Here is a 144,179-nt window from a genome sequence, read left to right as displayed (position 1 = left end):
AGTATTTTAGAATACTATAATGTCGGTGTTTCGACCCCGGGGGGTCCCTGGATCGACGAGTAAATTGTCGCTGCGTGTCCCAGCCCAGATGGGTCGGCGCGAGACGGGACACAAAGAGGGGAAAACCGCGGCTTCGTGTTGTCCTGCGCCCAGGGTGGATGCGCTTGCAATAGGGGGTTACAAGCGTTCGCGAGGGAGAGGGAGAGAGCCTGTCCGCCAGCCCGTCCTCCCGCGCGGCCACCTCTCTGTACGAGGGCCCTGGACCTTCTTTTTATAGATGTAAGGAGAGGGTCCAGGTGTACAATGGGGGGTATAGCAATATGCTAACGTGTCTGGCAGAGAGGAGCCAGAGCCCTATGTACATGCCGACGTGGCTGTCGGAGAGGTGCTAGTGCCCTGTGCATGTGATGTCGTGGCCGTCGGAGGAGCGCTTGAGACCTGTAGAAGCACAGCTGTCGGGGCTGTTGGGACCTTGCTGACGTCTCTTTGCTTCCGTAGGGGGCTGAGAACCGCCATCGTCATGGGAGCACGCGGGGTGCCATCATTACTTGTTTACCGAGGCGAGCCAGATGGGACGCTGGTCTTGTTCCCCGTAGCCTGAGCTAGCTAGGGGTAGGGTAATAATGTACCCCCCTATAGCGTGGTCGGTCCGAGCCCAAGGTCGGGCGAGGCGGAGACTCCTCCGAGGTCGAGGTTGAGGCCGAGCCCTGGGGTCGGGCGAGGCGGAGACCGTCTTCCGAGGTCGAGGTTGAGGCCGAGCCCTGGGGTCGGGCGGGGCGGAGACCGTCTTCCGAGGTCGAGGTTGATGCCGAGCCCTGGGGTCGGGCGAGGCGGAGACCGTCTTCCGAGGTCGAGGTTGAGGCCGAGCCCCGGGGTCAGGCGAGGCGGAACTTCCTATGGCGCCTGAGGCTGGACTCGGCGGCTGTCAGCCTCACCCTGGCGGGTGGCACAGCAGTCGGAGCAGGGCAGGCGGCGCTGTTTTTCTGTCAGGTCAGTCAGTGGAGGGGCGAAGTGACTGTGGTCACTTCGGCCCTGCCGACTGAGGAACGCGCGTCAAGATAAGGTGTCAGGCGATCCTTGCATTGAATGCTCCTGCGATACGGTCGGTTGGCGAGGCGATCTGGCCAAGGTTGCTTCACTGCGAAGCCTGCCCGAGCTGGGCCTCGGGCGAGTCGAAGGTGCGCCCGTTGCTTGAGGAGGCCCTCGGGCGAGGCATGAATCCGCCTGGGTCTACTGTTCCTGCCCGAGGCTGGGCTCGGGCGAGGCGAGATCGTGTCCCTTGAGTGGACGGAGCCTTGACCTGAATTGCGCCCATCAGGCTTTTGCAGCTTGTGCTGATGGTGATTACCAGCCGAGTTTAGGAGTCTTGGGGTACCCCTAATTATGGTCCCTGACAGTAGCCCCCGAGCCTCAAAGGGAGTGTTGGTACTCGCTTGGAGGCTTTGTCGCACTTTTTTGCAAGGGGACCGGCCTTTCTCGGTTACATTTTGTTCTAGTGGGTGCGCGCGAGCGCACCCGCTGGGTGTAGCCCCCAAGGCCTCGGAGGAGTGGTTTGACTCCTCCGAGGTCTTAATGCCTTTCGTGGTGCCTCGGCCGGTCTGGTTGTTCCCTCATGCGATCTGATCGTAGCCCGGGTGCATGGTCAGGTTCCGAGTTCTCGGGCTGGTATGTTGACGCTGTCAACGGTTTGGCCGGAGCCGGGTTTGCGAGAGCAGCCCCTGAGCCTCTGCACAGAGCGAGAGGACGGTCAAGGACTAACTCGACTTTTATCATACGCCCCTTCGTCGCCTTTCCGCAAGGAGGAGGGGGGGAAAGCGTCATGTTGCCCTCGGAGGGCGCCGAACATGGTGTCTCCAGTGAGTTGCTAACGGGTGATCCGAGTGGACGCCCGTGCCCCGTTCAATAAGGGTCGGCTAGTGGCCCAGAGGCGCGCTCCAAAAGTACCTGCAGGTGATTTTCCGGACCCGGTCCCGTTTGATAGGGTCCGAGGGCTCGATGCCTCCCTCTGATGGGATTCCGTTACAGAATCGTTCCTGCCGGTCTCGGAAATGTCCTAGGGTACCTCGGGAGCGTAGCCCGAGCCTCGGCCATGTATCGGACGTACCCAGAGTCATCCCTCGCTCTGCGCGTTCTGGGGCGGCTGTCGAACCCTTCGGGGGGCCAGCCTGCGAACCCCTGATCAGTAGTGGGCGCGGAGCCCGAGTGGTCTGAGGCGGCTGTCGAACCCTTCCGAGGGGCCAGCCTTTGAACCTCTGATCAGTAATGAGCCTGAAGCCCGAGTGCTCTGGGGCGGCTGTCGAACCCTTCCGAGGGGCCAGCCTTCGAACCCCTGATCAGTAGGAGGGCTCGGGGCCCGCTTCCTTCGCGGAGAAGGATCCCTTTCGAAGTATCCCCTTTCCTGGTCCCTGTAGCAAGAGAGAGAAAGGGGAAGAGGAAAAGGATACAAAATTAAACGATGTGGCGCACCTTTTTTGACGCGGTCATCATGGCGGGGGTGAAACGTCGCCCGCTTCGCCTGCCAAAGGTGTCGCCTGCCCTGCCGCGAAGTTAATGCGACAGGACGGGTGGTTTGCGGGGCAGCCGTTGCGCGAGCCGTTCGAGGGACGGATCACGGGCGCGTTGTCTTCACGCCGTGGGAGAGGGCTCCCCTGCTGCTCCAGGAGGGGATGTGAGCCTGCAGACGATTTGACTGCTGCCTCCGCCCGCCTGCTGCTGCCATTACTGTCGGCCCACTTTTGGCCATATCGACCGTCGCGCCTTCTCCCGCGGCTGACTGTCCTGTGACCGATGTGCTTGGTTGGCACTGCTGGGCCATGCGCAGGGTCGCCTCGAGTCGCGGCACCAGTTCCACAGTCGAGAAACCGCGGTATTGGCGCAAGTGGCGGTGCAGTTTTTCGCACGTAGCAACCGGTGCGCCGGTTACATGACGTGTGGACCTGGGACTCCATGCTGGACGCGTCGAAGTTGAAAGGGTGCATCCCCGTGGTGCAGTTGCGCGCCGCCTGCATGGCGGTCCGCCCTTCCACCCGCTGGTTTCGGCGAGGATGGAGGAGTGCTCGTAACCGCTGGGCAGTTACACACTCCGCGTGCGGCGGTTTGGCTGCTTCTGTCCCGGGCCAGCTTGCATGGCGTGTGGGACCTAGCCCCCGTGTCGTAGGGGAAGGACCCTGGAGCACGTTGGTGAAGACTTAGTCCGCGACGCCTGAGGATGCGAGCGGGGAGAGTCGCCTTTAAAAAGGGATCGGCCCCCCCGAGTGCTAGCCATGCCTTCGCACTCTCCTCATGCATTGCATCCTTCCGCCTTCCGAGCCCCCGGATGGGGAGCACCCGTGTTGCTTTTGTCTTGCTGCTGTTGGAGGAGCGCAACTTCGCGGAGGTTGGCACCTTTCAGCCATCGCCCGACTTCAAGGATTTTCATCAGGCAGCCCGACTGCATTCCCTCACCAATGGTCAACCAAGACGGTGACCACTAGTTCGATGGTGGGGAGAAGCAAGCCGGGCTGCGGCCTCTGCCCCGCCCTCAGCTTCAAGGATCTTCATCATCCTTGCTGGGGAGGAGGGCGAGGCGAGCCGGGGCCTGCCTTCGCGTGGGCTGGCGTCCCGCTTCTTCCTCCGGCATCTGGGGGTGGAAACCATCCTCCAGCTCTGCGGAGGAGGCGTCCTCCAGCCATGCCGAGGAAGGCGAACTGCTGCTGTCCAGCCAGGGTGCAGCATTCCGTCCTCTGTCCGGGCGACGGTGGCCAGCCGCACCGGGGGGTCTCACAACACGTCGTACGCCGCGAGGGCGGTACTCGTGTTCTGGGACGGTCCCATTCTCATTTTCGTGGCGAGGACGGGAGTGAGGACCTGCCGCTGCGCTTTGGGGCAGCCGACGCTCGCTGGTGCGGTGTTGGTGGGCAGGTGGACGCCGCCGTCGGTGCTGAGGTGGTGGCAGCCGGAGAAGGTTTCTCCGCCGACGAGATCGTCGGCGCCATCTGCACTCCGGGCCTCTGGCTCTTTGGCTTTAATAGCTGGTTCTCGTCCCCCATGAGGGGACACGAACGAGAGCCTTCCAGCGGTAGCGTTCGCCCTGGGACCATCGCTGCTGCTGCAGAGGTCGCCGGCGAGCCACCCGGAGCTTGTCGTTCCACAGGCCCTCCGATGTGGGGGTTGTTCGTACCCGCGGGAGTGGAACCGGAGTTCCATTTGTAATGGCACCTTGAGTGCCGGTGTGTGTTCATCGTGGTTGTCGAGGCCTGAACATCCAGGTATTTTAGTGTAATACCGGGTTTCTTCTTCATTTTGAGCACTTGGACTCGCCTGTCGGCTTAGCTGAACCGCTTAACCAAGTGTGAGTTGCCCTGTGCGGAAGGTGACGAGTGAGGTATCCGTATCCCGGAGGCGTAGGAGTCCCTCGGCTCGGTCGGCCTTGCCACCCAAGGCTTCTCTTGCTTAGTTAAAGAAACCCTTGGCCGCTCTGCGATGAGCTGGAGGCAGCGGTGTCAGTGTGGACAGAGGCTGAGTCGGCTCGAGAAGAAGCTTCGTCGGCCCAGGAGCAGGTGACTTCCCAGGCCGAGGAGGTGCAGCAGCGGCGGCCGGAGCCTGGCCAGGTCATCCGTGAGCGAGACCATCTTTGGAGTTATGCTGCCGAGGCCGTGAGCCGAGCTGATGTCCTCGGGGGATAGCTGGTTGAGGCTACGGAGCGGCCGGTCGAGGTGCTTGCCCGGGCCGGGACCCTAGAGGAGACCCTAGCGGCGATGGCCCAGGCGCGGTGCTGACATCTTCCTTTGAGGTGGAGATCCTCCACCCGTGTCGTCGTCCGAGGCAGGGCCAGATTCCGCCGAAGGTGGAGACGACGCCGAGGGTGCTGCTACTCCCTCTATTGATGTCTGAACCTGCAGGAACAGTTTGTCTGTAGTGCGCGTATGTTTTTTGCGGCCGCCGGGGCCCAAACATATCATTGTCGTGTTATTAAGCTACGTTTCCTTTCCTCTTGTTTCGAGTATCAGGACTTGTTTGTCGGTAGCAGAATCGCTTATCCGAGCGAGAGTTACTTATCGCGGAAGGTGATGAGTGAGGTATCCGTATCCTGGAGGCGTAGGAGTCCCTCAGCTCGGTCGGCCTCGCCGCTTACGTGTACTCTTACTCGTCCGCAGGATTCTGTTATCAATATAGTCGAGAAGGCACGAAAAATCGTTTTGGCAAAAAAGTTTTCGAGCGTTAAGACTTGTTCGGTCAACAGAATCGCTTATCCGAGCGTGAGTTACTTATCGCGAAAGGTGACGAGTGAGGTATCCATATCCCGGAGGCGTAGGAGTCCCTCGGCTCGGTCGACCTTGCCGCTTACGTGTACTCCATCGTTTCCAGGATACCACAATCGAAGTAGTCGAAAAGCGCGAAAGATGTTCTAGCAGAAAGACTTTTTCTGAGGAAAATTTTGACGTAGAGGGGGTTCCCCCCTTCTAGCCCCCGAGGGAGGGTCGGGCTTTGCCGAGGCAAGGCTAACCCTTCCTTGATGGTTAGACTCTATTTGTGTATGTAAAGAGAACGAGGTATATGAACGACTTGAAAACATCTTAAGGGTAAAAGCGACGTAGCTGTTGGATGTTCCAAGCGTTGCTGTAGACCTCGCCTTGACTGTTGGCCAACTTGTATGTTCCGGGCTTCAAAATCTTTGCGATGATGAACGGCCCTTCCCAGGGAGGAGTGAGCTTGTGGCTCCCTCGGGCGTCTTGTCGTAGCCGAAGTACCAAGTCCCCCACCTGGAGGTCTCGGGACCGAACCCCTCGGGCATGGTAGCGTCGCAGAGACTGCTGATACCGTGCCGAGTGTAGTAAGGCCATGTCCCGAGCCTCTTCCAGCTGGTCCAGCGAGTCTTCTCGGCTAGTCTGGTTGCTTCGGTCGTCGTACACCCTTGTCCTCGGGGAACCGTATTCTAAGTCTGTGGGCAAGATAGCCTCGACCCCATAGACTAGAAAAAACGGCGAGAAGCCCATGGCTCGGCTTGGCGTCGTCCTCAGACTCCAGACCACCGAGGGTAGTTCCTTCATCCATTGCTTGCCGAACTTGTTGAGGTCGTTGTAGATCCTCGGCTTAAGTCCCTGCAGAATCATGCCGTTGACACGCTCTACCTGCCCATTCGTCATGGGGTGAGCTACGGCGGCCCAGTCCACACGGATGTGGTGGTCCTCGCAGAAGTCCAGGAACTTCCTGCCAGTGAACTGGGTGCCGTTGTAGGTGATGATGGAGTTCGGGATCCTAAAGCGATGGATGATGTTGGTGAAGAACGCCACCGCCTGTTCGGACCTGATGCTGTTTAGGGGTCGGACCTCGATCCACTTGGAGAATTTGTCGATAGCGACCAGCAGGTGCGTGAAGCCCCCGGGTGCCTTCTGCAAGGGACCAACGAGGTCCAGACCCCACACAGCAAACGACCAGGTGATGGGTATTGTTTGCAGGGCCTGAGCGGGCAGGTGCGTCTGCCTTGCGTAGAATTGACACCCTTGGCAGGTGCGTACAATCCTAGTGGCGTTGGCCACCACGGTTGGCCAGTAGAAACCTTGTCGGAAGGCGTTTCCAACGAGGGCTCGAGGTGCTGCGTGATGACCGCAAGCCCCCGAGTGTATTTCTTGCAATAGCTCCTGACCTTCGGCGATGGATATGCATCGCTGGAGGATGCTTGAGGGGCTGCAGTGGTAGAGCTCCTTCTCGTCACCCAGCAAGACGAATGACTTGGCGCGCCGCGCCAGTCGCCGAGCTTCGGCTCTATCGAGGGGTAGCTCTCCTCGGTGGAGATATTGCAGGTACGGGGTCTGCCAATTTCGATTAGGCGTGACCCCATTCCGCTCTTCCTCGATGCGCAGTGCCTCACCCTCGACGGCCGAGGGTGTCTCGGGCTGGGCCGAGGCCTCCTCGGGCTGGACCGAGGCCTCCTCGGGCTCGGGCGTGTCGTCGGTCTTGACGAAGGGTTGATGTAGGTCTTGGGAGAAGACGTCCGGGGGAACCGTTGTCCTTCCCGAGGCTATCTTAGCTAGCTCGTCTGCAGTCTCGTTGTAGCGTCGGGCGACATGGTTGAGCTCGAGCCCGTAGAACTTGTCTTCTAGGCGCCGAACCTCGTCGCATTAGGCCTCCATCTTCGGGTCGCGACAGTGGGAGTTCTTCATGACTTGGTCGATGACAAGATGCGAGTCGCCACGAGCGTCGAGGCGTCAAACCCCTAGCTCGATGGAGATGCGCAACCCATTAACCAGAGCCTCGTACTCGGCCACGTTGTTTGATGCCGGGAAATGGAGGCGCAACACGTAGCGGAGGTGCTTCCCGAGGGGTGAGATGAAGAGCAGGCCCGCACCCGCTCCTGTTTTCATCAGCGACCCGTCGAAATACATGGTCCAGAGTTCCGACTGGATCGGAGCTGTCGGAAGCTGGGTGTCGACCCATTCAGCCACAAAGTCCGCCAAGACTTGGGACTTGATGGCCTTCCGAGGAGCGAACGAGATTGTCTCGCCCATGATCTCCACCGCCCACTTTGCAATCCTACCCGAGGCCTCTCGACACTGGATGATCTCCCCCAGGGGGAAGGATGACACCATAGTCACCGGATGCGACTCGAAGTAGTGTCGCAACTTTCGCCGCGTCAGAATTACTGCGTACAGTAGCTTCTGAATTTGCGGGTAGCGGATTTTGGTCTCGGATAGCACTTCGCTGATGAAGTAGACCGGCCTCTGGACGAGCAATGCATGCCCTTCTTCTCGTCTCTCGACCACGATCGCGGCGCTGACCACCTGAGTGGTTGCGGCTACGTAGATCAAGAGGGCTTCTGCCGCAGCGGGGGGCACCAAGATGGGCGCGCTTGTAAGGAGCGCCTTTAGGTTCCCGAGGGCTTCCTCGGCCTCGAGGGTCCAAGTGAAGCGCTCGGTCTTCCTTAAGAGGCGGTACAAGGGCAGGCCTCTTTCGCTGAGGCGCGAGATGAAGCGGCTCAGAGCCGCAAGGCATCCCATGACCCTCTGTACTCTTTTCAAGTCCTTGATAGGCCCCATGTTGGTGACGGTCGCGATTTTCTCCGGGTTGGCCTCGATGCCCAGCTCGGAGATGATGAACCCCAGGAGCATGCCTCGGGGGACTGCGAAGACACACTTCTCGGGATTGAGTTTCACGCCTTTCGCTCTCAGACACTTGAATGTCGTTTCAAGGTCGGAGAGGAGGTCGAAGGCTTTCCTCGTCTTGACTACGATGTCATCGACGTAAGCCTCGACCGTTCGGCCAATGTGCTCTCCGAACATGTGGTTCGTGCACCTTTGGTATATCGCGCCTGCATTCCTCAAACCAAATGGCATAGTAATATAGCAGTACATGCCAAAAGGTGTGATGAAAGAAGTCGCGAGCTGGTCGGACTCTTTCATCCTGATTTGGTGATACCCTGAGTAGGCATCGAGGAAAGACAGGGTTTCGCACCCAGCAGTGGAATCCACGATTTGATTGATGCGAGGCAGAGGGTAGGGAACCTTCAGACATGCTTTGTTTAGACCAGTGTAGTCTACACACATCCTCCACTTCCCACCTTTCTTTTTCACAAGCACAGGGTTGGCTAGCCATTCAGGATGGAATACCTCTTTGATGAACCCTGCAGCCATCAGCTTGTGGATCTCCTCGCCTATGGCTCTGCGCTTTTCTTCGTCAAATCGGCGCAGAGGCTGCTTCATGGGTCGGGCTCCAGCTCGGATATCCAGCGAGTGCTCGGCGACATCCCTCGGTATGCCAGGCATGTCCGAGGGACTCCACGGAAAAACTTCGGCGTTCGCGCGGAGAAAGTCGACGAGCACTGCTTCCTATTTGGGGTCGAGCTCGGAGCCGATCCGGACTTGCTTGGAGGCGTCGTTGCTGGGGTCGAGAGGGACGAACTTAACCGCCTCTGCTGGTTCGAAGTTGCCGGTGTGGCGCTTCGCATCTGGCACCTCCTTGGAGAGGCACTCCAGGTCGGCGATGAGGGCCTCGGATTAGGCGAGGGCCTCAGCGTACTCCATGCACTCCACGTCGCATTCGTACGCGTGTCGGTACGTGGATCCGACGGTGATGACCCCGTCGGGGCCCGACATCTTGAGCTTGAGGTAGGTGTAGTTGGGGACGGCCATGAACTTGGCGTAGCATGGTCTCCCCAGCACTGCGTGGTAGGTTCCTCGGAACCTGACCACCTCGAACGTGAGGGTTTTCTTTCGGAAGTTGGAGGGAGTCCCGAAGTAGACGGGCAGATCGAGCTGTCCAAGGGGCTGGACGCGCTTCCCGGGGATGATCCTGTGAAAGGGCGCCGCACCGGCCCAGATCGTGGACAGGTCGATCTGCAAGAGCCCGAGGGTCTCTGCGTAGATGATGTTGAGGCTGCTGCCTCCGTCCATGAGGACTTTGGTGAGCCTGACGTTGCCGATGATGGGGTCGACAATGAGAGGGTACTTTCCTGGGCTCGGCACGCGGTCGGGGTGGTCGCCTTGGTCGAAGGTGATGGGCTTGTCGGACCAGTCTAGGTAGACTGGTGCCGCCACCTTCACCGAGCAGACCTCCCGGCGCTCCTGCTTGCGGTGCCAAGCCGAGGCGTTCGCCACTTGCCCCTCATAAATCATGAAACAGTCGTGGACCTCGATGAACTCCTCTGCCTTGTTGCCCTCCTTCTTGTCGTTGTCGTGGCCTCTGCCACCTTCCGCCGGGGTCCCGGCCTTATGGAAGTAGCGCCGAAGCATGGCACACTCCTCAAGGGTGTGCTTGACGGGACCCTGATGATAGGGGCACGACTCTTTGAGCATCTTGTCGAACAGGTTGGCCCCTCCGGGAGACTTCCGAGGGTTCCTGTGCTCGGCGGCGGCGACAAGATCTGCGTCGGCAGCGTCGCGTTTTGTTTGCGACTTCTTCTTGGCCTTCTTCTTCGTGCCGCGCTGGGCGGACGCCTCGGGGATGTCTTCCTGCTGGCGCCCCTGAGGCTGCTTGTCCTTCCGGAAGATGACCTCGACCGCCTCCTGACCAGAGGTGAACTTGGTGGCGATGTCCATCAGCTCGCTCGCCCTGGTGGGAGTCTTGTGACCCAGCTTGCTCACCAGGTCGTGGCAAGTGGTGCCGGCGAGGAACGCGCCGATGACATCTGAGTCAGTGATGTTGGACAGCTCGATGCGCTGCTTCGAAAATCGCCGGATGTAGTCCCGCAGAGATTCCCCTGGCTGCTGGCGGCAGCTTTAGAGATCCCAGGAGTTCCCAGGGCACACGTATGTGCCCTGGAAGTTTCCAGCGAAGGCCTTGACCAGGTCGTCCCAGTTGGAGATCTGCGCAGGAGGCAGATGCTCCAACCAGGCCCGGGCGGCGTCGAAGAGGAACAGGGGGAGGTTACGGATGATGAGGTTGTCATCGTCCGTTCCACCCAGCTGGCAGGCCAGCCGGTAGTCCGCAAGCCACAGTTCCGGCCTTGTTTCCCCCTGAAAGGGAATTAGGCTTACACCTAGTCCCTAATTAATTTTGGTGGTTGAATTACCCAACACAAATCTATTGGACTAACCAGTTTGCCCAAGTGTATAGATTATACAGGTGTTAAAGGTTCACACTCAGCCAATAAAAAGACCAAGTTTTGGATTCAACAAAGGAGCAAAGGGGCAACCGAAGGCACCCCTGGTCTGGTGCACCGGACTGTCCGGTGTGCCACCGGACATGTCCGGTGCACCACCGGACATGTCCGGTGCACCAGGGGACTCAGACTCAAACTCGCCACCTTCGGGAATTTCCGGAGGCACTCGCGCTATAATTCACCGGACTGTCCGGTGTACACCGGACAGTGTCCGGTGCGCCAAGGAGGAGCGGCCTCAGGAACTCGCCAGCTTCGGGAATCGCCAACGGCTAGTCCGCTAAAAATCACCGGACTGTCCGGTGTGCACCGGACTGTCCGGTGCAACTCCGGAGCAACGGCTACCTCCGCGCCAACGGCTCTCTGCGGTGCAATAAATGCGCGCGCAGCGCGCGCAGATGGCAGGCTTGCCCATACTGGCACACCGGACAAGGAACAGTAGATGTCCGGTGTGCACCGGACACCCTGGAGGGCCCACATGTCAGAAGCTCCAACGGTCAGAATCCAACGGCAGTGATGACGTGGCAGGGGGCACCGGACTGTCCGGTGTGCACCGGACTGTCCGGTGCGCCATCGAACAGACAACCCTGCCAACGGTCAAGTTTGGTGGTTGGGGCTATAAATACCCCAACCACCCCACCATTCATTGCATCCAAGTTTTCCACCTCTCAACTACTACAAGAGCTCTTGCATTCAATTCTAGACACACCAAAAGAGATCAAATCCTCTCCAATTCCACTCAAGCCTTTAGTGACTAGCGAGAGAGATTTGCCGTGTTCTTTTGAGCTCTTGCGCTTGGATCGCTTTCTTTCTTTCTCACTTGTTCTTGTGATCAAAACTCAATTGTAACCAAGGCAAGAGGCACCAATTGTGTGGTGGCCCTTGTGGGGAAGTTTTTGTTCCCGTTTGATTGAGAAGAAGAAAAGCTCACTCGGTCCGAGGGACCGTTTGAGAGAGGGAAAGGGTTGAAAGAGACCCGGCCTTTGTGGCCTCCTCAACGGGGAGTAGGTTTGAGAGAACCGAACCTCGGTAAAACAAATCCTCGTGTCTCACTTCATTATTTGCTTGCGATTTATTTTCACGCCCTCTCTCGGACTCGATTACATTTCTAACGCTAACCCGGCTTGTAGTTGTGTTTATATTTGTAAATTTCAGTTTCGCCCTATTCACCCCCCTCTAGGCGACTTTCAATTGGTATCAGAACCCGGTGCTTCATTAGAGCCTAACCGCTCGAAGTGATGTCGGGAGATCACGCCAAGAAGGAGATGGAGACCGGCGAAAAGCCCACTACAAGCCACGGGAGCACTTCATCGGAAGAATCCCGCACCAAGAGGAAGGAGAAGAAGAAGGACTCCTCCAAACGGAAGGAGAAAAAGTCTTCCTCTTCTCACCACAAAGAGAAGAAGGAAAAATCTTCTTCCCACAAGCCGCATCGGAAAAGCGACAAGCACAAGAGGATGAGGAAAGTGGTCTACTACGAGACCGACACTTCATCAACATCGACCTCCGACTCCGATGCGCCCTCCGTCACTTCTAAGCGCCAAGAGCGCAAGAAGTATAGTAAGATCCCCCTACACTACCCTCGCATTTCCAAACATACACCTTTACTTTCCGTCCCATTAGGCAAACCACCAACTTTTGATGGTGAAGATTACGCTAGGTGGAGCGATTTAATGCGATTTCATCTAACCTCGCTCCACAAAAGTATATGGGATGTTGTTGAGTTTGGTGCACAGGTACCTTCGGTAGGGGATGAGAACTATGATGAGGATGAGGTGGCCCAAATCGAGCACTTCAACTCTCAAGCAACAACAATACTCCTCGCCTCTCTAAGTAGAGAGGAGTATAACAAAGTACAAGGGTTGAAGAGCGCCAAGGAGATTTGGGACGTGCTCAAAACCGCGCACGAGGGAGACGAGCTCACTAAGATCACCAAGCGGGAAACGATCGAGGGGGAGCTCGGTCGGTTCCGGCTTCGCAAAGGGGAGGAGCCACAACACATGTACAATCGGCTCAAGACCTTGGTGAACCAAGTGCGCAACCTTGGGAGCGTAAAGTGGGACGACCACGAAGTGGTTAAGGTTATTTTAAGATCTCTTATTTTCCTTAACCCTACTCAAGTTCAATTAATTCGTGGTAATCCTAGATATACTAAAATGACCCCCGAGGAAGTTATCGGGAATTTTGTAAGTTTTGAGTGCATGATCGAAGGCTCGAGGAAGATCAACGAGCTTGATGATGCCACCACATCCGAAGCTCAACCCGTTGCATTCAAGGCAACGGAGGAAAAGAAGGAGGAGTCTACACCAAGTCGACAACCAATAGACGCCTCCAAGCTCGACAATGAGGAAATGGCGCTCGTCATCAAGAGCTTCCGCCAAATCCTCAAGCAAAGGAGGGGGAAGGATTACAAGTCCCGCTCCAAGAAGGTTTGCTACAAGTGTGGTAAGCCCGGTCATTTTATTGCTAAATGTCCTATATCTAGTGACAGTGACCGAGGTGACGACAAGAAGGGGAGGAGAAAGGAGAAGAAGAGGTACTACAAGAAGAAGGGCGGTGATGCACATGTTTGTCGGGAGTGGGACTCCGACGAAAGCTCAAGCGACTCCTCCGACGACGAGGACGCCGCCAACATCGCCGTCACCAAGGGACTCCTCTTCCCCAACGTCGGCCACAAGTGTCTCATGGCAAAGGACGGCAAACGAAAGAAGGTTAAATCTAACTCCTCCACTAAATATGAGTCTTCTAGTAATGATAATAATAGTGATGAGGAGGATAACTTGCGTGTTCTCTTTGCCAATCTTAACATGGAGCAAAAAGAAAAATTAAATGAATTGATTAGTGCTATTCATGAAAAGGATGACCTTTTGGACTCCCAAGAGGATTATCTAATTAAAGAAAACAAGAAACATGTTAAGGTTAAAAATGCTTACGCTCTACAAGTTGAAAAATGTGAAAAATTGTCTAGTGAGCTAAGCACTTGCCGTGAGATGATTGACAACCTTAGGAATGAAAATGCTAGTTTGAATGCTAAGGTTGATTCACATGTTTGTGATGTTTCAATTCCCAATCTTAGAAATGATAATGTTGATTTGCTTGCTAAGATTGATGAATTGAATGTATCGCTTGCTAGCCTTAGAGTAGAAAATGAAAAGTTGATTACTAAGGCTAAAGAACTAGATGTTTGCAATGTTACAATTTCCGACCTTAGAACTAAAAATGATATGTTGCATGCTAAGGTTGTAGAATTAAAATCTTGCAAACCCTCTACATCTATTGTTGAGCATGTATCTATTTGTGCTAGATGTAGAAATGTTGATATTGATGCTATTCATGATCATATGGCTTTAATTAAACAACAAAATGATCATATAGCAAAACTAGATGCTAAAATTGCCGAGCACAACCTAGAGAATGAGAAATTTAAATTTGCTCGTAGCATGCTTTATAATGGGAGACGCCCTGGCATTAAGGATGGCATTGGCTACCAAAGGGGAGACAATGTCAAACTTAGTGCCCCTCCTAAAAGATTGTCAAATTTTGTTAAGGGCAAGGCTCCCATGCCTCAGGATAACGAGGGTTACATTTTATACCCTGCCGGTTATCCCGAGGACAAAATTAGGAAAATTCATTCTAGGAAGTCTCACTCTGGCCCTAATCATGCTTTTATGTATAAGGGAGAGACATCTAGTTCCAGGCAACCAACCCGTGCTAAGTTGCCTAGAAAGAAAACTCCTAATGCATCAAATGATCATGCTATTTCATTTAAAACTTTTGATGCATCCTATGTTTTGACTAACAAATCCGGCAAGGTCGTTGCCAAGTTTGTTGGGGGCAAACACAAGGGGACAAAGACTTGTGTTTGGGTACCCAAAGTTCTTGTGTCTAATGCCAAAGGACCCAAAACCGTTTGGGTACCTAAAGTCAAGAACTAAACTTGTTTTATAGGTTTATGCATCCGGGGGCTCAAGTTGGATACTCGACAGCGGGTGCACAAACCACATGACAGGGGAGAAAAAGATGTTCTCCTCATATGAGAAAAACCAAGATCCCCAACGAGCTATCACATTCGGGGATGGAAATCAAGGTTTGGTCAAAGGATTGGGTAAAATTGCTATATCACCTGACCATACTATTTCTAATGTTTTTCTTGTTGATTCATTAGATTACAATTTGCTTTCCGTATCTCAATCATGTCAAATGGGCTACAACTGTCTATTCACTGATATAGGTGTCACTGTCTTTAGAAGAAGTGATGATTCAATAGCATTTAAGGGAGTGTTAGAGGGTCAGCTATACTTGGTGGATTTTGATAGAGCTGAACTCGACACTTGCTTGATTGCTAAGACTAACATGGGTTGGCTCTGGCACCGCCGACTAGCCCATGTTGGGATGAAGAATCTTCATAAGCTTCTAAAGGGAGAGCACATTTTAGGACTAACAAATGTTCATTTTGAGAAAGACAGGATTTGTAGCGCATGCCAAGCCGGGAAGCAAGTTGGCACCCATCATCCACACAAGAACATCATGACGACCGACAGGCCGCTTGAGCTACTCCACATGGATTTATTCGGCCCGATTGCTTACATAAGCATCGGCGGAAGTAAGTATTGTCTTGTAATAGTGGATGATTATTCTCGCTTCACTTGGGTGTTCTTTTTACAGGAAAAATCTCAAACCCAAGAGACCTTAAAAGGATTCTTGAGACGGGCTCAAAATGAGTTTGGCTTAAGGATCAAGAAAATAAGAAGCGACAACGGGACGGAGTTCAAGAATTCTCAAATCGAAGGCTTCCTTGAGGAGGAGGGCATCAAGCATGAGTTCTCTTCTCCCTACACGCCACAACAAAATGGTGTAGTGGAGAGGAAGAATCGAACTCTTTTGGACATGGCAAGGACCATGCTTGATGAGTACAAGACTCCGGACCGGTTTTGGGCCGAAGCGGTCAACACCGCCTGCTACGCCATCAACCGGTTATATCTTCACCGAATCCTCAAGAAGACATCATATGAACTCCTAACCGGTAAAAAGCCCAACATTTCATACTTTAGAGTTTTTGGTAGCAAATGCTTTATTCTTGTTAAAAGAAGTAGAAAATCTAAATTTGCTCCTAAAACTGTAGAAGGCTTTTTACTTGGTTATGACTCAAACACAAGGGCATATAGGGTCTTTAACAAGTCCACTGGACTAGTTGAAGTCTCATGTGACGTTGTGTTTGATGAAACTAACGACTCTCAAGTAGAGCAAGTTGATCTTGATGAGATAGGTGATGAACAGGCTCCATGCATAGCACTAAGGAACATGTCCATTGGGGATGTGTGTCCTAAGGAATCCGAAGAGCCTCCAGGTGCACAAGATCAACCATCCTCCACCACGCAAGCATCTCCACCAACTCAAAATGAGGATGAGACTCAAGTTGATGAAGTAGAAGATCAAGCAAATGAGCCACCTCAAGATAATAGCAATGATCAAGGGGGAGATGCAAATAATCAAGAAAAGGAGGATGAGGAAGAACCAAGGCCGCCACACCCAAGAGTCCACCAAGCAATTCAACGAGATCACCCCGTCGACACCATCCTCGGCGACATTCATAAGGGGGTAACTACTAGATCTCGGGTTGCTCATTTTTGTGAACATTATTCTTTTGTTTCCTCTATTGAGCCACACAGGGTAGAGGAAGCTCTCCAAGATTCGGATTGGGTGGTGGCGATGCAAGAGGAGCTCAACAACTTCACTAGAAATGAGGTATGGCATTTGGTTCCACGTCCTAACCAAAATGTTGTAGGAACCAAATGGGTTTTCCGCAACAAGCAAGATGAGCATGGTGTGGTGACAAGGAACAAAGCACGACTTGTGGCCAAGGGATACTCCCAAGTCGAAGGTTTGGATTTCGGTGAAACCTATGCACCCGTAGCTAGGCTTGAGTCAATTCGCATATTATTGGCCTATGCTACTTACCATGGCTTTAAGCTTTATCAAATGGACGTGAAAAGTGCCTTCCTCAACGGACCAATCAAGGAAGAGGTCTATGTTGAGCAACCTCCCGGCTTTGAAGACAGTGAGTATCCTAACCATGTCTATAAGCTCTCTAAGGCGCTTTATGGGCTCAAGCAAGCCCCAAGAGCATGGTATGAATGCCTTAGAGATTTCCTTATCGCTAATGGCTTCAAAGTCGGCAAGGCCGATCCTACACTCTTCACTAAAACTCTTGACAATGATTTGTTTGTATGCCAAATTTATGTTGATGATATCATATTTGGGTCTACTAACGAATCTACTTGTGAGGAATTTAGTAGGATCATGACACAGAAATTCGAGATGTCTATGATGGGGGAGTTGAAGTATTTCTTAGGATTCCAAGTAAAGCAACTCCAAGAGGGCACCTTCATCAGCCAAACGAAGTACACTCAAGACATTCTAAACAAGTTTGGGATGAAGGATGCCAAGCCCATCAAGACACCCATGGGAACCAATGGGCATCTCGACCTCGACACGGGAGGTAAGTCCGTGGATCAAAAGGTATACCGGTCGATGATTGGTTCATTGCTTTATTTATGTGCATCTCGACCGGACATTATGCTTTCCGTTTGCATGTGTGCAAGATTCCAATCCGACCCTAAGGAATCACACCTTACGGTCGTAAAACGAATCTTGAGATATTTGGCTTATACACCTAAGTTTGGCCTTTGGTACCCTCGGGGATCCACTTTTGATTTAATTGGTTATTCGGATGCTGATTGGGCAGGGTGTAAGATTAATAGGAAGAGCACATCGGGGACTTGCCAGTTCTTGGGAAGATCCTTGGTGTCTTGGGCTTCAAAGAAGCAAAATTCGGTCGCTCTTTCCACCGCCGAAGCCGAGTACATTGCCGCAGGTCATTGTTGCGCGCAATTGCTTTGGATGAGGCAAACCCTGCGGGACTATGGTTACAAATTAACCAAAGTCCCTTTGCTATGTGATAATGAGAGTGCAATCAAAATGGCCGACAATCCCGTCGAGCATAGCCGCACTAAGCACATAGCCATTCGGTATCATTTTCTTAGGGATCACCAACAAAAGGGAGATATCGAGATTTCTTATATTAACACTAAAGATCAATTAGCCGATATCTTTACCAAGCCTCTTGATGAACAAACTTTTACCAAACTTAGACATGAGCTCAATATTCTTGATTCGCGCAATTTCTTTTGCTAGATTGCACACATAGCTCATTTATATACCTTTGATCATATCTCTTTCATATGCTATGACTAATGTGTTTTTCAAGTCCATTTCACACCAAGTCATAGGTATATTGAAAGGGAATTGGAGTCTTCGGCGAAAACAAAGGCTTCCACTCCGTAACTCATCCTTCGCCATCGCTCCAAGAAAAGGACCTTGTCTTTGGGGGAGAGAGTACAAGCCCTAAGCAAAAGGACCGGACTTCGTCTTTGGTATAATCTTAACTCATTCACTTATGACCAAAGGGGAAGATAGTACTTAATGGGCTCTAATGATTCCGTTTTTGGCGATTAATACCAAAGGGGGAGAAAGTAAGAGCCCAAAGCAAAAGGACCGCACCACCACCAATTTCAAAATTTAGTGCTTTCCAAGAGTATTTTTCAATTGGTATCCTATTGTGTTCAAAAGGAAGAGAAAATTAGTTTTTCAAAAATGTATATCAAAACCCTCTTGAACACTAAGAGGTGGATCTCCTTTAGGGGGAGTTTTGTTAAGTCAAAGGAAAAGCATTTGAAACAGGGGGAGAAAATTTCAAATCTTGAAAATGCTTTGCAAACTCTTATTCATTTACCTTTGACTATTTGCAAAAGATCTTTGAAAAGGACTTACAAAAGAATTTGCAAAAACAAAACATGTGGTGCAAGCGTGGTCCAAAATGTTAAATAAGAAAGAAACAATCCATGCATATCTTGTAAGTATTAACATTGGCTCAATTCCAAGCAACCTTTACACTTACATTATGCAAACTAGTTCAATTATGCACTTCTATATTTGCTTTGGTTTGTGTTGGCATCAATCACCAAAAAGGGGGAGATTGAAAGGGAATTAGGCTTACACCTAGTCCCTAATTAATTTTGGTGGTTGAATTACCCAACACAAATCTATTGGACTAACCAGTTTGCCCAAGTGTATAGATTATACAGGTGTTAAAGGTTCACACTCAGCCAATAAAAAGACCAAGTTTTGGATTCAACAAAGGAGCAAAGGGGCAACCGAAGGCACCCCTGGTCTGGTGCACCGGACAGTCCGGTGTGCCACCGGACATGTCCGGTGCACCAGGGGACTCAGACTCAAACTCGCCACCTTCGGGAATTTCCGGAGGCACTCGCGCTATAATTCACCGGACTGTCCGGTGTACACCGGACAGTGTCCGGTGCGCCAAGGAGGAGCGGCCTCAGGAACTCGCCAGCTTCGGGAATCGCCAACGGCTAGTCCGCTAAAAATCACCGGACTGTCCGGTGTGCACCGGACTGTCCGGTGCAACTCCGGAGCAACGGCTACCTCCGCGCCAACGGCTCTCTGCGGTGCAATAAATGCGCGCGCAGCGCGCGCAGATGGCAGGCTTGCCCATACTGGCACACCGGACAAGGAACAGTAGATGTCCGGTGTGCACCGGACACCCTGGAGGGCCCACATGTCAGAAGCTCCAACGGTCAGAATCCAACGGCAGTGATGACGTGGCAGGGGGCACCGGACTGTCCGGTGTGCACCGGACTGTCCGGTGCGCCATCGAACAGACAACCCTGCCAACGGTCAAGTTTGGTGGTTGGGGCTATAAATACCCCAACCACCCCACCATTCATTGCATCCAAGTTTTCCACCTCTCAACTACTACAAGAGCTCTTGCATTCAATTCTAGACACACCAAAAGAGATCAAATCCTCTCCAATTCCACTCAAGCCTTTAGTGACTAGCGAGAGAGATTTGCCGTGTTCTTTTGAGCTCTTGCGCTTGGATCGCTTTCTTTCTTTCTCACTTGTTCTTGTGATCAAAACTCAATTGTAACCAAGGCAAGAGGCACCAATTGTGTGGTGGCCCTTGTGGGGAAGTTTTTGTTCCCGTTTGATTGAGAAGAAGAAAAGCTCACTCGGTCCGAGGGACCGTTTGAGAGAGGGAAAGGGTTGAAAGAGACCCGGCCTTTGTGGCCTCCTCAACGGGGAGTAGGTTTGAGAGAACCGAACCTCGGTAAAACAAATCCTCGTGTCTCACTTCATTATTTGCTTGCGATTTATTTTCACGCCCTCTCTCGGACTCGATTACATTTCTAACGCTAACCCGGCTTGTAGTTGTGTTTATATTTGTAAATTTCAGTTTCGCCCTATTCACCCCCCTCTAGGCGACTTTCACCCCCGAGTACTTGGTGATGGTAGTCGGGGCTCGGAACCGGGTCGGGAACGGCGCCCGTCGTATGGCCCGGCTGAAAGCTTGCGGACCGGGTGGTTCGGGCGAGGGGCTCCGATCTTTCCCGCTGTCGTAGCGTCCCCCACGCCTGGGGTGGTAGCCTCGGCGCACCTTCTCGTCGAGGTGGGCTCGACGGTCGCGGCGGTGGTGCTCGTTGCCGAGGCGACCCGGGGGTGCAGGCGTTGCGTCCCGCGTGCGCCCGGTGTGGACCGAGGCTTCCCGCATGAATCGGGAAGTCGCGGCGCGATGCTCCGGAGGGTACCCTTGCCTTCGGGAGGCAGAGCTCTCGGCCCGTCGGACCGCGGCATCCTCCAGGAGATTCTTGAGTTCTCCCTGGATACGCCGCCCCTCGGTGGTGGATGGTGAAAGTCGCCTAGAGGGAGGGTGAATAGGGTGAATCTGAAATTTACAAACTTAATCACAACTACAAGCCGGGTTAGCGTTAGAAATAGAAACGAGTCCGAGAGAGAGGGCGCAAAACAAATCGTGAGCGAATAAAGAGCGAGACACGGTGATTTGTTTTACCGAGGTTCGGTTCTTGCAAACCTACTCCCCGTTGAGGTGGTCACGAAGACCGGGTCTCTTTCAACCCTTTCCCTCTCTCAAACGGTCACTTAGACCGAGTGAGCTTCTTCTTCTCAATCAAACGGGACACAAAGTCCCCGCAAGGACCACCACACAATTGGTGTCTCTTGCCTTGGTTACAATTGAGTATGATCACAAGAAAGAATGAGAGAAAGAAGCAATCCAAGCGCAAGAGCTCAAATGGACACTACAAATCACTCTCTCTAATCACTAAAGCTTTTGTGTGGAGTTGGGAGAGGATTTGATCTCTTTGGTGTGTCTTGTATTGAATGCTATAACTCTTGTAAGGTGTAGAAGTGTAGAAACTTGGATGCCATTGAATGTGGGGTGGTTGGGGTATTTATAGCCCCAACCACCAAAGATGGCTGTTGGAAGGCTGCAGTCGCATGGCGCACCGGACACTGTCCGGTGCGCCAGCCACGTCAGCAGACCGTTGGGGTTCGACCGTTGAAGCTCTAACTTGTGAGGCCACTGGGCTGTCCGGTGGTGCAACCGACAGGTCCTGTAGACTGTCCGGTGCGCCACCCGCGCGTGCTCTGACTTCTGCGCGCACTGTAGCGCATTGAATGCGGTTGCAGTCGACCGTTGCGCGCGAAGTAGCCGTTGCTCCGCTGGCACACCGGACAGTCCGGTGTGCACCGGACACTGTTCGATGACTCACCGGACAGTCCGGTGAATTATAGCGGAGCGCCCTCTGATTTTCCCGAAGGTGAAGAGTTCGAGCTGAAGTGCCCTGGTGCACCGGATATTGTCCGGTGGCACACCGGACAGTCCGGTGCGCCAGACCAGGGTGCCTTTCGGGTTGTCTTTTGCTCTCTTGTTTGAACCCTTTTCTTGGTCTTTTTATTGGCTTATTGTGAACCTTTGGCACCTATAGAACTTATAGACTAGAGCAAACTAGTTAGTCCAATTATTTGTGTTGGGCAATGCAACTACCAAAATCAATTAGGAAATAGGTGTAAGCCTAATTCCCTTTCAATCTCCCCCTTTTTGGTGATTGATGCCAACACAAACCAAAGCAAATATAGAAGTGCATAATTGAACTAGTTTGCATAATGTAAGTGCAAAAGTTACTTAGAATTGAACAAATAAATATTCTCATAAGATATGCATGGATTGTTTCTTTATTTTTTAACATTTTGGACCATGCTTCCACCACATGTTTTGTTTTTGCAAATTCTTTTGTAAATTCTTTTCAAAGTCCTTTTGCAAATAGTCAAAGGTAAATGATAAGATTTTGAAAAGCATTTTCAAGATTTGAAATTTTCTCCCCCTATTTCAAATGCTTTTCCTTTGACTAAACAAAACTCCCCCTTAATAAAATCCTCCTCTTAGTGTTCAAGAGGGTTTTACAAATTTTCGAAGATATTTGCTTTGGGCTAATACTTTCTCCCCCTTTGGCATGAATCGCCAAAAACGGATACTTGAGTGAAATATAAGCCCTTTTAAACTACTTTCTCCCCCTTTGGTAAAGAACATATGAGTGAAGATTATACCAAAGACGAAGAGTTGCTCGGAGTGACGGCGAAGGGTGAATACTTGACGGAGTGGAGTGGAAGCATGTGTCTTCGCCGAAGACTCCAAATCCCTTTCAATCTATGACTTGGTTTGAAATTCACTTGAAAACACATTAGTCATAGCATGTAAAAGAGACATGATCCAAGGTATATTAATGTGCTATGTATGCAAGACATCAAAAGAAATTCCTAGAATCAAGAATATTTAGCTCATGCCTAAGTTTGTTAAAAGTTTGTTCATCTAGTGGCTTGGTAAAGATATCGGCTAATTGTTCCTTGGTGTTAATATATGCAATCTCGATATCTCCCTTTTGTTGGTGATCCCTTAAGAAATGATACTGAATGGCTATGTGTTTAGTGCGGCTATGCTCAACGGGATTATCCGCCATGCGGATTGCACTCTCATTATCACATAGAAGAGGAACTTTGGTTAATTTGTAACCGTAGTCCCTAAGGGTTTGCCTCATCCAAAGCAATTGCGCGCAACATTGGCCTGCGGCAATATACTCGGCTTCGGCGGTAGAAAGAGCTACGGAATTTTGCTTCTTTGAAGCCCAAGACACCAAGGACCTTCCCAAGAACTGGCAAGTCCCCGATGTGCTCTTTCTATTAATTTTACACCCCGCCCAATCAGCATCCGAATAACCAATTAAATCAAATGTGGATCCCCGAGGGTACCAAAGCCCAAACTTAGGAGTATGAACCAAATATCTCAAGATTCGTTTTACGGTCGTAAGGTGAGCTTCCTTAGGGTCGGCTTGGAATCTTGCACACATGCATACGGAAAGCATAATGTCCGGTCAAGATGCACATAAATAGAGTAAAGAGCCTATCATCGACCGGTATACCTTTTGATCGACGGATTTACCTTCCATGTCGAGGTCGAGATGCCCATTGGTTCCCATGGGTGTCTTGATGGGCTTGGCATCCTTCATCCCAAACTTGTTTAGAATGTCTTGAAAATACTTCGTTTGGCTAATGAAGGTGCCCTCTTGGAGTTGCTTCACTTGAAATCCTAAGAAGTACTTCAACTCCCCCATCATTGACATCTCGAATTTCTGTGTCATGATCCTACTAAATTCCTCACATGTAGATTCGTTAGTAGACCCAAATATAATATCATCAATATAAATTTGGCATACAAACAAATCATTGTTAAGAGTTTTAGTGAATAGAGTAGGATCGTCCTTTACGACTTTGAAGCCATTAGTGTTAAGGAAATCTCTTAGGCCTTGTTCGGTTATTCCCAATACACATGGATTGGATGGGATTGGAAAAAATTCTTAAGAAGTTTGACTTGTTTGGGATTCAAACCCATCCAATCCCACTCAATCCACATGGATTGAGAGCTAACCGAACAAGCCCTTAGGCATTCATACCATGCTCTTGGGGCTTGCTTGAGCCCATAAAGCGCCTTAGAGAGTTTATACACATGGTTAGGATACTCACTATCTTCAAAGCCAGGAGGTTGCTCAACATAGACCTCTTCCTTGATTGGTCCATTGAGGAAGGCACTTTTCACGTCCATTTGGTAAAGCTTAAAGTCATGGTAAGTAGCATAGGCAAGTAATATGCGAATTGACTCAAGCCTAGCTACGGGTGCATAGGTTTCACCGAAATCCAAACCTTCGACTTGTGAATATCCCTTCGCCACAAGTCGGGCTTTGTTCCTTGTCACCACACCATGCTCGTCTTGCTTGTTGCGGAAAACCCACTTGGTTCCTACAACATTTTGATTAGGACGTGGAACTAAATGTCATACCTCATTCCTAGTGAAGTTGTTGAGCTCCTCTTGCATCGTCACCACCCAATCCGAATCTTGTAGTGCTTCCTCCTTATGAATGTCGCCGAGAATGGTGTCGACGGGGTGATCTCGTTGGATTGCTTGGTGGACTCTTGGGTGTGGCGGCCTTGGAACTTGTTCATCTTCCTCATCTTGATCATGGGCATCTCCCCCTTGATCATTGCTCTCCTATTGAGGTGGCTCAACTTCTTGATCTTCTCCTTCATCATTTTGAGCTGTATCCTCATCTTGAGTTGGTGGAGATGCTTGTGTGGAGGAAGACGGTTGATCTTGTGCATGTGGCGGCTCTTCGGATTCTTTAGGACACACATCCCCAATGGACATGTTCCTTAGCACGACGCACGGAGCCTCTTCATCACCTATGTCATCAAGATCAACTTGCTCCACTTGAGAGCCATTAGTCTCATCAAACACAATGTCACAAGAAACTTCAACTAGTCCGGAGGACTTGTTGAAGACTCTATATGCCCTTGTGTTTGAATCATATCCTAGTAAAAAGCCTTCTACAGCCTTAGGAGCAAATTTAGATTTTCTACCTCTTTTAACAAGGATAAAACATTTGCTACCAAAGACTCTAAAATATGAAACATTGGGCTTTTTACCAGTTAGGAGTTCGTATGATGTCTTCTTGAGGATTCGGTGTAGATATAACCGGTTGATGGCGTAGCAAGCGGTGTTGATCGCCTCGGCCCAAAACCGATCCGAAGTCTTGTATTCATCAAGCATGATTCTTACCATGTCTAATAGAGTTCGATTCTTCCTCTCCACTACACCATTTTGTTGTGGGGTGTAGGGAGAAGAGAACTCATGCTTGATGACCTTCTCCTCAAGGAAGCCTTCAATTTGAGAGTTCTTGAACTCCGTCCCGTTGTCGCTTCTAATTTTCTTGATCCTTAAGCCGAACTCGTTTTGAGCCCGTCTCAAGAATCCCTTTAATGTCTCTTGGGTATGAGATTTTTCCTGCAAAAAGAACACCCAAGTGAAGCGAGAATAATCATCCACAATAACTAGACAGTACTTACTCCCGCCGATACTTATGTAAGCAATCGGGCCGAATAGATCCATGTGAAGGAGCTCGAGTGGCCTGTCAGTCGTCATGATGTTCTTGTGTGGATGATGAACACCAACTTGCTTCCCTACCTGACATGCGCTACAAATCCTGTCTTTCTCAAAATGAACATTTGTTAGTCCCAAAATGTGTTCTCCCTTTAGAAGTTTGTGAAGATTCTTCATTCCAACATGTGCTAGTCGGCGATGCCAGAGCCAGCCCATGTTAGTCTTAGCAATTAAGCAAGTGTCGAGTTCAGCTCTGTAAAAGTCTACTAAGTATAGCTGACCCTCTAACACTCCTTTAAATGCTATTGAATCATCACTCCTTCTAAAGACAGTAACACCTACGTCTGTGAAAAGACAGTTGTAGCCCATTTTGCATAATTGAGATACGGAAAGCAAATTGTAATCTAAGGAGTCTACAAGAAAAACGTTTGAAATGGAATGGTCAGGAGATATAGCAATTTTACCCAATCCTTTGACCAAACCTTGATTTCCATCCCCGAATGTGATAGCTCGTTGGGGATCTTGGTTTTTCTCATAGGAGGAGAACATCTACTTCTCCCCTGTCATGTGGTTTGTGCACCCGCTATCGATGATCCAACTTGAGCCTCCGGATGCATAAACCTACAAAACAAGTTTAGTTCCTGGTTTTAGGTACCCAAACGGTTTTGGGTCCTTTGGCATTAGATACAACTTTGGGTACCCAAACACAAGTCTTTGATCCCTTGTGTTTGCCCCCAACAAACTTGGCAACTACCTTGCCGGATTTGTTAGTTAAAACATAAGATGCATAAAAAGTCTTAAATAAAATGTTAGAATCATTTGATGCAATAGGAGTCTTCTTCTTAGGCAATTTTGCACAGGTTGATTGCCTAGAGCTAGATGTCTCACCCTTATACATGTAAGCATGATTAGGGCCAGAGTGAGACTTCCTAGAATGAATTCTCCTAATTTTGCTCTCGGGATAACCGGCAGGGTATAAAATGTAACCCTCGTTATCCTGAGGCATGGGAGCCTTGCCCTTAACAAAATTAGACAATCTTTTAGGAGGGGCATTAAGTTTGACATTGTCTCCCTTTTGGAAGCCAATGCCATCCTTGATGCCAGTGCGTCTCCCACTATAGAGCATGCTTCTAGCAAATTTAAACTTTTCATTTTCTAAGTCATGCTCGGCAATTTTAGCATCTAATTTAGCGATATGATCATTTTGTTGTTTAATTAAAGCCATATGATCATGAATAGCATCAATGTTAATGTCTCTACATCTAGTACAAATGGAAGTATGCTCAATGGTAGATGTAGAGGGTTTGCAAGATTTTAATTCTACAACCTTAGCATGTAATATATCATTTTCACTTCTAAGGTTAGAAATAGTAACATTGCAAGCATCAAAATCTTTAGCCTTAGCAATCAATTTTTCATTTTCAATCCTAAGGCTAGCAAGTGAGACATTCAATTCTTCAATCTTAGCAAGTAAGTTAACATTATCATCTCTAAGATTGGGAATTGAACCATCACAAACATTAGAATCAACCTTAGCAATTAATTTAGCATTTTCATTTCTAAGGTTGGCAATAGTGTCATGGCAAGTGCTTAGCTCACTAGATAGTTTTTCACATTTTTCTACTTCTAGAGCGTAAGCATTTTTAACCTTAACGTGCTTCTTGTTTTCTTTAATAAGGAAGTCCTCTTGGGAGTCCAAGAGATCATCCTTTTCATGAATAGCACTAATTAATTCATTTAATTTTTCCTTTTGTTGCATGTTAAGGTTGGCAAAAAGGATGCGCAAATTATCCTCCTCATCACTAGCATTATCCTCATCACTAGAGGTTTCATATTTAGTGGAGGATTTTGATTTTACCTTCTTCCTTTTGCCGTCCTTTGCCATGAGGCACTTGTGGCCGACGTTGGGGAAGAGAAGTCCCTTGGTGACGGCGATGTTGGCGGCGTCCTCGTCGGAGGAGGAGTCGCTAGAGCTCTCGTTGGAGTCCCATTCACGGCACACATGAGCATCGCCACCTCTCTTTGTGTGGTACCTCTTCTTTTCTCTCCTCTTTCCCTTCTTGTCGTCGCCCCTGTCATTGTCACTAGATAGTGGACATTTTGCAATAAAATGACCGGGCTTACCACATTTGTAGCAAACTTTCTTGGAGCGGGATTTGTAGTCCTTCCCCCTCCTTTGCTTGAGGATTTGGCGGAAGCTCTTGATGATGAGCGCCATCTCCTCATTGTCGAGCTTTGAGGCGTCGATTGGTTGTCTACTTGATGTAGATTCCTCCTTCTCCTTCATTGCCTTGAATACGACCGGTTGTGCTTCGGGCGTGGAGGGACCATCTAGCTCGTTAATTTTCTTTGAGCCTTTGATCATCAATTCAAAGCTCACAAAGTTTCCTATCACTTCCTTGGGAGTCATTAGTGTATATCTAGGATTACCACGAATTAATTGAACTTGAGTAGGGTTAAGGAAAACAAGTGATCTAAGGATAACCTTAACCACTTCGTGGTCATCCCATTTTTAGCTCCCGAGGTTGCGCACTTGGTTCACCAAGGTTTTGAGCCGGTTGTACATGTCTTGTGGCTCCTCCCCTTGGCGAAGTCGGAAGCGACCGAGCTCCCCCTCGATCGTCTCCCGCTTGGTGATCTTGGTCACCTCGTCTCCTTCATGCGCGGTCTTTAGCACATCCCAAATCTCCTTTGCGCTCTTCAACCCTTGCACCTTATTATACTCCTCTCGACTTAGAGAGGCAAGGAGTATAGTGGTGGCTTGGGAGTTGAAGTGCACAATTTGAGCTACTTCGTCCTCATCATAGTCTTCATCCCCTACAGATGATACCTGTACACCAAACTCAACAACATCTCATATACTTTTGTGGAGTGAGGTTAGGTGATATTCCATCATATCACTCCACCTAGCATAATCTTCACCATCAAACGTTGGTGGTTTGCCCAATGGGACGGAAAGTAATGGCGTATGTTTAGGAATGCGAGGGTAGCGTAGGGGGATCTTACTAAACTTCTTGCGCTCATGGCGCTTAGAAGTTACGGACGGCGTGTCGGAGCCGGAGGTGGATGGTGACGAGGAGTCGGTCTCGTAGTAGACCACCTTCCTCATCTTCTTCTTCTTGTCACCACTCCGACGCGACTTGTGTGAAGGGGATTCCTTTTCCTTCCCCTTCCCTTTGTTGTAGGACTCTCCCGATGAAGCCTTCCCGTGGCTTGTAATGGGCTTCTCGTCGGTCCCCATCTCTTTCTTGGCGTGATCTCCCGACATCACTTCGAGCGGTTAGGCTCTAATGAAGCATCGGGCTCCGATACCAATTGAAAGTCGCCTAGAGGGGGGGGGTGAATAGGGCGAATCTAAAATTTACAAACTTAATCACAACTACAAGCTGGGTTAGCGTTAGAAATAGAAACGAGTCCGAGAGAGAGGGCGCAAAACAAATCGTGAGCGAATAAAGAGCGAGACACGGTGATTTGTTTTACCGAGGTTCGGTTCTTGTAAACCTACTCCCCGTTGAGGTGGTCACGAAGACCGGGTCTCTTTCAACCCTTTCCCTCTCTCAAACGGTCACTTAGACCGAGTGAGCTTCTTCTCAATCAAACGGGACACAAAGTCCCCGCAAGGACCACCACACAATTGGTGTCTCTTGCCTTGGTTACAATTGAGTATGATCACAAGAAAGAATGAGAGAAAGAAGCAATCCAAGCGTAAGAGCTCAAATGAACACTACAAATCACTCTCTCTAATCACTAAAGCTTTTGTGTGGAGTTGGGAGAGGATTTGATCTCTTTGGTGTGTCTTGTATTGAATGCTATAACTCTTGTAAGGTGTAGAAGTGTAGAAACTTGGATGCCATTGAATGTGGGGTGGTTGGGGTATTTATAGCCCCAACCACCAAAGATGGCTGTTGGAAGGCTGCAGTCGCATGGCGCACCGGACAGTCCGGTGCGCCACCGGACACTGTCCGGTGCGCCAGCCACGTCAGCAGACCGTTGGGGTTCGACCGTTGAAGCTCTAACTTGTGAGGCCACTGGGCTGTCCGGTGGTGCACCCGACAGGTCCTGTAGACTGTCCGGTGCGCCACCCGCGCGTGCTCTGACTTCTGCGCGCACTGTAGCGCATTGAATGCGGTTGCAGTCGACCGTTGCACGCGAAGTAGCCGTTGCTCCGCTGGCACACCGGACAGTCTGGTGTGCACCAGACAGTCCGGTGAATTATAGCGGAGCACCCTCTGATTTTCCCGAAGGTGAAGAGTTTGAGATGAAGTGCCCTGGTGCACCGGACATTGTCCGGTGGCACACCGGACAGTCCGGTGCGCCAGACCAGGGTGCCTTTCGGGTTGTCTTTTGCTCTCTTGTTTGAACCCTTTTCTTGGTCTTTTTATTGGCTTATTGTGAACCTTTGGCACCTGTAGAACTTATAGACTAGAGCAAACTAGTTAGTCCAATTATTTGTGTTGGGCAATTCAACTACCAAAATCAATTAGGAAATAGGTGTAAGCCTAATTCCCTTTCAGATGGCTCCGACATCGCTCGGAGTAGTATTGCCGCTGCAGCCAGGTTCTAGCCGACCCCACTGGAAGCCGGGGGCAGCCTTGCCCTGGCATCGTCAGCGAAGCAGTGCTGGACGTCCTGGGCCCGATGACGCGCTTCTCCGGCTAGTGCTCGGCCTGCCCACTCCTGCCCGATGTTTTGTCGGAGCTGCACAAGTTGTCCTGCCTCCTCGTCGAGCTTGGCCTGCATCTCGCGGATTTGCTCGAGCTGTGTGTCCTGACCCCCCGCAGGGATTGGGACCACAGCTAGCTCCCGAAGGATGTCAACATGAGGCGCAGGCCTAGGGGGATCGTCGTCCTCCGGCATACCAAGGTGGTTGCCTTCGTCGTGACCCCCTAGATCGACGTGGAAACATTCGCGACTTGGGCCACAGCCCCCGTTGTCAAGGCTGTGGCCATCATCGGAGCAATCGGAGAGGCAGTAGTCACATGCGGTCATGAAGTCTCGCATGGCGCTAGGATTACCAAGCCCGGAGAAATCCCAACCAGAGTCAGGCTCGTCGTCTTCCTCGGAGCCCGGAGGCCCGTAGGTCGAGACGGCCGTCAGTCGGTCCCAGGTTGACCACATATGGTACCGCGGAAGGTTAGGGTATGCCTTTATGAAAGCATCCACCGAAGCGGGATCGCTCGGTGGGTCGAAGCTGAATCTAAAAGGCACAGGGTGGAAAACGGATGGTACCTCTTGATCGACGGATGGTGAAGAAGTCGCGTCGGGGACGGACTGCACCGTTATCTCAGGTACGAGGCTGACGCCCAGCAAGTCCTTCGCGAGCGTGCTGGCGTCATTTGTCCGCTTGGGGTTGGCGTGTTGCGGGGAAACGGCGCCCATCTTCGTCTCAGACGCGAGGTCAACGCCCGACGTGTCCCCCGCTGGGGCGCCAGCGTCGTCGACTCGCTCGACAGCCAACGAGGTGCCGCCTCCTGCTTGGCCATGGTTGCCCTGCCTCCTCCTCCTGCGGAGGGGAAGGTGACAGGACAGACCCGGATGCTGCTCTTCCGCCATGGGGGGAAGACATCGTCGATTCCGCCGCCGCTGGGCGGGCTGATGGCCACCGTTGTCGCTGTCGCGCGGCGGAGGAAGGAGTACCATGTCGTAGCTGCCGCCGAGGGACATGAACTCGAGATTCCCGAAATGGAGCAGCGTCCCGGGTTGAAGAAGTTGCTGGAGACTACCCATCTGGAGCTTGACGGGAAGCTGTTCGTCAACACGCAGCAGGCCCCTACCTGGCGCGCCAACTGTCGGCGTTTCGACCCCGGGGGGTCCCTGGACCGACGAGTAAATTGTCGCTGCGTGCCCCAGCCCAGATGGGTCGGCGCGAGACGGGACACAAAGAGGGGAAAACCGCAGCTTCGTGTTGTCCTGCGCCCAGGGTGGATGCGCTTGCAGTAGGGGGTTACAAGCGTTCGCGAGGGAGAGGGAGAGAGCCTGTCCGCCAGCCCGTCCTCCCGCGCGGCCACCTCTCTGTACGAGGGCCCTGGACCTTCCTTTTATAGATGTAAGGAGAGGGTCCAGGTTTACAATGGGGGTGTAGCAATATGCTAACGTGTCCGGCAGAGAGGAGCCAGAGCCCTATGTACATGCCGACGTGGCTGTCGGAGAGGTGCTAGTGCCCTATGCATGTGATGTCGTGGTCGTCGGAGGAGCGCTTGAGCCCTGTAGAAACACAGCTGTCGGGGCTGTCGGGACCTTGCTGACGTCTCCTTGCTTCCGTAGGGGGCTGAGAACCGCCGTCGTCATGGGAGCACGCGGGGTGCCATCATTACTTGTTTACTGGGGCGAGCCAGATGGGACGCCGGTCTTGTTCCCCGTAGCCTGAGCTAGCTAGGGGTAGGGTAATGATGTACCCCCCTGTAGCGTGGTCGGTCCGAGCCCAAGGTCGGGCGAGGCGGAGACTCCTCTGAGGTCGAGGTTGAGGCCGAGCCCTAGGGTTGGGCGAGGTGGAGACTGTCTTCCGAGGTCGAGGTTGAGGCCGTCTTCCAAGGTTGAGGTTGAGGCCGAGCCCTTGGGTCGGGCGAGGCGGAGACCATCTTCCGAGGTCGAGGTTGAGGCCGAGCCCCGGGGTCGGGCGAGGCAGAGCTTCCTATGGCGCCTGAGGCTGGACTCGGCGGCTGTCAGCCTCACCCTGGCGGGTGGCACAGCAGTCGGAGCAGGGCAGACGGCGCTGTTTTCCTGTCAGGTCAGTCAGTGGAGGGGCGAAGTGACTGCGGTTACTTCGGCCCTGCCGACTGAGGAACGCGCGTCAGGATAAGGTGTCAGGCGATCCTTGCATTGAATGCTCCTGCGATACGGTCGGTTGGCGAGGCGATCTGGCCAAGGTTGCTTCACTGCGAAGCCTGCCCGAGCTGGGCCTCGGGCGAGTCGAAGGTGCGCCCGTTGCTTGAGTAGGCCCTCGGGCGAGGCGTGAATCCGCCTGGGTCTACTATTCCTGCCCGAGGCTGGGCTCGGGCGAGGCGAGATCGTGTCCCTTGAGTGGACGGAGCCTTGACCTGAATTGCGCCCATCAGGCTTTTGCAGCTTGTGCTGATGGTGATTACCAGCCGAGTTTAGGAGTCTTGGGGGTACCCCTAATTATGGTCCCCGACATATAATATTTTAGGCTAAAAGATGTTTGGTTGCTTATCCAAAAACTTGGTATCTAAAATCATGGTTGTACCGGGTACCATAGTATTTTTGGGTATTGACAACTTGGCTCTGGACTGTAATTTTTCTTCTGTGTGGAAAGAAGCGACATATGCGGTAGTAGGGATGAAAACGGTTTCAGAATTTTTCGGTATTCCGGAAACCGATTTCGAACGGTCGGATTCATCGGTAACGATATTTTTCGAAAGCGGAATCAGTTTTCAGAATTTTCTATCGGAATCGGTATCGGAATTGGCGTGGTGTTTTACCGACAGTTTCCTTCAGTTACCGGTTTTTGTCGGAAATTACCGTATTTGTGTCTCGGAATTTTCTGGAATTGTGTCTCAGATTTTTTCGGAATTGTGTCTCAGAATTTTTCGGAATTTTCGAGCATGTGATTTTTCACATCGCTTGTATGTCTCTAGACAAGGATTACTTATTTTTGTATTTTTTGGATGCCTTAAGATTTATTTTGGGATAGATGGTGTAGGAAGGCAGTTGAGATTAACGATTTGGTCTTTTGCACACACTGGGTTTTAGGGTTTTCCTGTGAGGTTGTGAAAAACTCTTTATATGAGGAAAAAATATTTCATAAGTAAGCATGTCATGTCAGCTAGATCGAGTGGATATTGTGAACTTTGAGTCTGTGAACTTGTAATCTTTATGAACTTGTTATACTGTGAACTTGTTATATTGTGAACTTGTGATCTTTGTAAACTTTTTATATTATAAATTTATGATCCTTGTGCACTTGTTATATTGTGAACTTGTTATATCATGAATTGTGAACTTGTGATCTTTGTGATCTTTTGTCAACTTTGTTGTATTATGAAGTTTGATATGTTTACCGATTGTATTTTAGATTTCGACCGTTACCGGTGTATTTTCCGCACCAAACTTTCGTTTCCGATGTTTCCGAAATACCGATATCGTTTCCGTTTCCGGAGTTACGGTTTCGATTTTGTTTCCGATAGAAACTATGAAAATGGTAATGGTTTTAGTGTTTATCGACCATTTTCATCCCTATGCGGTAGCTTCTCTCAGCACCGTCTAGCCTTGACCTTGCCTCGGGCCTATATGGCAACCAAACAACATGTAGTTTCAGAATACCATAGTTTAACTGGAATAAAATGAAACAATGGTAGATGTGTCATGATGTTGATGTGCAGTTGTGGTATTCCAAAAACTGTAGTATTGAAAACTACCCCACAAACAGGCACTAAGGCCCTGTTTGGAAACACAGTTTTTTCCAAACTGCAGTTTTTCAAATACTAAAGTATACTTTAGTCATGATATTACTACAATTTACAATGCTTCAATTTTCGAATACAACAGTATCCAATACATCAACGTGTTTGGGAAAAACTTTGGTTGAGACCAATCAGCCAGAGCGGGACCCAGCTGGCGCTCTCTTTACAGAGAAAAACTTTGGCTGAGACCAAAGTTTCCAAAACTGCAAAACAAGTGCAGTATTTACAATACTACAGTTTAGTATACAGAGATTTCAGATGAGTTGCCAAACACCTCAAAGTATATAATACCACAGTATTGCTTCAATACTGCTAAAAAACTTTGTTCCCAAACATCCCCTAAATCGCCGCTTATAAAATTGTGCCTTGTTGTGCTGTGACACAGGCTTTCAGTCGTGCGGCGACGAGGCTAGGAAACCACAAGGCGTATGGCCTACAAAGTATTTTTACAATTTCTAGATAATATGATGGTTTTTATTAATATCATACTATTTTATGTCATGATGTGTTTGGTTACATTTCTGAAAACTATGTTTTAAAACCACAGTATTCTAGATATCATGTTATTTTTGGAGTATTGAAAACTCTACTCTAAACCAAAGTTTTTAATGGCATGTCTAGCTTTTGTCTAATATCATGATTTACAATGTTTTTTAAAATTATGATATTTTTGGTATTGTCATGATAATTGTATAGTATTGTAAAACAATGGTTTTGATAAACATTATTGCCAAATAAGCTCGCAGTGGTTCCGGCAGCAGTGGCGGTTCCGCACATGTCAACTTAGAGAGGAGTGGCATGAGGAACAGTATGTGTCGTCTTTGCCTATGTCACCATGTTTTATATTTTTTCTCTCGGACGTGTAGAAAAACTATGTATCATTAAATTAAGTAGAAGGAAGTTTCGGTCTATTATGACCGTTACAAGAAGCAAGCATACACAATAACAAAAGGATTCATAACTAAAACAACAGGGCAACTACCAACTAAAGATTCCGCAACCCGGTATAGAACCGATGAGGAGAGAGAGACTCCAAGCACCAGCCAACCTCCAAAGCTCTAGTTCATGTCCAGCCACATCCTATCAAAAACACAACAATTCCTACGTTTCCACATAGTCCAGACACCGAGGAAGGTAATGGAATTAAGGCCCTCTCGTGCCATCACCACCAATCCATGAAGGTAATGGACCATATTTAAGCTTGACTAATGCACATTATTGCTAGTAAAAACAGAAATAAACAAATTGTTTAACATCCATGTCATCCAGAATTTATTTAGGCATTGTTTGGTTATTCCTATCCCACGTGGATTGGGTGAGATTGTCACTCAATCCCACCCAATCCACATGGATTGAACAAGCCCTTAAAGGTTCCACAACAGACCATGAATCAGATAATTGGTAAGGGATCACATATCAGATAGTTGGTTCAGTGAGGATCAAGAACCTAAGATGATGCTGAATCAGGTCAACTTATATGCGCAAGCAAACCAACGGACATGCGAACCTGGCACAAGCAACGAACAATGCATTAAAACAAGTAGCAGGGCAAAGCAGTACAAATCAGAGAGCAGAAAGTTACCTTCTAACGAAATAGCTACAGTGAAGCTAGAGTATCTCTCATTTCGTTCACAGATATCACCTTCTCGTCAGGATATATTTTCGAAATCAACTTGAGGAATGTTGCGTATTTATCAAGAAACTCTTTCTGCAACAAACGACACATCAAGCAAGAAAAATTAAGCCGTTCCCCTTACTTCAGTCACATTTAGGGCTAGTTTGGAAACTTAAATTCCTTCCAGAATTTCTGGGGATTGAGAGGGAAATTAGTTTAATTTTCCCTTCAATTCCCGGGAGTTCTGGAGAGGATTTAAGTTTCCAAACTAGCCCTTATATAGCATTTCTTTTATAAGACAAATTTGGCTAAGGAAAACAAAGATCAAATACTGTGGGAGGTACACTGCCTTCTGCATCACACTAAAGAGATTACAAATAGCTCCCCTGTTCATTTCGCTGTTTATCATTATGAAGATAACACACCTTGCATTTTTCCCATAGCGAAGGCAGCAATTCCTCGGCAGTCATATTCTTCTGTAGTTTTCTATACATTGCATTGATTGTCTTGTCAAGCTGCCAACCATATAAAATGAGAGTAAGGGATATTGCTTTATGACTAAGTTCATGAAAGTCCATAGATGTAAAAGACGAGTTTACTGCCAACTTACTCCAGTTAAGCTAGACTTCAACATCTTGCGAAAATCTACCTTTGACATTCCAACTTGGAAGGGTATCTGTGGCAGTTAGAAGTATCCAACAATATTCAGAACAATACTGGGCACTAAGCGTAGAGAGCTAGGCATTTGAAATAACTTTGTGAGCAAAAAGTGCATTAGACAGGAAACAGTTTTCAGTCATGGACTGCAGAAGATAGACTACTTAGCATAGCAAAGCAATCGCAGAGCCAACAAGCGTATTATTCTTGAAGCTCTTGTGGATCAGACTTGGATTCTTGGCGTTTTTCCAGCTCTAGTCTTTATTCAGCGAAATCTACATATACTGAATTGTTTCAGGGTGCTGTGCCTTTTGGTCCTGGAAAAGAATTTGGAGACCATGGGCTCCAGGCAAATGTCCATTTTTATGAGGTTGGTAGCTGACAACAAATGCTGGACAACTGATAGACTTTGAAAGAGAGGTTTACCGCACACAACATGTTATCTCATCTGCGACCAGGAGCCTCAGAATATTAACCATTGGCTGGTTGGTTGTGTGTTTGCATGAGACGACTTCTTGCTCCAAGGGGTTGGTGTTAGACTGTGTGTGTGAGTGTGTGTGGGTCGGTACCACTGTTGGACTGCCGGCCCATTAGGGTTAGGGTTGAGTCTATATATTGTAATCTCTTCTCTATGCAATACAACAACCACTTCACTCTTCTACATGGTATCAGATTAGGGTTTCCTTCCTCTCCACCCCCAGCCGCCACCGTTGAGCAAACCGCTGCCCCGGGAGGCTCCTCCTTCCCTCCCAGGGGCGGCTCATCTCACCTCAGGCGGCCCTTCCCCTTCCCCAGCGACGTCGGCCGCCCATTCCACCCGAACCGACACGCAGGCCCAAGCCGTCGCGTGTCCGCGACCCTTCCCCGGCCACGACGAGGTGGCTACACGTCCAGTGACGCCGCCGCCGCCGCTGTGACCAGCACGCGCGCGGCTGGTCCCCCCATGCCCACAGCGGCCACTGCCGCTACTGCAGCCGCTGCGGCCAGCACGAGCGGCTGGGCTCCAACCACCCTGCCTGCCCAGCTGATGGCTCCAAGTTCCCAGCCGCCGACCACCTTCTTCAGCCGCCGGTAGCTCCCTCTCCCGGCGCCTCTGCTTCTACCACAGCAGCCCGACGCCCCTGCTCGCCCGCCGCCATGCACCTCCCTGGTTCTGGCGCCCTCTCCCTTCCCCACCACGCCGCCGTGCCCATGGGCGCCAGCGCGCCCTCCCCTGTCGCCGCCGGGGCCTTCCCCTTCCTCTCTCCCCCGCCCCAACCTCCTCCGTCGTCGGCCAGGCCCGCCAGCACCGCGCGAGCAGGCGCGCGGCCTCGCTGCCCAGCCTCCTCGACGACCTCCTGTTCTCAATCCTCCTCCGCATCGGATCCATTCGTGCCGCCGCGCGCACCAGTGTGCTCTCCCGCCGCTGGCGCCACGTCTGGGCCCGCCTGCCCGAGCTCCGCCTCGGCCCATGCGACGCGCAGCCGGGGGCGACGTTCCTAGACTTCGTCGACGCCGTCCTGGACGCCTGCACCGCCCTGATCCACTGACAGAGGCGGGCTGACCCTTGGACCGCGCCGCTGGCCGTGTCGACCGGTCGCCTCCGACTGCGCTGTCACCTAGCAGTGCCTCCACTACATGCTTCTCCCGGCGCCGGCGCCGTCAACACCCCTTGCCAGGCCCGGCACAGGCCCCTGCCCGGCTGGACCCGCCTCGCCACCCACCCCCTTCATCGCCTTCGCTAGATCCGTCGTTGTCGCGGCCTTCCCGGCCGGATCCCCATTGCTGCGACCCTCCCGGCTCGATCCGTCGTCACTTTGGCCGGATCGCGTCTTCCCGGCTAGATTCATCGCTGTCGTGGCCTTCCCGACCAGATCTGTCGTTTCCCCTTCTATTCTGTCACGGGCGCAGACACCATGACCGACGCTGGCGTGTGCGCTGCTGTCGGCCTCCCTGGCGGGGCTCCTTGACGCCCGGGCGATCGAAGAAGCAGGAAGGTCGGCCTGCCGGTGCCCTTTTGTTGTGTCGCCCTGCCGATCGTTGACGCTCGAACGTCGACCCCTCCCGAAGATCAGGCTTCTGCTGCGTGTCTCCCGACCGCGACCACCTCGACTTCGGCTACCTCGGTATCTCGGGGCTATCATCTTCTTGGAGCACACACCAGTCTCTTCTCCAGCCGCAACATTCGCACCATCACGACGCTACAACTGTGGGGGGATCTCAACCCGTCGGCTCCTACCTTCGGCCTCTACTCTAGTCTCATCATGTGTGGTGCCCCCGTTGCAACTGCGGGGGGATGTTAGACTGTGTGTGTGTGAGTGTGTGTGGGCGGCACCACTGTTGGGTTGTCGGCCCATTAGGGTTAGGATTGAGTCTATATATTGTAACCCCTTCTCTATGCAATACAACAACCACTTCATTCTTCTACAGTTGGGTTGCAGAGCCTTCTTCTGCTGCTACAGCCATACTTTGACGATTGGTGGTCTGATGCAAATTCCAGGGTTGAAGGGGAGGTCAGGCAAGGACTCAATTCAATGATCATCTTGGGAGCTTGGTTCCATTTGGAACTTCCACAGCCCACAGCCAGTGGGTTTTTGATGGAGTCCGGAGTCTTTCCTTGATCATGGTCTAGGTTAGAGACGAGCTGAAATTTTGAGGTTTGCCTTTCGAAAGGCTAGATGAGTCTTGTCAGGCTGGTCTTAGTTTTTTTATTTTGCAGATAGGTATTTTTCCTTTTTAGATCCCTAGTGAGGTTTGGTCTTAGCTCGTGTTCAGTGTCGTTTGTAAGGGTGATATTGTTAGTGTTAGAACTGTATTAGGGTTTACTCTCGTCCCTCTGTAATGGGCCTAGGCCCAGATACCTCTATTAAGAATACATCTCCCAACCCAGTTAGGGTTAGGGTTTCCTATTCTAACTTGGTACCAGAGCTAGGTTTGATTTTTCCCCTCTCTTCCCTCCCTGGCCGCCAGCCGCCGGCGTCCTCCCCTCGGCGATCGTGCTCCCCCCTCCTCACCCCTGCCGCCGATGCCCTCTCCCCGGCCGCGCCCGCGCCCGGCTCGGCCTGTGCCGCCCCTGCTCGCCGTCGGCCTCCCCAGTCCGGCCAAGTCCGCGCCGCCCCGAGCCGTCCGCTCCTGCTCGTGGTCGGCGCGCCCGCCCCGGATCTCGTGCCGCGCCACCACCCCGGTTCCTGCGCCCGCTCGCCGCGACGCCTACGGCGGCCAAGTCCGCCGGGTCGGACAGGGGGAAGAAGGCCTCGCCAACGCGCACAACTGATTCCGCGCGGGACCTCCCACGGGTCGCATCCTCGGCACGCGCCCTGGCCACCAGGCCCCCGCCCGCCCCCGTTTACTCCACTGACCAGCCGCCGGCGTCCTTCTCCCTCCTCTGCCAGCCTATGCCGGCACTATAGCCGGCCTCCTCCCCTCGTTCCGGTCGGCCGCAGGTCTCCTGCCGTCAAGCGTTGTCGGCCCCAGCTCCCTACCGCGCCACCCGACTCGATCCTGGTGGCTGCGCGCGCCCTTCTTGACAGTCGTTCCCTTGCCACCCCTCCTCGCTGTTCGTGCAATCGCGCTACTCCTACCAGTGTTGTCTCCCCCTCACGGTTCCATGGCGTCCCCCCCGCCATACATGAGCTTCACCTCACTCGCTGCTCTCGTGACAGTGCGTACCCTCCTCCACAACGGCCAGCTCATCCGTGGCATGTTCGTGTCCTTCGATCCAGCCTGGAACCCTATTCTCCGGGACTGCGTCGAGCTCCACCCTCAGGCGGGCCGTCACGTGCCTGGCCCGCTTGTCTTCCCACGTGTTGTGCTCGCCTCCCTAGAGGTCGAGCCCGTGTCATCTCCCCCCCTTCCTCGCGCCTCTATCGGGGCACCTTCTTTGGCCCTCTCCGCTCACACCGTACCTTCACCGCCACCACCTCCCCCCTCCCCCCACCGATTGGGTGGTCGACTCTGGCGCCTCCTTCCACACTACTCCTACTGCTAGCTTGTTATCTCACTCCCATCCTCCTCATCCCCCACACCCTCACTCTATCGTCGTGGGCAACGGTTCCACTCTCCCGGTCACCTCTGTCGGTGCATCGGTTCTTCCGGGACCATTCCACCTTAACGACATCCTTGTTGCTCCTGGTCTGACTCATCCCCTTTTCTCAGTTCGTCGCTTCACTGGTGAAAACCATTGTGCGATGGAGTTCGATCCCTGGGGGCTCACCATACGCCACCTTCCCTCGCGTGTCGTGCTCGCTCGCTATGACAGCTCCGGCCCTCTCTACTCTCTTCACTTGCCCTCCACTAGCCCCACCAGTGTCGCTCGCCCCCATGCCCTCGCTACTACCACCACCTCTGTCGTCTGGCATCGTCGTCTCAGACACCCTGGACCAGACGTGCTCTCTAAGCTTTCCAGCCACTCAGATATCTCCTATTCCCGAGGCTCCTCTGAGCGCCTCTGTCATGCCTGTCAACTCGGCCGTCACTCTCGTCTTCCCTTTTCCACCTCCATGTCCAGGGCTGCTCAGCCTTTTGACCTTGTCCATTGTGATCTCTGGACCTCTCCTGTCCTCAGCCTCTCTGGTTACAAATACTATCTGGTCATTCTGGACGACTTCTCTCACTTTCTTTGGACTTTCCCCCTTCGGCTGAAGCTCGACACATTCACCACCCTCACCCACTTTTTCGCTTGGGTCTCCACCCAGTTCAGTCGCTCGATCCGTGCCCTCCAGTGTGATAATGGCCGCGAGTTCGACAACCACGCTTCTCGCTCTTTCTTCCTCACCCACGACGTCCAGTTGCGTCTCTCGTGCCCCTACACCTTCGCCCAGAATGGCCGGGCAGAGCGCATGATTCACACCACCACAAACATGATTTGCTGCCTTCTCTTCTAGGCGTCTCTCCCTGCCAGCTACTGGGCAGAAGCCCTACACACTGCCACCCACCTCCTCAACTGCCTCCCATCGAAGGCGGTGACCACTCCACCCCCTACTTCGCCCTGTATGGCACAGTCCCCACCTACGACCACCTCCGCGTGTTCGGATGTGCCTGCTACCCTAACACTTCTGCTACTGCTCCCCATAAGTTGTCTCCACGCTCCACTCGCTGCCTCTTCCTTGGCTACTCTCCTGACCACAAGGGGTATCATTGTCTTGACCTCACCTCCCATCGCATCATCATCTCCCGTCATGTCGTTTTCGATGTGTTTCCCCTTGCTGGCTCCTCCCCACCCATTGATCTCGACTCCTTTCTTGAGTCTGATCTGAGTACCCATCCTCCCAAGGCACCTCGCCTCGCACCGTTGCCCGCACCTTGTGCAGCTTCACCGCACTCACGTGCGGCCCCGTCGATCCCGCCCATGCCACATGTGGCCTCGACGCCCCCGCTCGCACATCTGCCTACGCCACGCGCGGCACCGTCGACCCCGCCCGCACCACGCGCGGCCCCGTCGACCCTGCTTGCACCATGCACAGCCCCGTCGACCCTGCCTGCGCCATGCGCGACCCCGTCGACCTCGTCTGCTCCACGCGCGGCCACGTCGACCCCACCGGTGCCATGCACGACCACGTCCACCCCGCCTAAGCCACGTGCGGCCCCGTCGACCCCGCCTGTGCCGCATGCGACCCCCGCGACTTCGACCCTATCGACGAGCGGGACCCGTTTCACCGACCCCGCCATCGTCTACCACCGCCGCGGAAGCGCTCCTCCCTCGGTGCCCATCGACCCGGGCCCCTCGACAAGCGCGACCCGATTCGCCAAACCCGTCGTCGTCTATCATCGCCGCGTGCCGGCCACGCCCGTGGCTTCTGAGCCGTCGGTGTACCACCCGGTCACCATTCACCGCGACCCCGGACACACTCACCCCATGGTGACTCGCCGTGCTGCCGGCGTCCTTCGGCCGGTCGACCAGCTTATTCTGGTCGCTGATACGACCGCTACTCCACCAGACGCCTCCCTAGTCCCCTCCTCCGTTCGCTCCGCCCTCGCTGACCCACACCGGCGTCGGGCCATGGAGGAGGAGTACGCGGCCCTGCTGGCCAACCACACCTGGGTCCTGGTGCCGTGTCCTCCTGGCACTAACGTGGTCACCGACAAGTGGCTCTTCCGCCACAAGCTGACCTCGAATGGCTCCCTCGACCGCTACAAGGCCCGTTGGGTCCTTCGGGGCTTCACCCAGTGCCCCGGAGTGGACTACGACGAAATCTTCAGCCCCGTCGTTAAGTTCGCCACAGTTCGTGTCGTCCTCTCCCTCGCCCTCTCCCGGAATTGGACGATCCATCAGCTCGACGTCAAGAATGCCTTCCTCCATGGCACTCTGACAGAGATTGTCTATTGCAGCCAGCCCACCGGCTTCGTCGACGCTGCTCACCCGGACCTGGTCTGCCGGCTGAACCGCTCCCTCTACGGCCTCAAGCAGGCGCCGCGTGCCTGGTACAGCCGCTTCGCCACCCACTTGGCCTCCATCGGCTTCGTCGAGGCCAAGTCGGATACATCACTATTCATCTATCGGCGGGGCGAGGACACTGCCTACCTCCTCCTCTACGTCGACAACATTGTGCTCACGGCCTCCACTGCCGATCTCCTACAACGCACGATCATCGCCCTTAAATGGGATTTTGCGATGAAGGACTTGGGGCCTCTCCATCACTTCCTCGGCATCACTGCTGAACGTCGGCCTCAGGGTCTCTTCCTGCACCAGCACCAGTACGCCATCGACATTCTGGAGCGGGCTGGCATGTCCGATTGCAAGCCCTGTTCCACGCCTGTTGACACTCAGGCAAAGCTCTCCGAGGACGACGGGCCCCCGGTCGCCGATGTGACATCTTACCGAATCCTGACAGGCGCGCTCTAGTACCTCACATTCTCCCGCCCCGACATCACCTACGTCGTCCAGCAGGTGTGCCTCCATATGCACACTCCACGGGAGCCCATCTCACCGCTCTCAAGCGGATCCTGCGCTACCTCCGCGGCTCCCTCGACTACGGCCTCCTCCTCTGCCCATCCTCGACGTCGGAACTAGTACTCTACATGGACGCTGACTGGGTCGGCTGCCCCGACACGCGCCGGTCCACCTCCAGCTATGCTATGTTTCTAGGCGCCAACCTCGTCTCCTGGGCCGCCAAGCGGCAACCCGTCGTCTCTCACTCCAGCGCGGAGGCCGAGTACCGCGCTGTGGCCAACGACGTGGTCGAGGCCTCCTGGATGCGCCAGCTCCTCCACGAGCACCACAGCCCCCTTCAGCGCGCCACCCTCGTCTACTGCAACAACGTCAACGCCGTCTACCTCTCCACCAATCTCGTGCAGCATCAGCGCACGAAGCATGTGGAGATCGACATGCACTTCGTCCGGGAGCGTGTCGCTGCAGGTGACGTTCGGGTCCTCAGCGTCCCCACAACGATGTAGTTCGCCGACATCTTCACCAAGGGACTGTCGTCCAGTGTATTCCTAGACTTCTGGTCCAGTCTCAACATCTGTACAGGATAGAGTTGTGACTGTGGGGGGTGTTAGTGTTAGAACTATATAGGGTTTAGTCTCGTCCCTCTGTAATGGGCCTAGGCCTAGATACCTCTATTAAGAATAAATCACCCAACCCAGTTAGGGTTAGGGTTTCCTATTCTAACTATATGTACCCATTTTTTCTTCTTAACAGAATGATATGCAGCTCTCCTACTTGATGGAGAGAGAAAATCATGTATCTAGAATACTATGGAGTTCATTAGTAAAAGAAGTAAGCATATCTACATATCATTATGCCTATGGAAATATATCTTAATAACATGATCCTATTTGATGTGGTACCTAATTAATTTTGTTTCTCAATAAATAGAAGGCACATGGGGTCCATCGCTAGGACACAAGCCCCCACGTGGGCGGCATGGGCGATGCTAAACCTAGCCACCACGGCCAACCCATTCGGCCTAAGGGTATGTACAACCATATTTAATACTCTGTCTCTTGATCCCTGGTCTTTAGATCAGGGTAGTTTCTTGTTATTCCATGGGTGTTTTCTTGTTTCTTTGCTTTTGGCCATCTGTAAGGAAAATGGACCCTGGGGCCATTTGGCTAAATGAGTTTTGGTGTTTGATGATTAACACAACCTGTGAACTAATGTGTTTGCTAGTGTTTGTGTTTGTAGTTCACAGGATGCTAAAGTAACTTGGACCAAGACATTGAGGAAAGCAACACCTCAAAAGAAGACATTATGAAGATCAAGTGGAGTCCAAGGGAACCAACGGCTAGGCGCACCGAACTGTCCGGTGTGCCGCAGAGAAGCAGCAGCTTTTCTCCAACAGCTAGTTTTGTGTTGGGGGCTATAAATACACCCCAACCGGCCATTTCAAGGTGTGAGAGCCCAAGCAACATACCAAGGCATATAGTGCACATTTCCAAGAGCTCAAACACCCAAGTGCTTAATAAAATCACTCGATGATTAGTGTGGGTGCTTTGCGAAGTGCTTAGGTTAGTTAGACCGCTTTAGCGCTTGCTCTAGGTGAACCCTAGTTAGTTGAGTGATTGTTGTAAAACCACACAACCCCTCGGCTCTTGCTCGAGCCGTTGTAATTGTACCGAGTGGGGCGAGAGTCTTGCGAGACCGTGACATCCGCGTTTGTGTCACGGCCGCCACCGTGTACCGGAGGGAATGAGGCCCGCGACTTCGGCCAGAAGCTCGATAGTGGAGACGGCGGGGAGCGTCCGAGAGGAGCCGGAAGCGGAGCACCACTTGCGCGTGGAGAAGGCCCGCGGCTCTCTACGGAGTTACTCGACCGAGGTGTTTGGCCCTCGCGTGGGCTTCCCTTTGCGTAGGGGCACCAACGAGGATTAGTCGGGACCTTGCGTGGTTCCGGATACCTCGGTAAAAATACCGGCGTCATCCACGAGAGTTTGCATCTCTACCTTGCTCTTTAAGTTTCCGCATCTATATTAAGCATTTAAGTTTCAATCTTGTATTCATACTTATATAGTGTAGATTGAAACTTAGCCATTGCGGTAGAGATAGCAACACTTAGAAAAAACCTAGTTTGCACACTCTAGTTTGATTATTTGCATAGGTTTTGCTCTAGTGATTTATTTGTGGCCTAGTTTAGTAAAAATTTTGGAAGTCCTAATTCACCCCCCTCTTAGGCGTCACCTGTTTCTTTCACCATCGTAATGGGGGCTCTATTTCCTCCCTTTATTGGTCCTTTATGGATCATTTATACTGCTCTTCTTAATGCAATGATGCGCATGTCTCTTGCGCGTTCGAGAAAAAAAAGGAGTTTATAAGGGGTTAAATGAAAAAATACAAGAAAAATAATCTTCATGAAGAGCCCATCTTTACACGACTCTCTATACATATTGTCTCTTAACTATATTCATGATCCAAAGACTCAGGGTTGTATCATAGTCTCTTAGGTGTCTCTTTACTTTGAAAACCGATCTAGGGTCTCTAGGTTGTACATGTCCTAAGTGAGGCGCTAGGGGTCGCATGGTGAGCTAGGACGGCAGCTGTGAGGCTAAATCTCATTATCCAGCTTGAGGTGTGCCCCCCAATGAGAGCTGCGATCACAATGTTGCCAATGTCGCTGAGGACGAGCGGATAGCGGTGATGCGGTGGTGTAGGGCGACTGCAATGGCACATTGCTGTGGAGGCAGTGCAGCGGCATGGAAGTTGCGTGGGCTACGGTGGCCCGACGGCTCGATGGTCGCGCATGCTGCAGAGCGATGGATGCTGCATGGGTATCAACGCTGCCATGAAGACCAGACATGGCTGGCCACGGCGACGCTTCTATGGACATGACTTTCAATCTACAACAACTCTTGAAGATCAACTCATGAACTAGTGCAGTGGCTGATGGCATGCAACTTCACCAGGTTTCACGTGAGAAACTACATTTTGGCGCACATGTCAGGCTATAACCACATGCCTGCTTGTGGGTAAGGATAATGATTGGTGGTCCTGCCCTTTTATGCAGGTGTGAGGTGGAACGTATTGGGCAAAATCCTCAACCGGTGTTTGACAGACCCAACAAAGGTGATACTTTGGTGTCAGGGTCCCTTCCTTCGAAGTGTCGTCGATATGCCTCCCTTCATCCTGCGGGGTTTGGAGGCTGAGAATGGAAAACCCTAACCCTAGATTTTAGGGTATGCTTATGTATTTATATAAGAGTATATGGGCTGGGCAATTAGCCTAATTACAATAAAAGTACAATCCCCTCAGTCGCAACCCTAGTCATTACAGATGTTGAGACTTGACCGAAACTCCGAGAACATCATGGACGAAAGAACCTTAGTGAAGATGTCGGCAAACTGGTAGGTGGTCGGGACGCGAAGGACGTGGACATCACCGACGACGACACACTCGCGGACGAAGTGGAGGTCAATCTCCATGTGCTTCGTGTGCAGGCGCTGCACGAGATTGATGGAGAGGTAGACTGCACTGACGTTGCCTTAGTAGACGAGTGTGGCACATGCAAGAGGGCAGTGGGGCTCATGGAGTAGCTGATGGAGCCAGAACACATCGGCACGCCGTTGGCCACAACGCGATACTCAGGTTCAGCGCTAGAGCGGCAGACGACACACTACTGCTTCGAGGATCAGGAGACGAGATTGGTGCTCAGAAACACGTCATAGCCAAAGGTGGACCGTTGTGTGTCAGGCCAATCGGCCAAATCAGCGCTGGTGTAGACGATTAGCTCAGAAGTCGAAGAGGGCCAAAAAAAGAAGGCCATAGTCGATGGGGTCACGGATGTAGCGAAGAATCCGCTTGGCAGCAGTGAGGTGGGGCTCTCGCGGGGTATGCATGTGAAGGCACTGGATACCCCTAGCGAGGCTCCAGTAGGTCGTCGCGTCAGCAACCGGGGCACCGTCGACGTCGGAGACCTTCACCTAAGTGTTAACAAGTGTGGAGCAAGACTTACAGTCAAACATGCCAACCTGCTCCATAACGTCGATGGTGTACCGAAGCTGGTGAAGGAAGAGGCCCTAGGGGCAAACCCCACGCTGGGGAGGAGTCGTCGGGTTTCCAGCAGCGCGTCGGTGGTGAAAGGGGCACCGACCAACCCTGGCCCAATGGCAGTGCGAACGGGGCCCGGCGCAGTGACAGTGTGCGTGCCCGCGAGAAGAGCAAGGGGCAATGCAGATGAGGGCAGTGGAGCAACCCCCGAGGGTTGGAGAGGGAAGCCAAGTGGGGGCACAAGCCGACGGCAGGTCACCGGAGAGAGGGGGCAAGTCGCGGGAGGGAGGGGGAAGCTGGATGGTGGCTAGGGGGAGAGAAGGTGAGAGAATAGGAGGCTTGATACCATGATGGAGGCTGAGAATGGAAAACCCTAACCCTATATTAGGGTAGGCTTATGTATTTATACAAGAGTATATGGGTTGGGGCCCTTAGCCCAATTACACTAGAGATATACACAGATACACAATAATCCAACAGGGTTCTTCTGTGTAAACTATGCCTAGTGTTTCTGAGCAAGTGACGACGACGATCAACATTAGTTCCTTCATGCACGCATCGTCTAGAAGACCTTGTGCTGCCTTGTTGGATGTTAGTCTGCGTGGGATGTTTGTTACTTGTACGTGTTGACATTCACCATACCGACCAATTAAACCCAAAAGCTTCAGCTAATGGGAAGAGATCGATAATTCACTAGATTCGAACAGTCCCCCTCACGTGGAGGTTTCCTTAGGCCTTAGACATGAAATAGGAGCGAGCAGTAATTATTTTACTTAATTGCGTTAACCAAGACTCAAACTCAAAACCTCTAGTCTTGATGCTATATTGAGTTTTATACATAGACTAGTTTAACCCAAAAAATTAAGATAATGGGGAGAGGTCAACAATTCACTTATATTCCAAAAGTTTGTATCTCTTGGGTTTCAGATGAGGCTAAGCTCTTACAGGTTCACTACTTGCTTGCTTGGTGTCCTTGGCTCTCCTAGAGTGAATATGCAAAAACAAATTCAAAGCTCCTTTTGTTGTGGGGTACAACAAAGTTTGGCAATGATAACATGCTCTCTTCACTTTCTTTTGGACTTGTTGCGAGCAGTTGGTAGCATGTCAGGGCTTTTGGCTCATGTTCGTCGTGGGAAGTCGCAGTTGCACATCACTGTGTTGTGATAAGCTTGGCAACGATGGTGTGTAGCGTGTTAGGGGCTTTGGCTCCTGTTTGTCATGGGAAGTCAGAGCTGCTTATCTATGATGTGATAAGCTCTTTTTTGGCATGACAGATGGATCTTGGGTCAGAGGACTACATACTTGGCCCCTCATATTTTTAGTTTGGTTCCTAAAAGGCTGGTGAAGCGAAGGACAGTGGCTGATGCTCTGTGCAGCTCATCATGGATTGGGGATTTAAGGGGAGTGGTAACATGGGAGGTCATTGTTGACTTCATTTTGCTGGCAGATGTTGTGGCTGACGTTGATCTTCAATCGGGAGTTCCAGATAAACATTATTGGAGGTTCTCTTCCGATGGTATCTATTCGGCCAAATCTGCTTATGAGATAATGTTATGTGGTTCTACCTCCCTGGCGGGCTTTGAAAGAGTGTGGAGCACCTGGGCGCCGCCTAAGTGTCAGTTTTTCCTCTGGTTGGTCCTACATAATAAATGTTGGGTGGCTGACCGGCTCGCTAAGAGGGGTCTTCCCCATCCTAGTTCTTGCCCCTTATGTGACCAGGAAGGAGAGTCTATTCATCACTTGCTTGTTTCCTGTGTCCTCGCGAGGCAATTTTGGTATCTTCTCCTCCAACGTGTCGGCCTGTCCGCCCTTGCCCCCGGGATGGAAGATATCAATTTTGAAGCTTGGTGGAGTAGATCGGCTGAGGTTACTCCTAAGGACCTCAGAGATGGCTTTAACTCCTTGATGATCCTGGGGGCTTGGACTATATGGAGACACCGCAATGACTGTGTTTTCAATGGTGCTCAACCTTCTATAGCTGGATTGCTTACCTTAGCCAGTGATGAGTTCAATATGTGGTGTTTTGCGGGGGCCAAAGGCTTGACCCGTCTTTCGGACCTAGCTTTTGTATTCAACCCCGGCTAGGAGGTGGTTATTCCTCTTGTTGTTTGTGTGTGTGTGAGTGGTGTGTTAAGTCTTTGTAAATACCATCCTTCTTCTAATGAAATGATACGCAGCTCTCCTGCGTGTTCGAGAAAAAAAAACTCGGCAACGATGATGTGAGTTAAGCTCTAACAGTTGTGTGTAGCTAGGTTGCTTAGGGTTACTCATATAGGCCTTTGTGTTTAGGTTTTTCACCGGTTTTTCTTAATAAACTGTGACTATAAGGTTCTCCAACCTAGTTTCCCTTATCAACTAGATCAGTTCTATTTCTTCTTAATTGAGAGGCAAAGCTCATGCCATTACGTTAAAAAAACATAAGGCCCAAGATCAAACCAGGGATCATTATATAAACACTAATGAATATATTTTAATACCACAAAGTCCAAGCTAGAACAAGGCCAATGAATTTACCAGAGAAAATAGTCCAGCTCTGAGATTAGGTCACTACATGGCATAAACATTCAGGAAGACAGCGCAGAACCAAATCATGTGACTCACCTCCTCAGGGCTCATGTTGTACATTAATTCCTCAATTTTCCGAGCGAATTGGAATAGCTTTTCAAAGTGCTGAAAGAAGCAAGCAGGCATAAGTTCTGTGGCACATGAAGTAAATAAAAATGCCTTAGTGTATCATTCACATTGGCAAAGGGGAATGGAACCCAAAGGAGTTACAAACAACTTACAATATATATGACCAAATTGATATGGCGTGAACAAGCTTGTTCATAGGCTTCACTAGCTTGATGATAATATTTAGCAAGTGTTGGCACAACATTTGCTAAATCATACAAGCTGCATATACAATTAATTATATAAACTTTATTAGTTCTACAAAATACTAGGTATTTGCAACTGTTATGGGTAAATTTCCAGCATTAGTTGTGCAGTTTATGATACTATATGTTCCTTCATTCTGCAAACACAAAAAAAACTTGCTCTTTTGGAACTTTTTTTTTGCTAAAGAAAAGGTTCATGTTTGCATTGGACATGAAATATTCACATCTAATTTTTCGTTGCATTTTTCTTAATTCTTACATGAAGGTGTTGATTTTTTTTGTCACTTGGAGTAAATAAATTTTGAGCATATTGCATGTGACAAATTATATGGAAGATCATAAAAATAACTAAATGGTCTTTAGTGGGACATATGGAAGGATAGGGTTACATCATTGTTAACATCAGCTCATTTCTATAGGCTGCACGCCTCAATACAGTAACTGGTGAGTGAGGAGGGAATGCTGAACAAGATCTGTTTGGCGCCTGCTTCCCCAAGATTGGCCCTTAAGACTCAGGGATCTAGTATACTGTAGAGTTGGGCCCAACTGTTTGGCACTTGCTTCCCAAAGGTCGGGCCTCTCAGATCGAATGGCTGTGGTTGTGGAAAACCAGTGAGGACCGATCATGATTGTGTTTGGAATCCCTAGTTCAGCCTCAAGTGAGAGCCATGTTTCCCATTTCAGTAATCTCCCTGTTTGGAAATGGTAAAAACAGTTCCCAATGGGCCCCGATCCCCGATTCCCCGCGGGGAATTCTTTCATTAGGGGATGGGGTAGTTTCTTCCCCTACAGGGATGTAAACGGAGAAAAACTCTCCCCCGACGGGTAAATGGGGACGGGGATGGGAAAGCATTCCCTATCCCCGTTTCCCGCGAGGACCCGTTAAACTTACATGTAGCAACGTTTTTATGCAATAGTTAATGATAAAAAGAAATAATTAGCTTGTCAAGAGATCACTCGTTATACAAATGTGTTCATTTTGATGTATACATAATAACTTCTTACAACTGACAATGTGTATAAATGACAATGTTTTGCATTAATAACAAAGAAAGTATATTCTGATTATAATTTAAGCGGGGATGGGGATCACCGATGGGAATTTATCCCCGCGGGGAACGGGGATGGGGAAGAAATGTCCTCCGCAACCGTTCATGGGGATCTCCACAGGAAAAAAATTCGTCGCGGGGATGATGATGGGGAGGTAAAACCCGAGACATCCCTACCAGGCCTTGGTTGATCTTGCTCCGATGGTTTTAGTTGTACCTTATGTCCCAAATAGATGCTTCAATACCAAAACAATTGCACAGGCCCTTGATAATTGTAATTGGGTAAGAGATATAAAAGATGGTTTTTGATAATCTTACTTGGCTAAGAGATAAAAAAGGTGGCCTTTCTTTTGAAGGATTGATTCATTTCAGCAGTTATGGGATATCCTATGAGGGGTTGAATGATCAATGGATCGGGATCAGTATTTATTGAAACATGAGGCAAGTGACTCCTCATCAAAAAATCGGCGTACAGAGCCATCTTCTATGGTTCAATCATTTTCAAACCCTGGAAGCTGAATGTGGAAATCTTGGGCCCTCTCTAAATGGGAAGTGTTCATTTGACTTGCAACTAAAAATAAATGCAGAACTGCGGATAAAAATGAAATGGGCCGGCACATACTTGTGAGATCAAATGGCATAGTGCCCAGACAGTGAACTTGCAAAACAGGTACATAAGGAGAAAAGGCACTTCATAGGTGTTGGACAGCTGATAGACTTCAAAGAAGGGGGCTGGATCACCCAGATCAGTGTCCTCTTTGTGACCAGGAAAAAGAAACCATTGACCATCTCCTTATGAGTTGTGTGTTTGCAAGAAGCTACTGGTTCAGGCTGCTAGGACAGGTTAACCTCCAGGATTTCACTCCTCAAGTTCATGAAGAGAATACCATGCTCTGGTGGAAAAGATGCAGTGATCAGCTGCATGGAATTGCCAGAAAGGGCTAAACTCACTTATCAGTCTCGGCCTCTAGATCTTGTGGAACTATCGAAATGCCTGTGTCTTTGACGGTCTTTCTCCCTGTCTTAATATAGCCATCAAGAGGACCGAGGAGGAGAGGGATCTGTGGGTGTTAGGAGGGGCTAAAAACTTAGATCTCCTAACAACCCCAATCCTAGGTCTGTAGATCAGAGTAGTTCCTGGTTTTTTCCCTATGGATGTCTTGTTGTTTCTTTGTTTTCGGCCGCCGTAATGGGGGCTTATTATGTCTCCCTGTACTGATCCGTTTTTGAATCTTTTTCCCTTTCTTCTTAATGAAATGGTGCGCATGTCTCTTGCGCGTTCGAGAAAAAAAAGGAGAGAAGGCAAATGTGAAGAGACAGCTTATCTCTTTCTTACATCTTACGTCTCTTAGGTCATGCACTCACTCTATGGCTCACCTATGTACAAGAGTCACTATGATGTGTTAATATAGACTAATTTGGTATTTTATTTCTTTTTTGTATAGTTGATGAGGCAGTTGAAGGGTGTGTGTATTTTCCAATTAGTTCCTAAAATTTAAATAAAGGAATGGCATTATCCCAGTTACATCAATCAAGGAGGCACAAAGCTTTAACCATTAGTTGGAGGTTGGAACCTGTTTGCTGTAGTTTCCATAAAGTAAGTTGTGAATGGAGAACATAAGCATCATTATAGGACTGTAAATGTCATAAAAGAGTAGCAAACAATCATACAAGTGCACACAGAAGAGCACCAGGAGAAAAAGAACTAAACCTGTGCTGGAAAGCTGCATAGTTTTCCAAAAGTACAATATCAACATATTTAGGTTCCACTTGAGCAATTTTCTCCAGAATGACAAACATAATGGTAACCTATTTCAGTCACATATGGTAAGTTAATTAGAGGCGCAAATACAAATCGGAGTGGTATGAAATGGCCAACATCGGTTGCAAATGCATCAGTAGTTGGCGTATATTTTGTTAAATGGTGTTTAGCATTGAATGGTGAATGTTATAGTAAGTTCATACAATTTTAGTATATGCCTGGTCAACTAGATCCCTGGATCCATTGATATACTGCTCCATACGTGCTGCAAGTTGTGAGAACCTATATAATAGAAAAGAATATGAACACATTCAGATAAACATAGTTATGTATACCCCATAGAGAACCTATAGCAGGTATATCTATTGAAGCCATAATAACAGACCTGGGAATATAGGGCACAACTCCAATTTGACGCACATTACGCTCATATTTCTCAATCTGGTAGCAGGCATCATCAACAAACTGCACTGGCCAGAATATGAAAGAGTAAGGAACATATGGAAGAACTCTCCAAAGTAGAAAAAAGGCTAGCCTAATAGTAGAGTCAAACCCTGCTGAATAAAATTGTTATTCTTGTCTCCAAGTCATCAAGCAACACTTGTACATATCCGGAGACCTCTGCTTTCTGACCAGAAAGATACCGATCTGTTAGTCCATGCATTGATATGCAACTCAATGGATCTAGCTTGAATGCCCAGTCAACCAAAGCATAAAAGTCCTCCTGAAAAGGAACCATATAAAACAAGTGAAGGCTCAACAACGCAGCCCAAAATGTTGGTAACTCAGCTCTTGGCTCATCAGTATTTAGTCTAAATTATGCAATATGTAAGGAAAACTAACAAGGTCAACCTGAATACCATCAAGCAACTCCTGAATGCATTCATTTAGCGCTCCCATCTCGGCTGGATTGTTACCTGGAAAAATATTAACTAACTTTTACACTTTTCTGAAAGAAAGAGAAGTAATAGATTCACTCCAAAAAATACTGTTTAACTTGGGAGCTGGTGGTTTACATTACTTGTTTTGCCAATGCTTGCAGAAGCTTCTAATGCAACTGAAGAAGTAATAGTTGATTCAGCATTAGGATTGCTACTTGAAGCATCAGATTGAGGAAGTGCAGAAACTTCAAAGCACATAAAATGTGCAAGGAATGCACTCTAGTCACAGATATTCATGAACAGTGTTATTAGGATACTAATATTATTAAGCCTTAACAAAAATAATGCAATGAAATACAGAACAACCTCATCAACAAGAAGTGGAACGAAAACAGTAATCATCTTGGAGTATGCATCTGCAGGACTATCTGTAATACTTGCAGGCTGGTTTGCACCTGCAGGACCCTCAAACAATGGTGTGCTGCTCTTTGATGCTTTTGAACTATTACGGAGTTCATTAGAAAAGTCACGAGACTACAAAATAAATGTGAGATTGTTATGTCAAGCCATTGTTTTTTATGCAATTTTTAAAGTTTGGGTCCTAGAATTTCTTAGAAAATTTAATGATGTATACTAAGCACACGTCAATGATTTTGTTTAACTTTCAGTATTGAAGAGAAAATTAAAAACAAAGAAGTACTCATAGAACTCCACCTCACGTCGAATTATCATGTTCAGCGAATGGCAGTAAGCTTTCCGCAAAGGCATCATACAACTCTTGTCCAAACTCTTCAAAACAGAGTACAAAGAGGGCATTAGAATGCACAAAGTTTTACTAGCTAAAAGTCACTCGCTCCTCGTTATCAGTACGAAAAAAAATTCACACCGAGTTATTATGCACAAACCTTGATGTGTTGTAAAAGTCGTGCATAAGTCCTAAATTTGTACCTCATATCAGTGTGATCAGGCCTCTGCAGATGACCTCGCTGCAAGTGTTCAGGAGTGTGATCACAAAGATCCTGATTTTATCCTATACTTAAATATTACAGACATTGAAGCAAGATTTACCTGAGAGAAGTTTCCTTTGTCATTTAGCATAGAATCAATCAAACTAGGAAAGTAATTCCTTAAAAATTCTGATGCCCTCCGAACGAAGGTGCACTTAAGAAGTACAAATTCTGCACGTTTTTCCCTGGCCTGTATATTTTTGCAAATCAGATGCAAATTAGTTAAACCACATTTTTGTTAAAAAAATACTGAAAAATTACATAAAACTGTGCATTACCCATAACATTATAGCCATAACCGGATTTTCTTTTCAATACAAAGTATCATCATGAGTGGAAACGAAAAATCCATTGAGATGCAACCCTCTCAGCGACATGTCATATCGGAACCCGAGTATGGTGTTAAATGGGTAAGGGCTGAATTAGCACTCCCTTGGTAACACATTGTATTGTGATCTGTGCATGGTAACAAGTGAACAAGAATCGGGTCACTACTTTAGTGGCACGCTACATCAACGCCCGGAGTAAGGAAGTTAGTCGAACCAACTATAATCTGTTTAGTTAGTTGGAATGTAAGTACACTTATAGATAAGTTAAAGAAATTAATTGAGACAGCAACTAGCAGGCATGTAAATATATTATGTGTCTAAGAGACAAAATGGAAGGGTTAGATGGCGAAAGAGGTGGACAATATCGGCTTCAAGCTTTGGTACATAGTGACAACTACAAATAAAAATGGAGTATGAGTTTTTATTGATAATTGTCTAAGAACGGCGTGTTGGATGTAAGAAGTCAAGGAGATAGGATTGTCTTAGTCAAGCTTATCGTGGGTGATTTGGTCTTGAACGTAATATGACCCCAAGTAGGCCATGATGAGAATGCTAAGAGTCTTCTGGAAAGACTTAGATGACATGGTTAGAGCTATACCTATTCGTGAGAAGCTTTTAATAGAAACCTCAATGAACATTGTAGGTATAACAACTGCAGGTTTCAAGACGGTTCATAGAGGTTCTGGGTATGGTAGTAGGAGTCAAGAGGAAGAGAAAGTCTTGGACTTTGTGGTAACTTTTGACCTATTGATAGCCAACACTTCCTTTACGAAGAGAGAAATCCATTTAGTGACCTATAGTAGTGGCCAACACTCTAGTCAAATTGACTTTGTCCTCACAAGAGAGGATAAACACTTTCTTTACCGGCAAGTGGATCATCCACCACAAGCTCACCTCTGACGGCTCGCTCAATCGCTACAAGGCTCGTTGGGTACTTTGGGGCTTCACTCAGCATCCTAGAGTGGACTAGACAAGACCTTCAGCCCCGTCGTCAAGTTCGTCAATGTTCGGGTCATCTTGTCCCTCACCCTCTCTCGAAACTGGGTGGTCCATCAGCTGGATGTCAAAAATGTCTTTCTTCACGGCACTCTGACCAAGCTAGTGTATTGTAGCTAGCCCACTGGCTTCGTCGATTCCACTCGCTCGGATTTGGTCTGCAGGCTGAACCGCTCTACGCCTCAAGCAGGCGTCGAGAGCTTGGTACAGTCGCTTCGCCTCCTACTTGTTCTCCTCGGTTTCGTTGAGGCTAAGTCGGACACGTCCCTATTCATCCATCGGCACAATGATGGCATTGTCTACCTCCTCCTCTATTCGACGACATTGTGCTCATGGCGTCTAGTGCCGCACTCCTCCAGTGCACAATTGCCACCCTTCCTCATCACCGTGTAGCGGCGGCCCAAAAGCCTCTTTCTCCACCAACGCCAGTACGCCCTCGGCATTATAGAGTGGGCTGGCATGTCCGACTGCAAGCCCTGCTCCATGCCTATTGACACTCAGGCGAAGCTCTCCGACGACGATGGGCTCCCGGTCACCGATGTGACAGCCTACCGGAACCGCATCAGTGCTCTCCAATACCTGACATTCTCCCGGCCCGACATCGCCTACGTCGTTTAGCAAGTGTGCCTTCACATGCACACCCCATAGGAGCCCCACCTCACCACTGTCAAGCGGATTCTTCTCTACCTCCACGACTCCATCGACTTCGGCCTTCTACTTCGACCCTCCTCGACTTCTGAGCTGGTGGTCTACACCAATGTCGACTGGGCTAGCTGCCCCGACACGTGTCGATCCACATCCGGCTACGCCGTGTTTCTGGGCGCCAACCTCATCTCCTGGGCCTCGAAGCGGCAACACGTTGTCTCCCGCTCCAGCGCTGAGGTCGAGTATCGCACTGTGGCCAACGATGTAGCCAAGGCCCCTGGCTTCGCCAGCTTCTTTAGAAACTCTACAACCCCCTCGAGCACTCCACCCTCATCTACTGCGACAACATCAGCATGATCTATCTCTCCACCAATCTCGTGCAATATTAGCACACGAAGCACGTGGAGATCGACCTTCACTTATTCCGCGAGCGTGTCATCGTCGGTGATGTTCGCGTTCTCCACGCCCCGACCACTTCACAATTCGCCGACATCTTCACCATGGGGTTATCGTCGAGTGTATCCACTGAGTTCTGATCTAGTCTCAACATCTGTACAAAATAGAGTTGTGGTTGCGGGGGTGTTAGACCACTGATTAGGGTTAGGTTAGGGTTTCCATGTATTTCCCTAATTACCCCTTTTGTAATGGGCTTTGGCCCACCTAACTCTTCTATATAATATACTCCCAACCTAGGATTAGGTTTAGGGTTTCACATATTCCAGTTGTTTGGACATGTTCAATGGAGACCTCCAACACCAATGTATAGTGGGATCCTAAGGTGCGATAGCAATGAGAAGAGAGACAGGAGAAGATCGAAATTGATATAGAAAAGACAGTAAAAGGAGACTTGAAAGAATGGAATATACCGAAAGATTTAGCCTTGAATAGGAATACATAAAAAACAGTTGTCCATATACCTAAACCTTGATTTGTCGTTTATGTTGGATTTCAACTCCAGCCTAACCTAACTTGCTTGGAACTAAAAGTCTTTATTGTTGTTATGGGGAAATTTCTTCTTTTTTCTACTCAATATATCTACCTTTCCATGTCATAAAAAAATCCTTCAAGTTCTACCAGAGCAGCATACTAATAGATACTCATGCCATTTCAAATTATAAGACATTTTGGTTTTCTATATACATTGCTTTTGTTGTGTATCTAGATATAGTGTATATCTAAGTGCATAGTAAAAACTATGCATCCCGAAAAACTATGCATCTAACTGTGTATCTAAGTTAAGGTCCACTGATTTGTAATATTAACAAAAATCTCAGGTATGTAAACCTTCAATACGAAAACAAATGCTATTTGTACGAAGAGAGGGAACCTACAGCACGCAACTTTACATAGATTGGGTCTATGTTGGACGCTTCTAGGTTCTTTATAGCACTGGTTAACCAGTCACAGGCTTCAATGTTCTTGACCATATTTCCTTCATCAAATGATCCTCCAGTTAATGATTCCTCATACTGCAGTATGATCAGTAGCATCATGAATTCCGGTACTATTGTAGCATAAGTATTAATATAGGAAAATAGATGTAATACATCAATAGAATGCACACCTCAGGTGGAATCTGCAGGAGCTCAAGCAATTTGTCAACCTCATTAATCAAAGCCACATTACTATCAGATTGCAACTCCAGTCTGTTATTGCGCCATTCTATCTGCAAAACCATAAGGTATATATGTCTACTGACCATGCATGAATATACATTTTAATGCAACAGTTTTGTGGAGCTTCAGCATGATGAGACACATAGATGGATCTCATTAGTGAAACAGTTTATGGTATTTTGAACTCAGTTTCTGACAGATGGTGCATATTTATCTATTATACAACATAGAATGAATGCCATCACAGAGAAACAAGACTCAAATAAAGGGGGTGAAGTCTTCTAGGGTGGTGTTTCTACTTTGTTCTGTGTACGCGCGTTTTCTCTTGTACGTTTTTTGGGCCCTAGGACCTTTTCTCCTATTAACATAATGATACGCAACTCTCATGCGTATTCGAGAAAAATATATATACACAACGGCAGAACAAATGTACCCTAGGACAGTGAATTGCTTAAGCAAAACCTCCACTTTAGACAGGCCAACAAAACACCTCTACAGCTCTACTAACTCCCTTGCGGGTTTCTTGATCTTGCTTTTGCTTCCTTCTTTTCTCAAAAACACAGAGAGCTGTGTTTCCTTGCATTATGAAGAGCAAGGGGCAAGAACCCTTACACAGTACACATGAACACAAACAAAAACAGTTTAGTTTAGCTTACAGAAAGGCTCCACAGATCGCCGATGACAAACAACAAACATGATCCAAACAACCGTAGGCCTGTTACTATTCCCCATCGGGCACAAAGGCAAGGAGGTGGGAAATTCCTTTAGCGCTCAAAAAAAGAGAGAGAGAGAGAGAGAGATAACACTGCTGCACAGACTACAAAGGCCACACTATAATGGTCTTGTGTGTGGCATTATCATCTTCTACAACCATGAAGTTCACTATAAAGTGGAATTATAAGTTTCTGTTCGACTATTCATTGTTTAGCTGTTATGTGTGTATGGAGCTCTACAGCCCAGCCATGTATTAATTAGCCCACTAGGGTTAGAGGGGAAACCCTAGGGCTACCCTATATAGCTTGTATCTGTTAAGGCCCATTAGGCCCAGGTCTACTGCCTATATATATATTATATAGTCCTTAGGGACTAATCATCATTTGTCAATCCTAAGGTTAGTAACATGGTATCAAGCAGGTTACGATTAGGGTTTTTCCTAATTTTTTAGCCGCCGTCGCGGCCTTCCCATCCTCAGCCGCCGGCCGCCGTCACGGCCTTCCCATCCTCAGCCGCCGGCCGCCGTCGCGGCCTCCCTATCCTCAGCTGCCGTCCGCCGTCGCGGCCTTCCATCCTCAGCCGCCGTCGCGGTCCCCCCATCCTCCGCTGCAGTCGCGGCGCCGCCGTCCCTGCGCGGATCTCCGTCCCGCGCTGCGGCCCGCGCGGATCTCCGCCCTGCGCTGCGCCGTCGGCTGCGGATCCGTCGCGGCCACCCATCCTCCGCTGCAGTCGCGGCGCCGCCGTCTCTGCGCGGATCTCCGTCCCGCGTTGCGGCCCGCGCGGATCTTCGCCCTGCGCTGCGCCGTCGGCTGCTGCGGCCTGCTGTCGCGGCCACCCGGTGCCGCCGCTCCTGCGCGAACTCCGCCCCGTGCTGCGCCGTCGGCTTCTGCGGCGGCTCCTGCGCGGACTCCGCGCCGCGCTGCGCCGTTGGCTTCTGCGGCGCCATCTCCTGCACGGATCTCCGCCCCGCTGCTCTGCGTCATCCATCTGCGCTGGTCGCCTGCACCGTTGTGGATCTGCCCCGCCACTCTGCGCGGATCTCTGCCCCTGCGCGGATCCTTCTTTCTGCGCGGATCTCTGCCCGTCTGCTGCGCCGTTGCTGTCGCTGCAGTCTCCTGCGCGCTGTCCCCGCAGGCTCCTGCACGGATCCGTCCGGACTCCTGCGTGCCATCAGCCGCACACAGGCCTGTGCACTGTCTGCAGCGCCGGTCAGATCTGCTGCTGCAGCCCCGGCCAGATCTGCTGCAGCAGCCCCCGTCAGATCTGCTGCTGTCCTGTGACTTCGCACAGTCTCGGACTCTCGGTACCATCAAGCCAGTTTTTTTTTCAGATCTGCTAATCTTCAGCATTTTATTGCTATTCACTATGTCGACCAACGCTATTGTTGTCAATATTGTGCTTGATGGGCAGAATTATCCAGAATGGGCTTTTTGTGTCCAGACTGCATTAAGAGGTCACGGATTACTATTTCATTTGACTGAAGATTCTCCAGTTTTAGCAGCTGATAGAAGCAATGCTGCTGCAATCAAGACTTGGCAGATAAATGATGGCAAGGTAATGGCTGCAATGGTCAACAGCACTAAACCAACTATGATTATGAGTCTGTCCAAATTTACCACTGCTAAGGCTATCTGGTCACATCTGAAGGATCGATTTGTTCAGGATAGTGGTGCTCTTCTACATACCCTTATGCAACAGACTCATGTGATTGAGCAACATGATATGTCCATTGATGAATATTATTCAGCTTTTGATCGGATTATGAGTGCATTGACCTCCATGGTGCCCGCTTGTACCGCTGTGCCTTGTCCAGCCCACAAGTTCATTGACAAGTTCTTTACCTACAGATTTGTTATGGGAGTTCGACCTGAATTTGATTCCCTTCGTGCAAGGCTCCTTCACAGTTCAGATACTCTCACCATGGCTCAGGCTTTGTCCGAATTGCTTGCTGAAGAGACTCGTCTGAAGTCTATGTCCTCTATTACTGGTGTGAGTTCTCATAGTGTGTTGGCTGCTACTCAGAGGTCTAGGAACACTTCCTTTCCGCCTTGTGAACACTGCCAAAAGACCACTCATCGGTCTGAGAACTGTTTTGCTAAGTTTCCAGAGAAGCTGGCTGATTTTCGTGTCCGTCGTGCTACTCGTGGTCGTGGTACAGGACCATCTTCTAGAGGCTCAGTTGCGGTTGCTGCTACTTCATCTGCTGGTGCTTTGTCATCATCTTGGGTTCTTGATTCTGGAGCTTCCTTTCATGTGACATCTGATAAGTCACGGCTGACGTCTACTACACCTGTCACCGAGGGTACTTCTGTTCAGACTGCTGATGGTACTTTATGTCATGTCACCCACAAGGGTTCTCTTTCTGATTCAACTTATACTGTCCCAAATATATTTTTTGTACCTCAATTATCCATGGATCTACTATCAGTTGGTCAAATTACCGATCACAATTGTTTTGTTGGATTTGATGACTCATCTTGTTTTGTACAGGATCGCAAAACAGGGGATGTGATTGGGACTGGCCGTCGCCGTAAATCTTCGCCTCGCCTTTACATCTTGGACACCTTGCGCCTTCCTTCATCCCCTACAACTACACCTCATGTGCTCGCTGCTTCGGGCCCCACGACGTCATTCGCCCAGTGGCATCATCGTCTAGGTCACTTATGTGGATCCCGTCTGTCTACTCTAATAAAGTCAGGATGTTTAGGCTCTACTCATGTTGAGTCTAGTTTTCATTGTAAAGGTTGTCATCTTGGAAAACAAATACAACTTCCATATTTTACTAGTAATTCCCATTCTGCTAAACCTTTTGATCTAATTCACTCTGATGTTTGGGGTCCAGCTCCGTTTGTTTCTAAAGGTGGTCATAAATATTATGTCATTTTTATTGATGATCATTCTCGTTATACTTGGCTTTACTTCATGAAACGTCGCTCGGAATTGCCTTCTATTTACAAGTCCTTCACTCGCATGGTTCACACCCAGTTTTCTGCTACTATTAAAGTTTTTCGTTCAGATTCTGGTGGTGAATTCCTATCTGATCATTTTCGCCAGATATTGACCATAGAGGGTACTCTAGCTCAACTTTCTTGTCCTGGTGCTCATGCCCAAAATGGTGTTGCTGAACGCAAACACCGTCATATTATTGAGAGTGCTCGTACTCTTTTGATATCTTCTTTTGTGCCTTCACACTTTTGGAGTGAAGCTGTTTCCACTGCCGTGTATCTCATTAATAGACAACCTTCATCAAAACTTTCTGGTAAATCACCGGGTGAAGTTCTTTTTGGGACTTCTCCACGATATGATCATCTTCAAGTGTTTGGATGTATATGCTATGTCTTGTTACCACCACGTGAGCGGACTAAATTGACTGCTCAATCTGTAGAGTGTGTATTCCTTGGATACAGTCCTGAACACAAAGGCTATCGTTGTTATGATCCATCTACTCGTCGTATTCGGATTTCTAGAGATGTGAGTTTCAATGAAAATCGCCCCTTCTTTCACAACCAGTCTACTCACTCCACCTATTATCCCACAGAATCTACTTCTTTCATGTGTCTTCCTTCCATTCCTCCATCTGAACCATCATCTTCTACATCCACATCTGATATTCTCATTCCCATAACACCACCTTCCACCTCCACGTCATCCACCTCTTTCTCTTCCAAACCACCTATCATCCAAACCTACATTCGTCGTTCCCGCTCTATCCCTACGGCCGGTCCTGATACTGATCCTGTACCTGAGTCTTGTACTAACAACTCTGAGTCTAATGATGTTTTTAATCAGGGATATCGTCTTCGTGATCGTGGTACTATTGAACCTCCAGATCGTTATGGTTTCCCTCGGACTGCTGTGGCAATTGTTGAACCCACTACTTATCAGGAAGCTTCTGGGATTCTTGAGTGGCAGCTAGCAATGATTGATGAATTGGCTGCTCTTGAACGCACTGGTACATGGGATATTGTTCCTTTACCCTCACATGTTGTTCCTATCACATGTAAATGGGTCTTCAAAGTTAAAACAAAATCCGATGGTTCCATTGAGAGGTATAAAGCTCGTCTTGTGGCTCGTGGTTTCCAACAGACTCAAGGACTTGATTATGATGAGACTTTTGCACCTGTTGCACATATGACTACTGTTCGAACCTTGATTGCAGTTGCAGCCTCATCTTCTTGGACTATCTCCCAGATGGATGTTAAGAATGCTTTTCTCAATGGTGATCTACATGAAGAAGTTTATATGCATCCTCCTCCGGGGGTTGATACTCCATCAGGACACGTTTGTCGTCTCCGTCGTGCATTGTATGGGCTGAAACAAGCTCCTCGTGCTTGGTTTGAGAGATTCATCTCTGCCATCACAGCTGCTGGTTTTTCTTCTAGTGAACATGATCCTGCATTGTTCGTTCATGTCTCTCCAAAAGGCCGCACTTTACTTCTATTATATGTGGATGATATGCTGATTACAGGCGATAACTCAGAACATATTTCTCATGTCAAGCAGCATCTTAGTAAGGAATTTCAGATGTCTGATTTGGGTCCACTTAGCTATTTCTTGGGCATTGAAGTTCAGCAGACTCCAAAAGGTTTTTACCTGTCGCAGTCCAAGTATATACAAGACCTTCTTGATCGCTCTGGAATTACTGATACTCGCACAGCTGCAACACCAATGGATATTCATTTAAAACTTCGTCCGAAGGATGGGACACCTCTAGCAGACCCCACTCGATATCGTCATATTGTGGGTAGTCTTGTTTATCTCACCATCACCAGACCTGATATTGCTCATGCTGTTCATATGTTGAGTCAATTTGTATCTACACCAACTTCAGTTCATTATGGTCATTTGCTTCGGGTGCTTCGATATTTACGTGGGACACGATCCAGATGTTTACTCTATGCTTCTGATAGCCCCCTTCGGCTACATGCGTATTCTGATGCCACTTGGGCAAGTGATCCTGTTGATCGTTGTTCTACTACTGGTTACTGTATTCTTCTTGGATCCTCTCCTATTGCTTGGAAATCCAAGAAGCAAGCGGCCATATCTCGTTCCAGTGCGGAAGCCGAACTTCGTGCCCTTGCTACTACCACTGCTGAAATTATTTGGCTCCGCTGGCTATTGGCTGATCTTGGTGTCTCTTGTGACACTCCTACACCTCTGTTATGTGATAACTTGAGTGCTATACAGATTTCTCATGATCCAGTGAAGCATGAACTTACTAAACACATTGGTGTTGATGCATCATTTACTCGGTCTCATTGTCAGCAGAAGACTATTGATCTTCAATATGTACCCTCAGAATCTCAATTAGCAGATTTCTTCACCAAAGCACAAACAAGAGCACAACATCAGTTCCACTTGATCAAACTCAATGCTTCAGATCCTCCATTTCCACATTGAGTTTGAGGAGGGGTGTTAAGGCCCATTAGGCCCAGGTCTACTGCCTATATATATATTATATAGTCCTTAGGGACTAATCATCATTTGTCAATCCTAAGGTTAGTAACAGTATCCTGGTTGCTCATTAATCTAAGGAATCTGCCCTAATCATCTTCCTTTAGTTTCTAATTACTTGATATAAAGGTGAAGGGTAAAATCTGTTGCAAGTCCTAAATGAATACTCGCTCTGTCTCAAATTATAATTCGTTTGACTTTTTTGTGCCAAGTTTGACCGGCTCGTCTTATTCAAATTTTTTGCGAAAAAATGAAAAATCCAAAGGCATACTTAAAGTATATTATAGTCTAAACAATATCACAGTAAAAATTAGTAATAAATATGTTTTTAAATGAGACAAGTCGGTCAAACTTAGGTTAAAAAAGTCAAACGAATTATAAATTGGAACGGCGGGAGTATTTAACAATGATTCTGCAACTCCATCTTATACATATGTTCAGTTTTAAACAATTAATATGAATATGGTAGGAAATTGTCCCTAATGTCTTCAGTAGAGAACTAGAGACAACACTAAGTGTAAATTTCAACAGCCAAGATGCACTATAACTATAAGTTGTAAGCATGTGACAAACAATTCAAATATTATTTCGTTAAGCTCTTATTGGGCCTCATCAGACATCCATATAGTTTGGTTTTAAATGTATCGGGCATTAAAAGAGAAAATAATTTTAATCACAACAACTCTAAGGAAACATGATTTGCCCATATACATCAGTAAAGGTGAAAGTAAGCATACAGATTGTATATCCTCCCTCATATGCCTGAGCTTTATATTGAAAATCCCTAGCCATTCATCCATATCTTCAACACATATACTGGCTATTTCGAGACCCTGCAATACCTGCATGAAAAGAATACATCGTTTTAAAAATTTGTTGGAATTACCTTTGTGAATAAAATAATTGTATATAACCAGACAAACATTTTTTCTCGAAAAGCACAGGAGAACTGTGCCTCATTATTATTAAGAAGAAACAAAGGTCTAAAGAAGACCCAGATACAAGATCCAGACAAACATTTAAGAATGAGATAAGATGACTGCTAGAGCAAAGGCATTCATAGAACCTATGGAAACAAAATAGTTTTGTTATATGGTTGGTAATGAATTCATTTTGTTTGTATTTCAACATATAAGATAAATCATGATCCTGCAGTGTTGAAACCTAGATTTGTGAGAAGAGAAGAACACGAGGAATCTGGACACTAAATAAATGGACATGAACCAGAGAAATGATCTTTTTTTCTCAGACAACGCAGTCATTGTATTAGGAAAAGAAAAATACAACAGGTGGACAAGAGTCCACTCCTAGTACGGGTGTAAGACATGGACTTGAGTTGGGTTCACAGCCGACCAGCTCACCTAGTGGGATTGCCCTGGACTCTTAGGCTTGTTTGATTTGGCTTTTTTCTGAATAGTTTTTCTAAGAAGCTGGCTGGAGAGAGAAGTTGGTTGTGGGGAGAAGCTGGTTGGTAAGAATCTGGGTGTTTGGCAACGTGACTGTGGGTGACTGTGGGGATAATCTACTGGTTAGAATTTAGGAGGAATAGTGCTAACTCTGCTGCCTGCTCACACGAGGGGCATGGGTGTAAATGCCTTGGGGAATCGGGTGGCATCTCACAGACGCGGGTGTTGAGCCGCTTTTCCACTGTCGTTCAAAACCTGCTTCTCAAAAAATCAGCTATGGCCATAATCGCCTCAGAATCTAGGCATTTGGACACCACAAACCGCTTATTGCGGCCAGAATCAGCTGAAAAGTCGAACCAAACATAGCTTTAGTTTGGCACTTTTGTAGATTGGAATCGACCCAAGAAAAAACTACATGTGTCTAAGTGCATAGATAACCATGTTTGACGTGTTGGATCAACCAAAAGCCATGGAATCGAAAACAAAAAAGGCGAGAAAAACTTAGGACCCCAATTATTTGAGCGACACAAAAAAAAACTTATTGCTTCATAAGCTCAAGCTAGCTAGAAAAATATTCTATTAGCTGAGGTACATCCTGGAAGCCTCAACGATGCCTTTTAGATTTCTAGTTTAGTTTGTGTAGCTTTGCTAGTTGAAGTTGAGTAGTGCTAATATTGCTTAGGCTTTGTATGCTTTGCTCACTAGTATGTGTAGAAGCTTACGATGTGCTTAGAGTACTAGTTGTATAGGTTTGTGTGACATTGCCAACTAGAATTGTGTAGGTGAGCTCTCACTAGCTCAACAGCTTAGTTGCTTTAATTACAATCTTTTGTAAGATGCTTGTGGTAGATAGTGGGGTGTAGTATTGGCTTAACTAAATAAATTTAATTATGCATTTGTTTCGGTTAGTTGGTGTAGTTAGTGTTAGAAAGGACTACTCAAGCCCCCCTCTAGTCCGCCAACTTGACCCTACAAGGCGCCGTCAAGGGGATCCCACGCTGAAGACAAAAATAGGTGGAGGGTTGAGGGCGTATGGGCGACAATAGCAGTCGTAGCTCACTAGTGATCGACCGCCAATGGGCAAGATAAGTTAGGTCAAATGCCAATTGAGGGACTTAGGGGGTGTTTGTTTGGGATTATAATCTGCCCAGATTATATAATCCAACAAATTTTGAGGACCTTCATCGCAAGCACTTGGCATTCTTCATAGCTCACCGGTGACCAACCGCCAAGTGTGAGATAAGCTAGGTGGGATTCCGATTCATGGACTTAAGGGCCTTCGTCGCTGGCACTCGGCTTACTTCTTGGTTGTCCCTTGACCTGCTGGGTGGTGTTAAAAGATCAAAGTAAGGCTCTCTGCTCTCGTTTTTTGACCCTAGAAGGAGGAATGGTTTGGATGAGGTCACGGGGCTTGGCGAAATCGGAATACGCTAAAGGTTTAAGTGTAGTTTCTTAGTCTTCTATCTTAAACTTTGTATTACTTTGTGGTCAAATGTTATCTAAGTACTACTCCCTCCGTTCCAATTTATAATTCGTTTGACTTTTTTAACCTAAGTTTGACCGACTCGTCTTATTAAAAAATCATAATTATTGTTAATTTTTGTTGTGATATTATTTAGCATATAATATACTTTAAATGTGGCTTTGAGTTTTTCATTTTTCGCAGAAAATTTGAATAGGACGAGCCAGTCAAACGTGGCACAAAAAAGTCAAACGAATTCTAATTTGGAACGGAGGGAGTATATGTCTATATTGAATGATTGTACTCATTCATTTGTGGATGTCGAAGGCCAAAATTTTAGATTCCTTTGTCAAAAAAGTTAAGAAGAGCACATACCTCTTCTACAACAGATTCAGTTTCCAACAAGGCATAAACATTTGCAGATTCTAGCGCTACAAGCTCGCGCTTCATCCTTTCGGAAAAAGCCTCTGCTTCACCAATGGCCATAACATAACTGGAAAAAAAAGAGTTATCTGCACCAGTTAAATTGTCATGGAAAGGTATACCATAGGCACATAAAGAATTCATCTGCACAAATGCCGAAATGTTAGAGGCACACAATGGCAATTATAAGATTTTCACTGCAATTTCTTGTTACAATGAGATAGATGGTATGAAACGTGGAGCATGTTAATGTATTAGTCCAGGAGTCCAGCATATCCAATCAATTGGCACACACAAGATAGATAAACTGAATGATCAGGATCTGCAAGCACAAAAGGTGGCATGCCAACTGCCAAGGAGATATCTGAAGCTGTTTAGATCAGATTCAGGTAACTTACTTGCCAAGAAGAGCCTCAATGTCCTCCTCTTCTCCCTGAGAAACCAAGTCCTTCTCAACGATAACATGTGATTCATCCTCTAATACTAGTGATTCTACAGGCCCATCTTTACTGCTCACTTGTGTAACCTTTGCTTGAGTGTTCTGAAATACAATTCATTGTTACAACAAAATGTAGTGCAGTCTTATATACAAATGCTACAATCCTTTGCTGGAGTATTCTCCTAAATTATAGAATGCTAACAATCCTTTTTGTCAGTGCTTGTATAATCAACGGTCAAAAGAAAAAGTATATATATGCAGAGGAACGCATAAGGTACTCAAACATGATGATCACAGTAGAGTAATTTTGACCTAATGTGGATAATCTAGTATGTCTTTATGCATTACACTTGAAGAAAATGTGGCACGGAAAAGTGACGACTAATTGCAAATCTGCCGGTAATGTTTTGCACACCACATTTGAAAGTGACACTATGACAAGGACGACAGGCTTGACTAGCCCAATACAAAAAATCTTTGTATGACACATTTCGTCAAACACCTTCTAGGCAGGAACCTGCAGCTATGATCATGATGCAGCAGGGCTTATTCATCTCTTTTTTCAGAGAACGTATCCTCAACTTTATTATGCAACAAAGCGATAGGCCCATGCATCTCTCAGCAAGGACTCCAGGCGCCATGGCTGCCGAAGCTCTCCTCTCCGCTAGCACAGGCACAACACGACTGACGCCACCGCCTACGTTTCCCTTTCCCTGCTCCGCCATGGCTACGGCGTGCTCTCACTCAGAACCAACCGCCCCCGCCGCCGCCGCGCGGCCCCACTTAGGTGTCACTCCTCAACCATAGCCGCCACACTGTGTTCGCGTCGAGGGAAGGGTGTTGGCGACCAGGGAGATGTGCCGTGAGTGACCCGGCGCTCACGGACGCTCTAGCGTGCATGGTAGAGGGTGACATGGCATTTTTTGAGCTGATAGCGCATAATGTAAGCGAAATTTAAAATAAGGAATGAAATAAGAGATAGAATGAGTATGTTAGAGACAGTCTAAAGCGGAGTTGTGGAGAGGACCTTGCCTGTGAAGCCAGGGCAATGGGTCTGTGAGTTGCGCATGCGGCACTGTCGGCGTTTCGAGACCGCGGGTCCCTGGGCCGACGAGTGAATGTCGCCGCGTGCCCCAGCCTAGATGGGTCGAGCGCGAGGGCGAGCGCGAAGGGGGGAGAGCGAGGCGGCCGGAGTCCGGCGTGAGAGAGGTGGGAATCCCGCGGCCTTCATGTTCGTCCCGCGCCCAGGTCGGGTGCGCTTGCAGTAGGGGGTTACAAGCGTCCACGCGGGAGAGGGAGCGAGCGGCTCCAGGCGAGCGCCTGTCTCGTCCTCGTCCCCGCGCGGCCAACCCTCTCTAAGAGGGCCCTGGTCCTTCCTTTTATAGGCGTAAGGAGAGGATCCAGGTGTACAATGGGGGTTGTAGCAGAGTGCTACGTGTCTAGCTGAGGAGTGCTAGCGCCCTAAGTACATGCCGTTGTGGCAGCCGGAGAGATTTTGGCACCCAGTTGGTGTGATGTCGTGGCCGTCGGAGGAGCGTTGGAGCCTGGCGGAAGGACAGCTGTCGGAGCGGTTGAGTCCTTGCTGACGTCCTCTTGCTTCCGTAAGGGGGTTGAGAGCCGCCGTCGTCACAGAATACGCGGGGCGCCATCATTGCCTATCTGGCGGAGCTAGCCAGATGGGACGCCGGTCTTGTTCCCTGCGGCCCGAGTCAGCTCGGGGTAGGGTGATGATGGCGCCTCCTGTTGACGTGGCTGGCCTGCGCCCTAGGTTGGGCGATGTGGAAGCTCCTCCGAAGCCGAGGTCGAGTCTGTCCTCCGTGGCCGAGATCGAGTCCGAGCCCCTGGGTCGGGCGAGGCGGAGGCCGTCGGCTGAGGCCAGGGCGGAGTCCGAGCCCTGGGGTCGGGCGAAGCGGAGTTCGTCGTCTTCTGGGGCTGAGCCCGAGTCCGAGCCCTGGGTCGGGCGGAGCGGAGTTCGCCGTCTTCCGGGACTTAGCCCGAGTCCGAGCCCTAGGTCGGCAGAGCGGAGTTCGCCGTCTTCCGGGACTTAGCCCGAGTCCGAGCCCTGGGTCAGGCGAAGCGGAGTTCGCCGTCTTCCGGGACTTAGCCCGAGTCCGAGCCCTGGGTCGGGCGGAGCGGAGTTCGCCGTCTTCCGGGGCTGAGCCCGAGTCCGAGCCCTGGGTCGGGCGAAGCGGAGCTTCCTATGGTGCCTTCGGCAGGGCCTGACTGCCTGTCAGTCACACTCTGTCAAGTGGCACTGCAGTCGGAGTGGCGCAGGCGGCGCTGTCCTTCTGTTAGGCTGGTCAGTGGAGCGGCGAAGTGACGGCGGTCACTTCGGCTCTGCCGGGGGGCGCGCGTCAGGATAAAGGTGTCAGACCACCTTTGCATTTAAGGTTCCTGCGATTTGGTCGGTCGGTGCGGCGATTTAGTCAGGGTTGCTTCTTGGCGAAGGCAGGGCCTCGGGCGAGCCGGTAATACGTTCGCCGCTGGAGGGGGGCCTCGGGCGAGGCGGAAATCCTCCGGGGTCGGCTGCCCTTGTCCGAGGCTAGGCTCGGGCGAGGCGTGATCGAGTCGCTCGAATGGACTGATCCCTGACTTAGTCGCACCCATCAGGCCTTTGCAGCTTTATGCTGATGGGGGTTACCAGCTGAGAATTAGGAGCCTTGAGGGTACCCCTAATTATGGTCCCCGACAGGCACTAATCAGTGTTGAAGGTAGAATAAATCAAAGGAGGATGTATATGTTTGAGAGGTTCATGATAATAAATCACTGGTTTTGTAAAATTTTGTGAGTGCACGTTCACCCCTAATTACTTCCTACCTTTGCCATTAGCACTAATTTCGACAATTCTTGATACACCTTACCACCGCCATAACCACCGCAACAAATCTAGATGCCTAGTGTTAAGAGAGCGCAAGAAGACCTATCAGAGTCTTACCAACCATCAAGCAAGAGGGAATAGTTTTTTCTTAATTCTTGCTTAATTAGATTGATACATCTGACCCTTATACAAGTGATTCTTATCTCTTACTTTCTCTAAGCTAGTGATCCCTATCCTAACCAAATCAATCCAAATATCTTATTCTAACGAACCAGCCCAATCTAATCTCTATTTCCTAATAAACCAAACTAATCTAATTTATCTAACACTCTACCTGCCATAAATACTAGGGTATTTACACTCTACCTTCAAGCCTGATAAAGATAATTGTCTAACTTACCTTCATCTGTTTACATAATTTTTTCAAGCAAAACTAGAGGATGAGTTCTTATCGATTTGTACTTTCCTTTTCTAACAAATAATTATGTTTCCTAGATCCTATGAGGAGTCCTTATCGATTCGAAGTCTCCTTTTCTAATAAGTAATTCTATTTTCTAAATGGATACTATTCACGTATATTGTAATTTGAGCCTAATATCTATGTGGCATGTTTTTTGTCGTCCACGAGGAAGGCTCGGAGGACGTTGTTCATGAGTGCCCTAAATGTAGATAACGTGTTGGAGAGGCTGAATAGCATAATGAGGAACTCGAAGTGTCTATGGTGCATGCATAACACCGCATTTCAATATTCGATTTTGGTGGTAGCCAGACCATAAATCCAGCTTGGTGAAGAACCAGGCGCAAGGAAGCTCATCCAAGAGCTCGTCCAACACAAGAATTGAGAACTTATCCTTAGGTGCTTTATCGTTCAGCGCACGATAGTCGATGCAAAAGTGCTAGGATTCGTCTGCCATTTTTTATGAGCAACACTAACGCCAAGAACAGGGAAGTAATGGGGTGGATGATACCCTATTTGAAATGGAAATGAGCTATAAGCCATTTCTATATTAGTTTTGGTGCTTGATTACCATCACAACATTATGGACTAACTAGTTTGCTAAGTGAATGAATGCAGGTTCATAAAAATGAAATTGAAGTATTAAATGCAAACAATAGCTCAAACTAAGGCCGGTAAGGCCATTATTTGAAAAAATGAACTATAAGTAATTTATGTGTTTGGATAAGTTCTAAATCTCCTAAGGAATGTATTTAAGCACCTTAGAAGGATTGGAAAGTTTAGACTTTGGAAAAGGTGCATTGGAGCTAAATTTGAGCTAAAATAAGAATCTGAGTTGGAGAATTCAAAAAGATGAAGAATTATGACTTAGACTAGTTGGACAGACTCTAGATATATTTGTCTAAGTCATAGGAATACTCATGAAGATAGTCGAATGAATACAAAAAAGAAAATCCCATAAAGGACTTAAGTATCCTTCAACTCCTTCGTTAGGGTTTAGGGCTTTATCACCCTGTGCGAGGCGTTCTTGGGGATCGACCCCTACTGGAAGTTGTGGCAATACTTCTTTAGTGGTAGGGTGACCCTGGGCCACAACGACCAACTGTATGTTACTTCGGTCAACTTCCAACTTTGCTCCGGCCGGAAGGCGGGCTACCTCAAGATCCCGCTACCCACCTCTGTGAGGTACGAGGGTGAATGGTTCTATGTCAAGAACCTGGACGGCAGTGTCACGTTCTTCACCGGTCGGGAGCCTGTGTCTACGGATGATTGGAACCATGGGGCAGAGCCGGGTCTGAAGGGCGAGGTGGAACCTCTCTTGGTGGCGCTCAAGACATTAAAGGATCAAGTACCGGCGTGAGACTAGAGCACATCTTTATGCACCACCAAATTCAGCCCTTGATGGCTTGCTGGAGGACGATCTACAAGTATCCCGACATTAATGACCCCGATCGCCACTCCACTTGTAAGGCCCAAAATTTGTATAAGAAAAAAAAATAATGATAAAAAAATGTAATGATGAGATAGGAATTTGAATTCAAACCAAATGTGCACTTTAAAGAATTTGAAATGAAATAAAGAAAATAGAAAAGAGAAGAAAATAAATAATATGTAGAGAAGAAAAAAATAAGTAAACAAAGATATCGGATTCCTACACTAGGGTTTGAATTGGTATAATTTACTCAAAGGTGAAGCTCATAACAAACTTTGAATTTAAATTTGAATTCAAACTGATTTTGGGAATAAGGAAAAATAAGAAAATAAAAAGGAAAAGGTTAAAACGCTTCTTGGGCCGGCTCAACCTCAGTTCGGCCCACTTCCGCTTTCCTCAGCGCGCGCCGGCCCAGCTGGGTTTTGGCGCCGACAAGCGGGCCACCCATGTCAGCCGCGGGCGCGCCCTCCTCCCTCCATTCTTCCGCTGCCGGTGGGACCCCCTGGCCAGGTTCGTCTTCCCCGCAAGCGCGGACTCGGACATCGCCGGTGGGCGCGCGGATTCCGCGGGAGGGCGCGCGTACTCCGACCAACCGACTCCGCGGTCGTCGCGCCAACATTGTAACGGCCCTTCCGATTACTGCGCACCGCTCGGGCATAAGAACCGAGGCCCCGCTCTGCCCTCACCATCGTAGCACCTGAGAGAGAAAGGGTGAGTTCCGCCGCCGCGGCCAATTCCTGGCCTCGTCACCGTTGAAGCCTTAGAAAGGGTCGTGGGGCTTCGCCGAGTCACCAGGAAGACATCTCTGCCAGTGTTCGACGGGATTGAGCCTCGAGGCGGTCTCAATTCCTCACCGCACTTTCAACCTCCGCCGCGGGTCCGCTCTTCTCCGTGGCCAGCTCCCTCCATTGACCTCCATCCGCGGTACGTGCTCTAATCGAGTTCGCCATCATCCCCTCAAGGTTTAGCACCGATCAATTTTAGGTGAGGAGCGTCCGGGCATCGGATTGCGCGTCCGCCGGCGAAGCACCACCGTGGGTGGGCTGCGCTGCTGCCCAGTCCGTCGTGGGGAGGAAGACAAGGTCTCCGACCGTCGATCCATGCGTGGACGGCTGTGATTAGATCAGGCGATACCCTTTCGGGATTTCATCTGTGCCGTTGGATTTGGATCGGGCGTATGAGATTCTATCGCTAGTGTTTTAAATCGTGACCGTAGCCTTTTGATCCAACGGTCTGTGTTGCGTACCGATTCATTGATATGGGGATCTAATCTGGGCCGCCCACGCTTGATCGGATGGTGCAGATTAGCGCGTACCCCTTCGGCCTGGCCTTTTTGCATATGAGCCCTTATAGAATACAGAAACCAACCCGCCGTCCACATTCATTATTCACTGAGTCTTAGAAAACTTCAGTTTAGGCCCCTGACTTTTCCAGGATTTGACGCGCAGTCCAGATAACAGAGAAACTAGATAATTAATATTAGAAATTGATTTTTAGTATAAAAATAAATCTTAAAACTTGTATAAGTCATATTTAATTCATTTTAACTCCAAATTGAGTCATTCCAGTTGCAATAATTTTATTTTAATATTGTATATCAACTAGTAACATTGTTTAGCCATGAAACTTGAAGCAAGATTGTTCATTTGAATTAATCTGTTCTAGGTGCTTAATAACTTCAGAAATTCATAACTAAATAACTATAACTCCAAATTTAGTGATTCTTGTTCCTACGATCTCGTAGCAACGCGTAAATTAGTATTATTCAGTTTGTACTTATGTTTGGTGTAATGTTAATTTTGCCTATACAATGTTTGTTTGTATTGCTACGACTAGAGCGAGGTCACGTGTCATCTGAAGAGCAAGTTGGTACCTGGATTCTCAAGGCCCAGGCAAGTTGTGCCCTTGATCACTTCTTTTACCTACTCATGTTCTGATTAATCATAATGATCTGCATAGGTTAATTTTGATGGGACCCAATAGGTCACCCTAGTTTGTTCATCCTAAATACCTTGTTTACCCCTGAATCACTTGGGTAGTTCTGCTACTGCTTTATATGGTTTTGGGTTAATATTTCATTATATCTATGTTCCAATTATGTTGTTATTCTATTTATGTTCATGACAAGATCATTAAAATGTTAATTGGAACATAGAGCTTAACTTGAGAACCACGTGCCACCACAAGGGTTTAATGGGACGCCCTTGGCTGACTAATTAGGAAAGCTAGTGGAGGACTACCTTACCCGAAAGGGGCAAGGGCAGTAGGGGAGTGGTCAGTGTAGGGAGGCCCTCGGGAGGATTTTGCTGCGATGGCGGTCCTGCAAGGGATTCCTGCATTGGAGCTTCCTATAAACTGTAGCGGGTTTTCTGAAGCTAGTGGAACTTTGTAAAGGCCTCGTAGTGTTACCCTGCCTCGCCTCCTCGGTAGAGGTGTATGGGAAGTCGCGATCCCTTGGCAGATGGGTAACATGACTTGTGGGTAAAGGGTACCACCTCTGCAGAGTGTAAAACTGGTATACTAGCCGAGCTCACGGTCATGAGCAGCTCAGGACTCTCTGATGATTAAATTATGGAACTTAAATTCAATTTGTCATATGCATTGCATTGCAGGTGATGTTGTTACTTTGTTCTACTACTTAATTGGGTTGGTATTTACTTATACTTAGTAACTGCTAATAAAATTTTGACCAACTTTAAAAGCAATGCTCAGCTCTAACCATCCTCTTTGGTAAGCCTTACACTTCACGTGAGCTCCCACCTTTGGCGAGTTCATGCACATTATTCCCCACAACTTGTTGAGCGATGAACGTATGTGAGCTCACTCTTGCTGTCTCACACCCCCCACAGGTCAAGAACAGGTACCACAGGATGAGGCGCATGGAGGATGCTGCGACGTGTTCGTGAGAGGTCTAGGCCGTCGTCTCCCAGTCAACTTTGGGTTGCTGGATCGTTTCCTCATATGATGTAATTATTTAATTATTTTTGTACAGAACTCCTGTTATATAGTAAAGATGTGACATTCGATCCTGTGCCACTATGCATCATATGTGTGAGACTTGGTCCCAGCACACCTGGTGTTTATGTTCGCGCCCGGGTTTTGGACCCCTAAAATCCGGGTGTGACAGAAGTGGTATCAGAGGAATGTTGACTGTAGGACGAAACCTAGATAGAACTGGACAACCATTACCTACTTACCTTACTCTAATTCTTTTCTAAACTTATCTTAATCATTTCTCATCTATTTCCGCTTTACTCTGACTATTCTTACCTTTTTCCTTCTGAAGACAAATGTGGATTTCACATTTTGAAATCCTGTGCCTAAAGTAACTTTTAGGCGTAGGAGACCTATTCCTAAAAAAAACTATTTTTTTATAGATATCTATGAACTTGAATGCTTGTTCTTATGATATTTGTCTGATTTGGATCTTCGATTGAGTGTGATGGGTTGTGGAGTAATGTCCGCAATTACATCTACATATACGTATAGGCATAAATATAAATAAATAAATAAATCATAAGGTGACTATACAAACTAAGAATGTCCCCCATTAAAAGTATATCTAGCTTAATAAATCCATCTTATCTTAAAAGATACTCTATTACCTTAGTAGGTTCATCTTATCTTGAAAAGATTTTATCCTTATCCTAATAGATCTAACTGACCTCAAAAGATTCTACCTTGTCCGTATGGATTCATCTTGCCCTAATAAGCATATTTACCCCACACTAGTAACAACCATGATTTAATCCAAAGTCATTAGATATTATCTAGTCTAATCTAGTTATACCAATCTAATCTAATATGGTCCAATCTAAAGTGAATTACTTAACGGACTAGTTAATACTAGTGAAATAGATTATACCCTGCTGGCCATGTTTTAACTTAAATTAGTACATCAAACCAAACCACCCATGAACAAATTACTTACCAGCATATTCATGGTGACCATCCATCCCATCTTAGATGTTGTCATAATGCACTTATCTTATGCCACCAACCTGTTAACCATCTGTCCTTACCTACAAGTTATCCTAACTACGTACCCTAATTCGGATAAATACTTCAAGAACGAAGATCGAAGATGATCGACCTCATCAAATCAAGGAAGGATAAGATTCAAGCCAGATCTTCAAAAGGAATCAAGATCCACAATCTTGGATAGAGTCTTTCCTCACCCTACCCTTTCTTAACCAAACCTATCTATGCTCTAAAGACATCTTCTACCCTACATAATAAAGTGAACATACATATAAGCACCCATGCTCTCCTAACCACCTGCTCCACCAAGCTACATAAACATATATATAAATTACTACTATTTGTAAGATCTAGATGTTACTTTAGTTAGTAGATGATATGATATTATTTTAGAAGGAATAATAAGGTCTAATTGACCCCATATGTTGCTAATAAATTCTGCATCATGCTGAGATCTTTGTTTGTGCATATGTGTTGAGACAATATGGGTATACACCCTTTTCCTTACAAATCTCGGGGACGAGATTTCTGTTAGGGAGGTAGGATTTGTAAGGCCCAAAATTTGTATAAGAAAAAAAAATAATGATAAAAAAATGTAATGATGAGATAGGAATTTGAATTCAAACCAAATGTGCACTTTAAAGAATTTGAAATGAAATAAAGAAAATAGAAAAGAGAAGAAAATAAATAATATGTAGAGAAAAAAAAATAAGTAAACAAAGATATCGGATTCCTACACTAGGGTTTGAATTGGTATAATTTACTCAAAGGTGAAGCTCATAACAAACTTTGAATTTAAATTTGAATTCAAACTGATTTTGGGAATAAGGAAAAATAAGAAAATAAAAAGGAAAAGGTTAAAACGCTTCTTGGGCCGGCTCAACCTCAGTTCGGCCCACTTCCGCTTTCCTCAGCGCGCGCCGGCCCAGCTGGGTTTTGGCGCCGACAAGCGGGCCACCCATGTCAGCCGCGGGCGCGCCCTCCTCCCTCCATTCTTCCGCTGCCGGTGGGACCCCCTGGCCAGGTTCGTCTTCCCCGCAAGCGCGGACTCGGACATCGCCGGTGGGCGCGCGGATTCCGCGGGAGGGCGCGCGTACTCCGACCAACCGACTCCGCGGTCGTCGCGCCAACATTGTAACGGCCCTTCCGATTACTGCGCACCGCTCGGGCATAAGAACCGAGGCCCCGCTCTGCCCTCACCATCGTAGCACCTGAGAGAGAAAGGGTGAGTTCCGCCGCCGCGGCCAATTCCTGGCCTCGTCACCGTTGAAGCCTTAGAAAGGGTCGTGGGGCTTCGCCGAGTCACCAGGAAGACATCTCTGCCAGTGTTCGACGGGATTGAGCCTCGAGGCGGTCTCAATTCCTCACCGCACTTCAACCTCCGCCGCGGGTCCGCTCTTCTCCGTGGCCAGCTCCCTCCATTGACCTCCATCCGCGGTACGTGCTCTAATCGAGTTCGCCATCATCCCCTCAAGGTTTAGCACCGATCAATTTTAGGTGAGGAGCGTCCGGGCATCGGATTGCGCGTCCGCCGGCGAAGCACCACCGTGGGTGGGCTGCGCTGCTGCCCAGTCCATCGTGGGGAGGAAGACAAGGTCTCCGACCGTCGATCCATGCGTGGACGGCTGTGATTAGATCAGGCGATACCCTTTCGGGATTTCATCTGTGCCGTTGGATTTGGATCGGGCGTATGAGATTCTATCGCTAGTGTTTTAAATCGTGACCGTAGCCTTTTGATCCAACGGCCTGTGTTGCGTACCGATTCACTGATATGGGGATCTAATCTGGGCCGCCCACGCTTGATCGGATGGTGCAGATTAGCGCGTACCCCTTTGGCCTGGCCTTTTTGCATATGAGCCCTTATAGAATACAGAAACCAACCCGCCGTCCACATTCATTATTCACTGAGTCTTAGAAAACTTCAGTTTAGGCCCCTGACTTTTCCAGGATTTGACGCGCAGTCCAGATAACAGAGAAACTAGATAATTAATATCAGAAATTGATTTTTAGTATAAAAATAAATCTTAAAACTTGTATAAGTCATATTTAATTCATTTTAACTCCAAATTGAGTCATTCCAGTTGCAATAATTTTATTTTAATATTGTATATCAACTAGTAACACTGTTTAGCCATGAAACTTGAAGCAAGATTGTTCATTTGAATTAATCTGTTCTAGGTGCTTAATAACTTCAGAAATTCATAACTAAATAACTATAACTCCAAATTTAGTGATTCTTGTTCCTACGATCTCGTAGCAACGCGTAAATTAGTATTATTCAGTTTGTACTTATGTTTGGTGTAATGTTAATTTTGCCTATACAATGTTTGTTTGTATTGCTACGACTAGAGCGAGGTCACGTGTCATCTGAAGAGCAAGTTGGTACCTGGATTCTCAAGGCCCAGGCAAGTTGTGCCCTTGATCACTTCTTTTACCTACTCATGTTCTGATTAATCATAATGATCTGCATAGGTTAATTTTGATGGGACCCAATAGGTCACCCTAGTTTGTTCATCCTAAATACCTTGTTTACCCTTGAATCACTTGGGTAGTTCTGCTACTGCTTTATATGGTTTTGGGTTAATATTTCATTATATCTATGTTCCAATTATGTTGTTATTCTATTTATGTTCATGACAAGATCATTAAAATGTTAATTGGAACATAGAGCTTAACTTGAGAACCACGTGCCACCACAAGGGTTTAATGGGACGCCCTTGGCTGACTAATTAGGAAAGCTAGTGGAGGACTACCTTACCCGAAAGGGGCAAGGGCAGTAGGGGAGTGGTCAGTGTAGGGAGGCCCTCGGGAGGATTTTGCTGCGATGGCGGTCCTGCAAGGGATTCCTGCATTGGAGCTTCCTATAAACTGTAGCAGGTTTTCTGAAGCTAGTGGAACTTTGTAAAGGCCTCGTAGTGTTACCCTGCCTCGCCTCCTCGGTAGAGGTGTATGGGAAGTCGCGATCCCTTGGCAGATGGGTAACATGACTTGTGGGTAAAGGGTACCACCTCTGCAGAGTGTAAAACTGGTATACTAGCCGAGCTCACGGTCATGAGCAGCTCAGGACTCTCTGATGATTAAATTATGGAACTTAAATTCAATTTGTCATATGCATTGCATTGCAGGTGATGTTGTTACTTTGTTCTACTACTTAATTGGGTTGGTATTTACTTATACTTAGTAACTGCTAATAAAATTTTGACCAACTTTAAAAGCAATGCTCAGCTCTAACCATCCTCTTTGGTAAGCCTTACACTTCACGTGAGCTCCCACCTTTGGCGAGTTCATGCACATTATTCCCCACAACTTGTTGAGCGATGAACGTATGTGAGCTCACTCTTGCTGTCTCACACCCCCCACAGGTCAAGAACAGGTACCACAGGATGAGGCGCATGGAGGATGCTGCGACGTGTTCGTGAGAGGTCTAGGCCGTCGTCTCCCAGTCAACTTTGGGTTGCTGGATCGTTTCCTCATATGATGTAATTATTTAATTATTTTTGTACAGAACTCCTGTTATATAGTAAAGATGTGACATTCGATCCTGTGCCACTATGCATCATATGTGTGAGACTTGGTCCCAGCACACCTGGTGTTTATGTTCGCGCCCGGGTTTTGGACCCCTAAAATCCGGGTGTGACACCACTGAGCTGATCACACTGTCCGAGATTGAAGCGAGAGTCAAGGTCATCACTGCGCTACCGTTAGGGTTCTTCATGGACGAGGACTCCTCGTACCCCCTTTCTCGGGGCGTACCGAGTGGTCTGGTGAGCCCTTCTTTCTGTTCCTATCTCCTTTCGTTCCGCTTCGCTGGTAATGTTGAGTCACGGTCTTTGCAGGGGATTAGTCCTATAGCATCCAGTCTTCCACCGCTCCCCAAGGGAGTCACAGTTCAACCAGAGCGCAAGCGTAAAAGGAGCAACGGGGAGACCCTGGGGGCGCACATGAGGTGCCTTCAGGCGAAGAAGAAGGGCAAGGGAGTCACGCGCCCTATTGGATCAGGTGAGAGAGTTGTTCTTCCTCCTGGCTCGGAGGAAGCATTTGCCTCTCCTTCCGGTGGAGCGAGGAACATGGCACTGGTGGGTGGTCCGTCGCGCTGTGGTGACGCCGCAACCAGTTCCAACGTCCTGCTGAGACGGGCATGCCAGTTGTGGAACCAGCATCGGTCGTAGCACCTGCTACCGACATCGTGGCAACTACTGCCGCGAGAGGTACGACATAGGCGGCGATGGCCCTCGTGATGTCCTCAGATCCCGTGGGGCACCACAATCGTCTGTTCCTTCACCGGTCGCTCTAGGGAAAGTGATCACTAGGAAGTGATCGTCCTGGTATGTCGATTTGCTCCCCTTCTCGTTCCTGGTCCTTTGTTCTCTGTCTGATGTTCATTTCTTTCTTCTTTTCACCCAACGCGTACGTGTCGCGCAAGTCTTGCGGGACGCGGCCTTGGTGGTCAGAGTGTCATCTCCATCTCCCCAGGCATTTGGGTTGCAGTCACCTGGAGGTGTCACCCTTCTAGTTCCTGGGGGTGACCCACCGGGCGGTGTGCTGCCCTCCTCCCCCATGGCGGCGATGTCATCCTAGGCCGCTCTAGGGGTGACGAGCGCGACCATCCCGGAGGTGGTTCTCATCGACTCGTTCCTGTCCGCGTCCACCCTTGGGGAACCCCTGGCGGTGGGCGTTGTTTCTCCTGGTGTGTCCTCACCATGGGGATCGTCTACTCTGTCATCACTTCTTCTTGCCCTTGCACCCTTGCAGACTGCTGTCGCAGCTGGTGGTAGCTTAGAGGTGGGGCGGCTAGCCCCCGAGTCCGTCGGTCTTCAGGAGCAAACAGTGTTGACCATGGTTGTCGGTGGGGATGCATTATGAAAGGGAAATGGCCTCAACATTTCCTATAATCGATTTTGGTGTTTGACGACCATCACAAACCTTATGGGCTAACTAGTTTGGCCAGTTGATCATTTGTCAGGTGGATAAGTTCATCTACAACTACTCTAAGTCGACTATCCAAAATACCGTAAATTATCCCAGACAGGAGAAGCTTTTTGGAAAACACCTATGCGCGGACCGTTCGGGCCCTTGCAGCGGACCGTCCGCGACACCAGGGTGAGCCTCGGACAGGAACACTGCAAAAACATACGTTAACACTACGGACCATCCGAAGGAGAAGCGAGCACCGTCCGAGACCAAGCGCGGACCGTCCGGTCGTTGTAAAACCAGAAAACCCGAAGGTGATGGGTTCGATAAAATTCATTTTTAGCGTCCTCGCGGGCCGTCTGGGGTGCACGGCCGGACCGTCCGCGACTGCTTTATCTGACATCTGACGACGCATTAAATGCACTATAACCATTGATATAGCTATTACTTTTGACCATTGCGATTTTAGCCGTTGATGTGCAGGGGCGGACGATCCAGACAAGGGGTGCGGACCGTCCGCGGTCGATAGAAAAGGAGCAATGGCTACGAAGTGGTTGGAGGCTATAAATACAGCCCCAACCACCTCCATTCACTTGATCCAAGCACTCCACTCATACATATTCAATACAAGAGCTAGCAATCCATTCCAAGACACATTAAAAGCTTCCAATCTCTCCAAGTTCTACAATTGAGACAAGTGATCATTAGTGATTAGTGACTTGAGAGAGTGTGATTTGTGTTTCATTTGTTGCTCTTGCTGCTTGGTTTTCTTAATTGTGCTTTCTTCATCTCTCTCTAAACTCTTTAAGTGTTTTGTAAAGTTTGCAAGAGACACCTAATTGTGTGGTGATCCTTGCAGGGTCTTAGTGACCTGTGAGATTGAGAAAAAGCACTCGACTGGTCTAAGTGACCGATTGAGAGAGAGAAAGGGTTGAAATAGACCCAGCCTTTGTGGCCTCCCCAACGGGGAGTAGGTTCTTTGGAACCGAACCTCGGGAAACAAATCGCCGTGTCCACTTGTATTAATCTTCACCATTCGATCTGTTTCTTCCCTTCCCTCTCTCTATCTCTCTTCTTGCTCATATTAATTTGAGTTTGCTCCCAAAGTTATTCGCATTGATTGAGCAACTCATTGCAAGAGAAACTATCTTTCGCACTCCAAATTATTTCTAACACTAATCCCGGGCATAGTGCGTGTTCAAAGTTTATAATTTTTAGGTTTCGCCTATTCACCCCCCTCCCCTCCAAGCAACTTTCACATTGCCCATGTGGCTTGAGAAGGGTGGTGAAGCAGAGGCAGAGGAGTGGAGGCGACTTGAGTCGGCCCCGCTCCGAGCTAACATGGCCCTAGAAACCATCGAGCGCATGCTTAGTGGTTTTGGGGACGCGGTCTCGATTGCTCGGGCATCGGGGATGGGAGACTGTAAGGAAAATGGACCCCGGCCATTTGGCTAATTGAGTTTTGGTGTTTGATGAACAACACAATCCGTGAACTAATAAGTTTCTCTAGTGTTTATGATTGTAGTTCACAGGATGCAAGAAGTACTTGGACTAAGGAATTGAGGAAAGCAACACCTCAAAAGAAGACATTAAGAAGATCAAGAAAAGTCCAAGAAAGGAGGCGTGTGCTGCCTGCGGACTGTCTGTGCGTGGAGCACCGGACTGTCCGGTGGCACACCGGACTGTCCGGTGCCCACACGCCGGACTGTCCGGTGCACTTAGGAACTGCAGCCCAACGGCTAGTTCCAGGTGGCACCCGGAGAGAAGCACACCGGACTGTCCGGTGTGGAAAGCCTGCGGCGCCAACGGTCACCTGCTCTGACAGGAGTCAGACGGGGCAACGGCTAGGCGCACCGGACATGCTACAGTGCGCTGTCCGGTGCACCACCGGACTGTCCGGTGCACACCGGACTGTCCGGTGTGCCGCAGAGAGCTGCAGCTTTTCTCCAACGGCTAGTTTGGAGTTGGGGCCTATAAATACTTGACCCAACCGGCCATTTGAAGGTGTGGGAGCCCAAGCAACATATCAAGGCACATAGTGCATATTTCCAAGAGCTCAAACACCCAAGTGCTTAATAGAATCACTCGGTGATTAGTATAGGTGCTTTGCGAAGTGCTTAGGCTAGTTAGACCGCTCTAGCGCTTGCTCTAGGTGAACCCTAGATTGTTGAGTGAGTTTAGACAAACCTCACAACCCCTCGGCTCTTGCGTGAGCCGTTGTAATTGTACCGAGTGGGGCGAGAGTCTTGCGAGACCGTGACAACCGCGTTTGTGTCACGGCCGCCACCGTGTACCGGAGGGAACGAGGCCCGCGGCGTTTCGGCCGGAAGCTCGATAGTGGAGACGGCGGGGAGCGTCCGAGAGGAGCCGGAAGCGGAGCACCACTTGCGCGTGGAGAAGGCCCGCGGCTCTCTACGGAGTTACTCGACCGAGGTGCTTGGCCCTCGCGTGGGCTTCCCTTTGCGTAGGGGCACCAACGAGGATTAGTCGGGACCTTGCGCGGTTCCGGATACCTCGGTAAAAATACCGGCGTCGTCCACAAGAGTTTGCTTCTCTACTTAGCTCTTTACCTTCCGCATTTACTTTAAGCATTTAAGTTTCAATCTTGTATTCATACTTATTTAGTGTAGATTGAAACTTAGCATTTGTGGTAGAGATAGCAACACTTAGACAAAACCTAGTTTGCACATTCTAGTTTGATTAATTGCATAGGTTTTGCTTTAGGGATTTATTTGTGGCCTAGTTTAACAAAAGTTTTAGAAGTCCTAATTCACCCCCCCTCTTAGGTGTCACCCGTTTCCTACAAGTGGTATCAAAGCCTGGTTTGGCTCATTTGAAACGCTTTAGCTTCACCGCTAAAAGAGCCGACGCTTTTTAGAGGAAGGGATGGATACCCATAGGCCACCACACTTCGACGGCACTAACTTTCCCTATTATAGTGCTAGAATGGCTTGTTACCTAGAGGCCGTTGATCTAGGTGTTTGGAGAGTCACTCGTGACGGGATGAAACCCCCCAAGAATCCCGAGAAACCCACCACGAGTGAGGAAAAAGAAATTCATTTAAATGCTAGAGCCAAAAATTGCTTGTATGAATCTCTTAGCATGGATATTTTTAATCAAGTATTCACATTGAAAACTGCTAATGAGATTTGGCTAAAATTGCATGAGCTCCATGACGGCACATCCAATGTTCGTGAGCAAAAACATTGCCTAGTCTTAAATGAGTATAATACTTTTACTATGAGAGATGATGAGCTTGTTAGAGACATGTATTCTCGTTTAAATCTAATCATCAATGAGCTCAACTCTATTGGCATTAATAAGCTAGGTGATGCGGACATTGTGAGGAAGATTATCTCCCTTCTACCACAACAAAGATATGGGAGCATCATCACCATCCTTCACAACATGGAGGACTTGAGCAACATGACCCCGACCATTGTGATTGGGAAAATCGCGGCTTTTGAGATGTCGCGAAAAATGTGTCGGGGAGAGGAGCCAACTTCCTCAAGACCATATGCTTTTGCATGTGATGAAAGGAAGGGCAAAAAGAAGGCTCCCACTCCAAGTTCCTCAAGCGAAGAAGAGGAAGAAGAAGAAGAAAGTGATGATGATGAAGATAATCAACCATGCACATCATCCTCCGAGGACGAACAAACAATCCGACGCGTCGGAAAGGTAATGAGGATGATTCGCAAGATTAATCTAATGGGTGTGCCCCTGCAGGTCGAAGATCTTCTCTTTAACATTGACAGGAAAAAGCAAAGGAAGAGAGGATGCTTCGCATGTGGGGAGAAGGGCCACTTCAGGGACAACTGTCCAACTATGGCCGAACCCAAAAAGGAGAGGAGCAAAGGCAAGGCGCTAACAAGTGTTAGAACTTGGGATGACTCTTCAAGCGAAGATGAACCTCCAAGGACGCGCAGCCACCGATCCTCATCACGCTCGTCACGGTCATCACACAAATGCCTTATGGCAAGAGGTAACAAAAGCATTCCATCCTCTAGTGATGAAAGTAGTAGTGATGATGAAGGTGAGGGAAAGGCCTCTCTAGATGAACTTGCGGAAGCCGTAGAATTTTTCCAGGATGTTTGCACTAAGCAAAAAGCTCAACTTAAAACTTTGAAAAATAAGTTGGTTAGCTCTCAAAATGATTACAAAGGTTTGCTAGAAAAATTTGAAACTTTTGCAAACTTAAATAGTGAGCTATCAACTAAAATTGAGCTATTAGAATCTTGTGCTCCATCCACTGCTACCGATGATAGCCTTATTAAAAAGAATGAAAAACTTAAGGCTAAGTTAGCTAGCTCCCAAGAAGCTATTGAAAATTTGCTAGAGAAAATGGAAATTCTTAGCATACACAATAATGAGCTAACTACTAAGCTAGAAAACATTGGTAGCACCCCAGGAGCATCCTTAGTTAAAATTCCTGAAATTATTAAAAAGGATGCTTCTACTTCTTGCTTTGATTTAATTGATGATTCTAACCCCTGCAATCAAGTTCTTGTTGAGAATATTGTTGTAGAAACATGTTCGGACGAGGTTGCAAAGGAAAATGAGCAATTAAGGCAGGAAGTGGCTCGCCTTGGCAAGGCTTTGTATGACAAGAAAGGCAAAGCCAAACAAATCCAACCTCCACAGGATAACACCACCGCGGGAGTGAACAAGCCTATGGAGGGAGAAACTGTGATTTGTAGGCTATGCCACAAGGAAGGCCACAAGTCTTTCCAATGCAAGGCGATGACCGGGGATAAACAAAGGCAAAAGCTCAAGCAAAAGCCATCAAGCAAAATCTCCAACACCTACATCAAAAAGGTGGACAAAAAGGATGCTACACCATATTTGATCAAGAAGAAAAAGAATGGAAAGGTGATAGCAATCAAGGCCAACAAGCAAGCCAACAAAGGAAAGGGGGCCAAACGCATCTGGGTGCCAAAGGAAATAATTTCAACCATGAAAAGCACCAAGAAGGTTTGGATCCCGAAAGGGAAGTGAGTGGACCAAAAGTCGTCGGGAAATTTGGAGACTTGGCTAAATTGGGATGTATATCATGGGATACATCATATTGGATCAAGTTTATTGCCAAGTGGGTTACTGAAAATTTTGGACCCAAATTTCCCACCCATGACTAAGGTAACTAGTTGTATTATATTTCTCGTTTTTAGATATGCGTATCTATTTATCTTTTATCTAGTTTACCTTTCTTGCCTAGTATTACATTTATGTACTTTTGTTTAAAATCATGCACACTAGGTAAATCATATGGTAGGATTGCTTGCTTTTAATTCATATACTTAAGCAAACCTACATGGCTTAAAATGTTTAAGCACGGCACATAGCTTCTATATCACTCCATAGTAAATGATGCATCAATTAAAAATTTTGATTACTACAAGTTGTATCATTTAACTTATATGTGCCAAAGTTTGGATTATGGATAATTTGCCCCTCTTGATATCAAATCAAAGTGCATGTCTCCTACTAGTATTCAAAACTTGTATGCACACCTTTAGGGGGAGGTTACTCTATAATCTAACACTTTGAGACTAACATCTTTTCAAGTCTATTTCATGTGATAGTCTCATTGTAAGGAAAATAAGGTCCCCGGAGAAAGACAACAATCTTCCACTGCAAAATCTCCAAGAACTCTCATGTCTCTCAAGCTCGCCATTGATCTTCAATTGGTATCTTTTGAGACTACATTCACTATCATTTACATGTCTTCTCCAATATTTGATTAGACTATATTTCATATCATATACTTCCTTGTTGCTAAAAATGCATAAGTGGTTAACTCATATTCTGTTACCTATGCATAAGGGAAGTTAGTCTTTTCAAATCATGTCTTGCACCTCTAATTTTCACATGTTTCTTCCTAAGTTGAGGATCTCTGTCAGGGGGAGTATTTCTTCATCTCTAAAGGGGGAGAAAAACTCTTTCTAAAAGAGAACACTCATTTAGGGAAAATAATCTTTTGAGGACCTTTTACAATTGGTATCATTCATGGCTTGATTTAATATCCTTCTAGTGATATCTTTTGATACAATTCTTGTTGAGGGCAAGCTCTTATTTACCTCCTACATGCTTCTAATGTCTTCCTTTTCGGTGGTTGATGCCAAAGGGGGAGAAATTTAGGGACCAAAGCAATGAAAATTATATCAAACACCAAACACCACCAACTTAAAATTTTGTATCTACAAATGTTTTTTTAAGTGGTTTTGGTTATTTGGTCCAAAATAGGAAGTAAGTGATTTATGGAGTTAGGGGGAGACTTAAGTTCATTAAATCACATTGAGGGGACAATTATGCATCATAGCAAGTAGAGTGCATATTTACATTCAAATTCTTGTATTATTTGCTTGCTTTGGTTGTGTTGTCATCAATCACCAAAAAGGGGGAGATTGTAAGGAAAATGGACCCCGGCCATTTGGCTAATTGAGTTTTGGTGTTTGATGAACAACACAATCCGTGAACTAATAAGTTTCTCTAGTGTTTATGATTGTAGTTCACAGGATGCAAGAAGTACTTGGACTAAGGAATTGAGGAAAGCAACACCTCAAAAGAAGACATTAAGAAGATCAAGAAAAGTCCAAGAAAGGAGGCGTGTGCTGCCTGCGGACTGTCTGTGCGTGGAGCACCGGACTGTCCGGTGGCACACCGGACTGTCCGGTGCCCACACGCCGGACTGTCCGGTGCACTTAGGAACTGCAGCCCAACGGCTAGTTCCAGGTGGCACCCGGAGAGAAGCACACCGGACTGTCCGGTGTGGAAAGCCTGCGGCGCCAACGGTCACCTGCTCTGACAGGAGTCAGACGGGGCAACGGCTAGGCGCACCGGACATGCTACAGTGCGCTGTCCGGTGCACCACCGGACTGTCCGGTGCACACCGGACTGTCCGGTGTGCCGCAGAGAGCTGCAGCTTTTCTCCAACGGCTAGTTTGGAGTTGGGGCCTATAAATACTTGACCCAACCGGCCATTTGAAGGTGTGGGAGCCCAAGCAACATATCAAGGCACATAGTGCATATTTCCAAGAGCTCAAACACCCAAGTGCTTAATAGAATCACTCGGTGATTAGTATAGGTGCTTTGCGAAGTGCTTAGGCTAGTTAGACCGCTCTAGCGCTTGCTCTAGGTGAACCCTAGATTGTTGAGTGAGTTTAGACAAACCTCACAACCCCTCGGCTCTTGCGTGAGCCGTTGTAATTGTACCGAGTGGGGCGAGAGTCTTGCGAGACCGTGACAACCGCGTTTGTGTCACGGCCGCCACCGTGTACCGGAGGGAACGAGGCCCGCGGCGTTTCGGCCGGAAGCTCGATAGTGGAGACGGCGGGGAGCGTCCGAGAGGAGCCGGAAGCGGAGCACCACTTGCGCGTGGAGAAGGCCCGCGGCTCTCTACGGAGTTACTCGACCGAGGTGCTTGGCCCTCGCGTGGGCTTCCCTTTGCGTAGGGGCACCAACGAGGATTAGTCGGGACCTTGCGCGGTTCCGGATACCTCGGTAAAAATACCGGCGTCGTCCACAAGAGTTTGCTTCTCTACTTAGCTCTTTACCTTCCGCATTTACTTTAAGCATTTAAGTTTCAATCTTGTATTCATACTTATTTAGTGTAGATTGAAACTTAGCATTTGTGGTAGAGATAGCAACACTTAGACAAAACCTAGTTTGCACATTCTAGTTTGATTAATTGCATAGGTTTTGCTTTAGGGATTTATTTGTGGCCTAGTTTAACGAAAGTTTTAGAAGTCCTAATTCACCCCCCCCCCTCTTAGGCGTCACCCGTTTCCTACAGAGACTTCGTCCCCTTTGGGCGGATAAGTATTTCCTTTATGGTCACTTTTTCCACGATATTTTTGTTTGTCCGGACTGTTTATATGGTCTTCTTTCTCTAGCGCCTTCTTGCTCGAGCGGAGGCTCGGATGCAGGCGTTGTGATCGACTCAGGTGGAGGTAGGGCAACTCCGAGTGAGTGTTGCCCACGTCGAGGAGGAGGAGCACATGCTCACTGACCTCCGCTCCGAAATCCACCTCTTCTAAGCGAGGCATCATCCTTGCGTGCGGAGTGCAACAGAGCTTGCGGAGTGCAACAGAGCTTGTGGCATCATCTTCGAAGCTCAATAAGGCACTCTATGGGCTTAAGCAAGCTCCAAGATCATAGTATGAATGTCTTAGAGACTTTCTTATTGCAAATTCATTTAAGGTTGGAAAAGTTGATCATACTCTTTTTACTAAGATGATTGATGATGATTTATTTGTATGCCAAATTTATGTTGATGACATTATATTTGGTTCTACTAAATGATCGTCTTGTGAGGAGTTCAACAGAATTATGGTTAAAAAATTGAGATGTCTATTGTGGGGGGAGTTGAGGTTTTTCTTAGGATTTCAAATCAAGCAACTCAAGGTTGGCACCTTCATTAGTGAAATAAAGTACACTCAAGACATATTGAAGAAGTTTGGGATGAAGGATGCTAAACCCATCAAGACTCCCATGAGAACCAATGGACATCTCGATCTTGACATAGGAAGCAACTCTGTTGATATATGATTGGTTAACTTCTCTATTTATGTGCATCTAGACCGAACAATATGCTTTGTGTATACATGTGTGCAAGATTCCAAGTTAATCCTAAGGAATGTCACCTTAGGGTCGTTAAAAGAATCTTGAGATGTTTAGTTTATACTCCTTACTTTTGGGATTTGGTATCCAAAAGGTTCTAAATTTGATCTCATTGGTTATTTTGCGGCCAAATATGCCAGATGTAAGGTCTCTAGGAAGATCCTTGGTTTCACAGGCTTCAAACAAAAAAATTGTTGCTCTATCCATCGCCGAGGTTGAATATATTTCTACAAGACATTGTCGTGCACAATTACTTTGGATGAGGCAAACCTTAAAGGACTTTGGCTACAATCTGAGCGAAGTCTCTCTCCTATGTGACAATGAGAGTGCAATTCGAATGGCCAATAACCCTGTTGATCACGACCGTACTAAGAACATAGACATCCAATATCACTTCTTGAGAGATCATTCACAAATAGGAGATATAATTATAGACCATGTGAGCACGCATAAACAATTAGTCGATATCTTCACCAAGTCCTTAGATAAGAAGAAATTTTGTGAGCTTAGGAGTGAACTAAATATTCTTGATTCTCGCAACATGTATTAAAATATTGCACACATTGATTATTTGTTATACCTTTAACCAATTGTAGTGCTTTCAATTGGTATAATTTCCATTATTCATACTTTGCGTGAGCTAAGGTTCAAATTGTAGAAAATCATCACCAACCTCACAAGTCCAAGTGCATAGGTTAAACAATTATTTGTCACTTGTATGCACATATTTAGCGGGAGGATAGTCTACAGGTTGAACCTTTGAGACTAACAATGTCTTCAAGTATATCATGGGTGTAGTCCCAGATTAAAAGGGAAATAGAGACATCGGGTAAAGTCAAGCGCTTTCACTGCATATTCGATCATCAAAGACCCTTTGCCCCGATTTATGTTTTAATTGTCAAATCCTATGGGATAGAAATGTTCAAAGGACACTTGAAGTTTTCATTTTTTGGCATTTGATACCAAAAGAGAGAAATTATTCTGCCAAAGCAAATGGACAACATCGCTATGTTTTTTACCTGAGTTTTTAAAAATTTATCAGTTGGTTTCATTTGGTATAAAACCCCTCTTAACAACTAAGAGGATACTATCTTATGAAAATTTATCAAAAGGGTAGAATTCAACGAGGGGAGAATTCCTTTATGCCAAAGAGAGAGAAAACATTTTTGGCCAACACATTTGCAAAAAGTTTTAAAAATGGAGCATTTTCAAAATATTTTTTTTGATTGACCAAAACAAAAGTTTTGAGATATATTGACATAGGGGTAGAAAATTTTCAAAATTTTGAAGAAAAGGAGTTTATTTGCAAAATCGAAAGCAAGTGGTGGCTAATATGGTCCAACATGTTAACTTTGCTACAAACTCATATCCAACTTAATTCTGAATTTCAATTTGCATCTTATGAAGTTATGATAAATAGCAAACAAGTTATTGAGTTAGACATTTCATATTTGATTTGGCTGTGTTGGCATCAATCACCAAAAATGGGGAGATTAAAAGGGAAATGAGATATAAACTATTTCCATATTAGTTTTGGTACTTGATGATCATCACAACGTTATGGACTAACTAGTTTGCTAAGTGAACGAATGCAAGTTCATACGAATGAAATTGAAGTATGCAATGCAAACAATAACTCAAACCAAGGCTAGTAAGGGCATTATTTGGAAAAGATGAACTATAAGTAGTCCATGTGTTTGGATAAGTTCTAAATTCCCTTAGGAATGTATTTGAGAACCTTAGTAGGATTGGAAAGTTCAAACTTTGGAAAAGGTGCATTGGAGCTAAGTTTGAGCTACAATAAGAATCTGAGTAAGAGAATCTAAAAACATGAAAAACTATGACTTAGACTAGTTGAACAGCCTCTATATATGTTTGTCTAAGTCATAGGAATGCTCATGAAGATAGTCGAATGAAGACAAAAAAGTAAATCCCAAAAAGGACTTAAGTGTGTTGCACTATGGCACAATAGATCGTGTCCAATTTGTGTCGCACCAGTCCTGTGGGTCACCGTACTGTTTACACAGAGAAGATTTATTCTAGGCTTATGTGGGATGTTGCGACTGACCAATCCAGTGGTGCACTAGACCACTTACACAAAGAGGTTGTTTTGTAGAGCTGAAGACCATGGCACACCAGACTTGGTCCAGTGAGCATCAGACCTATCAGAGTTCAACGGTCGGCTTCAGGATCCAACGATTAGATGACGTGGCGTCACACGTGGCAGGTCCGGTGGCACACCGGACCAGACCGGTGCCACCTTACAAGACAACTTTCTATCATAATAGTCACTGATCCAGGAGGTGTGTCAGAGGTATGGTGTGCATCGGAGCTATACTATAGGCGATTCGGTGCACCCGCAGAAAGTGTAGTTTTTAAGGTTTGTTCCCAACGACTATTTTGGCGGTTGAGGGCTATAAATACATCCCAACCAACCCATTCAATACACAAGAGATGAACAATAACTCCTACCAGCTAGAGCAACACTCTCAAGAGATCAAAAGCCTCCCAAGTGCCACAATAGAGAGAATTAAGCAAGTGATAGTCATTCTAGTGTGATTTTATGATAGCGCCATGTGAGTGTGCATTAGAGAAGTGTGTGTGTGATATGATAGTGTGCTCTTGAGCTTGGAGCTTTGAATCCCATCCATTGTAAAGGCTATCAAGAGGCTTCGACGTGTGAAGTACCTTACGGAGACATGACCTCTTGATCGAGAAAAGTCAGAGGACTCAAGTTTGATCTTCAAAATCACTTGAGAGGGTTGAAAGAGACCAAGTCCCTTGGGTTGCCTCAATGGAGACGTAGGTTTCGTTTGGAAACCTAACTCTGGTAAATAAATCATCGTGTCTTTTGTGTTTGATTGATTACGAGCTCTTTCTCCATAGGTTCTCTTGTATTGATTTCCATCCAATCATCTTGTGTTGCTCCCAAGTTTATTCCGCATATACATTGAGAAACACTTTGCAATAAGAACTCATCTCCCTAACTCTGACTATTTTACTTCTTGCTCTATCCGACTAATTTGGGATCAAGTTTTGTTTTAAGTGATTAAATTTTAGGTGTGGCGTATTCACCCCATTTAGGCAATTATTACTATTCCAGCATGGTAGCACACTGCTTCTCAAGCTCGTTCTTCTAAAGTTGTGAGTGGCGATAGGGGTGGACAACTACTGTCACCATGCATGGTAAGAAGTGGTTTTGATGGTTGTAGGGACATGTTGGGGGTAGACCACGAGGCTTGTCGAAATTACCCTATAATGCTCGAGGAGGCGGTCTAGTAGGGGCCGTAGAAAGTCCACAGACAAGGCCTGGAGAGTTGGCTCCCGATGTCATCGTGAGGAGAGCCTGTCCCCTTCTTGAATACGTGTTGATCACCTCATCAAAAGGACATGTAGACCCTCAAACTCCCATAAAATGAAGCCAAGGGTACAAAGGTAGTTGATGCCTAAGACAAGGACAAAACTGCTGAGGTTGATGCTAAAACAACGGATAAGGAAGTCTTCCCTACTAATGTGCATGGCCATGTTGCAAGCCACATCGATGTAGGCTACACGGTCTGCATTGGCAACTATGACTCATAGGTTGTAATCACATGTTGCCAACCCGATGTGAACATATAACCCCAACGTTGAGAAAGTTATCGGTTGAGCCAGTGTCATGGAGGGTGAGGAGCTTTTGGCCATGAATGTAAATAGAAAGGTGCATCGTCTCCTGGCACAATGACTCCTATGGCAATGGCCCGACAGGACATCCTCGCTGTGGAGGACACATCGTGCATTGGCTCGAGGTCCGCAAGGTCGCCTCTATAGGACGCTCATATGCCTAAGCCAAATGCATGGTCGTCTGTAGATCTTGAGGGGCACGTAGATGTATGTCCATGCGGATGTGGTATGGGTGGCTCTAACAAACAAGTAAACCTTTTGAGTTGTATCCAGCCGAAGTGTGTGATAAACGAGGGCACTAAAACAATCATAGAGATCTTGTGCTATGGAGGTGAAAGGGAGCCATGCCAATTTGGATAGACAGATTGTACGAATGGCCAAACTAAAACACAGGATGAAAGCTCCATGAAGCGTTCTTAGGAAGGCATGCCCTCATCCTGTTCAAGGGCACAGTACCATGTCTGAGCGACACCCCATACATAGTACGATACGAGACAGACATGATCAGATGGAAGCATGTGTTGCCCTCAAAAGAGTTGCTCACATTGGGTGAGCCAGTTCAAAGAATCCTTGAGTCCATCATAGGAGGTGAAATCAAGTTTGCTAAATCAAGGAAGGCCTAACTCGGTGGTTGTACTAAGGTCCATTGGTGGTGCTGGGACTAGGAATTGTAGGAACACTGAGCGCTAAAGATTTGGACAACAATGATAGTGATAGTGGAAACTTGATGAGGTGGATGGGGATGGATGGGCAGTGGGATGGGGTGGCAGACATCGTGGTGGTGGGGGTATGGCAGTGGTGCCGGAGTTTGTTGGAAGTGTCATTGAGCTATACCCTAACATCCCATAGGGAAAGCCCTGGGGTGTGGTGCCCGTCGATGATGTCGTTTGATGGCTCCCCTCGGTGGTCAGTTGCGAGAGGACGACGACTTGCTGCACTTTGAGATCGATCAACTCCTGCACAACGTCAAACATGGCCTTTGTGATGGCATCGAGGGTGGATGGTGGCATTCCCTATGGTGCCAACTAAACGACCTACTGCGTCCATAAGGATGAAGTCTTGGTGTCACCCGCAACGATAGCGTCAGAACCTGACATCGTTAATATCGGATTGATAGGATCCATGACCATGCATGTCGTGGTTGCAAAGTGCTTAGAGATGTGAGATTTAAAACCTTTTGTGAGTTTCATATAAAATTATTTAGCTATTTTTATTTATAGTATTTTTTTATAAAAAAAGTGACTAAGTATTCCCTTTTGCAATACTCGGTAGAAGTGACACTTTGCCAAAATATAGTGCACAGTCATGTAACATCCAAAATAATAATAAGACAATCACATAATAAATAGCAAGAAATTATATGCCTCTCGGTCCCCTCCAATACCCATGCAACTCTAGGGGTTTTGTTAGATGGCCCACATGTGCGAGAGTTAGTGTTATGTCATCAAAACTATAAGCAAGAGGCATGATACCTTTGCCCAGATAGCCATCTCGACGACGTCCATGCCGACGACTTTGGGGATGCTTCCCAAGTGCTCTTTGCACATGTTGAGGATGCACATCAGCAGGCGGTTCCTGCAGTAGATAACAGTTGTATACAATCTTGAACTGATGGCACACGCAGGAGCAGGATGGGAGTAGGAATTGATCGTGAAGAGGTGATGATGCGTCACCTGTCGTCTTTGTTGCGCATGGTCCATTGTGGAGGCGCCACACTCTGGCTTCTCAGGTTGTCAAACCCCTGAACAACAGTTCATTTCCAGAAAGCACAGCAGGCGATTTGTCATCACAAGTATATATATGTTCTGGATCCATTGTTCTTCGTGGTATTTATATTCTGGAGATCGAACGGGGAAGTGGCATACCAGGACGAAGGTGCAGCCGCTGGGGTCGTTTTGGGAGACCTCTATCTTGTGGAGATGCTTGATCTTGTACACTTTTGCCGGCTGATACAGTGAGTGATACATGCATGCATGCATAGGCAATCAGAATAACGCATCTTTTACAATTAATTTTCCATTCTGGCGATCTGAGGAAGACCAGCAAAGAAAGAGAGAGACGGCTGGAAGGTCACCTCGAGGACCCCGCCATTGGAGTATTTGAGCACCCGCAGGAACGTCTTGGTCCTGTGCCCTTTGGCCTTGGCTGCGCCACAGCCACGCACGAGTGAAGCAGGAGGAGGAGATGGTCAGGAGCATGCGAGCGCGGGTGAGCATGGCATGGATCGGAAGATGGGAGGGGGACACTGACTGACCGGTGACGGCGAGGACGCGGGGCTTGGCCATGTTGTGGCGGGAGGTGAGCTTGCCCTTGGCCCAGCCGCCGCCGCCGCCGCGGCTCTTGGCCACGCGCATGCACATCACCACCTTGTCCCGGTCCCCCTTGGCGAGGATCCCGGCCTCGCACCCGCGCTTCAGCTCCATGTCGTCCGCGCTCGACCGCGCCATGTCGCCGCCGCCCGCCGCCCGGCTGGCCTCAACGAGTGAACGGACTCAAGTTGCGATGGAGAGGATGAGACCGGGATTAGGCGGACACATTCCAAATCTCTTGGTTCGCCATTACTTTTTCTTTTCCTTTCCTAGAAGAGAAACTGATGAATGACGACGACGAAACGTTTGCTGCATGCACGGGAGACTGGCGTTGCCCGCTTCCTCCACTTGTGTCTCTATTTCGGGTACCATTTCACTGTTTCAGCCACCGTTCAAGGAGGGAGATGAGAACTCCATCCTAGCTCCATTTGCGAGTGACATGGAGTCTGTCGCATACCGCATTGACTACTAGAAATTGGTACTTTCAGCTTTTGGGTATAGTTTAATGAATTCAGAGAGATCATAGTAGGATACAATCATACAATCTCAGGCGAGCAGAAGCTCCCCACCAACGCCTCCGAACGCAGCCGGCCTTCCTCTGTTCTCTCCATATCCTCTCGTCTGGTCCCTCTCCACGCTACAACGCACAGAAGCCGACTCTCCTACGCCTGTGTCCAGTCGGGCACAAGGAACCTTGAACTGGTGTTTTCGAGCAACTGAAAAACTTGCCTTATATGTGATCAAGGTGCTCTGTCCAACTTTTGCTGTAGATTAGCATATTATTGTTGAACACCGTATATGGCATCTTGTAAGGCTGAACTTTCAGGTCCGGCCAATGTAGCCCAGACAGTCCGCGCCCTCGACAATCTGCGGGACGGTCTGGACGGTCCGCGATAGTATTAACTTAGACGAGAGAATCCCTGTTTTCGTACGTGTATATCCATCTAATCACGCGGATTCTATTGGAGAATGTCTAGGAACGGGTCCAAACCTCATCATATATATATCTAGGAAATGGTCCATCTAATCACTCTTGTGCAGGCGACGATGCAGTCTCTCCAGATGGCTAGACTGACCAGTCACTGTACGGCGCAGTGGGCGCTCCGGAAGGCGAGAGGGCAAAAAGGGGATCACTGACTTACGTGCATGTTAACAACCCCCTTCTAATCCAATGCAACAACCAGGAAAACTGAAACAATAGTGGCTGATACGAGTATGGGGTGAAATAGAGTTTGGGATATGTAGAGAAGCAAGGGAATCGAAGAGGGCTAGATATTCATGATGAGATCTGCAGGAAGAAGATCATTGCGCAGAGGAAGAAGAAGAACAGTAGAGGAGATGGCTTCTGGAATCTGAAGGAAGGAGGTCTGTGTTCGCTGAAATAATCGATGCCCATTCTTGAGACCGCGTTGCTCCTTTGTAGTCTTTCCGTTAGCAACATGGGTCGGCATGGGCTTTTTGCTCATGGGCTTTGTGCTCACATTCCCTAACATTCCCCCCTTCTTAAAAATCGGCTTGCCCTCAAGCCGATACATGGCACCAATTCCACCGGGATCCCAAACCATGACAAAAAACTATGAACTGGCAGACAGCTGATAGTCTCCAGCAAAGCCTCCAATGACATGGGTGGATTGTCCCTACTTTTGATCACAAACTCTATCTCCAGGTCTGAAAAGGAGTTTGGCCTTCCTGTGACATTAACCTCCTTGTTCATCCCTGCCATATCATGCTGCATCACGACAGAGATTGCCTCCATGATCCCGAACCTTGGGTCACGATGGAAATCAGGGTCCATCCCATCGAAGTGGCTCATGAGAGCATTTGCATCATCCAATTCAGCCACGAACCCAGAATCACAGTAGGGACAAACCATCTCATACAATGTATTTGTATCCAGGCCAATGAAACTAAATGAACAATATGTGTATTCCTCATTGCATCCAAAATAAATGAGCAATCTGGATGGTCAAGCTTTATAGCTGCCAGAACCTCTATATCTGAATTGAAGTTCTTCCCAACCTTGAGGTTTAGAGTTTGAGACCCTTGTTCGCGATATTTTGTAGCCAATTGAACAACTTCATTTGGGGGCATGATTATACTTAGGGGATTAGAACTGCGTGCTGGAACAACACACATGTTGCCCAGGGTGTATGTTGCTTCTCTGTGGATGTCAAAGTTTGTAGTCCTGAGTAGGTGCATCAGCAAAAGAGTCGCCTCACTAGCACATATTCGTTTCTTATGCTCAAAACTACTCGTTGCTATATTTGACATGGCCCATGATACCTCCTTTTTGAGAACCCTATTGTCACTCTTCAAACGCTTGATAAGACTTGATAAGGCTTGATATGTGACACTGTTCCCAATAATTAGGATTGAATCAACCATGTAACCATCACCAATTACAGGATTCCCTAAACTTTGAAGCACTGGAATGACCAACTGCAAGTTTTCAGATGCTAGAATGAAGGTGCCCGATCGGCCACTGTCCAGACATTTTTCCAGGAAGGACAGAGGATGAGAATGTGATACTATTCCAAACAAGAGTGAGAGTAGAACTATATGACCAACAGGTAAACAGAAAGCAAAGTGAGACAAAATTTTGTAGGATGGGTAATGTTGGGGGCCTTTGGCTTCCGAAGGTCCTCAAAAACATGATTTGGCAATGTTTTCCAAGTGAAATATGTGAACAGGTATCTTCGGATTCGGATCATGAGTATACAGAGCATGGTCAGGACGAAGCCTGAGCGAGACGAAAGGTGATTATGACGAAGGACAAGGTTATCACGAAGCTGTGCGCAGGAAAGCTTCGACATGACAATAGAAAAGGGGAACCGACTTAAAGATGAAAAGGCAAATCAGACCTCGAAGAATTACTATAGAGTTATTAGCAAATGTAAAGGGCATGAATGTAATTTTACATGGGCTGCGTCCCTTGCCTATAAATAGATGAACAGTACTCCCATACTGTTCACGCTGACTGGACATTCGCTTTTGCATCACGCTTGTACTCTTGTTTTCCTTCAGATCGAAGGTACATTTATAATTTGCTATTGTTGATACGGTAATGCAAATAAGAAATAAGTTGATAATAATGTTTAACTATTTATGTTATTTTTCGTATTTCGTATATGAATTCTTCCTCATCGTTTATCGTTTATCGTGCTTCCAAAGGTTTTTCCTTCACAACCTTCGTCCGGAATTCATTATATCCGAAAGGAAATAATGTCTCAGAAGGACGAAGGACTTCGACATTTAACACTTTTTATGTTGCCTTGTTCTTAACTCGAAGCTGTTGAGAACAAGTCCCCAACATTGGCGCCCACCTCCGGTGAACTCACTTCCACTTTTGACTTTTGAACACCTTCGACAAGCATAGACCTTCGTCATGCCGCCAAAGAAAGCTTCAGCAACAGGGGCTGCCGCTCTGCAGCCGCTGGATCCCAACCAGGAGACTCTCTCTCTTCGGTAGGCCCGAAGCCAGAAGAGAAAGGCCACCAGTCCAACACCTCAGGAGGACGACTTGGATCAAGAAATCAGAAATATGGAGATGCTCCATCAGCAGGTACAAAGAAAGAAGGAAAAGATGGCTAGGCTAGCTGACCTGCAAAGGCAGATAGACGAAGCCTCTGAAAAAGTTCGTCATCTTGCTCAAGATGAGCAGAACCGAAGGCCTCAGCACAGAGAGCTTCATTAGGAAGGCTTCGTCAATGAGGATGACTGGTATGAGGATTTCCATCATGGAAATTTTGCTTTTGATGATGCTTCTCCTCTGTCAGCAGAACTACAGGCTACACCTTGGCCTCCGTCCTATAAGCCACCTGAACTCCCCATGTACGACGGACACTCAGATCCGAAGCAATTTCTGATGAGTTACGAAGCAACAATATCTTCCTATGGTGGCAATACTACAGTCATGGCGAAGTCTTTCGTCATGGCTGTCAAGAATGTTGCACAAACCCGGTACTCTTCCCTTCGGCCAGGAACAATCACATCATGGCAGAAGCTAAAGGATATGCTGGTCACCAGTTTCCAAGGGTTTCAAACGAAGCTGGTCACCGCTCAAGCCTTATTCCAGTGCACCCAAGATCACGAAGAATATCTTCAGGCGTATGTCCGAAGGTTCTTACGCCTGAGGGCACAAGCGCCAACAGTGCCCAATGAAATTGTCATTGAGGCCATGATTAAGGGGCTTCGCCCGGGACCTTCAGCCCAATACTTTGCCAGAAAGCCCCCTCAAACTCTGGAGAAACTGCTTCAGAAAATGGATGAATACATCCGCGCTGACAATGATTTTAGACAGAGAAGGGAGGAAGCTTACAGGTTCTCCGAAATAGCCAGGGGCTTCGGAGGGAGAACTCATCCCAGACATGTCAGATCGATTCATTCTACTCAGAATGATGACAGGGGAAGCCAGCAACAGAGGCCGCAATATTCCTCCCAGGCTTCGGGGCAGCAGCAGAACTATCCTCGGCCTCCAGCTCCAAGGGGCAGAGGTGCCAGGGGCTTCGGAGTAAGATTTGGGGATCAGCCCAGGAAGATTTATTGCCTATTCTGTGGTGAGGACAAGGGCCATACCACCAGGATGTGCCATGTTACCATCCAGAAACAAAAGGAGATGGCAGAAGCTGCAGCCCAACAGAGCCAGCCGAAGCAAGTTTTGCACACTGCTTCGTACCATTCGCCTTACATTCCAGAGTATGTAGGCAACCACCCTGCAGCTTCTGTCGCTTCGGCAAGCCAACCTCAGGCATCCTGGCAACAGCCTCCACCTCCACCACCAATGCAACGAGGCCAACAGCTAGAAGGGAGTCAGCATACACATCTCCAACGGGACTTCAGAGAAGAGTCTGAAGCTTGCACAGTCAATAGTACTGTGCCAGGGTCGAAGCACATTTACTAACAAATATCCTACCTCGGCAGTAGTTTTTACATTTAGTATCATTTTCTTTTTAATAAGGAACAATTATTGAGATCCTAAGTGCTTTTTGTCGTTTTCAATTTCTTGTAATAGCTTCGTTTTTGCCACAATAAAAATATACCTTCTCCACAGAATAGCGGAGTTCCCGAAGCATAAGAATTTTTGGTTACAAGGAGAATCTCCGAACTAACAAAAAGTCGTTCCTAAGGGAGCGTAGCGTAAGTTCTCTTCTCAAAAGTCGTTCCGAAGGGAATGCAGAGCTTACAGCGAAAAATAAACGCTGATACCGCTGAAAGTAAAAGGCGAAGAAGCTCCTAAGGGAGGCTTACAGCGAAAAATAAACGTTGATTCCGCTGAAGTAAAAGACGAAGAAGCTCCTAAGGGAGGATTGCAGTAAAAAATAAACGTCGATCTTCGACAAATATCATTTTGCATAACATCATATCATCACATCATTTGCATGAGCATAACATCATACATCATATTGCATCAATGACGCAAGAAGGGGGTTTCAATGTTGATATTCGGAAATTGTTTCGAAGAAACAGTGCCAAGGCACGAAAATAATTATTGAAGAAGCATGCCTTCGTCAAATTCTGAAATGAAAAGATCTATTGAATACTGATTTTTACGAAGATTGGATGTTTTTATGAAAATACGGATATTATTTACGAAGCATGAAAAGAAGGGAAGGTGTTTTTTCGCCGAAGGCTCAAAAACGGTATATATGTAAAATTTCATGCATCGTAAAGAATTGAACCATAAATAGCTTATATATTACATTCAAAGTTACAGAATATTACACATGTTGTTCAAATATTACATTCCAAATGTTTTTACAATAACATCTAATCTTCCCTTAGAACTACTTCTGCAGCTTCGTTTAGTAGTTGATCAACAACTTTATCCATGATAGCTTCAGCCATTTTTCTAATTTCGTCGTCCCCCTTCACATGGGGGTCCGCCGATGGCTCAGCAGGTTCTGAGGGAGGAGAAAGTATGGCTGTGTTACAAAGCATAAACAAGTTCGAAATCAAAAAATTACAACAAAGAGCCAAAACTACTAGTCAGTACCTATTTGCCCTTCGAGATCCGCACTTTTCTCAGCGGCCTCTGCTACTTTTCTAGCATCATGAATACCTTTCTCACTTTTTCGTATAATTTCTTGGGCCATCTCCCGGCCACCATTGTCCCAGATGTCGGTGAAAATTTTTCCACCAACTAGGCTTGCTTCGGCCGAGGGGTCTTTTATATCTTCAGAAGATAAGGCGGCTTCGGATTGTGCCAAGGATTTCACATGGTCACAGCCTTTCCTCTCCAAAATAGTGGCAATCCCCCTGGCACCCGAAAAGGCACATATGTCTCCGCGGCTATTCAAAACTTCTTCAAAGGCTTCAGCTTCGTGGCTGATCCATCCAATTGGGCCTTCGGGGTCACCCCTTATGAAGTTTTCCTCACTTGAGAATGCGCCAATGCTGGCGAAGCTGGTTCTTATTTTCTTGACACATTCTATAGATTTGTCATAGCACCTTTTCTTGGATGCACGAAGCTCTTCAACGTTTTTTAAATGATTTGCCCATTGTTCACTAATTTCTCGTTTTGTTTCTTCAAGTGTGTGTTCTTCTTTAGCTCTGGCTAGCTGTTTCCGAAGATCCTCAATTTCACGCTTCTTAGCCTCAGCTTGAGCTTTGAAAGTAGCTTCGTCTTCTTTTATTCTATTCACCAATGAATGTAATATTTTATCTTTTTCGAGACCTTCGTTCTTTAGTTCAATTACTTCGGAACGAAGGTTACTCAGGGCCATAATACACCCTTCGTCTTCGGCATCTTTTTGTGCCCTGAGGGCATTGCTAAGTATAAGGCCCTGCAAAAAAAATGTGTGTCAATACGTTTAAGCAAATGAAAAATTTTGGTTTCAAGAAATAATACAAAGATCTCATTTTTGCACCTTTAAGCTATTGTACGCCAAGCTGTCGGCCAGCTTGTTTTTTGACAACACCGAGAGCCCGTCTTCTAATGTTGGGAGTCCGAAGCTCTTGCTCATCTCCCGACAGACAGAGATTTCCTTGCTGTCAGGGAGACAATACAAGAAATCTTCTTCTCCGCTGTCGTTGAATATCAACGCCCCCTTTGGATATTTCAGTTTTTGGGCATAAAACTAAGCCTCTTGCTTTTCTTTTTCAGTCAGCTCTTTCCCCGAAGCATGTCGTAAAATATAATCGAAAGCTTTGGAAAATGCTTCGGAGGCGGCAGTGCCAGTTTCTTCAGCCAAAATTTGTTCTGATGCTTCTGTTTCTTTGGTTTCCAAGGACTTCACCTTGGCGGGCTCTGAAGGCCCAGCTTTAGTTTCAGATTGGTGCTTTAAAGCTTCGGCACCAAAGGCTTCGATTTGCACTTCGGGAGTTTCGACAATTTTCTTCGGAATGGTGCTTGAAGACTTTATTGTCTCCAATACATCCAGTACATTAACCATCCTTTTTCTTTTGGGGGTTAATGCTGGCCCCTTTTGGCTTTTTGGTACTTCAACTTTTGCTGAAGGACTTAACATTTCAGATGTCCTTGTTTCTTTAGCCTTCGTTTCTTCTATTTTCTCTATCTCCGGCATTTTGACCGGCTCTTCAATATTCGGCAGGGGAGTCGGCTCCTTGGCTTCGGGGGCCGAAGAGGATTCACCGACAAACTCGGGCACTATGGTCGGTTCAATATAGCGTGGCCGGTGCGTAAGAACCTTCATCTTTTTCCTCTTCGGCGCTGGCTCACTAGGAGCGGTTGAAGCAACCTCCTTCGCAGAAGCCGTATCTTTCCTTTTCTGACCCCGTATTGGGTAACGGTAGTCAGGATAGATGAACCCAATGGCATCAAATACTCGGTTAAGTCTTTTCTTCTTCCGGCCTCCGAAGGCTGCGGACAGTGCAGTATCTTCTGCCTTCGAGTATGGCCCAAGCAGCTCATCGCTTATGGCCTCAATACTTTTCAACCAGTCATCATCTGGCTCGCCGAACTCATCTCCATATTTGAAGGTGAATTTTAACCTAACTAATCCACATTCGATAGGTTCGCTGACGGTTTCCTTCGACATTTCCCACTTCTCTGCAAGTGGCCATACTCTGAAGGCAATATGTTCTTGGATCAAATCCCTTGTCCCGATGAAAGAGCAAACCACTCCGAAGGCCCTCTGGCATTCTTCGACTGCTTCGTCAATTTCCACCTTCGGTTTCCTAAGGCCGAAGCGCTGCCAGATAGGGCGCATAATGATATCTTTAATATCTTCTCGCGTTTTCAAGTCGTTCTTCACATAGAACCATTCCTTCATCTAGTCCCCAGGCCATCTCTTCCGAAAAGTTGGCACGAGACAGCTTGACCCAGAGCGGGCACCGAAGCTATAACAGCCAAAATTGTTGTGATATTGCTCCTTACCCCATGGTTTTGTCTCATATAATAGCTCATGCATACTGCAGAAACTTTTTGCATTTGGCTCCAAACCTTGGCTCTTCACGGCCCATACGAAGATTCCCATCCTTATGATTGCTTCGGGAGTGATTTGATGGAGATAGATTTCAAATATCTTCAAAACTTCTACCACGAAACTGCTCAAAGGAAACCGAAGTCCGGCTTTAAGGAAGCTTCGAAATATCACGACTTCATCCTCCTCGGGAGTCGGACAAGTTTTCTCTCCTTCGTCAGCCCTCACAATAGATAAATCCCGAAAATATCTACCCCTCATATTGGCAAGATGGCATTTTTTAATGCTTGATTTTCCAAAAACTGCATGGCTTGGTCGCCAAGGTCGATCTTCGGAATCTTCACCACCACTTTCTACATCATAGCTGTCACTGTCACCAGTGTCTTCAGATAAACCCTCTAAAATCTCCCTAGTAATCTTCTTTGTATTTGTCTTTGCTATTGATTCAAGGAAGCCGAGATTCATCTCTTCGGAAAGGCTTAGCTTCGACTCAGCGACAACTTTCTTGTCTTCAGACATCTTCGAAAATGCTAAGAAAAGTGCTCTCAAAGACGAAGCTTAAAAATTTAAAAAAGCCGGGCAAGCGTTGGTGTGGAAAGAGCTAAAAATTAGAAAGGCAAGAGCAGACGGCAATAAAGCGTGCTAAATGTGCTCGCGGTGCGTTCTTATTTATACGCCCAATACGTTGCAAGTGATAGGGCCCCACTTGTCATTGACTATTGCTATTCTAGCAAAGGGAAGGTGTTTTTTCGGACCTTCGGCTTAAAGCCTTCGTCCATATCGCAATCTGAATTTATCATTCTTGCAAATTAATATTGCGAGGGGCTACTGTTGGGGGCCTTCGGCTTCTGAAGGTCCTCAAAAACATGATTTGACAATGTTTTCCAAGTGAAATATGTGAACAGGTATCTTCGGATTCGGATCATGAGTATACAGAGCATGGTCAGGACGAAGCCTGAGCGAGACAAAAGGTGATTATGACGAAGGACAAGGTTATCACGAAGCTGTGCGCAGGAAAGCTTCGGCATGACAACAGAAAAGGGGAACCGACTTAAAGATGAAAAGGCAAATCAGACCTCGAAGAATTAATATAGAGTTATTAGCAAATGTAAAGGGCATGAATGTAATTTTACATGGGCTGCGTCCCTTGCCTATAAATAGATGAACAGTACTCCCGTACTGTTCACGCTGACTGGACATTCGCTTTTGCATCATGCTTGTACTCTTGTTTTCCTTCAGATCGAAGGTACATTTATAATTTGCTATTGTTGATACGGTAATGCAAATAAGAAATAAGTCGATAATAATGTTTAACTGTTTATGTTATTTTTCGTATTTTGTATATGAATTCTTCCTCATCGTTTATCGTTTATCGTGCTTCCAAAGGTTTTTCCTTCACAACCTTCGTCCAGAATTCATTATATCCGAAAGGAAATAATGTCTCAGAAGGACGAAGGACTTCGACATTTAACACTTTTTATGTTGCCTTGTTCTTAACTCGAAGCTATTGAGAACAAGTCCCCAACAGGTAATAACATAGAATTGGTCAAGATGACCAACTTTTGAAATGACACTAAAGGTCAAGGTAAGGGTAGAGGTCTATAGTCCTTAGGGCGACCATTCTAGTCTAGGTTAGGGGTCTTACAGTCAGCAAGGCTTTGATACCACTTATGTCACACCTGGTTTTAGAAGGCAAACCAGATGCGAACTATGTACGTGTCAGGATCAAAAACTCACGTACACAATGATTACATAATTAGACATAATCACACATTGCTCAACGTAAATAGCGGAAAGGTACTTTATTACAAGATGTCCAAGACATCCACAGAGTCTATAACATAGTCATTAACATTATCAAAGTGCGGAATACGAAACATAGCAGATAAGGCCTTCACAGGCAGCTGACTAGGGGTTTGCCACTAACATAACTAAAACTAGTCGTAGTCCTGGAACTCCTCAAAGTCCTCCATGTTGCCAGCATCTCCTCCTGAGCACTGAATACAATGGGGACAACCTAGGTGGGGGTGGTTTTTAAAGCAAGAGCGAGTACACATCAACGTACTCAGCAAATGTCCCATTTGACTAAAGTGGACTAGCTGTATGTGGAGTTAAGGTTGAGCAGTTGTTTTTAGTTGGTCAAGTATTTATTACTAATGGTAGAGCCAAATTTTAGTAATGAACCCAGTTATTATCCAAATGTATTCCCTCCAAGAGGAAATACTAGAGATCATAATTGTAACCATCATTATTAAACATCATCATAAAAAGTATCCAAAGTTCTTCTAATCAAAGAGGGTCCCAAGGTCGCTCTTAACCGTGAGCTCGGTTGATATTCACATCATGTTCATTGATTAAGTTAAAGCAATAGCATAAGCTAACCATGATAACCCAAAAAGGTAAACAAGGATAAGGTAAATACAGACTAGTCAATCCTTAGGTTTCCATAAAGTAATGCGGGATGGTGAATTATAAAGTAAGTAGGACATAATAGGTCAGAGGACACTTGCCTTCACCAGGTTGTTGCTCAAGAAGATCTTCGGCAACACACTCAGGAACCACGAACTGCTCGTCGTCAAAATAAAGCGATCATGCATTCAATACATTTGGATAATGACAAATGAACAACACACCAATCATGTACAAACAATTGAACACATCTCAAAAGGAAAAGTATAAACTCAAAAAGAGCTTAAGTTATAGGGTGAACTAATCACATTTAGTAGTTTGTTATTCTCTAAGTGTTGGCTATCTCCATGAGTTACATAATTAGGTTCTACCTACTTTAATGTGGCACAAAAATTATACCAGGGATAGATTCACACATTACATATTATTAATCTCACAAGATTAAACATCCATTTACCACTAGGGTTTCCTTTTTATTTATCTTATTAAACAAATAAATTATCACATAAACTAACCGATAGCCTAGGCATAAAATAAGAATGCACAAACAGTGAATGATCCTAATTTATTTGAACAAAGAATAATTCTATGAACATTTTGCAATTTGAATCACTCAATTTGGAGTTCATGTGCAAAAGATATGAAATAAACAAGTTTTGAAGTTTAAAATACAAAATTAGGCCTAAATACGTGATTAAAAAAAGTCCAGGGTTCAATCTGCAAGATTACAGGGGCCTGCGCGCGAAAACCAGAGACAGTGGGTTGTTTTCAAACAAACCGGGGGTCTCTTTAATAATTTTACCACGCGAAGGGGTATTGGGCTCTCTCGGCCATCAGATCTCAGATCAACGACCGAAAACAGATCCGAGCGCGACGTGCGGGTGCGGGTGCGCGACGAGCGTTGATAGGTGGGCTCGGGGCGTTAGCGGCTTGAGGTAGGACTAACAGACCGAGCCTAGTGGCAGGGGCACGGGTGAGGGGGAGATCTGAGCGGCCAGATCTACAACGGGCGGTTAAGATTAGATCAGTCCTAATTAAACCTAAACCACCAGATCTTGGATGGACGTCCGGGATCCAACGACCAGCGTGGTCAGGGCGGTCTGTCTTAAGTGTGGCGGCGCCGCTCGTTTCCACGGTGAGGTCTCGCCGGAGGCGAGGGCACAACCACGACAAAGCACTAGGGGATTGGGAAAAGACTCGAGCGCACTTAGGGCGACACGGTGGACTCAATTGTGGGCACAACGCCGGTGCGGGGGCACCAAAGGGCGCAGAACGCGGCGGAATGGCCCAACGGTGGTGCGGATTTGCTCCGACGGGCAATCGCGCGAAGACCAAGGCAACAAACGGAGAAATAGGGGCACATGGAGGTTGCTCACCGCAAGAGGAAACTCTAGAGCACCGAGGCAACGACGGGGACGCAAGGATGCCTTGGGTCAACGGCGGTGGACTTCGGCTGCACGGGGAGAACACCTATGAGCGCGGACCGGTGAAATAGTGGGGATGGGGGCAAATCGGGAGGTGTCCCGCGTTGCTGGCGAAGGGGCGGAGCTCACCGAGGCAACAGATGCGACGGACGCTCGACGACGGCCACGGAACAGCGGCGAACCTTCGGCGGAGTTCCACGGGCGCATGTGCAGAGCGAGAGAGTGAGGGAGTTCAGCTGAAGGCGCAACTGGGCGAGGGGAGTGAGTGAGTGGGCGTGGGCTGCAGAAAAGGGCTCGAGCGCGAGGGTCGTGGCCGGAAAATGCGTGGTCGTGGGCGAGTACACGACGGAGAGCGCGGGCGGGAGGTTAGGGAAGAGGGGAGTGGCTGACAGGCGGGGTCCGTGGACCAGCGAGGGTGAGCGGCAAACAGCGGTCAGCGCTGACAGGAAGGTCCCATCGAGCAGCGAGCGAGAGTGGCCATGAGCGCGGACGGGTTGGCGCCGACAGGTCAGACCCGCCGGGCAGCGGGAGGGAGAGAGAGAGCGCGTGCGCGGACACGGGCGGTCGCTGGCAGGTGGGGTCCACATGTCAGGCGCAGGCGCACGCGCGGCCTGGCTGGGCCGAGCTAGGCCGACTGGGCTAAATTGAGTTTTTATTTTTCCAGGGATTTTCTAAATGCTTTTCTTTTTATTTTCTCTAGGGTTTTCAATTCAAATTCAAACCAATTCAAACATGTGCATCAATTCAATTCATATTTTAGGCTCAGCATGATGCAAAAATCATGACTCACATAAGTTTTGGTAAAATAAATAATAAATCCCTCACTTAATTAACCTAATTCTACTCAAAAGGAAGAGAGAGAGAGAGGGTCTAGAGAGAGACAAAGGGTAACACCTGAATTTGGTAGGTATTTAGAGAAGAAATTTTATACCCCTAAATTCAGGGTGTTACATAACGTGTTGTTTGGACTATAATTTTCTTGTGTTTGTGGCTAACTCTAGGGATATATTATGGTAGTTGGTAGGTGAAGACGGCCCTGTCCACCCTATGTATTCTACCATATTGTGTTCGTGCTAGCTCTTAAATCTTAGACTCGAATTGTGAATTATCTCTATTAGCCCTTCTCATCCCTTTTTGTTGGTGTTTAGATTAAATCAAAAGTGTTATCAAATCCTACATTGTTATTTCTTGGTTTAGTTATACTACCATAATCTTTTATAGAGTTATATTTAGTAGTAGAAGTAACTTGAGATTCTTTTACTCGCTCGTTGTCCTCCTACTAGCCATGTTGTCTATTTTATGGGTTTCTTCTTGTTCCTTGAATCACACTACCTTTGCTATTATTGCTATGCCCGTCTAGAGTAGGAAGATTGTTTGTAACTTAGGGTCTATTTGGAAGCATCATAGTTTCTAAGAAACTGGTTTTTATCTCTAGTTCTTAGAAACTGATTTATGGGAAAAAATTGAGTGTGCATGTTTGGAAATTAAGATATATCTTTTTTTGTGAGTAATTAGAATTATCCAAGTGAGCAAATTAGGATAGATAACTTTAGTTTATATATTATATTAATAGCTTATGTGGATAATTTAGATGCAAACTTATGGATTATTTTATGATGCTTTCAAAACGGCAATGGTAAGTAATTTATTTACAATTTGAAATAGAACTAATGGTTTTTATTGCTTATAACATTAGTCTAGACTCCTATTTTTTGTGAGTATTTTTAGGATACATATTTTTTGTGTATTTTTAGGTCTCATTTGGTAGGGCTGTTTCAAAGGCTTCTCTAACAGCCCATTCAAAAAATCTACAAAACGAGTGGCTCCTCTATTGACTTCTTTGTAAAAATAGAAAAATAGAAATAAGTTGCCCCCCTCCTAGACTGAGGGAAGCCGGGAGCACAAAAGAAGCTTCTCTGACTCTCTCTCATGTCCTTCCCTCCCTTGTAAATCAAAAGGTTCCCTTGTAAATCAAAAGGTTACAATCAAAAGGGGATGTGTTTCCAATTAAATAAGCTTCCCTGACTCTCTCATGTCCTTCCCTCTCTTTAAATCAAAACGGGCTGCGTTTCCAATCAAATAGAGTGCTTCTTTAGGAGCCATTCTAAAAATAAGGATGGAATTATTTTTCCTCGGATTGGAGTTATTGATGCAAAAGCACTATAAAAGGGGTCCTAGAAGGATATGTCTTTTTTTCCTGACGTGTCTCATGAGTAGGGCTGGATATCGAGCCAGCTCAGCTCGGATCGTTAAGGAAACGAGCCAGAAGAGCAGCTCGGCTCGGCTCGTTAACGAGCTCGAGCTAGCTCGTTTGGCTCGCGAGCCATAAGACAATTATTGTCATAGTTTCAATATCAATACTTTTCATCATAGTTCACAGGTGATAGGCTGACACAAACATCACAACATCAGAATTTACAACCAACTAAACACTACTAACCATGCATCATTTCATCAGTTCATGGCTTAATTTACAAAAGTAGCCACCTGCCACCAGAATTTACAACCAACTAGCAACTAACTAGTTAACCACCAAAATTTACAACCAACTAACCAATAATGCAGTACAACAGTAACCACTAACCAGAATTTATACATGCACGGATGCACCTGCTAGCAGCATCCAACCAAAAGGGCAAAAGGCTACAGCTCCTAAGTTCCTAACTATATGTAATATGTCTAACTTGAAAGTCATAAGCTAGCACCTAGCAGGTAGCAGCATCCAACCAAAAAGGCAAAAGTCTAAACAACATGTTAAGGCACTAAGGCTGTCAGCATCCACCACCACTTCTTCTCCCCATTACTCCATTAGCAGTTTATCACATCTTCCTTCGGCCTGTACAAAACTTTATAAATTAACATAGTTTATAAATCAATACAACACTATTGATTTTGGTAGCTATTATACTTACTAATTGCTTGCCACCACACCCTTAGGGAACTCCACAAACTCGATATCACCATCATCTCCCTCCTGAATAGTCCACATATGACACATCAGCATTAAATAAAACAAAAGTTAAAAGAAATATAGCGCTACATATTGAGTGCACCTAGAGGGGTGAATAGGTGATCCTGTAAAAAACTTGAAACTTAATGCCACAAAACTTGATTAGGAGTTAGCACAATAAAGCCAAGTGGCTAGAGAGGAGTTCTTGCAAGACATGATAACCACAAGAAGATCAACACAGATAGGCATAGTGGTTTATCCCGTGGTTCGGCCAAGTCCAACACTTGCATACTCCACGTTGTGGCATCCCAACGGACGAGGGTTGCAATCAACCCCTCTCAAGCGGTCCAAAGACCCACTTGAATACCACAGTGTTTTGCTTTGTTTACTATATCCCGCTTACGAGGAATCTCCACAACTTGGAGCCTCTCGCCCTTACAATTTGATGTTCACAAAGAAGCACGAAAGTAAGGCTGGGATGAGCAACGCACACAAGACACAAAATCAGAGCACAACACGCACACAAGTCACAACTCGAGCTCACAACACAACCCAAAGAGTTCTCTACTCAAATGGAGCTCTAGTTGCTATCACAAAGAATCGAATGCGCGGAATTGGAGTCTTGGTGCTTAGGAATACTTAGAGAATGCTTGGTGTTCTCCTCCATGCGCCTAGGGGTCCCTTTTATAGCCCCAAGGCAGCTAGGAGCCGTTGAGAGCATTCCAGGAAGGCAATTCTTGCCTTCTGTCGCCTGGCGCACCGGACAGTCCGGTGCACCACCGGACACTGTCCGGTGCGGATTTCTTTCCTTCTTTGGCGAAGCCGACCGTTGGAGATTCAGAGTTGTTGGCGCACCGGACACTGTCCGGTGCACACCGGACAGTCCGGTGCCCCTTCTGACCGTTGGCTCTTCCACGCGTCGCGTGCGGATTACGCGGTCGACCGTTGGCCCGGCCGACTGTTGGCTCACCGGACAGTCCGGTGATTTATAGCCATACACCGTCGACGAAACCCGAGAGCAGCCAGTTCGCCAGAGCTAGCCTGGCGCACCGGACACTGTCCGGTGCACCACCGGACAGTCCGGTGCACCCAGACTGCACTGAGTCTTGGCTGCTCAGCCAAGTCTTTTCCAAATTGGTCTTTTCCTGTTTCTAGCACTTAGACACAATACATTAGTCTCTAAAACAATGTACTAAGTCTTAGAAACATACCTTTACTCTTGATTTGCACTTTGTCCATCATTTGGCATAGATTAACACATGACCACTTGTGTTGGCACTCAATCACCAAAATACTTAGAAATGGCCCAAGGGCACATTTCCCTTTCAATCTCCCCCTTTTTGGTGATTTATGCCAACACAACAAAAAAGCAACTAAAAGAAGTGCAACATCAATGCAAATGAGAACACAAAATTGTTTTGATTCAAATTTGGCATATTTGGATCATTGTTTGCCACCACTTGGTTTGTTTTTGCAAATTAAACTCAATTTCCTATCTCTAAGTCAAATACACTTGTTGAAGCATAGAGAAAGATATTCCAAGAGAAATTGATCAAGGATTTCAAAAACTCCCCCTTTTTCCCATAATCAACCATTCTCCCCACAAGAGGCCAACTTTTGACAAAAGAGACAATAAGAGATTTTTGACAAACCAAAAGCTCTATTCTGCTATTTTCAAAATTCTCAAGTGGTAGCTGATCCATTTATTGCTTTGGCCTTATTTTCTCCCCCTTTGGCATCAAGCACCAAAACGGGAGCAATCTTGGCCCTTTAAACACCATTGCCTCACCAAAATCTTCAACTAAGAGGAAAAAGGCAATAAGAGCATGGAGATGACCTTGGAATTAGTTACCCTCTCATCGGAGTGCAGTGGAAGTCTTGCATGGTCCAAGTCCACCTTTTCCCTTTCAATCCTCCTTTGAGACTAAATTAAGAACACTCAAGCACATGGTTAGTCTCAAAGGGTCAAGTTGTAGCACATCTCCCCCTAAATATGTGCATCACTCGCAAGTGGACTTATGAGGTCCGGGGAGTGCTTGTACAACTTGAGCACCATACATAAACAACAAAATGCATAAGGAACATGATCAAGGCATAAAACACATGTATGCTATAAATCAATCCAAGTTCCACGAATCTAAGACATTTAGCTCACTACGCAGCCTGCAAAAGGTCTTCTCATCTAGAGGCTTGGTAAAGATATCGACTAGCTGGTTCTCGGTGCTAACATAAAACACTTCGATATCTCCCTTTTGCTGGTGGTCTCTCAAAAAGTGATGCCGGATGTCTATGTGCTTTGTGCGGCTGTGTTCAACAGGATTATCCGCCATGCAGATATCACTCTCATTATCACATAGGAGTGGGACTTTGCTCAGATTGTAGCCAAAGTCCCTGAGGGTTTGCCTCATCCAAAGTAGTTGCGCGCAACACTATCCTGCGGCAACATACTCGGCCTCAGCGGTGGATAGGGCAATGGAAGTTTGTTTCTTAGAACTCCACGACACCAGGGACCTTCCTAAGAATTGGCACATCCCCGATGTACTCTTCCTATCGACCTTACATCCAGCATAATCGGAGTCTGAATATCCAATTAAGTCAAAGGTAGACCCCTTTGGATACCAGATCCCGAAGCAAGGCGTAGCAACTAAATATCTAAGAATTCGCTTAACGGCCACAAGGTAACACTCCCTTGGGTCGGATTGAAATCTAGCACACATGCATACGCTAAGCATAATATCCGGTCTACTAGCACATAAATAAAGTAAAGACCCTATCATAGACCGGTATGCCTTTTGATCAACGGACTTACCTCCTTTGTTGAGGTTGACGTGTCCGTCGGTTCCCATTGGAGTCTTTGCGGGCTTGGCGTCCTTCATCCCAAACCTCTTGATCAAGTCTTGTGTATACTTCGTTTGTGAGATGAAGGTGCCATCCTTGAGTTGCTTCACTTGGAACCCAAGGAAGTAGTTCAACTCGCCCATCATCGACATCTCGAATTTCTGAGTCATCACCCTGCTAAATTCTTCACAAGACTTTTGGTTAGTAGAACCAAATATTATGTCATCGACATAAATTTGGCACACAAAAAGATCACCATCACAAGTCTTAGTGAATAAAGTTGGATCGGCTTTCCCAACCTTGAAAGCATTAGCAATTAAAAAGTCTCTAAGGCATTCATACCATACTCTTGGGGCTTGCTTAAGTCCATAGAGCGCCTTAGAGAGCTTACACACGTGGTCGGGGTACCGTTCATCCTCGAAGCCAGGGGGTTGCTCCACGTACACCTCCTCCTTGATTGGTCCATTGAGAAAAGTGCTCTTCACATCCATTTGGAACAACCTGAAAGAATGGTGAGCAGCATAGGCTAAAAATATGCGAATTGACTCTAGCCTAGCCACAGGAGCAAAAGTCTCCTCAAAGTCCAAACTTGCGACTTGGGCATAACCTTTTGCCACAAGTCGTGCCTTGTTCCTTGTCACCACCCCGTGCTCGTCTTGTTTGTTGTGGAACACCCACTTGATTCCCACAACGTTTTGCTTGGGACGAGGCACCAGTGTCCAAACTTCATTTCTCTTGAAGTTGTTGAGCTCTTCCTGCATGGCCAACACCCAGTCCGGATCTAGCAAGGCCTCTTCTACCCTGAAAGTCTCAATAGAAGAGACAAAAGAGTAATGCTCACAAAAATTAACTAATCTAGAGCGAGTAGTTACTCCCTTGCTAATATCACCCAAAATTTGGTCGACGGGATGATTCCTTTGAATCGTCGCTCGAACTTGAGTTGGAGGTGCCGGTTGTGCTTCTTCCTCCATTATATGATCATCTTGTGCTCCCCCTTGATCACACGCCTCCTCTTGATGAACCTGTTCATCGTCTTGAGTTGGGGGATGCACCATTGTTGAGGAAGAAGGTTGATCTTGCTCCTTTTGTTCCTGTGGCCGCACTTCTCCAATCGCCATGGTGCGTATTGCGGCCGTTGGAATATCTTCTTCATCTACATCATCAAGATCAACAACTTGCTCTCTTGGAGAGCCATTAGTCTCATCAAATACAACGTCGCTAGAGACTTCAACCAAACCCGATGATTTGTTGAAGACCCTATACGCCTTTGTATTTGAGTCATAACCTAACAAAAACCCTTCTACAACTTTGGGAGCAAACTTAGAATTTCTACCTTTCTTCACTAGAATATAACATTTGCTCCCAAATACACGAAAGTACGAAACATTGGGTTTGTTACCGGTTAGAAGCTCATACGAAGTCTTCTTGAGGAGGCGATGAAGGTACACCCGGTTTATGGCGTGGCAAGCCGTGTTCACGGCTTCCGACCAAAATCGCTTGGGTGTCTTGAATTCTCCAAGCATTGTCCTCGCCATGTCTATGAGCGTCCTGTTCTTCCTCTCTATCACACCGTTTTGCTGTGGTGTGTAGGGAGCGGAGAACTCGTGCTTGATTCCTTCCTCCTTAAGGTACTCCTCCACTTGAAGGTTCTTGAACTCGGACCCGTTGTCGCTTCTTATCTTCTTCACCTTGAGTTCAAACTCATTTTGAGCTCTCCTTAGGAAGCGCTTGAGGGTCCCTTGGGTTTCAGATTTATCCTACAAAAAGAATACCCAAGTGAAGCGGGAAAAATCATCAACTATAACAAGACCATACTTACTTCCTCCTATGCTTAGATAGGCAACAGGTCCGAAGAGGTCCATATGAAGCAGCTCCAAAGGTCTTGATGTGGTCATCACATTTTTGGTATGATGAGAGCTTCCCACCTGTTTACCTGCTTGACAAGCTGCACAAGGTCTATCTTTTTCGAAGGTTACGTTTGTTAGACCTATCACGTGTTCTCCCTTTAGAAGTTTGTGAAGGTTCTTCATCCCCACATGTGCTAAACGGCGATGCCACAGCCAGCCCATGCTAGTCTTAGCAATTAAGCATGCATCTAGACCGACCTCCTCTTTAGCAAAATCAACTAAGTAGAGTTTGCCGTCTAATTCACCCTTAAAAGCTAATGAACCATCACTCCTTCTAAAGACGGACACATCTACATTTGTGAATAAGCAATTATATCCCATATTACAAAGTTGACTAACAGACAACAAGTTATATCCAAGCGACTCAACTAAAAACACATTAGAAATGGAGTGCTCGGATGAAATAGCAATCTTTCCTAACCCTTTCACCTTGCCTTGATTCCCGTCACCGAATATGATTGAGTCTTGGGAATCTTTGTTCTTGACGTAGGAGGTGAACATCTTCTTCTCCCCCGTCATGTGGTTTGTGCATCCGCTGTCAATAATCCAGCTTGATTCCCCGGATGCATAAACCTGCACGACAATTTAGGCTTGGGTCTTAGGTACCCAACTCTTGTTGGGTCCTACAAGGTTAGTAACAATGGTCTTAGGGACCCAAATGCAAGTTTTATCTCCTTTGCATTTTGCCCCTAATTTCCTAGCAATCACCTTCTTATCCTTTCTACAAATAGCAAAGGAAGCATTTAAAGCATGATAAAGTGTAGAAGGTTCATTACTTGTTTTCCTAGGTACATGAGCATTTCTCCTAGGCACATGATGAATGACATTTTTCCTAGCCAAACTTCTATCATGCATAATAGAAGAACTTGAAGCAAACATTGCATTTGAATCATAAGCATGTGAAACAACATCATTGCAATTTCTATCATGATGAACATTCCTAGAATATCTCCTATCATGGTATAAGAAAGCATGGTTCTTTTGAATACTATTTGCCATAGGGGCCTTCCCTTTCTCCTTGGTGGAGATGGGAGCCTTATGACTTGTCAAGTTCTTGGCTTCCCTCTTGAAGCCAAGCCCATCCTTAATTGAGGGGTGTCTACCAACCGTGTAAGCATCCCTTGCAAATTTTAGTTTATCAAAATCATTTTTGCTAGTCTTAAGTTGAGCATTAAGACTAGCCACTTCATCATTTAGTTTAGAAATGCAAACTAGGTGTTCACTACAAGCATCAACATTAAAATCTTTGCACCTATTGCAAATCGTAACATGTTCTTCACGAGAGGTTGTTTTACTAGCTATTTCTAACTTAGCACTCAAATCATCATTAACACTTTTTAGGCTAGAGATAGATTCATGGCATGTAGACAATTCACATGAAAGCATTTCATTTCTTTTAATTTCTAAAGCAAGAGAATTTTGTGCTTCTACAAACTTATCATGTTCTTCATACAAAAGATCCTCTTGCTTTTCTAATAATCTATTCTTATCATTCAAGGCATCAATCAACTCATTGATCTTATCAATCTTAGTTCTATCTAAGCCCTTGAACAAACTAGCGTAGTCTATTTCATCATCGCTAGATTCATCATCACTAGAAGCATAAGTAGACTTTCGAGTGTTTACCTTCTTCTCCTTTGCCATTAGGCATGTGTGATGCTCGTTGGGGAAGAGGGACGACTTGTTGAAGGCCGAGGCGGTGAGTCCTTCGTTGTTGGAGTCGGACGACGAACAATCCGAGTCCCACTCCTTGCCAAGGTGTGCCTCGCCCTTGGCCTTCTTGTAGGCCTTCTTCTTTTCCCTCTTCTTCTCTTATTCCTGGTCACTATCATTATCGGGACAATTAGCGATAAAATGACCAATCTTACCACATTTGAAGCATGAGCGCTTCCCCTTCGTCTTGTTCTTGTTGGGATGCTCCTTGCGACCCCTTAGCGCCGTCTTGAAACACTTGATGATGAGGGCCATCTCTTCCTCATTGAGCCCTGCCGCCTCAACTTGTGCCACCTTGCTAGGTATCACTTCCTTGCTCCTTGTTGCTTTGAGAGCAACAGTTTGAGGCTCGTGGATTGGGCCATTCAACGCATCATCAACGTATCCTGCCTCCTTGATCATCATCCGCCCGCTTACAAACTTCCTAAGTATTTCCTCCGGCGTCATCTTGGGGTACCTAGGATTCTCACGAATATTGTTTACAAGATGTGGATCAAGGACAGTGAAGGACCTTAGCATTAGGCGGACGACGTCGTGGTCCGTCCATCGCGTGCTTCCATAGCTCCTTATTTTGTTGACGAGGGTCTTGAGCCGGTTGTACGTTTGGGTTGGCTCCTCTCCTCTGATCATCGCGAACCTTCCTAGTTCGCCTTCCACCAACTCCATCTTGGTGAGCACGGTGACGTCGTTCCCCTCATGCGATATCTTGAGGGTGTCCCAGATCTGCTTGGCGTTATCCAAGCCGCTCACCTTATGGTATTCATCTCTGCACAATGATGCTAGAAGAACAGTAGTAGCTTGTGCATTTTTGTGAATTTGCTCATTGATAAATATGGGGCTATCAGTACTTTCAAATTGCATTCCACTCTCTACTATCTCCCATATGCTTGGATGGAGAGAGAACAAGTGACTACGCATTTTGTGACTCCAAAATCCGTAGTCCTCTTCATCAAAGTGAGGAGGTTTACCAAGTGGAATGGAGAGTAAATGAGCATTTGTACTTTGCGGAATACGAGAATAATCAAAAGAAAAGTTTGAATTGACCGTTTTCTTTTTCTCGTAGTTGTCGTCGTCCTTTTGGGAAGAAGAGGACTCGTCGCTGTCGTCGTAGTAGACGATCTCCTTGATGTGCCTTGTTTTCTTCTTCTTCCCGTCTTTTCTTTTGTGGCTCGAGCCCGAGTCAGTAGGCTTGTCATCTTTTGGATCATTGACGAAGGACTCCTTCTCCTTATCATTGACCACCATCCCCTTGCCCTTAGGATCCATCTCTTCGGGCGATTAGTCCCTTACGTGAAGAGAACGGCTCTGATACCAATTGAGTGCACCTAGAGGGGGGTGAATAGGTGATCCTGTAAAAAACTTGAAACTTAATGCCACAAAACTTGATTAGGAGTTAGCACAATAAAGCCAAGTAGCTAGAGAGGAGTTCTTGCAAGACACGATAACCACAAGAAGATCAACACAGATAGGCATAGTGGTTTATCCCGTGGTTCGGCCAAGTCCAACACTTGCCTACTCCACGTTGTGGCGTCCCAACGGACGAGGGTTGCAATCAACCCCTCTCAAGCGGTCCAAAGACTCACTTGAATACCATGGTGTTTTGCTTTGTTTACTATATCCCGCTTACGAGGAATCTCCACAACTTGGAGCCTCTCGCCCTCACAATTTGATGTTCACAAAGAAGCACAGAAGTAAGGCTGGGATGAGCAACGCACACAAGACACAAAATCAGAGCACAACACGCACACAAGTCACAACTCGAGCTCATAACACAACCCAAAGAGTTCTCTACTCAAATGGAGCTTTAGTTGCTATCACAAAGAATTGAATGCGCGGAATTGGAGTCTTGGTGCTTAGGAATACTTAGAGAATGCTTGGTGTTCTCCTCCATGCGCCTAGGGGTCCCTTTTATAGCCCCAAGGCAGCTAGGAGCCGTTGAGAGCATTCCAAGAAGGCAATTCTTGCCTTCTGTCGTCTGGCGCACCGGACAGTCCGGTGCACCACCGGACACTGTCCGGTGCGTATTTCTTTCCTTCTTTAGCGAAGCCGACCGTTGGAGATTCAGAGCCGTTGGCGCACCGGACACTGTCCGGTGCACACCGGACAGTCCGGTGCCCCCTTCTGACCGTTGGCTCTGCCACGCGTCGCGCGCGGATTACGCGGCCGACCGTTGGCCCGGCCGACTGTTGGCTCACCGGACAGTCCGGTGATTTATAGCCGTACGCCGCTGACGAAACCTGAGAGCAGCCAGTTTGTCAGAGCCAGCCTGGCGCACCGGACACTGTCCGGTGCACCACCGGACAGTCCGGTGCACCCAGACTGCACTGAGTCTTGGCTGCTCAGCCAAGTCTTTTCCAAATTGGTCTTTTCCTATTTCTAGCACTTAGACACAATACATTAGTCTCCAAAACAATGTACTAATTCTTAGAAACATACCTTTACTCTTGATTTGCACTTTGTCCATCATTTGGCATAGATTAACACATGACCACTTGTGTTGGCACTCAATCACCAAAATACTTAGAAATGGCCCAAGGGCACATTTCCCTTTCACATACCACAAGTATAGGTGCACTTTTCTCATGTTGAGAGCCCCTTATCCAACTAGATGCACAAATTAGTGCTTGAACTGTTGAAGGCTTCAAAGAACTTCGATAATCATCAACCACTCTTCCTCCGGTGCTAAATGTGGATTCTGATGATACACTACTTGCTAGGACAACCAAAAATCTCTTTGCCATACTAGAGACTACTGGAAACCTATGAACATGTTGTTGCCAATAGCGAAGCAAGCTGAAATTCTTATCACTTGAAGGCACATTTGGTTCATCTAAATAGATAAGCAACTCTGATTTTGAACCTTCTGTTGCACTAGACTCCAAATAATTCTGAAATTCATCTGGAACTACAACTGACAGTGAACTATTTGTACCCATTGATGAAGAGGCTGATTGAGTGCTTAGGTTACCCTTATCCATCTTTTGGCGATACAACAAATCATATTTCTTATACAACCCTTCCAACTCTTTGTTGATCTCATGAAACTCTTTTTCACACCTAGTCAAGTCATAAAGCTAACCAAAGCACCATTTAATATATCTCATTTTAAACCTAGGATCAAGGATTGTAGCAATAACCATGATATTGTTCCTCTTTTACCAATATTTATCAAACTTTTCTAACATGGCAGTAGCCATACTCCATATATAAGGATCACCAGAATTCTTTGCTCCAATTAATGCAATCTTTACTTTCACTATATAAGGGTAGAAAACATTGGTTGTGGGATAAATTGATCCTGAAAATGTTGTGGTTGCTCCAGCCATTGTTTCTAAGATTGGTTTAATATTTTCATACATATCCCATTGTGACTGTGAAGGCTCCCACAAATAGTTATGATCTTTTTCAGCATAGTAACCAAAAGCAGCCCTATAGTCAATGCAAGTATCTAGCATTCTATATGTTAAAACTCCACCTTGTTTTAACATCAAGAGATAACCCTTTTCCAACTTTCACAGGATACTCTTTGCAAACATCCATGAACTTGTACATTCGACTAGGTGATCTCTTGACATATTTTACTGTTTCCCTAAGGTTACTTATGAGATCATCTATTAGTTGTGTCGGCGTTTCGACCCCGGGGGGTCCCTGGACCGACGAGTAAATTGTCGCTGCGTGTCCCAGCCCAGATGGGTCGGCGCGAGACGGAACACAAGGGGGAACAATAAAGGGGAATCGCGGCTCGTGTTGTCCTGCGCCCAGGGCGGATGCGCTTGCAGTAGGGGGTTACAAGCGTTCGCGAGGGAGAGAGTGAGCGCCTATCCGTCAGCCCGTTCTCCCGCGCGGCCACCTTTTCGTATGAGGGCCCTAGACCTTTCTTTTATAGTCGTAAGGAGAGGGCCCAGGTGTACAATGGGAGGTGTAGCAGTGTGCTAATGTGTCTAGCAGAGAAGAGCCAGAGCCCTATGTACATGCCTACGTGGCTGTCGGAGAGGTGTTGGAGCCCTGTTCATGTGATGTCGTGGCCATCGGAGGAGCGCTTAAACCCTGTAGAAGCACAGCTGTTGGGGCTGTCGGGTCCTTGCTGACGTCTCCTTGCTTCCGTAGGGGGTTCAGAACCGCCATCGTCATGGAGCACGCGGGGTGCCATCATTACTTGTTTTACCGGGACGAGCCAGATGGGACGTCGGTCTTGTTCCCCGTAGCCTGAGCTAGCTAGGGGTAGGGTAATGATGTACCCCCCTGCGACGTGGTCGGTCCGAGCCCAAGGTCGGGCAAGGTGGTGACTCCTTCGAGGTCGGGGCTGAGTCCGAGCCCTGGGGTCGGGCGAGGCAGAGAGACTCCTCCGAGGTCGAGGTTGAGTTTGAGCCAGGGGGTTGGGCGAGGCGGAGACCGTCGTCTGAGGTCGAGGTTGAGTCCGAGCCCTGGGGTCGGGCGAGGCGGAGACCGTCGTCTGAGGTCAAGGTTGAGTCCGAGCCCTGGGGTCGGGCGAGGTGGAGACCGTCTTCCGAGGTCGAGGCGGGGGCCGAGCCCTAGGGTCGGGCGAGGCAGAGCTTCCTATGGCGCCCGAGGCTGGACTTGGCTGTTGTCAGCCTCACCCTGGCGGGTGGCACAACAGTCGGAGCAGCGCAGGCGACACTGTTTTCCTGTCAGGTCAGTCAGTGGAGGGGCGAAGTGAATGCGGTCACTTCGGCCTTGTCTACTGAGGAGCGCGCGTCAGGATAAGGTGTCAGGCGATCCTTGCATTGAATGCTCCTGCGATCTGGTCGGCTGGCGAGGCGATCTGGCCAAGGTTGCTTCTCCGTGAAGCCTGCCCGAGCTGGGCCTCGGGCGAGTCGAAGGTGCGCCCGTTGCTTGAGGAGGCCCTCGGACGAAGCGTGAATCCACCTTGGTCTACTGTTCCTGCCCGAGGCTGGGCTCGGGCGAGGCGAGATCGTGTCCCTTGAGTGGACGGGGCTTTGACCTGAATTGCGCCCATCAGGCCTTTGCAGCTTTGTGCTGATGGTGGTTACTAGCCGAGTTTAGGAGTCTTGGGGGTACCCCTAATTATGGTCCCCGATAGTAGCCCCCGAGCCTCAAAGGGAGTGTTGGTACTCGCTTGGAGGCTTTGTCGCACTTTTTTGCAAGGGGACCGGCCTTTCTCGGTTGCATCTCGTTCCGGTGGGTGCGCACGAGCGCACCCGCCGGGTGTAGCCCCCGAGGCCTCGGAGGAGTGGTTTGTCTCCTTCGAGGTCTTAATGCCTTTTGTGATGCCTCGGCCGGTCTGGTTGTTCCCTCATGCGAACTGGTCGTAGCCCGGGTGCATAGTCAGGTTCCGAGTTCTCGGGCTGGTATGTTGACGTTGTCAACAGTTTGGCCGGGGCCGGGTTAGCGAGAGCAGCCCCTGAGCCTCCGCACAGGGTGAGAGGACGGTCAAGGACTGACTCGGCTTTTTTCATACGCCCCTTCGTCGCCTTTCCGCAAGGAGGAGGAGGGGAAAGCGCCATGTTGCCCTCGGAGGGCGCCAAACATGGTGTCTCCAGTGATTTGCTAACGGGTGATCCGAGTGGACGCCCGTGCCCCGTTCGATAAGGGTCGGCTAGAGGCCCAGAGGCGTGCTCCAAAAGTACCTGCAGGTGATTTGCCGGACCCGGTCCCGTTTGATAGGGTCCGAGGGCTCGATGCCTCCCTCTGATGGGATTCCATTACAGAATCGCTCCTGCTGGTCTCGGAAATGTCCTAGGGTACCTCGGGAGTGTAGCCCGAGCCTCGACCATGTATCGGACGTACCCAGAGTCATCCCTCGCTCTGCGTGTTCTGAGGCGGCTGTCGAACCCTTCGGGGGGCCAGCCTTCGAACCCCTGATCAGTAGTGGGCGCGGAGCCCGAGTGGCCTGAGGCGGCTGTCGAACCCTTTCGAGGGGCCACCTTCGAACCCCTGATCAATAGGAGGGCTCGGAGCTCGAGTGCTCTGAGGCGGCTGTCGAACCCTTCCGAGGGGCCAACCTTCGAACCTCTGATCAGTAGGGGGCTTGGGGCCCGCTTCCTTCGCGGAGAAGGATCCCTTTCGGAGTATCCCCTTTCCTGGTCCCTGTAGCAAGAGAGAGAAAGGGGAAGAGGAAAAGGATACGAAATCGAACGACGTGGCGCACCTTTTTTGACGCGGTCATTATGGCGGAGGTGAAGCGTCGCCCGCTTCGCCTGCCAAAGGTGTCGCCTGCCCTGCCGCGGAGTTAATGCGACGGGACGAGTGGTTCACGTGGCAGCCGTTGCACGAGCCGTTCGAGGAACAGGCGTTTCGCCTTCGAGTTTTGGATTTCGCGGCGGGTTCGGGCGAAGTGTTGAACGGGTCTTGCCCGGGCCTTTATATATTCGGAAGAGGGACCAGTGGTGGTTTTTTACTCTGCTGCTTGCCTCCCGCTTTGGTTTCCGCAACCTGAAGGAATAGCCAGAGAAAGAAAACCGCGCACCTCATCCGCTCCGCCACCACCCCCTTCGCTTGGTGATGGCCGACCGGGTAACCGTCGTTCCGCTGCGCGACCCGTGGCCTTTCTCCACCATCACGGCGGACGATCTGGAGGCCCTTGTTGCCGATGGCTTGCTTCGTCCCCTCTCCGATGACCCACAACCGGAGTGGATGGTCCCTCCGAGCGGAGCCGCCCTGTCCCCGCCGTCGGGGTATGTGCTGAGTTTCGTCTCGTTCCATGAGCGGGGGTTCGGAGTGCCAGCAAGCCGTTTCATGCGGGCGATTCTGCATTTCTACGGGGTGGAGCTGCACAATCTCAACCCCAACTCTATCGCGCAAGCAGCCATCTTCGCGGCGGTTTGCGAAGGATTTTTGGGGATTGACCCCCACTGGGATCTGTGGACCCATCTCTTCTCCGTGGAGCCTTTTGCCTCGACGATGGGGGAGAAGAGAGTCTGCATGGCGGTGCGGGCCGGTGGCTGCATCCTCCAGTTGAGGCAGGCGCATGCGCAACAGTACATCCCCGCCATCCTTGTGTCTTCGAACAAGGGGTGGCAGCGCTGGTGGTTTTACCTCCGGAACGACGATGGGAGGCTCCCGTCGTTTTCTCAACGAGTGGTGACCGTCGCCGGCAGCAACTAGCGCTATGGGGCCCCGCGCGAGAGACAGAAGAATCTCCAGCCCCTTCTGGAGGCCTTGCAGGAGCTGCGAGACGGAGGGCTCACCGCCGCAGGGGTGGTTGCCGCCATCCATCGCCGGAGGGTGCTCCCCTTGACGGAGCGGCGGCTGCTGCTTTTGGAGATGGCGCTGGGGGTCGACTTGGAGGGTTCGCAGATGTCCTCGGTCCCCCTCCCCGCCGATGACCTCCATAGGCGGGTAGCCGGCACGGTAGGGAGGCTGCACGCCGGTGCTCTTACCCAACTGAAAGGGAAATGTGCCCTTGGGCCATTTCTAAGTATTTTGGTGATTGAGTGCCAACACAAGTGCTTAAATGTGAATCTATACCCATGGATGGACAAAGTGCAAATCAAGAATAAAGGTATGTTTCTAAGCCTTAGTACATTGTTTTGAAGACTAATGTATTGTGTCTAAGTGCTTGAAACAGGAGAAATCGAGTCAGAGAAAAGTTGGCTGTGTACAGCCAAAAGGATGTTCGGTCTGGAGCACCGGACTGTCCGATGGTGCACCGGACTGTGTCCGGTGCGCCAGACTGACTCGGGCGAACTGGCCGCTCTCGGAATTTACCGGCGACGTACGGCTATAATTCACCGGACTGTCCGGTGTGCACCGGACTGTCCGGTGAGCCAACGGTCGGCCGGGCCAACGGTCGGCCGCGCGATCTGCGCGGGACACGTGGCTGAGCCAACGGCTAGAAGGGGGCACCGGACTGTCCAGTGTGCACCGGACATGTCCGGTGCGCCAACGGCTCTCTGGCGGCCAACGGTCGGCTGCGCCGTTTAAGGAAAGAAATCGGGCACCGGACAGTGTCTGGTGTGCACCGGACTGTCCGGTGCACCAGTCGACAGAAGGCAAGATCAGCCTTCCAGATTTGCTCTCAACGGCTCCTAGCTGCCTTGGGGCTATAAAAGGGACCCCTAGGCGCATGGAGGAGAACACCAAGCATTTCTACAACATTCCTAAGCACCAAGACATCGATTCCGCGCATTTGGTTCATTGTGATAGCATCTAGAGCTCTTGTTGAGTTGTGAACTCATTGAGTGGTGTTGCGAGCTCTTGTTGCGACTTGTGTGCGTGCTGTTGCTCTGATTTTGAGTCTTGTGTGCGTTGCTAGTTCCTCCCTTACTCCATATTTCTTTGTGAATCTCAAGTGTAAGGGCGAGAGGCTCCAAGTTGTGGAGATTCCTCGCAAACGGGATATTGAAAGGCAAAGCAAAACACCGTGGTATTCAAGTTGGTCTTTGGACCGCTTGAGAGGGGTTGATTGCAACCCTCGTCCGTTGGGACACCACAACGTGGAGTAGGCAAGCGTTGGTCTTGGCCGAACCACGGGATAAACCACTGTGTCATCTCTGTGTTTGATCTCTTGTGGTATTGTGTTTTGTTGAGACTCCTCTCTAGCCACTTAGCGATTATTGTGCTAACACTTAACAAGTTTTTTGTGGCTATAAGTTTAAGTTTCACAGGATCACCTATTCACCCCCCCCCCTCTAGGTGCTCTCAATTGGTATCGGAGCCGTTCTCTTCAAGAAAGGGACTAACCGCTCGAAGAGATGGATCCTAAGGGCAAGGGGATGGTGATCAACGACAAGGAGAAGGAGACCTTCGTCAACGAGCTCAATGATGACAGGCCCACCGACTCAGGCTCGGGCCACAAAAGAAAAGACGGGAGGAAGAAGAAGACAAGGCGCATCAAGGAAATTGTCTACTACGACAGCGACGAATCTTCCTCCTCCCAAAAGGACGACGACGACTACGATAGACGAAAGACGGTTAACTCAAACTTTTCTTTCGATTATTCGCGCATCCCGCATAGTTCAAATGCTCAATTGCTCCCCATTCCACTTGGCAAGCCCCCTCACTTTGATGGAGAGGATTACAGATTTTGGAGCCACAAAATGCGTACTCACCTGTTTTCTCTCCATCCAAGCATTTGGGAGATTGTGGAAAGTGGAATGAAATTTGATAGCTCGGATAGCCCTGTGTTTATTAATGAACAGATTCATAAAAATGCACAAGCTACTACTGTGTTGCTAGCCTCTTTGTGCAGGGACGAGTATCACAAGGTGAGCGGCTTCGACAATGCCAAGCAGATCTGGGACACCCTCAAGATCTCTCATGAGGGAAACGACGTCACCTTGCTCACCAAAATGGAGTTGGTGGAGGGCGAGCTTGGACGGTTCGCGATGATAAGGGGCGAGGAGCCGACACAAACATACAACCGGCTCAAGACCCTTATCAACAAAATAAGGAGCTACGGGAGCACGCGATGGACGGACCACGACGTCGTCCGCCTAATGCTAAGGTCATTTACCGTTCTTGATCCTCATTTGGTGAACAATATACGTGAAAATCCTAGGTACACCAAGATGTCGCCCGAAGAAGTTCTTGGGAAATTCGTTAGCGGGCGAATGATGATCAAGGAGGCGAGGTACGTGGACGACGCCTTGAATGGTCCGATCAATGAGCCGCAACCCCTTGCTCTCAAGGCAACACGAAGCAAGGTGGCACAGATTGAGGTGGCCGGACTTAATGATGAGGAGATGGCTCTCATCATCAAAAGATTCAAGACGGTGCTTAAAGGTCGCAAGGGACAGCCAAGCAAGACCAAAGCCAAGGGGAAGCGCTCATGCTTCAAATGCGGTAAGCTTGGTCATTTTATTGCTAACTGTCCCGACAATGATAGTGATCAGGATCAAGGGAACAAGAGGGAGAAAAAGAAGAACTATAAGAAGGCAAAGGGCGAGGCTCATCTTGGCAAGGAGTGGGATTCGGACTGCTCTTCGTCCGACTCCGACAATGAAGGACTCGCCGCCACCGCCTTCAACAAGTCATCCCTCTTCCCCAACGAGCGTCACACTTGCCTCATGGCAAGGGAGAAGAAAGTAAGCACTCATAATACTAGTACTTATGCTTCTTCAAGTGAGGATGAGTCTAGTGATGATGATGAGATAGATTACTCATGCTTATTCAAGGGATTAGATAGAACTAAGGTAGACAAAATTAATGAATTGATTGATGCCTTGAATGATAGGAATATACTTTTAGAAAAACAAGAGGATTTGTTGTATGAAGAACATGATAAATTTGTAGAAGCTCAGAAATCTCTTGCTCTAGAAATTAAGAGGAATGAAATGCTCTCTAGTGAATTATCTTCTTGTCATGAAACTATTGCTAAGTTAAAAAGTTTTAATGATGATTTAAATGCTAAACTAGAAGTAGCTAGAAAATCTAATTCTTGTGTAGAAATTGTTGAAACTTGTAATAGGTGTAAAGATTTTGACATTGATGCTTGTAGTGATCATTTAGTTTCAATTTCCAAATTAAATGATGAATTAGCTAGTCTTAATGCCCAACTTAAGACTAGCAAGAATGAATTTGACAAGCTAAAATTTGCAAGGGATGCCTACACGATTGGTAGACACCCCTCAATTAAGGATGGTCTTGGCTACAAGAGGGAAGCCAAGAACTTGACAAGCCATAAGGCTCCAATCTCCGCAAAGGAAAAAGGGAAGGCCCCTATGGCTAGTAGTGTGCAAAAGAACCATGCCTTTATGTACCATGATAGGAGACAATCTAGAAATGCTTATAGGAGTTGTAATGTATATAATGCCTTTGATTCTCACGCTAGAAATGCCATGTTTGCTTCTAGTTCTTCTTATGTGCATGATAGAAATGTTGGTAGGAGAAATGTTATTCATAATATGCCTAGGAGAAATGTTGTTAATGTTCCTAGGAAAGTTAATGAACCTTCTACAATATATCATGCTTTAAATGCTTCTTTTGCTATTTGTAGAAAGGATAGGAAGATAGTTGCTAGAAAATTAGGGGCAAGATGCAAGGGAGACAAAACTTGCATTTGGGTCCCTAAGGATATTTGTGCTAACCTTGCAGGACCCAACATGAGTTGGGTACCTAAGACCCAAGCCTAAATTTGCCTTGCAAGTTTATGCATCCGGGGGTTCAAGCTGGATTATTGACAGCGGATGCACAAACCATATGACGGGGGAGAAGAAGATGTTCACCTCCTATGTCAAGAATAAGGATTCCCAAGATTCAATAATATTCGGTGATGGGAATCAAGGCAAGGTAAAAGGGTTAGGTAAAATTGCAATCTCAAATGAGCACTCTATCTCTAATGTGTTTTTAGTAGAGTCTCTTGGATATAATTTGCTATCTGTTAGTCAGTTATGCAATATGGGATATAACTGTTTGTTTACAAATGTAGATGTGTCTGTCTTTAGAAGATGTGATGGTTCACTAGCTTTTAAGGGTGTACTAGACGGCAAGCTTTACTTAGTTGATTTTGCAAAAGAAGAGGCCGGTCTAGATGCATGCTTAATGGCTAAGACTTGCATGGGCTGGCTGTGGCATCGCCGCTTAGCACATGTGGGGATGAAGAACCTCCACAAGCTTCTAAAGGGAGAACACGTGATAGGTCTAACCAATGTTCATTTCGAAAAAGATAGACCTTGTGCAGCTTGTCAAGCAGGGAAACAGGTGGGAGGCTCTCATCACACCAAAAATGTGATGACAACATCAAGACCTCTGGAGCTGCTGCATATGGACCTCTTCGGACCTGTCGCCTATCTGAGCATAGGAGGAAGTAAGTATGGTCTAGTTATTGTTGATGACTTTTCCCGCTTCACTTGGGTGTTCTTTTTGCAGGATAAGACTAAAACCCAAGGGACCCTCAAGCGCTTCCTAAGGAGAGCTCAAAATGAGTTCGAGCTCAAGGTGAAGAAGATAAGGAGCGACAACGGGTCCGAATTCAAGAACCTTCAAGTGGAGGAGTTCCTTGAGGAGGAGGGGATCAAGCACGAGTTCTCCGCTCCTTACACACCTCAGCAAAATGGTGTGGTAGAGAGGAAGAACAGGACGCTCATAGATATGGCGAGGACTATGCTTGGAGAGTTCAAGACCCCCGAGTGTTTTTGGTCGGAAGCCGTGAACACGGCTTGCCACGCCATCAACAGGGTCTACCTTCATCGCCTCCTCAAGAAGACTTCGTATGAGCTACTAACCGGTAACAAACCCAATGTATCGTACTTTCGTGTATTTGGGAGTAAATGCTACATTCTAGTGAAGAAAGGTAGGAATTCCAAATTTGCTCCCAAAGCTGTAGAAGGGTTTTTGTTAAGTTATGACTCAAATACAAAGGCGTATAGAGTCTTCAACAAATCATCGGGTTTGGTTGAAGTCTCTAGCGACGTTGTATTTGATGAGACTAATGGCTCTCCAAGAGAGCAAGTTGTTGATCTTGATGATGTAGATGAAGAAGACGTTCCAACGGCCGCTATGCGCACCATGGCGATTGGTAATGTGCGACCACAGGAACAATTGGAGCAAGATCAACCTTCTTCCTCAACAATGGTGCATCCCCCAACTCAAAACGATGAACAGGTTCATCAAGAGGAGTGTGATCAAGGGGGAGCACAAGATGATCATGTGATGGAGGAAGAAGCACAACCGACACCTCCAACCCAAGTTCGAGCGATGATTCAAAGGGATCATCCCGTCGACCAAATTCTGGGTGATATTAGCGAGGGAGTAACTACTCGATCTCGATTAGTTAATTTTTGTGAGCATTACTCTTTTGTCTCTTCTATTGAGCCTTTCAGGGTAGAAGAGGCCTTGCTAGATCCGGACTGGGTGTTGGCCATGCAGGAGGAGCTCAACAACTTCAAAAGGAATGAAGTTTGGTCACTGGTGCCTCGTCCTAAGCAAAATGTTGTGGGAACCAAGTGGGTGTTTCGCAACAAACAAGACGAGCACGGAGTGGTGACGAGGAACAAGGCTCGACTTGTGGCAAAAGGTTATGCCCAAGTCGCAGGTTTGGACTTTGAGGAGACTTTTGCTCCTGTGGCTAGGCTAGAGTCCATTCGTATCTTGCTAGCATATGCCGCTCACCATTCTTTCAGGTTGTACCAAATGGATGTGAAGAGCGCTTTCCTCAATGGGCCGATCAAGGAGGAGGTGTACGTGGAGCAACCCCCTGGCTTCGAGGATGAACGGTACCCCGACCACGTGTGTAAGCTCTCTAAGGCGCTCTATGGACTTAAGCAAGCCCCAAGAGCATGGTATGAATGCCTTAGAGAATTTTTAATTGCTAATGCTTTCAAGATTGGGAAAGCCGATCCAACTCTTTTCACTAAGACTTGCGATGGTGATCTTTTTGTGTGCCAAATTTATGTCGATGACATAATATTTGGTTCTACTAATCAAAAGTCTTGTGAAGAGTTTAGCAGGGTAATGACGCAGAAATTCGAGATGTCAATGATGGGCGAGTTGAACTACTTCCTTGGGTTCCAAGTGAAGCAACTCAAGGACGGCACCTTCATCTCCCAAACGAAGTACACGCAAGACTTGCTAAAGCGGTTTGGGATGAAGGACGCCAAGCCCGCAAAGACTCCGATGGGAACCGACGGACACACCGACCTCAACAAAGGAGGTAAGTCCGTTGATCAAAAAGCATACCGGTCCATGATAGGTTCTTTGCTTTATTTATGTGCTAGTAGACCGGATATTATGCTTAGCGTATGCATGTGTGCTAGATTTCAATCCGATCCTAAGGAGTGTCACTTAGTGGCGGTGAAGCGAATTCTTAGATATTTAGTCGCTACACCTTGCTTCGGGATCTAGTATCCTAAGGGGTCTAACTTTGACTTAATTGGATACTCAGATTCCGACTATGCTGGATGTAAGGTCGATAGGAAGAGTACATCGGGGACGTGCCAATTCTTAGGAAGGTCCCTGGTGTCGTGGAACTCTAAGAAACAAACTTCCGTTGCCCTATCCACCGCTGAGGCCGAGTATGTTGCCGCAGGACAGTGTTGCGCGCAACTACTTTGGATGAGGCAAACCCTCCGGGACTTTGGCTACAATCTGAGCAAAGTCCCACTCCTATGTGATAATGAGAGTGCCATCCGCATGGCGGAAAATCCTGTTGAACACAGCCGCACAAAGCACATTGACATCCGGCATCACTTTTTGAGAGACCACCAGCAAAAGGGAGATATCGAAGTGTTTCATGTTAGCACCGAGAACCAGCTAGCCGATATCTTTACCAAGCCTCTAGATGAGAAGACCTTTTGCAGGTTGCGTAGTGAGCTCAATATCTTAGATTCGCGGAACTTGGATTGATTTATAGCATACATGTGTTTATGCCTTTGATCATGTTCCTTATGCATTTTGTTGCTCAGTTATGGTGCTCAAGTTGTACAAACACTCCCTGGACCTCACAAGTCCGTTGCAAAGTGATGCACAGTTTTAGGGGGAGATGTGTTACAACTTGACCCTTTGAGACTAACCATATGCTTGAGTTTGCTTGTTTTAGTCTCGAAGGAGAATTACAAGGGAAAAGGTGGACTTGGACCATGCAAGACTTCCACTGCACTCCGATGAAAAGAGTAACTTTTCCAAGTTCATCTTTTAACTCTTATTGCCTATTTCTTCTTAATTGAAGATTTTGGTGAGGCAATGGGGTTAAAGGGCCAAGGTTGATCCCGTTTTGGTGCTTGATGCCAAAGGGGGAGAAAATAAAGGCCAAAGTGATAAATGGATCAGCTACCACTTGAGAGATTTTGAAAATAGTAGAATAGAGTTTTTTGTTTTGTCAAAACTCTTTTATTGTCTCTCTTGTCAAAAGTTGGCTTCTTATGGGGAGAAATGTTGATTATGGGAAAAAGGGGGAGTTTTTTTTGGAATCCTGAATCAAATACTCCTGAAATGACTCTCTTTATGACTTAACATGTGTGTTTGACTTAGAGATAGAAATTTGAGTTTTGATTTGCAAAAAACAAACCAAGTGGTGGCAAAGGTTGATCCATATATGCCAAAATTGAATCAAAATAAATTTGAGTTTTATTTGAAGTAATATTGCACTTGTTCTATTTGCTTTATGTTGTGTTGGCATAAATCACCAAAAAGGGGGAGATTGAAAGGGAAATGTGCCCTTGGGCCATTTCTAAGTATTTTGGTGATTGAGTGCCAACACAAGTGCTTAAATGTGAATCTATACCCATGGATGGACAAAGTGCAAATCAAGAGTAAAGGTATGTTTCTAAGCCTTAGTACATTGTTTTGAAGACTAATGTATTGTGTCTAAGTGCTTGAAACAGGAGAAATCGAGTCAGAGAAAAGTTGCTTGAAACAGGATGTTCGGTCTGGAGCACCGGACTGTCCGGTGGTGCACCGGACAGTGTCCGGTGCGCCAGACTGACTCGGGCGAACTGGCCGCTCTCGGGAATTTACCGGCGACGTACGACTATAATTCACCGGACTGTCCGGTGAGCCAACGGTCGGCCGCGCGATCTGCGCGGGACACGTGGCTGAGCCAACGGCTAGAAGGGGGCACCGGACTGTCCGGTGTGCACCGGACATGTCCGGTGCGCCAACGACTCTCTGGCGGCCAACGGTCGGCTGCGCCGTTTAAGGAAAGAAATCGGGCACCGGACTGTCCGGTGCACCAGTCGACAGAAGGCAAGATCAGCCTTCCAGATTTGCTCTCAACGGCTCCTAGCTGCCTTGGGGCTATAAAAGGGACCCCTAGGCGCATGGAGGAGAACACCAAGCATTTCTACAACATTCCTAAGCACCAAGACATCGATTCCGCGCATTTGATTCATTGTGATAGCATCTAGAGCTCTTGTTGAGTTGTGAACTCATTGAGTGGTGTTGCGAGCTCTTGTTGCGACTTGTGTGCGTGCTGTTGCTCTGATTTTGAGTCTTGTGTGCGTTGCTAGTTCCTCCCTTACTCCGTATTTCTTTGTGAATCTCAAGTGTAAGGGCGAGAGGCTCCAAGTTGTGGAGATTCCTCGCAAACGGGATATTGAAAGGCAAAGCAAAACACCGTGGTATTCAAGTTGGTCTTTGGACCGCTTGAGAGGGGTTGATTGCAACCCTCGTCCGTTGGGACGCCACAACGTGGAGTAGGCAAGCGTTGGTCTTGGCCGAACCACGAGATAAACCACTGTGTCATCTCTGTGTTTGATCTCTTGTGGTATTGTGTTTTGTTGAGACTCCTCTCTAGCCACTTGGCGATTATTGTGCTAACACTTAACAAGTTTTTTGTGGCTATAAGTTTAAGTTTCACAGGATCACCTATTCACCCCCCCTCTAGGTGCTCTCACCAGCCCTCGATGCGTCCCGAGCGCGGGTGCATATCCCTGGTGAGTGTCCGCTCCTTCTTCCTTCTTGTGTCAGATTGCCCTTGGTTCTCACAGCCGAGACTTCCGTCCGTCTCCAGGAGTTGGGGTTTCACAAGCCTTCTCTACCACCGGTCCCGGAGGACGCGGTGGACCGAGCCGCGCGGAGGGTCGCTGCGGAGAAGAAGGACGCAAAAAAGGCTTGGGCCCTCGAGCGGATGCGGGCTTGGGATGCCTTGGAGAGGCGTCGTCGGAAGCAGGAGAGGGACGGGCTCCCGAGGGAGCCGTCGCCGGAGACGCCTGACGATGACGACGACGACGATGATGACAAAGACGATGACATGGCGGCCCGCCTTGGCCTCAGCCCAGATCTACGGTTGGGCCAGGGGTCATCGAGCCAGCCCCCGAGTGGGCTGGCGCCATCGGTATCCGGGGCCGGGGCATCAGGGTCCCGGTCTGAAGAACAGGGGCAGGCCGAGGGGGTACTTGACCCCTTGGCCGAGGTAGTTGAGGTGACCCCGGGGAGTCAGGCTGACCCGCCTGTGCCCCAGAGTCGTTGCCCGTGCCGGCCGCGCAGGAGGTTGATCCTCAGGTCGTCGTGACTGCGCCTGGGCGGACCGTCCCTTCGGCGCCCCGGGCGCCCGAGGCGGGGATGGTGTCGAAGCCGGCAGCGAAGCAAACCTTGGTAGTGCCCGCAGGGACCGAGGCTCGAGGGGCCTCCCCGCAGGCACGATTGGCCGTGGTCCGGAGTGGGTAAGTATCTGAGGATACCTCTGTCCCGACTCCTTCTTTGTGTGTCCTGATCCTGCTTTTCCTTTTCTTCCCAGCAAACGGAGGCACGGCTCGACCGGTCTGGCTCCCCGGAAGGTCCTCAAGACGGCGCCGGCCTCTGCAGCCAGCGCCGCACCGGGCCACGTCGGTCGGCTGGCCTCTTCATGAGATGCCCCCAAGCAGGGGGCTCAGGCGGTACGAGTCGCCGTGGGGCGAGCCTCCGAGGCTGACCCCTCCGTCGAGGCGGCCGTCGTGCCGAGGGAGTCTGCTGGCGCTGCCGCGGCCTCGAGCCCACCTGACGTTTTGCCGGCGCTGGCACCGGCTTCTGCCGAGGCTGTTGCCATTCTGGTCGTGGAGCCTCCCGTCGCCGCCGATGCTGAGATGGCCGAGGCGCCGCTACTCAAGGCCGGCGATCGGAAACCTGATCCCTTAGCCGAGGGGGTACCCGATGCGCCGACTGCAGGGGGTGCCGATGGCTTGGAGGAGGGGGTTGCAGAACCACGGCCTGTCCTGGGGAGCGGCGCCCTCGTCCTCGCGCGGCGCGGTCCCAACGAGCGGCGTGGGCAGGCGCTCCGGTTCTAGACCCGTGGTGCTTCGAAACCCCTCTTCGTTCTTGACGATGAGCGGGAGGAGCAGTCTCGGGACGAGCTTTGTGAGTGTGCCGAGGCAACGATTGGGTCGCTTTGGTCGACCATGGAGGTCCTATCCAGGGACGTTCCTAGGATCCTCCAGGTAAGGATTTTAGGCGTACCTTTCACGCGATCAAGGCATTCTTTGTGACGCCCTGCTTCCCTTCCTCAGGATCTGACGGATCTGAGCACCGCCAAGTCGTCGTTCATCCGCCGCGAGGCCGACGTCTGGGGTTCGCTGTGGTTCCTGAGGACCGCGCTTGCCGAGGCTACCAAGTGCCTCTCCCAACGGAGCGCCGAGGCAGCGGACCTTCGGTTGCTCTGTGACGAGCTGGGGGCAGAGGCAGCGGCGGCACGCATAGAGGCGCAGCGGCGACAATTGGAGCTTGGCCAGGTCATCGGTGAGCGGGACCAATCTCGGAGCCGGGCCGCCGAGGCTGAAAGCCGGGCTGAGGCCCTTGGAGGCCAGCTAGCCGAGGCGTCTGCTCGGGCCGAAGCCCTTGCGGCGGACCTGGCCGTGGCCGTTGGGTCTGCTCAGTCCGCCCAAGCCGCAGCCTCGGAGCAGCGTGCCCGAGCTGAAGGTATGTCTTGGCTATTTTGAGATTTTGATTCAGCTTCACTCTTCAACTCGTGTTTGAAGAATTCTGTTTTGGTTGTTTGCAGAGTTCGAGTCTGCCCTCAACGAGTCCACCAAGGCACTTGCCCAGGCGGTTGAGCAGAAGGAGGCCGACCGCGTGGCCATGTCCGAGGCTATCTCAGCCTTCTGCCAGGTCTTTGGTCTTGACGACGTCCCCTCGGGAAGCTCCCCTAGAGTCGCCTGCATGCCTTGGGTGACCACGCGCGCGGCAGACTCCGCGAGGCGCTGCATCACGGTGTTAGGCGGGCCTTTGCTGTGCTTGCTTCCCACTACGATGTGGATCTGGAGCGGGTCAGCGACGGGTACTGCCTTCCCGACGAAGATGAAGTCGCCCTGGCCGAAGTTCAGAGGCTTGATGCGGCCGCCGCGGGCCCAAGCACGGTGCTGGCGTCCTCCTTCGAGGTGGAAATCCTTCCGCTTGCGCCGCCGTCCAAGGCCGGGGCAGATCTCGCCGAGGGCGGAAATAGAGCCGAGGGTGCAGCTCCTCCCCCGGGCGATGCCTGATTCTGCCGGAGCAGTTTATTTTGGATATGTATGTGTCTTTCACGGCCGCCGAGGCCTGAACACTTTGTCGTCGTGATATAAAGCTGTGTCTCTTTTCCTCCTGTTTCGCGTATCCGGATTTGTTCGTCAGTAGCAGGATCGCTTACCCAAGTAAGAGTTAATTTTCGCGGTAGGTGACGAGTGAGGTATCCGTATCCCAGAGGCGTAGGAGTCCCTCGGCTCGGTCGGCCTTGCCGCTTACATGCACTCTTATTCGTTTCTCGGGGTTCTGTTACTGATATAGCCGGGAAACATGAAAGTCGTTTTGGTGGAAGACATTTTCCGAGGAAAATTTTGACGCAGAGGGGGTTCCCCCCTTCTAGCCCCCGAGGGAGGGTCGGGCTTTGCCGAGGCAAGGCTGACCCTTCCTTGATGGTTAGACTTTATTTGCGTATGTTCTGGGCTTGTATGTAGACCTCGCCTTGACTGTTGGCCAGCTTGTATGTTCCGGGCTTCAAAATCTTGGCGATGACGAATGGCCCTTCCCAGGGAGGAGTGAGCTTGTGGCGCCCTCGGGCGTCTTGTCGTAACCGAAGCACCAAGTCGCCCACCAGGAGGTCTCGGGACCGAACCCCTCGGGCGTGGTAGCGTCGCAGGGACTGCTGATACCGTGCCGAGTGTAGTAAGGCCATGTCCCGAACCTCTTCCAGCTGGTCCAGTGAGTCTTCTCGGCTGGTTTGGTTGCTTCGGTCGTCGTACGCCCTCGTCCTCGAGGAACCGTATTCTAAGTCTGTGGGCAAGGTAGCCTCGGCCCCATAGACTAGAAAAAATGGCGTGAAGCCCATGGCTCGGCTTGGCGTCATCCTCAGACTCCAGACCACCGAGGGGAGTTCCTTCATCCATCGCCTGGCGAACTTGTTGAGGTCGTTGTAGATCCTCGGCTTGAGTCCCTGTAGAATCATGTCGTTGGCACGCTCTACCTGCCCATTCGTCATGGGGTGAGCTACGGCGGCCCAGTCCACCCAGATGTGGTGGTCCTCGCAGAAGTCCAGGAACTTCCTGCCAGTGAACTAGGTGCCGTTGTCGGTGATGATGGAGTTCGGGACCCCAAAGCGATGGATGATGTTGGTGAAGAACGCCACCGCATGTTCGGACCTGATGTTGTTTAGGGGTCGGGCCTCAATCCACTTGGAGAATTTGTCGATAGCGACCAGCAGGTGCGTGAAGCCCTTGGGTGCCTTCTGCAAGGGACCGACGAGGTCCAGACCCCACACAGCAAACGCCCAGGTGATGGGTATTGTTTGCAAGACCTGAGCGGGCAGGTGCGTCTGCCTTGCGTAGAATTGACACCCTTGGCAGGTGCGTACAGTTCTAGTGGCGTCGGCCACCGCGGTTGGCCAGTAGAAACCTTGTCGGAAGGCGTTTCCAACGAGGGCTCGAGGTGCTGCGTGGTGACCGCAAGCCCCCGAGTGTATTTCTTGCAATAGCTCCTAACCTTCGGCGATGGATATGCATCGCTGGAGGATGCTTGAGGGGCTGCGATGGTAGAGCTCTTTTCCGTCACCCAGCAAGACGAACGACTTGGCGCGCCGCGCCAGTCGCCGAGCCTCGGCTCTGTCGAGGGGTAGCTCTCCTCGGTGGAGATATTGCAGGTACGGGGTCTGCCAGTTTCGATTAGGCGGGACCCAATTCCGCTCTTCCTCGACGTGCAGTGCCTCACCCTCGGCGGCCGAGGGTGCCTCGGGCTGAGCCGAGGGCGCCTCAGGTAGAGCCGAGGCCTTCTCGGGCTCGGGTGTGTCGTTGGTCTTGACGGAGGGTTGATGTAGATCTCGGGAGAAGACGTCCAGGGGAACCGTCATCCGCCCCGAGGCTATTTTAGCCAGCTCGTCCGCAGTCTCGTTGTATCGTCGGGCGACGTGGTTGAGCTCGAGCCCGTAGAACTTGTCTTCCAGGCGTCGAACCTCGTCACAGTAGGCTTCCATCTTCGGGTTGCGGCAGTGTGAGTTCTTCATGACTTGGTCGATGACAAGCTGCGAGTCGCCACTAGCGTCGAGGCGCCGAACCCCTAGCTCGATGGCGATGCGCAACCCGTTAACGAGAGCCTCGTACTCGGCCACATTGTTGGACGCCGGGAAATGGAGGCGCAGCACGTAGCGGAGGTGCTTCCCGAGGGGTGAGATGAAGAGCAGGCCCGCGCCCGCTCCTGTTTTCATCAGCGACCCGTTGAAAAACATGGTCCAGAGTTCCGGTTGGATCGGAGCTGCTGGAAGCTGGGTGTCGGACCCATTCAGCCACAAAGTCCGCCAAGACTTGGGACTTGATGGCCTTCCGAGGAGCGAACGAGATTGTCTCGCCCATGATCTCCACCGCCCACTTTGCAATCCTACCCGAGGCCTCTCGGCACTGGATGATCTCCCCCAGGGGGAAGGATGACACCACAGTCACCGGATGAGACTCGAAGTAGTGTCGCAACTTTCGCCGCGTCAGAATCACCGCGTACAGTAGCTTCTGAATCTGCGGGTAGCAGATTTTGGTCTCGGACAGTACCTCACTGATGAAGTAGACCGGCCTCTGGACGAGCAATGCATGCCCTTCTTCTCGTGTCTCGACTACGATCGCGGCGCTGACCACCTGAGTGGTTGCGGCTACGTAGATCAAGAGGGCTTCTCCCGCAGCGAGGGGCACCAAGATGGGCGCGCTTGTAAGGAGCGCCTTTAAGTTCCCGAGGGTTTCCTCGGCCTCGGGGGTCCAAGTGAAGCGCTCGGTCTTCCTTAAGGGGCGGTACAGAGGCAGGCCTCTTTCGCCGAGGCGCGACATGAAGCGGCTTAGAGCCGCAAGGCATCCCATGACCCTCTGTACTCCTTTCAAGTCCTTGATGGGCCCCATGTTGGTGATGGCCGCGATTTTCTTCGGGTTGGCCTCGATGCCCCTCTCGGAGACGATGAACCCCAGGAGCATGCCTCGGGGGACTCCGAAGACACACTTCTCAGGATTAAGTTTTACGCCTTTCGCCTTGAGACACTTGAATGTCGTTTCAAGGTCCGTGAGGAGGTCGGAGGCTTTCCTCGTCTTGACTACGATGTCATCGATGTAAGCCTCGACCGTTCGACCAATGTGCTCTCCGAACACGTGGTTCATGCACCTTTGGTATGTCACACCTGCATTCCTTAGACCAAATGGCATAGTGATGTAGCAGTACATGCCAAAAGGTGTGATGAAAGAAGTCGCGAGCTGGTCGGACTCTTTCATCCTGATTTGGTGATACCCTGAGTAGGCATCGAGGAACGACAGGGTTTCACACCCAGCAGTGGAATCCATGATTTGATCGATGCGAGGCAGAGGGTAGGGAACTTTTGGACATGCTTTGTTTAGACCAGTGTAGTCTACACACATCCGCCATTTCCCACCTTTCTTTTTCACAAGCACAGGGTTGGCTAGCCATTCGGGATGGAATACCTCTTTGATGAACCCTGCAGCCATCAGCTTGTGGATCTCCTTGCCTATGGCTCTGCGCTTTTCTTCGTCGAATCGGTGCAGAGGCTGCTTCACGGGTCGGGCTCCAGCTCGGATATCCAGCGAGTGCTCGGCGACATCCCTCGGTATGCCAGGCATGTCCGAGGGACTCCATGCAAAAACCTTGGCGTTCACGCGGAGAAAGACGACGAGCACTGCTTCCTATTTGGGGTCGAGCTCGGAGCTGATCCGGACTTGCTTGGAGGCGTCGTTGCTGGGGTCAAGAGGGACGGACTTAACCGCCTCTGCTGGCTCAAAGGTGCCGGCGTGGCGCTTCGCATCTGGCACCTCCTTGGAGAGGCTCTCCAGGTCGGCAATGAGGGCCTCGGATTCGGCAAGAGCCTCGGCATATTCCACGCACTCCACGTCGCATTCGTACGCGTGTCGGTACGTGGAGACGACAGTGATGACCCCGTTGGGGCCTGGCATCTTGAGCTTGAGGTAGGTGTAGTTGGGGACGGTCATGAACTTGGCGTAGCATGGTCTCCCCAGCACTGCGTGGTAGGTTCCTCGGAACCCGACCACCTCGAACGTGAGGGTTTCCTTTCAGAAGTTGGAGGGAGTCGCGAAGCAGACGGGCAGATCGAGTTGCCCAAGGGGTTGGACGCGCTTCCCGGGGATGATCTCGTGAAAGGGCGCCGCGCCGGCCCGGATCATGGATAGATCGATCTGCAAGAGCCCGAGGGTCTCGGCGTAGATGATGTTGAGGCTGCTGCCTCCGTCCATGAGGACCTTAGTAAGCCTGACGTTGCCGATGACGGGATCGACAACGAGCGGGTACTTCCCCGGGCTCGGCACGCGGTCGGGGTGGTCGCCTTGGTCGAAGGTGATGGGCTTGTCGGACCAGTCTAGGTAGACTGGCGCCGCCACCTTCACCGAGCAGACCTCCCGGCGCTCTTGCTTGCGGTGCCGAGCCGAGGCGTTCGCCACCTGCCCACCGTAGATCATGAAGCAGTAATGGACCTCGGGGAACTCCTCTGCCTTGTGGCCCTCCTTCTTGTTGTTGTCGTGGGCTTTGCCACCTTCCGCCGGTGGCCCGGCCTTGTGGAAGTAGCGCCGAAGCATGACGCACTCCTCAAGGGTGTGCTTGACGGGACCCTGATGATAGGGGCACGACTCCTTGAGCATCTTGTCGAACAGGTTGGCGCCTCCGGGAGGCTTCTGAGGGTTCCTGTGCTCGGCAGCGGCGACAAGATCTGCGTCGGCGGCGTCGCGTTTCGTTTGCGACTTCTTCTTGCCCTTCTTATTGGTGCCGCGTTGAGCGGACGCCTCGGGGACGTCTTCCGGCTGGCGCCCCTAAGGCTGCTTGTCCTTCCGGAAGATGGCCTCGACCGCCTCCTGGCTAGAGGCGAACTTGGTGGCGATGTCCATCAGCTCGCTCGCCCTGGTGGGAGTCTTGTGACCCAGCTTGCTCACCAGGTCGCGGCAAGTGGTGCCGGCGAGGAACGCGCCGATGACATCTGAGTCGGTGATGTTGGGCAGCTCGGTGCGCTACTTCGAAAATCGTCGGATGTAGTCCCGCAGGGATTTTCCCGATTGCTGGCGGCAGCTTCAGAGATCCCAGGAGTTCCCAGGGCGCACGTATGTGCCCTGGAAGTTGCCGGCGAAGGCTTTGACCAGGTCATCCCAGTTGGAGATCTGCGCAGGAGGCAGATGCTCCAGCCAGGCTCGGGCGGCGTCGAAGAGGAATAGGGGGAGGTTGCGGATGATGAGGTTGTCATCGTCCATTCCACCCAGCTGGCAGGCCAGCTGGTAGTCCGCGAGCCATAGTTCCGGCCTTGTCTCCCCCGAGTACTTGGTGATGGTAGTCGGGGTTCGGAACCGGGTCAGGAACGGCGACCGTCGTATGGCCCGGCTGAAAGCCTGTGGACCGGGTGGTTCGGGCGAAGGGCTCCGATCCTCCCCATTGTCGTAGCGTCCCCCACGCCTGGGGTGGTAGCCTCGGCGCACCTTCTTGTCGAGGTGGGCTCGACGGTTGCGGCAGTGGTGCTCGTTGCCGAGGTGACCCGGGGCTGCAGGCACTGTGTCCCGCGTGCGCCCGGTGTGGACCGAGGCTTCCTGCATGAATCGGGAAGTCGCGGCGCGATGCTCCGAGGGGTACCCCTACCTTTGGGAGGCAGAGCTTTCGGCCCGTCGGACCGTGGCATCCTCTAGGAGATTCTTGAGTTCCCCCTGGATACGTCGCCCCTCGGTGGTGGATGGTTCCGGCATCGCTCGGAGTAGTAATGCCGCTGCAGCCAGGTTCTGGCCGACCCCACTGGAAGCCGGGGCAGCCTTGCCCTAGCATCGTCGGCGATGCAGTGCTGGACGTCCTGGGCCAGATGACGCGCTTCTCCGGCCGGAGCTCGGCCTGCCCACTCCTGCCCGATGTTCTGCCGGAGATGCACAAGTTGTCCTGCTTTCTCGTCGAGCCTGGCCTGCATCTCGCGGATTTGCTCGAGCTGTGTGTCTTGACCCCCCGCAGGGACTGGGACCACAGCTAGCTCCCGAAGGATGTCAACGCGAGGCGCAAGCCTAGGGGGATCGCTGTCCTCCGGCATACCAAGATGGTTGCCTTCATCGAGACCCCCTAGATCGACGTGGAAACATTCGCGACTTGGGCCACAGTCCTCGTCGTCAAGGCTGTGGCCATCATCGGAGCAATCGGAGAGGCAGTAGTCACATGCGGCCATGAAGTCTCGCATGGCACTGGGGTTACCGAGCCCGGAGAAATCCCAACCAGAGTCGGGCTCGTCATCTTCCTCGGAACCCGGGGGCCCGTAGGTCGAGACGGCCGTAAGTCGGTTCCAGGTTGACCGCATATGGTACCCCGGAAGGTTTGGGTATGCCTTTATGAAAGCGTCCACCATAGCGGGATCGGTTGGTGGGTCGAAGCTAAATCTAGAAGGCACAGGATGGAAAACGGACGGTACCTCTTGATCGACGGATGGTGATGAAGTCGCGTCGGGGATGGACTGCACCGTTATCTCAGGTACGAGGCTAACGCCCAGCAAGTCCTTCGCGAGCGTGCTGGCGTCATCCGCCCGCTTGGGGTTGGCGTGTTGCGGGGAAACGACGCTCGTCTTCGTCTCAGACGCGAGGTCAATGTCCACCGTGTCCCCCGTTGGGGCGCCGACGTCGTCGACTCGCTCGACAGCCAACGAGGTGCCGCCTCTTGCTTGGCCATGGTTGCCTCGCCTCCTCCTTCGTCAACGGGGAAGGTGACGGGACAGACCCGAACGCTTCTCTTCCGCCATGGGGGGGAAGACGTCGTCGATTCCGCGCGGCGGCGGGCGGACTGACGGCCGCCATTGTCGTTGTCGCGCGGCGGAGGAAGGAGTACCATGTCGTAGCTGCCGTCGAGGGACATGAACTCGAGACTCCCGAAACGGAGCATCGTCCCGGGCTAGAGAGGTTGCTGGAGACTACCCATCTGGAGCTTGACGGGAAGCTGTTCGTCAACACGCAGTAGGCCCCTACCTGGCGCGCCAACTGTCGGCGTTTCGACCCGGGGGGTCCCTGGACCGACGAGTAAATTGTCGCTGCGTGTCCCAGCCCAGATGGGTCGGCACGAGACGGAACACAAGGGGGAACAATAAAGGGGAACCGCGGCTCGTGTTGTCCTGCGCCCAGGGCGGATGCGCTTGCAGTAGGGGGTTACAAGCGTTCGCGAGGGAGAGAGTGAGAGCCTATCCGTCAGCCCGTTCTCCCGCGCGGCCACCTTTTCGTACGAGGGCCCTGGACCTTCCTTTTATAGTCGTAAGGAGAGGGCCCAGGTGTACAATGGGGGGTGTAGCAGTGTGCTAACGTGTCTAGCAGAGAAGAGCCAGAGCCCTATGTACATGCCTACGTGGCTGTCGGAGAGGTGTTGGAACCCTGTTCATGTGAGGTCGTGGCCGTCGGAGGAGCGCTTAAACCCTGTAGAAGCACAGCTGTTGGGGCTGTCGGGTCCTTGCTGACATCTCCTTGCTTCCGTAGGGGGCTGAGAACCGCCGTCGTCATGGAGCACGCGGGGTGCCATCATTACTTGTTTTACCGGGACGAGCCAGATGAGACGCCGGTCTTGTTCCCTGTAGCCTGAGCTAGCTAGGGGTAGGGTAATGATGTACCCCCTGCGACGTGGTCGGTCCGAGCCCAAGGTCGGGCAAGGTGGTGACTCCTCCGAGGTCGGGGCTGAGTCCGAGCCCTGGGGTCGGGCGAGGCGGAGAGACTCCTCTGAGGTCGAGGTTGAGTCCGAGCCTGGGGGTCGGGCGAGGCGGAGACCGTCGTCCGAGGTCAAGGTTGAGTCCGAGCCCGGGGGTCGGGCGAGGCGGAGACCGTCGTCCGAGGTCAAGGTTGAGTCCGAGCCCTGGGGTCGGGCGAGGCGGAGACCGTCTTCTGAGGTCGAGGCGGGGGCCGAGCCCTAGGGTCGGGTGAGGCGGAGCTTCCTATGGCGCCTGAGGCTGGACTTGGCTGCTGTCAGCCTCACCCTAGCGGGTGGCACAGCAGTCGAAGCAGCG

General features: G+C 48.6%; 1 protein-coding gene across 4 annotated transcripts; it reads right to left on the bottom strand.

Moving 5' to 3' along the window:
• Positions 1-34,220: 34,220 nt before the first annotated feature.
• On the bottom strand, positions 34,221-96,091 carry LOC103652873 (exocyst complex component SEC3A). 4 transcript variants are annotated; one of them, XM_020552473.2, is made up of 26 exons: positions 95,724-96,091; positions 95,544-95,614; positions 95,335-95,415; positions 95,143-95,210; positions 94,942-95,044; positions 67,551-67,693; positions 67,105-67,222; positions 64,599-64,703; positions 57,642-57,743; positions 57,409-57,546; positions 54,169-54,297; positions 54,006-54,086; positions 53,815-53,889; positions 53,467-53,634; positions 53,241-53,379; positions 53,072-53,136; positions 52,773-52,943; positions 52,605-52,684; positions 52,423-52,501; positions 52,169-52,266; positions 49,316-49,424; positions 49,131-49,199; positions 35,583-35,648; positions 35,398-35,487; positions 34,940-35,065; positions 34,221-34,864 (listed from the first exon to the last, which is right to left on the bottom strand). In XM_020552473.2, the coding sequence occupies exons 1-25, from the start codon at positions 95,914-95,916 to the stop codon at positions 34,955-34,957; spliced, it is 2,652 nt and encodes an 883-aa protein (XP_020408062.1). In that variant the 5' UTR covers positions 95,917-96,091; the 3' UTR covers positions 34,221-34,864; positions 34,940-34,954. The 4 variants fall into 4 exon arrangements, 2 of the variants coding, with proteins under 2 accessions (XP_020408062.1, XP_020408064.1); XR_004857676.1 differs by lacking the exons at positions 34,221-34,864; positions 34,940-35,065 and having other exon boundaries at positions 49,131-49,225; positions 95,724-96,081; XR_004857677.1 differs by lacking the exons at positions 34,221-34,864; positions 34,940-35,065; positions 49,316-49,424 and having other exon boundaries at positions 95,724-96,081.
• Positions 96,092-144,179: the final 48,088 nt, after the last annotated feature.

The sequence above is a fragment of the Zea mays genome, chromosome 4 (assembly GCF_902167145.1).
Source record: "Zea mays cultivar B73 chromosome 4, Zm-B73-REFERENCE-NAM-5.0, whole genome shotgun sequence".
Taxonomy (NCBI): Eukaryota; Viridiplantae; Streptophyta; class Magnoliopsida; order Poales; family Poaceae; genus Zea; species Zea mays.
This window is presented reverse-complemented; position numbering and strand designations above follow the sequence as displayed.

Excerpts from the sequence above, each read along its gene's own strand:
- LOC103652873 (XM_020552473.2), bottom strand. The coding sequence starts at position 95,916 with ATGGCGCGGTCGAGCGCGGACGACATGGAGCTGAAGCGCGGGTGCGAG. Across the intron at positions 54,087-54,168 it reads ACAAAGGAAACTTCTCTCAG|CGAGGTCATCTGCAGAGGCC; the intron begins GTAAATCTTGCT and ends GAACACTTGCAG. Across the intron at positions 52,685-52,772 it reads TAACAATTTTATTCAGCAGG|TTTGTTGATGATGCCTGCTA; the intron begins GTTTGACTCTAC and ends TGGCCAGTGCAG.